Below are 144,179 nucleotides of genomic sequence, written 5' to 3'. Positions count from 1 at the left end.
CTATGACGCCTCCAGAGTTGGTCTAGGGTGTGTTTTGATGCAGAATGGAAAAGTAGTGGCTTATGCTTCAAAACAGCTGAAGAGGCATGAGCAGAACTACCCCACCCATGATTTGGAAATAGTGGCTGTAGTCTTTGCACTAAAAATCTAGAGACACTACCTGTATGGTGAAGTGTGCGAGATATACACCGACTACAAGAGTTTGAAGTACATCTTCCAATAGAGAGATTTAAACTTGAGACAGAGGAGATGGATGGAGCTTCTGAAAGACTGTGATTGCACTATCCAGTACCACCCTGGGAAGGCCAATGTAGTAGCAGATGCTTTGAGGAGAAAATCTTCTGACAGTTTGGCGCACATTTCAGCAGAGAAAAGACCGTTGATTCGGGAAGTACATGAGTTAATGGATCAAGGTTTAATCCTAGATCTTTCAGATGAGGGGGTATTGTTGGCTCATTTTTCAGTGAGGCCAGACTTGTGGGACAGAGTTAGAGTTTCCCAGCACAGAGACCAACAATTGATGAAGATCATAGAAATAGTACAGCAAGGTGAAGGTGGTGAGTTCGGGTTTGCCAATGATGGCGCCCTTATGCAAGGTTCTAGGATATGTGTGCCTAATGTGGACAATCTCAGAAATGAAATCATGCAAGAGGCACACTATACACTGTACAATGTCCACCCAGGCTCCACCAAGATGTACCATAATGTGAAGGATAGCTATTAGTGGAATGGCATGAAGAGAGACATAGCAGACTTCGTGTCTAAGTGCTTGACTTGTCAGAAGGTGAAGTTTGAACACCAGAGACCATCAGGGAAGCTGCAAGAGCTCCCATTCCCATAATGGAAGTGGGAAATGATCACTATGGATTTTGTGACTGGATTGCCTCGTACCACGTGAGGATATGATTCGATATGGGTAATTGTAGACCGTCTAACCAAATAAGCTCACTTCTTGCCTGTGAAGACTACATATTTTGTGGCACAGTACGCCCGACTCTACATTCGAGAAATAATAAGATTGCATGGAGTTCCGGCTTCCATAATATCTGACAGAGGGCCCCAGTTCACTTCTCGATTTTGGAGAAAGTTGCCGGAGGCACTTGGCACACAGTTGAACTCTAGTACGGCTTTCCACCCTCAGACAGACGGACAGTCCGAAAGGACAATCCAAACACTGGAAGACATGCTTCGCATGAGTGTTTTGGATTTTGGAGGTCAATGGGATGATTAGCTAGCTTTGGTGGAGTTTGCCTACAACAATAGTTACCATTCCAGCATAGGGATGGCACCCTATGAGGCACTATATGGAAGAAAGTGTAGGTCTCCTCTGTGTTGGACGGAAATGGGAGAAGCGAAGGTGCATGATGTAGACCTAGTGCAGTACACTTCAGAGGTAGTTCCTTTAATCAGGGAACGATTGAAAACAGCTTTCAGTAGGCAGAAGAGTTATGCAGACCCCAGACGGAGGGATGTGGAGCTTGCAGTAGGCGACTATGTATTCCTGAAGGTTTCTCCAATGAAGGGAGTCATGAGATTTGTAAAGAAGGGCAAGTTGACACCTCGGTATATCGGACCTTTTGAGGTTACTGATAGAGTTGGAGCAGTTGCCCACCGGTTGGAGCTACCACCCAACCTTTCTCATGTTCATCTCGTGTTTCACATCTCCATGCTCAGGAAATACATTCCAGATCCTTCTCATGTACTACAGCCGGATGTAATAGAGCTAAAAGAGAACTTGACATTTGAGGAGCAACCTGTAGCCATAGTGGACTACCAAGTGAGACAGTTAAGATCAAAACAGATCCCTATGGTTAAGGTTTTGTGGAGGAGTCAGTCAGTGGAAGAGTGCACCTGGGAGTCAGAATGGGACATGCGTAGCAAGTACCCTTATCTGTTCAATGTGTAATCATGTACTTTATTCTGCCTTGTGTAAAATTCGAGGACGAATTTTCTATAAGGGGAGAAGAATGCAACACCTCAAAATTTTAAATTTTATTATTTTATGAGTATTATTGACATTTTAATTTTATTTAAATTTTAAGAAATTATTTGAGATTTTTCGGATTTTAAAAATCGGGTTCGATTTTCCGAAAATATAAACTTTGATGATTTTTAAAAATTTATCTAAAGACCACGTGGCAAAAATAAAAATATATTTGGAGTCTACAAATTTTTTGGAGTTTTCTAGAATTTTTTTGAAATTTTTGGACCTCGTTTTCAGTCCCAAGGCAGAGTAAAAAATTTAAAATTTTGTATTCTAAATCGAACCGGCCGAATCGAACCGGACCGGATCGGACCGATCGAATCGTTTTCTTCCTCCTCCCCGCTCGCGTCCCGACCTCCCTCCCCTTCTCTCCCATTTTCTCTCTCCTCCCTCCTCCCCTTGCCGTGCCCCTGCCACCCTAACTCACTGGCGCCCATCCCCAACCGTCCCAGCCCACCGGCCACAGCCTGGAACGCCGGAAAATGGCACCCGAAGCGATGCAACGAGCAAGCGCACCGCTTCGTCTTCCCGGCCAAAATCCAGCCAATCCGGCCACCAATCGGACCGGGTTTTGTGTCTAAATCCATCTACTCGTCGAGAGCTTTCCATAGACACAAAGAACACCGAAATCCATTTAGCGGTTTGTCCAATTTTTGCCCGGGAAGTTTTAGCCCATTTTGACTTTTGGGCTAGATTTCTCGCAAACTGTGAACCCCACGAGAAAACTGAGAGTACCAAAGCACTCCACTCGTCGAGAGCTTCGCGGCGATATAAATTTCAAATTTTTTCGACATCGTTTTTCGGTGGATCCCACGGAACTTCGCTGTGTTTTTCCGAGCATTAAATGAGCTTAGAAAATTTCGTAAAATTTATGTACTAACCCCCATGTTGTGGGCTTCGTGTAGGTATCCTCAATTCACGGAAATTCGACAGTTGTCCGGGTCTGTGAATTTCCGGCCAGACATACCCGCTACTGGAAAAGTCTCCGAACTGGATCGAGGTTTTGGCTACCCCACCATTGTCAGACATCCCGAGCGCGTTTCAGAAGTCGGAATCGGCAAAGGTAAACCCGAACCTTGCTTTTTTGTAATTTTCTAGTGCTTAAATAGGATTAAAAATCCATAAAATATTCTTGGTAGCTCAGAAAATTATGATTCTTTTTGCAATAGCCTAGTAATATTGCTAAGGACAGCGGGGCAAAGTTTTAGAATTTTTAGAGCTTGTTTGGGTAGTTTTTGCAAAAATGATCAATTATAAGGACTAAATTAAAATTTTACATATTGTGATGGATGATTGATTTGATGGGCCAAGGAGGGGCTGTGTGATGTGATTGAGTTGTGGATATATGGATTGTGAATATAGAAGTGTGTTTTGAGCCCTTTTGCAGGTTGGGTAGGTCCTAGGTATAGGGGAGACTCTGCTGGATTTTCGACACGACTTAGGACGTATTTGGTCTTTTCATGATTTGTATTGAGTCAATTGTATTAAATAATTGTAATGTAATTGTCAGGTAAGCCGGGACAGCCTTCTTCCTCCGCTCAGCCGCCACAGTGACCGTTGTCAAGTCTGTGAGTAAAATATTAATTTTAATTGTAATTTCGATATTATTATATGTTTAAGCATGTCCATGCATCACTTATATGTATGTATCTATGTAGTTAAACTCTAGACACGTTTTATGTTACATTCATAACTGTTAAAGTGCCATGAATGTTGTTGTGGTAATTTGGAGCAGTGTGTGTGCGTTGGCGTGCGTATGATGTGGTGTGTACTATGGATAGGACGGGTAGTCATGGCTTGAGATTTTCGCTGGGACCCGATCCTTCGGGGGTAGTCACGGCTTGAGTTCTTCGCTGGGACCCCGATTTGGTTTGTTAAGCGAAAGTCCGGCTTGAGTTCTTCGCTGGCACCAGGTTGGATTTAAGAGAGCTGTATAGGGGATCAGCTCCCATATATTATGATTGATATCACCGGGTATGTGAGTGCTCCAAATTACCTTTTTGCCGTTATGATGTGAATTTATTGCTGCTATTGCATTTCACTCTACAGGGTGCATTAGTTTCAGATAGTTATGGAGATTACGGTTAAAATTGATATTTTACTCTCTGAGTCAAACGCTCACTCTTGTTCAATATTTTTCCAGGCCACAGGAGGATTTTTTTGAGGTTAACCTGCTTTCTGCCTCGCAGGTTATTTATTCATGTTTGTGTAATTCTATAAATTTCTAGAATTTCCGCATGTGTTAGAAATATTTAATTGATTTGGGTCTGTAATTTAAATTATTATTTTGGACCTGTAAAATTATTATCACATGCATGTTTGATGGACTGGATGAGGGAGCTGAGCTCCCATTTATTTTTATGTTGATATGAGTATGTGGAGGGTGAGCTAAGCTCCCCAATTGAGTATTTATTTTGTTTATAGGTCCGGTGAGTCAAAAACTCCCCGTTGAAAGGTCCATTTTGTGGCTGGGCTCTGTCCGGTTGAATTCTTGAAATTGGGCCCAAATGGGCCTTAGAGTTAGGTTAATGAATAGTTAGGCTTACTACGGGCCTCAAGGGCTTTAGGCTGGCCCAGGTCCTAGTGCCGGTCCGGCCTATAGGTTGGGTCGTGACATCTCTTATGTCCATTTCCTTCAATCTAAACAAAGCAATTTTACTATTATTTTTTTCAAAAATTGAACTAAACTAATTAAACATAATTTTCAAAAAATTAAGATTGGACCAAATTAAATTATCTAATAAACATATCTAAACTTTTAATTCAATTCACTTCAATTTGGTTGATTTTTTTCATATTAAATCGAATTATGTTCATCCCTATTTGAATTTTCTTATCATATTATTATTATTATTATTATTATTATTATTAATGGATAAGAGCAAAATTTTCAATTTGCAATTGGACGTCAAGCATATGTTCTCTTCCGAAATTTGTAGAAATCCTTGAGTAGTGTTTCTTGAATGTCATGATTTAGGATTATAATCCAACATAATTAGTGGCAAGAATATAAACTTTTCTTTCATATTAATTATGGTTCTATTCTCTTAGGCGTACTTCGAAATTATTTATTCTAAATATATTAGACTAATGCAAAAGAGTGTATCTTTAAAATCATTTGAAAATAAATTTATTTATGATATGAGAAAGTCGACTAAAAAATATTGTAATTATAAATAAAAAAAAACTCATGAAATTAAAAAAAAAACTCATGATTATTCTTTGTTTTTATTAATAGTCTAGAAATGGCAAATAAAGTATCACAATTATTTTAATTCATATAAAATTTAAAATAATTTTATTTAAATTTTTTGCCATATGCATGGATGTTTGGTTGGTTGGGGATATTTAGATTTTAAAATTTCCTCATTAAATGCATCTGCTTTGATCTGTTTATTTTTCTCTTTAATTTAAAAAATTGCTAAAAAGGCTCACTAAAAAAGCTCAGTCATTTTCAATTTTTTATTTTTTTTTAATTTAAAAAATAATTTTTTTTATCAAAGATAGAACACACAGCACACATGGATTAGTAATATAAAAAGACCATCATTAAAATCATAATATTTTTAATGAAGTTATTGTTCCTATATAATTCACACTCATACACACTTCACAATTAATATGAGATCACAAAAGATTAGCCCACTTGCAAATGGACCTGCCATGATTTTTTTGCCACATATTAATGCTCGCTAGCTCTCCTCTCGGCTTTTTACTTTTTTTTTGTCAAAAATAAAACAGAAGCACACATGAATTAAAATAATAATAATAAATTGCTTATTAAAAAAATATTTTGTATTATTTTCCTTTTTTCATATTCAAAATTTATTGGATATGAAGCAAGTGGATAATTATATAATTGAATTCAAATACTATTTAATCTCTAATAAAATTGTCATGACTCGAATTCTAGGCCGGACCGGCACTAGGATTTGAGTTAGCATAAGGCCCTTAAAACCCTTAGTAAGCCTAACTATTCCTAGCCCCAACCATAAAACCTATCACTGTAGTCCAAATCCAAGCAAACAAACGAACAAATTCTGACCTTAAATTAGGCTATCTAACTGTGAGTAATAGCTCACCTGACCTGTAATCACAATATATCTCATTTTGGAGAGCTTAACTCTCCTTCACAATCCTCAAACAATACATATAATCTAATGGGAGCTCATCTCCTTCATCTAAGCACAACCACATAATAACCTTTACAACATCCAACAAAAAAAGTTATTACAGTCCCATAAAGTTTAATACACTAATAGTACATGCGGAGTTTTTAGAATATAAACAAGAAAATAAAAATATAACAAATCTGTTTTTGGTAAACTTGTGAGGAAAAAAGCAGGTTAAACTCAAAGAGCTCTCCTGTTACCTAAGGAAAAATAGTTGAACAGGAGTGAGCGTTCTACTCATATAGTAAGATATTGATTTTAAATACAATTTCTATAGCTATCTAAATCTAGTATATTCCTATGTATGAAATGTAACATACACGCATATTACCAAACAAGTCAAATAATATTCGCACAAAAGATAATTTGGAGCACTCACACACTTGTGTGTCACATCAATCATATCATATATATATATATATATATGGGAGTTGATATCTTAGACAACTCTCTTAATTCTAACCTCTGCTAGCGAGATCAACTCGAGCCGGACTTTCTCTTAATAATTCAAATGCAAGGATCAGTGAGATCAACTCAAAACCGTACTCATCCCGACTTATCCAGAAAAAGGATCGGGTCCTAGCGAGTCAAACTCCAGCCGTTCTACCTGTCCTACCCATATCCAATATCATACCATACGCACGCCAACACACGCACACAGCTCCAAATTACTTTAAGGCAACGTCCACAACAATTTGATCAAATAAAGATGCAATACAAACCATGCTTAAGATTTAGCTATATACATATATTTATAAGTGAATGCATGGACATGCCTTGAATATATAATAATATTAAAATTATAAATAAAATTAATATCTACTCACAAATTATCCAAATGTCACTGGAGTGGCTGAGAAGATGAGGAAGGTTGAGTCAGATCACCTAAACAATTATATTCAAGAAATTTATCAATATTAACTTAAAACAAAGAACTAAAGAGTTTAAGACACCTTAGGTTTATGCCAGAAATTCAACAGAATTTCTCCTGTGCCTAAGACATACCCAACTTGCAAAATAACTCAACTAATATTTCTCAATCCAAAAGGCCTCAGGCCCATAACACAACAATTACACAATGCCCCTCCTTAGCTGACAAATTAGTTAATTTTCACAAATTAATTATTTAAAAATTCAGGACATTACAAGAATAATATGGATCAATTATATATATAATTATTAATTATTAATTATTATATAATGTAAGTACATACTCCTAATTGAATTATAAGGAGCAACTGATGAGAGATGCGGTATACATTATCGTACCATGGACTAATTATAATGAATTAAGATATTTATAGCACATTTAGTTATAATATGTCCATTATCAATTTAAATATCAATTGAATTATAAGGAGCATATTGATGAAAAATTTAGCACATATCATCGTGTTACGTATTAATTATATAAGATATGCATAGCATATTAAATTATATAATATTTTATAATTAATTTAAGTACTAATTGAATTATAAGAAACAATTGATGAAAGATTTAATACATATTATATTATAGTGCTATGTACTAATTATATGGAAGTAAAGTATATATAGTAAAATTAATTACTAATATATTTCATAATTAGTTTAAGTACTAATAATTTTATAAGGAACAATTGATGAAAGATGTAGCATATATTATAATACTATGTATTAATTATATGGAGCTAAGGTATGCATAAATCGTTTAATTATAATATGTTCATAATTACTAACTGAATTATAATGAGCAATTGATGAAAAATCTAGTACATATTATAGTACTATGTATTAATTATATGGAGCAAAGGTATGCATAGCACATTTAATTATAATATGTTTCATAAATAATTTAAATACTAAAAATCTTATTAGCAACAATTGATGAAAGATGTTTAACATAATTTATAAATATTCTATAAATAATCATTAAAAATGAATTTAACTAAATTTTAATATATAATACTTTTTAAAAATATTCTAAAATTTTAATTGGAATTTTAGATTTTGATATATTAAATTTTATAGCATAATAAATATATACATTTATGAAATAAAATATATATTAAATTAATAGAATAGTTGATTTTAATATATTTTATATAGTTATTTAATAAATGTTGATATTGGTGTGTGTGTGTATATATATATATATTAAATTAAAAAAATAAAGATTTAATGTTATTTAAATAGTAACAGCTTTTGATATATACTGAGAGGTTGAGGGTTTAAGTCCTCTCTTCAACAAATTATTATTATTATTATTATTATTATTATTATTATTATTATTATTATTATTATTATTATTATTATTCATAGTAAAGAGTTGGTCTGATTTAAATCTGACCAGTTAGATTTATGCTTAAACTAATCAAATTGAACCGGTTTGATCCTAACAACCAAACTTGAAAACATGATCACTTTAATTAATGTTGCTCCATAATCAATGTTGCTCTATAATCAATAAAAAAAAAAATCACCCTTTCACACTTAAGGTTTTTATTATCACTACACTATAATATTTAATTATTAAATATTAATGAGTATAATTAAAAGGTGAAAAATACTAATATATCCCTCTTGATTCGGATCAACTTGATCCGCATAGTATTGTTGATATTAAATTAAATACTAATAAGAGATACTAAAGACATAGGGAAAAGGAGAAGACTCTTCTTCTTAAATTTGACTCTATCTTAATTATAATTCACCAATTAAGCAATCTGTAATATTCAAGATGAATTAATTATCGTTACAACCAAAAAAGAATTATGTTAATAATCAATTCTAAGTGCTATTAGACGGGAGTTGCCTACAATATGGTATCCAGACCTTCAATGGGATCCTGTGGGAGGCCTCGCTGCAGGCAGTCGACAAGTAGAGTGGAGAGATCTTGGAGTAGTTTCTTCAGCAAAATACGTGCAAGTACCATCGAAGACAAGAAGCTGGTAAATCACATGCATAATTTCTTTAATTCAGATGCATGAAAATGGTTACTGATTTGGGTTTTAACATATGAGAAATCTTGCATATATTTTTGTTGTTCTTGCTGTCTCTGGTTTTGGAATCTTGAGATTATGCTCATCTACTGAAGTATAGTTAATTCTGAATACTTGCAGAACCTACCATTGATGTTTGTGAGGAAATATGGGGATGAGCTCTCTGATGTAGCTAAGCTCATTGCATCTAATGGCCTTATTTGGGAAGTGGGTTTAACAAAAGGGGAGATGATCATTTGGTTTGATGATGGTTGGCATGAATTTGTAGAATATTATTCTGTCCGTAATGGATGGCTTTTAATATTCAACTATATTGGTATGTCGAATTTCCATGTTTCTATATTCGATGAATATGTTTTTGAGATTGGATATCCATGCATTGAACGAACACGTAAGGAAGAACCTAGTAACATTAGGAAACAGCCGCTGTTCAATGAGGATGAAATGAAAGATGATGATTCCGTCGAGATTTTGAGTTCTACTCCACATCCAAATTCAAGAAAAGGGGCAAGTTCCAAGAAAAGGGACTACACTACACCACCGCAGAATCTGAGTAGACCTGTTTTAGGTTCTGGCCATCTGGGAATTAACAAGAGTTTCAAGCATGCTACTTCTGCAGAGAAACGAAAGTTTCCGCAAGAATACCAGAGAAAGGGCAAAAACTGTAAAATGGAAGACTTAGGCAATGCAAATAACTCGAACCAAGGCAATCATGTGAATTCTTTCTTTATTGTTGTGTTATTATGAATCCACACTCTAAATATTAATTCATTATTTTTGCAGATGGAATTGACTTGTCACTACAATGTGAAGAAGAAGGAAACATCTTTACAAGTAAAAACTTTTATGTAACATTATCAAAAGTATCCCCAGAAAGCAAGAAAGCGGTGGATGCAGCAATGGAGTGCAAGCCAAAAAATCCAGCTTTTCTGGTTATCGTGGGGCAACATCTTGTAGGCCAAAATACAATGGTATTACCTGGTTATATTTCTTGGAGTTTCACTTTTCTAATGTACTTATTTTAAATTTTGTTCTTGAATTTTGCAGCATGTGCCTTCAGAATTTGCTAAGAGGTTTCTGCATAATATTTATGAGATTATCAAAGTTCAGGATTCTGATGGAGAAGAGTGGATAAGAGAGTGGATAATCCATACCACTTGCTGCTGGAGAGGTGGGAGTTTGAGTTTAATAGGGGGCTGGGCTGAATTTTTCAGGGACAATGAATTTGGGGATGAAGATGTGTGTCTCTTTGAGCTGATCCAGAAGAAGAATGTTGCCCTGAAAGTTTCAGTATTTCATGCGTATTTGGAGTAAATTTGTCTGCTTAATAAGGATATGCACAGTGGTTATGTTCTTTTTGGGTTCTGTTTGCTGTTATAGGATTACTACTAGGATCTCAGATTTTGATTATTCAAAAGCTTCAATCTGTCATGCTCATTTGGAATTAGTTCATGTAACTTATTAGAATGCTGCTGGGAGGTGATGATGCTCTAAAGTGTCTTGTGGTGTCTTAATTCTTTTGGGTTTTATCAATGACTTTTGACAATAAATTCATAGAACTTTCTTTATAGAAGATAAATACACACGCATAAGTTCAGGAAAGAGACAGGTTCCTTAATAAAATTTTGACAATTTTACCAAGATGAGAATCATAGATTGTTTAGTATGTTTAATAGGATGAAGTAGAGAGCTAGTGTCGATAAAATGACGGTAGAACAGCAGCTTACCTGGCTTGATCATCTCTCTATCAAATTTAATTTCTTGCTACTCTAAACTTATATTTTATGATATTTTCTTTTGGGAAGGACCCTGACACTATATTATCAAACTATATATACTTGTATATAGAGAGAGACCAATGAATGTGAGCCACATATAATGAGCTTATCCCACCCCACCTAATAATTTATTTTATCATCATCAATTTGTATAATGTTAGCTTTGATTTAAGGGGGGAACAACTAGAAATTAATAAAAAGGAAAAGAAAATATATGAAAGAAGGCATTTAATAACTCATAAATAAATGTTAAATAGTTTGATTTCTGTATCTCACATTTCTAATATGAGAGCAAATTGAGATGCTCAATATTTTGGAAAAAAAAATATGTATATATAGTCAACTAATTTAAGATCACAAAATTTTTATTTCAATTATGCTTTTTAACTTTGGGATAAATTGTAATATTTTTAAAGTTAATTATTTAGACTTTGTTTATTATGATTCAAGATACAAAATATACGGTGAAACTCATTTATTAAATACAAAACTTTCACATAATTGCGCCTTGAATTCATAATAGACCGAGTCTAAACAAAATTTTCTTTTATGGATGAATTTTTCTTGCCTAAACTCAGTTTACCATATACACAAAATACAAGATATATGGTGAATCCACATTTAAATGTTCGCAAGGAAAGAATTTGACCATCTACTTTGAAAAATGTTTACTTGATTCACAACTAATTGAAATAACAAGAATGCTACACGACTCAAATTGAGCCAGCTCAAAATGGCATATTGGTAATTACATTGAAATTTATTACCGTTTTACCCTTTTAAGATATAAGCCATTTAGGGTGACTGTGAGCCATTTAGCTCATTTATAAGCCATTTAGCTCATTTATAAGCCACTTAACTATAAAGTCTGTTCATTTAATATCTACTTACCTACAACATTTATAAGCCACTTAACTACAACATTTTTCAATGTGAAATTAATACATTTGCAGCTGTTGGAACTCTAAAAATTGAAAGCTTCCATGAAAACTCTTTATGACTATACCTACTTCATGACTTATGGAGATGAATAACCTTCCTTCTTCCATTCATCTAACGTTCATATCCTACTGTACTCTCAAAATATGAGGGTCACAAGCAATAGAAGAAAAAAAAATTTTATGTTGTCTTCCATGGTCTTCAACCTGGGATTTACACCTCATGGCAAGAATGCGCCCCACATGTTATTGGTGTAAGCAGGAGCTTGTACAAATCATATGACACAATGGAGGAGGCCTTGCATGCATTCAATCATGCTAACAATCTGCCTATGAATTCATATCGTGGTGGTGATGGAATGTCTCTTGTTGCTTCATCTGGAATCTCAACAACTTTGGGTAATGAAGAGCCATGTCAACAATATCTTTCGACAATCAATATGGAGTCAAAGAAATCCTTAATGTTTGGAAAGGAAGACCCACGTGAAGAATCTCCTTCAATAAGTAATCTGCAGTTAAGAAATATGGAGTCCAAAAAATTGGATTATAGTGCTTTTTTCTACGGATTTGTTGCTGGGATCATTTTGGGGGTTTTATTCGGATGTTACTTGATGTAGTTTATAGTGACTAGAAAAAAATGAAATGATTACCCTTTTGATGTGTTATCTTAAAGCCTAATGTATATATTAGTAGATTTAAATTATGAAATTGTTTTGGTGGATTAAAGATTTTGTCATGATATTTTTCTCATTTTCTAGAAATATTTAATTGTGGTATGACTTCCTTAAATTTAAAATATCTGCAAAAATTTTGCAAATTGTGTTTCTTTATTTTTTTTTACAATCAAAATGATTTGAATTACAATGCCAAAGAAGCATAGGAGATTATAAGACAATTCAAAATTGCTTGCATAAAATGAAGCAAGTTACAAGGAAAACAATTGTAAAAAAAAAATATGATAGCCACGTTTGAAGGATCACCTTACTAATCTTTCTTGTTGAATCATGGAGGGCTATAGCTTTTAGATTTTAAGGTCTTAGTTTTATATTTACATATAACATTTAGAGTTTCAAATCTTTATCTTTATAAAACATAATCATTTTTCGTGTTTGAGCAAAATAAGACATTATTTAACACAACATGGAACATAGCTCTTCATTAACAAAAAAGTTAACACAAAAACAACACAAATGAAATATGATAATAGAGAAACATGACAAGGGAATAAGATAAACAAGATAACAAGCTAATTTTTGAAACATAACCATAGATAACAAAACATATCCACGAAACATAGAATTAGAAAACAAATCCTTTCCATAGCTTCACACAAGACGCCAACTTGACACATTCTTCATTCAGCATGAGGTAATGACTCAACACCGGGTAATGATTGAGCAGATGCTGAGGTATCAGAGATGATAATAACATTGTTGTCATTGTTTGTTGAATTTCCATTTGTTTGAGGCAACTGAAGGAAGATATCATAAGACTTCAAGAGTGGTGGCTCATCCAATAAGGTAGCAGTGATGTATTCCTTACCCATATCAAGAACCAATCTTTTCAGTAGCTGATTCACTTCGGTTTTTAGCTCTTCCAACTGTTGCTTAGTGCTATTGTACATTGTTTCCAGCGTTGCCGGAGATGCAGGCAAGTTAATGGACCTCCTAATCCTTCTCTGTGGTGTTGTATCCATGGGAAAGAATTGAGCTAATGAATGTAATTAGATTGATACCACTAAACTCAGTTAATCTCCATATATATATGTTGAACGTGGAGACTTTTACACTGGGAATGAATGTTTCATTGTTTAACGTGAGACTTAATAAGACATGTTGGTGGCTGGAGTAAAGTAGCTCTCATATAGGGTTCTTAGCTTAGTTTAACGTGCATGCATGATAGACATGCAATGGACATTCATTGTGGTGGATATACTGATTCTATTTTAATGATTATGCTTATGAGAAACAGATCACGAAAAATTATTTTGTTGATTGTGTTGGCTTATTCATTCTATGGTTATGAGATTGTTTTATCTATTTTTTGTCCAAAGGTCCTTAGGTTGTTTGTCATCCACTTGTTTGCTTTTCTCATCCTGTCAGCTTGTTGGTGTGTACTTGCTTCTTCAAATTTGGTCGAGTCTCTGTTATTATTGGTTGCATTTGGTGTGCTTTATTGGGTTGTTTTAAAATTATGGTGGTTTACCTGGTTATGGTTGTTGTTTTATGTGCCTTTTATGCTAGGCTTTAGTTCAATATTCTTCTACAATCTTTGCTTCAAGAGATATTTAACACCACTTTCAAATTAGATAAAGAAATGCTGATAAAATGCCCGATAAGCAGATGGTGCTCTTAGTGCTTTATAGCAAACAAGTAGAAAAATTATAGTTTTTCAATTATTATGCTTTACTAACATAAGCAAGGATTATCTGGTTATAAAAGAAAAGGAAGAACATTAGAAGTGACAACAATGGTTATTTATAATGTTTGACATTGACATTAAAAAACAAAGGAAAACAGAGCATATTGTCTTATGAAAGATAGTTTAAAAACCCATCACATCCAACTAAAATAACCCTATTGTCCCTTAGCCAAACAAAGAAAACACACAAGGCCGAAATAAGGGGCTTTTGACAAAAAATGTGTAATCGAAAACAAAATAATACCAAAAAAAGGTGCGTTCGAAGATAATTACCAAAAAGGGGTGAGTTACTGAAATGGACGAGATGAGTGCGACGCTAATTATAATAGCGTTTTTAAGGTTCGGACGCTATTTATAATAGCGTCCGCATCAAAATTTTTAAAGGAAAGCTGGACGCTAGCTTTCCTTTAAATAATAAAAAATAAATTAAAAAAAAAATTTAAAGGTTGGACGCTACATATAGTAGCGTCCAACCTTTTTTTTAATTTTTAATTATTTTATTTTATATTTTAAATAAAATATAAATATTATTTTAATAAATAAAATTATAATATATAATATTATATATTATAATATTTTTATTATAAATATTATTTTTTAATTTAAAATTAAATTAAAATTTAATAAAATAAAATAAAAAATTAAAATTAAAAAAAAATAATTAAAAATATTTAAGAAAAGTTGGACGCTACTTATAGTAGCGTCCAAATTTTCTTTAAATTTTTAATTATTTTATTTTATATTTTAAATAAATTAAAAATATTATTTTAATAAATAAAGATATAATAATTAATACTATCTGCTCTGTTGGAATTGAGAAACCGTAGAATGATAATAGGGAGAGAGTAGAGATAAGAGATGAGTTATGGTGGTTCTATCTCCAAAAGCAAGGGAATTGCGTTATTCAATCCGATTAATATCTTTGATTTAATGCTATGGGAAATATGCAAATATAGAGATATTATACACTATAAGTTATGACATATAATATGTTTGTTATAAGATAAGAGATATTGATTTTTAATGTTAAGTTATACTATAAGTTATATTTATTTTTTTTTAACTTGAAATATGATATAAATTTAATATATATTAATTTGAGTGAAGTAAATAGCATTTAAAAAATGAAATTAAATATTATAACAATAAATATTGATATTAAAGTAATTATCATATTAAAATTGGTTTGAAATTTAATAGTGGTGGTGGAGTGATAATGATGGAGGTGCTAGATTAGTGTGGGTAGGGTGACCGTTAAACTAGTTATATTTATATTTTTTCAATATATAAAATATTGAAATATGATATAAATTTCAATATATAAATTATATATATCAATTTAAGAATATATATTAAATCATTTAATAGTGGTGGAGGAGTGATAGCAAGTGGTGGAGTGGTGTTGTTGAAGAAGTGGTGGTAGTGTGATAGTGGCAGCAACGGAGGTGGTGGTGGTGGTGATAGGGTATTGGTGGTGGTGGTGGTGGTGATAGAGTGGTGGTAATGGTGCACTGATAGTTGTGGTGTGATAGTGGTGGTGGTGGTGGTGGTAGTGGTGGAGTGATACTGGTAGTGGTGGTGATGGTGGTGGTAGAGCGATTGTGGCGGTGGCGATGGTGGAGTGATAGTGGTGGTGGTAGAGTGGTAGTGGTGGTGGAGTGATAGTGGTGGTATAATGATAATGGTGGTGGTGGTGGTGGTGGTGGGAGTGTGATAGTGGTGGCAACAGCGGGGGTGGTGGTGATGGAGTGGTGGTAGAGTGATAGTAGTAGTGGTGGTGGTAGTAGTAGAGTGATGGTGGTGGTAGTAGAGTGATAGTGGTGGTAGTAGTGGTAGAGTGGTGGTGGTGGTGGTGGTGGTAGAGTGTGGTGATAGTGGTGGTGGTGGCGGTGGTGAAGTAATAGTGGTGGCGGTGGCGGTGGCGGTGGTGGTGGTAGTGTGATAGTGGTGGGAACAGGTGGTGGTGGTGGTGGTGGTGATGGAGTGGTGGTAGAGTGATAGTAGTAGTGGTGGTGGTAGTAGTAGAGTGATGGTGGTGGTCGTAGTAGAGGGATAGTGGTGGTAGTAGTGGTAGAGTGGTGGTGGGGGGGGTGGTGGTGGTGGTAGAGTGTTAGGGGGGGGGGTGGCTGTGGTGGAGGGTTAGTGGGGGTGGGGGGGGGTGGTGGTGGTGGTAGTGTGATAGTGGTGGGAACAGAGGTGGTGGTGGTGGTGGTGGTGATGGAGTGGTGGTAGAGTGATAGTAGTAGTGGTGGTGGTAGTAGTAGAGTGATGGTGGTGGTAGTAGTAGAGTGATAGTGGTGGTAGTAGTGTTAGAGTGGTGGTGGTGGTGGTGGTGGTGGTGGTGGTGGTAGAGTGATAGTGGTGGTGGTGGCAGTGGTGGAGTGATAGTGGTGGTGGTGGGTGGTGGTGGTGGCACCGTGATAGTGGTGGGAACAGAGGTGGTGGTGGTGGTGGTGATGGAGTGGTGGTAGAGTGATAGTAGTAGTGGTGGTGGTCGTAGTAGAGTGATAGTGGTGGTAGTAGTGGTAAAGTGGTGGTGGTGGTGGTGGTGGTGGTGGTGGCGGTAGTGGAGTGATAGTGGTGGTGGTGGTGGTGGGGGTTGTGGTGGTGGTGCCACCACCACCCTTACCCTCTCACTACCACCACCACCAATACCCTATCCCCACCCCTACTACTCCATCGCCACCACTACCCCCACCACTCCACCACCACCATTACCCTATCACTACCACCTCCACCAATACCACCACCACCAATACCCTATCACCACCCCTACTACTCCATCGCCACCACTACCCCCACCACTCCACCACCACCATCACCCTATCACTACCACCTCCACCAATACCACCACCACCAATACCCTATCACCACCTCTACTACTCCATAGCCACCACCACCCCACCACTCCACCACCACCGCCACCACTATTACACCACCACCACGACTCCAACATCACCACTCCACCAAAGACCACCACCACCATTACACCACTGCAATCAATTTTAATATCAATTTTAATATTCTATTTATTTTAGTTAAATTTATATTTCAATTTTATATAATATAACTTTACTTAAAATAGTATAACATAGCATATTATATAACTTATAGCATATAACTCCAACACCACCACCACTTCCACGATCACTCCACTACCACCAAAGACCACCACCACAACCCCACCACTCCACCAAAGACCACCACTACCCCCACCACTCCACCACCACCATCACCCTATCACTACCACCTCCACCAATACCACCACCACCAACACCCTATCACCACCCCTACTACTCCATCACCACCACCACCCCCACCACTCCACCACCACAGCCACCGCTATTACACCACCACCACCACCACCCCCCCTCCCACATAACCACTCCACCAAAGACCACCACCACCCCTACCACCACCACCATTACACCACCGCTATCAATTTTAATATTCTATTTATTTTACTTAAATTTATATTTTAATTTTATATAATATAACTTTACTTAAAATAGTATAACATAGCATATTATATAACTTATAGCATATAACTCTAACACCACCACCACCACTACCACCATCACACCATCACCACCACCACTACTATACTTTAATATATAGAGTTATTATTATAAAAATTAATATAAAATTTAATATGGTAATTACTTAACTTTTAAATTTCAAATTTATATAAAAGTAATTTTGTTACAAACATAATATTAACATTTAATTAAAAAATGACATAATTAAATGCATAATTGGGCGAGCATTCGAATTTATGTGTATTGGTTCGATCTGAATTGAACACAAGTTTTTTTTCTTCGTAAAACCAAAACGACCCATATTGATTCAAAAAAAAATTGCCCTAAACGCCAACATTTACTTAGTGTGAGCCATTCATATTCAACAAGAAGGGGTTATTAATTCCATTGCATATTTCCAATGACAATGTTGGACATATCTGTTTGACCAATAAAGATCTTTGAGTCAAAAGTAATTGCCATCTCCAATTTTCAATGGCATGCTCATCCCTTTCCCATGCTCATTATTCAAGTATCACCCTAAAACATATCTACCACCCAAAAACACATCTGATTCATATATCTATCCGTAGTTGTTAGCTGACAAACGAGTATCATACCCTCCTCTCTCAAATCTTTATCCTATCAATCGAAGCAATAATGTCAGACACATTTGAGGTTCGTATAACTGAGGATGTAATCAAATTCCAATCCATGGTAAGTGAAACCTTCATCTATCATCTGTTATGTATGATTCACGCACCTCTTTCATCTATCATCTATCATCTGCTTTGTGTTTGTGTTCTTCCAAGTTAATCCGTCAAGGTTTTTAAGAGAGAGAATGGAACAATTTCAGTTTACATTTCATTTGCGCACACCATCAAATGAAACTCGGGAAGTGCTAGTCAAAGCAGACTAGGAGTATCTATAATTGACAAGGGATTATCAGAATTCATGGATTACCACAAAGTAGAACTGAACTACAAATTGATCTTCACTTTCAATCCTCCATATGAATTTAAAGTGGTCATAATCAATTCTGGTGGTAGAGAGATTTACTACCCTAAGAGGACGCAAGAGCATAACATAGGGCTAACCAATGTTTATCACAATACAATGCATGCAAATCTAAATACAGGTGAGAAATTTCAATTTTTTTCTTACCAAATTATATGCTATTCATAAGAATGAATTGTTACGCAATTGTTTAATTATTTGTACTGCCATGTAGATGTTCATGAGAATGAATTGATACGCAATTGCTTAAATGATTTATACTACCGTGTAGATCATTTGTTATCACGTAACCATGTCAATCCTTCTCAATGGTCATTTAAATTTGTTTGCAAGAATTACGATTGGAAATATAAAGTGGTATGCTTTACTATCATTTGTAGTACATTAATTTTCTGTATACACAATTTCAATTGGATTTTTTTTTTATTACTTCTAATGGTGTCAACTTTATTTGTAAAGGATATCCTCGCACTTGAAGTCGTGCAATTTATTGACGAGACACAACCACAATCAGAGTGTGGAAGCTGCCTAAACCTGGACGAAGATTAGATCATCCCATGCCATTTAAACTTGGGTATGTTTGTACAGAGGAGACATCCAGACGTGGAAAGAAGCCAAAACTGAAAGCAAGAATTGCAAAGGGATGGGTTCGGTTTGTTAGATTCTATGGACTAGAGAAAGGCGATGAGTGCACCTTCATCTAATCAGTTATGGAAAAATCAAGCTTCTTCATTTCACATCCGCATGGGTCATTATATTTAAAATGTTACTATTTCAAATATTAATGGATCATTTGATGGATATTGTTTAAAACTTGCATTGATATCCAGTGCCAATGGTTTTTTTCTTTCGGATTATTATTGAGCAGTTTAAGCGTGTTATTTTGTTAAAAACAATGAAATATCCTTTTTAATTTTGTTGTTATGGTAGCTCTCTATTAATTAAAAGGAAATGTTTTTTGGCGCAAAAAAAAATGTCACAAATGGCACAAATGGATGTAAATTGTCTAACTCACCCTCCACATGAATGGAGGGAATATTGGGAGGGAAAATGGTAAACAAATCTTGGCGCCATTGTTTTACCAAGCGCACACGATATTGCAAGGTATTAGTGTTGTAAAAAAATCATGTTTGAAGTGCCAGAAATATTATTGTATCATTTGTGATAGGGGAAGAAAATCAAATGCTAATAAGTCATAAAAAATGATTGAATTATATTATTAACACCACTTCACTACTATTAGAATAATCACCAATACGACCATCAATAGTTAAATCAACACCACTGCTATAATCACCATGTGTACAATATTGTCACCATTATCATCATTAAATCATTGTTTTTAATTTAAATATAGAGGAAGATAGTCAAAGATATTTAGAGAATGATAGAAATAAAAAGAGTTATAGGCAGAGATATTAAGATTATCACATATATAAAAATAAATAAAGGGAGAGAGAGATAAACATGTGGAGAGAGAGATATAGAAATATATAAATCAATATATGTGTTTATTTTTTAATAACTCTTGTGTGTGTATATATATTTTTCATACAAAAGATTATCGGATGAGGGCTAATAGCCCGACTGCATCAAGCATGCTTCCCAAAGATGGTTAAGGGTTCGAACCTCCCAAAGGTCGATTCTTTTTTTTCCTTTTAAAACACACCTTAACAAGATAAATATAGAGTGAGATAGTCAAAGATATTTAGAGAATGATAGAAATAAAAAGAGTTATAGGCAGAGATATTAAGATTATCACATATATAAAGATAAATAAAGGGAGAGAGAGATAAACATGTGGAGAGAGAGATATAGAAATATATAAATCAATATATCTTTTAAATTTTTAATAACTCTTGTGTGTGTATATATATTTTTCATACAAAAGATTATCTGATGAGGGCTAATAGCCCGACTGGCATCAAGCATGCTTCCCAAAGATGGTTAAGGGTTCGAACCTCCAAAGGTCGATTCTTTTTTTCCCTTTAAAACACACCTTAACAAGATAAAGTCATTTCCATTGAAGAAATTATTGGATGAGGGCTAATAGCCGAATTGGCATCGTGCATGCTTCCCAAAGATGGTCAAGGGTTCGAACCCTCCCTGTGTCATATTTTTTTTCCTTTTTAATATCACTATTCCCACTACATTTCCGTTTATTAAATGGGCAATTAATATCCAGATGAGTGTTGAGAGGGTTTGTTGATCGCCATTAAGTTCCCTTCAAACAATAATAAACGCTCAAAGATCTACCTAACGTAGAGACCGAGAGAGAGAATCGAAATGGTGAGATCTTTCCTTTCAAACATTAATAAACGGTCGACGTCCTCGTTCATTTTTAACTGAAAGAGAAAGAATCCTCTCTTAAGAGCACCATGGGAGAAAAGGATAGGTTCTATTTCATTGTTGAACGCAACACTAGCAGGATCGTAAGCTCTTTATATCCTTTTATCTAATTTTTTTTTCTTTAGTCAATATAAAATAGAAATAAGTGATAATTTACTGATGCTGATATGATATTTGTTTCTCATCCATTTTTTTCGACATATACAGAGGATTCCAAATCATGTTACTCATCTGCTGGGCGATTTAAATTTTGATACCATAACACTTTTTGTCAAAGGTTTGGAAGGTCACTCATGGCAGGTTGCGGTTGTAGTGGATGAGAAAGATGGGAATTTATATTTTACAGATGGTGTTGATGAACTTATCAAATACTACAAGTTGAAACAGAAGTTCTGTATCATATTTTCTGTCATCAGTACACAGCAGGTTGAGATGTTAATGTTCGATAAAAAAGGAGTTGAGATTGATTATGGATTTCCACCATTTCCGGAAGTAATTCAAATATCTTCAGATGATGATGATGTAATAGGTGAATGTGCTGACTTTCGCATTATGAGTTTTTTTTTTTTTATTTCTTTCATGCAACCAATAAAATAATAAGAACTTGCTTTGTTTTTCTCTTTATTATTATTAAATTTCATGTTTTTTATAGAGCACAACAGTAATCCTGATGCAGAACCCCTTCCTACTACCAAACTTTGTGTCTGTGATGAACACCGCTGATTGGAAATACAAAGTGGTAAACTAGCCATTTACGAATTATGTTGAAAACTTTATTGATTATGTAAATTATTTTTCAAATAGTTATTGACATGTATAAAATGTATCTTGTGTTATTTACTAGAATATTCCAATTGAATTTGCGAAGACGTTTCTTGGCTTGAATGGGAGGTTGGTTCACATACAAGTACCTGGTGTGCGTAAACAATTTCAAGTTCAGTATGTGACTCGGTTTAGTCAAGAGGGAGTCTTCAAGAAAGCAAGGTTTGAAAAAGGATGGCGTGCATTTGTGCAGGAAAACCAATTGGGAAAGGATGATGAGGTGGAATTCACTTTGACAGTGGCTGATGACTATAGGATTGAGTTTCAAACTGAAATTACAAGGGCTGGGCAGTAGCTACAGTTTGGATAGGGTCCTTTTTGGTGTTGTCTTATGTATATAGTATGCTAAGTTTATGTTTCATGAGACAATATGCTATGCTATCCTCTATGTGTGTCGAATGTTTTGCCATAATTTTTATCCTTACCAAGTTTGGAAGTCGGATATTTTTTTTTGCAAGACTATTTTCATTGGCTTGGGACTGCTATTGTATATGAATTGCGCATGTTACCAAGCCTTTGCTTTTCAAACTCAAGTTATTGCATATCCAATATATTAAAATTCTGATGGAATGCTTTTCCTCATTTGTGAAAATTAAGTCCTTATAAGAATACATAGGATGTTATATATAAATAACAGCAGGCTAAACATTTGTTCCAATTATGCATCTTCTAATTGATAGAATTGGTGTATATGCATTAAATATTGATTAAGAGGAAAGCAATACATCTTTATATCTAGCACCCCCCTCTCGACATTTTGTAGCTTGAGGCTTATTTATTGTTTTACCGTCCCATCTACTAAGGTGATAAAGATAGATACAATGCTTTACAATAAAGAGTTTCTTAGAAAGAAGATGAAGATAGATACAAATAAGGGTTTGTTCAATAAAACAATAGTATACTTCTTTAAACTTTTTCAAAAAGGTAATTGGAACTCACATAATATTAATTATGGTGGGTAGCTCAAGGAAAGCATGGGAACTCTCATCCTATTTACTCAAGTAGTTGTTAGATAGAAGAGAGATAATGAAAATTCAAATTATACTCTATCTCTTGACATCTCTTCCATTCAAAATTTTAATAAGGATAGTTATGTCATTTTATAAGCATTTGTGCTATTTGTGCCACAACATTTGTGCCATTTAGCACTGTCCTTTTTTTTAATGGCTTTATAGTGTGTCCTCTTAGTCAATTTGTCTTGTTGGATTTATTTTCCTTTCTTAGATTAAAAATAAAGAAATGGAAAGAAAATAAATTAATTAGGGGCGTGCATGTGCGGTAATTTGTCCATACAAAGATGGTTTCTCAAGCAAGAGACACTTTATTAGAGCCAAAGTCATCGCATGTGCCGAGGAAAGAAACCAAGAAAATTATATCAAACAAATAAAAAGTGAACATTACTTGAATGATTCTGTTTACATTTTTATATGTAGATTGGGTGAATGTCTTTACTAATATTATCTATAGAAATAAATCTACCTATATCATTATTTTAATTCACCGAAATTTTGTTAAAAGAGGTTCTTAAAAATTTAAAATTAAAAAAATAAATTGAGTTTAATTCACTCTAAAAGTCTCAAGGAGAACATATTTAGAATATGAATATCTGAAGATAAAATTTATAGACAAACACATTTATAAGTAATTCAATCTGATATCATATTTAAGAAAATAAATTAAATCTAATTATATCTTAAAAGTTAACTTAAGATGATAAAATTTTTTCAAAATCTTATATATAATATAAATATTTTATTTTAAATTAATGAGAAATAATATTTAATTATTATTATGTGTTATCATAAATAATAAACACTTAATTATTAAAATATTAATTGGAACTCACATAATATTAATTATGGTGGGTAGCTCAAGGAAAGCATGGGAACTTTCATCCTATTTACTCAAGTAGTTGTTAAATAGAAGAGAGATAATGAAAATTCAAATTATACTCTATCTCTTGACATCTCTTCCATTCAAAATTTTAATAAGGATAGTTATGTCATTTTATAAGCATTTGTGCTATTTGTGCCACAACATTTGTGCCATTTAGCACTGTCCGACCATGGCTATGATTATAATCCAGAAATGTAATCTCAACTTAACAAGAAAAATGATCTTACACGAGTTATAATAAATTATATAATATGCTACGTCTTGCTTACATAAGAAGCAGAAGCAGACTAAAATTAGCTTCCTTATTTTGATTAGTTATAAACGCATCTCTGACTATTTCATAAGATAAGTTGTAATAAAATTTTAAAAAATTGCTATTACATTGATGATATTATTCTAATTTCTTAACCAGTTCCATTGTAATGCTTAGTAGTATAATGGGTTCCTTAATGCCTAATACTATGATGGCTTGGTATAGTTCCACTGACAATCGGATTAATTACAGCATCAGCAACATTTCCTTGTGTTTGGCTGCCTGGTGTTTGGCTATTATGCGGCCCAACCTTTACATGTAAAAGGACACAAGTTACATGAAATATCTAAAAAAAAATGAAATAAATAACATTAGTACTGATTTAAAAAAATATATATATACCTGCTCAGCAATATTCGAGTTAATATTGTTTCTTGGTCGACTTACGCCGCCTTCCATTGTTTCTATTCCTACGTAATTTGCTCGTTGAGTGATCTCCCATCGACTGTGCTGTTTATTCGTGGCCGTCCACGACTACGAGTCACATGTGGATTAAGAATAACTCTTTCATTTTCTTCGTTTTCATCAACATTGTTAGTGTCAATAGTAACCTGTGTATTACTGGTAGGAGCAATCATTCCATCATTCCAGCTCAATAAATCCCGCTTCAATTCAGCCAACCGTTGTTTCACAAATTTGATCTTATTGTCATCGTAAGCCAAATCGGATGCTTCTTGAAATAACCTCTCCATCTCCCTGTATTTCTCAAACTCCTCTGTCATATGTGGGTACCCTCCGTGAAAAAACTTTTACTATGGACACGGTTAACATCTTTTCTCCATCGCCTAAGCAAATATCGTTCGTTGATGAACTTTATGTCTTTGAGTGACATCAACCTCATGATATGGCAGCACAATATTCCTTTTGATTCGAATTTCTTACAATTGCAGCTGAAATATTGGCCATTTTCCCTGTACTCTACATCATAAACAAACTCCCTACGAAACCAGTTGTTGATTATGGATTTCTCCATAATTTTATGTCTCTCAATTCCTGGCTCATTATCTGCTTCACGCCTTCCCTCTTCAGTTGGCTGAATGACATGGCAATACCACATTCGTTTAATCTCCTCTTGAACGAGCTTGAATATTGAATTAGTAAATGCCTTTTGAAACTGTTGTTCCCATTTAAAAACAGATATGCAATTTACAACTGTGTTTTTTGATTTGAAATCAGCATAGAACTCCTTTTCATTCTTGTCACACATAGCAATCTCATACTGCTCCACAAATTGCTTTAGTGTGCTCATTGAGTTAACATACCCATCAAAATAGGCATGCATGCTCTCACTCCTTTGAGTCGAAACCATTCCAGCCCAAAATGTGTGATTGAGATAAATTGGAACCCAATACTCCCTATCAACATATAGTTTGGAAAGCCATTCATTTCTTTCCAACCCATGCTTCACCACAAACTCATTCCAATTTCTCTCAAACATCTCGATGGTTAAGCTATCATATATTACAGCTTTAAACTCAAGGCATGCACTATCATAATCAGTAACACCCTTAAACTTCTCAGGTACCTTGCATAATATACTCCACCAGCAATATCACGCTCTAGTATTAGGCATTACCTCCCTAATGGCTTTCCTCATGCTCTCGCATTGATCTGTAAGAATAGAATTAGGATGAACATCTTCCATTGCTTCAAGCCACGTCATGAACAACCACTTAAAAGTGTTTACATCTTCATGTGAGATCAAGGCGCATCCTAATAAAATAGATTGCCCATGATGATTTACTCCAACAATGGTGGCAAATGGCAACTTGTATTGATTAACAAGGTAAGTAGTGTCAAAACTAACAACATCATTGAATTCCTCGTAAGCAGCTCGACTACGAGGATGAACCCATAGAACATTTGAAAGCCTGGAATCATCATCAAGATCAAATGAATAGAAAAACTCGTGATCGCTTCGTTGCATTCTCACAAACAACTTACGATAGCCTCAAAGATCACCATCACCAAGTCGTAGCCTCCTCTTTCGCTCAATGAAGTTTCGACAATCCTTTGACAAACAAATTAAATTTTCTCGTCCACCGCTTGAACTTCAAGCAACCTAATGCTTTTTATGGGTCTTATGCCGCCTATATCGCTTTGCCTCCAATCTCCTCTTCATATCCATATTCAAGGACTGTGAGCAACCATCAATCTAGACATAGAAGGTTCCAATTCGTGATTGTGACTTGAAATAACTTTTGAAATCGCCACATTCCATTTTCTCTTAGGATTGCATTAATCTTTGCAGACAATTTATCCTTTTGATGATTTCGCACCAATTGCTTTCCTTCCTTTATCGCAACTAATTGTTTGATATTTGCGAGATCCACCTGCACATTAATCACGATCTTTTGAAAACACTAAAACCTTTCAATCTAGCATGTTCTTTATAGAAGTTGAACATAGTCTCGATACAAGGAAATAACATCCTGTTAGAGGACCTTCTTCAATAGCATTAGTATTTGCTCTTCGCTCTAATGCCTCCTTCGTTCATATCTTGATCACCACCTGATTCATCTTCCTCCACATCTTCAGTGAACAAACTATCATCTTCACTAAAATCAAATATCTCATCAAACAATTGCCTACAATATGACCTTCCCTGACTTAACCCCGCCATAAAAAAATTGAAAAAACTGAGAGAATGAATCAACTTTAAAAGAAAAAACAAAGAATGAAAATATTTTAAGGAAGGCAAAAACAAAGAATGAAAATATTTTAAGGAAGGCAAAAACAAGGAATGCTCATCACTGCTGCATGTGTTAGCTCATATGTGCATGCATTAATGCAGTAGACACACTCATCGAATCATCAGTTCTTGAATGGTGTGCATGGCTGCAAGCAATAATAGCTTGTTGCATGCACGCTTTCCTTTGCATGAGCCATGAAATGAGCTATCTTACCAGCTCCAAGCTTTGAAGCCATTTTTAAATTGTTTCCTCTCTTTCTTTTAAGGGTATAATAGTAAAACTACATACATTAATACCATTTGAGCCAGCTCAAATTGAGCTATTTAGCAGCACTCTTGAAATAAATAATAAGAAACAGAATTATACATAAATGTTACACAATTAATGCATAACTTCAACACACATCCTTCCAGTAATTTCAATGAGAATTACATTGGGAACATATATAATCCGTTACATTCACAAGAATTAATTATCCTCAATTTCAACCAATATATATATATATATATATATATATATAAACCATCAATTCTTGAGATTAAGCACTTGATAGGCGCAGATATGGCTTCCAGACATTCAATGAGATCCTGTGAGAGGCCTTGCTGCAGGCAGTCGACCACTAGAGTGAAGAGATATTGGAGGAGTTTCTTCAGCAAAATACGTGCAAGTACCATCGAGGACAAGAAGCTGGTAAAGCACATGCATGAGTTATTTAATTCAGATGTATGAAAAATGTTACTGACTTGGGTTGTCACAAGTGAACTGTCTTGTATATATTTTTGTTGTTCTTGCTTTTTCTGGTTTTGAAATCTTCAAAACAATGCTCATCTACTAAAATTTAGCTAATTCTGAATACTTGCAGAAACTACCGGTGAAGTTTGTGAGGAAATATGGGGATGAGCTTTCTGATGTAGCTAAGCTCATTGCACCTAATGGCCTTATTTGGGAAGTGGGTTTAACTAAAGGGGCGATGATCATTTGGTTTGATGATGGCTGGCATGAATTTGTAGAATATTATTCCATCTGTAATGGATGGATTTTAATATTCAACTATATGGGTATGTCGAGTTTCAATGTTTCTATATTCGATGAGAGTGTTTTTGAGATTGGATATCCATGTTATCAACCAAGAAGTAAGGAAGAACCTAGGAAACAGCCACTATTCAATGAGGATGAAATGAAACATAATGATTTTGGTGGGATTTTGGGTTCTAATCCACATCCAAGTTCAAGCAAAGGGGCAAGTTCCAAGAAAAGGAACTATGCTACAACACAGCAGAATCTGGCTAGACCTGTTTTTGGTTCTGGCAATCTAGGAATTAACAAGAGTTTCAAGGATGCTGCTTCTGCAGAGAAACGGAAGTTTCAGCAAGAATACCAGAAAAAGGGCGACAATTGTGAGATGGAAGACTTGCCCAATGCAAATGACTCGAACCTAGGTAATCATGTGAATTCTTTCTTATTGTGGTGTTATTATGAATCTACACTCTAAACAATAATCCATTACTTTTAAAGATGGAATTGACTCGTCACCAGGATGTGAAGAATTTAACATCTTTACAAGTAAACAATTTTATGCAACATTATCAAAAATATCACCAGAAAGCAAGAAAGCGGTGGATGCAGCAATGGAGTGCAAGCCAAAAAATCCAGCTTTCCTGGTTATCTTGAGGCAACATTTTGTAGGCGACAATGCAATGGTATTACCTGGTTAATTTCTTGGAGTTCCTCTCTTCCAGTGTGCTTATTATCAATTTTCTTCCTGAATTTTGCAGCATGTGCCATCAGCATTTGCTAAGAGTTTTCTGCGTAATATTTCTGAGATGATCAAAGTTCAGGATTCTAATGGAGGAGAGTGGATAATCCATACCGATTGCTACTGGAGAGGTGGATATTTGAGTTTAAGAGGGGGCTGGGCTGAATTTTTCAGTGACAATGAATTGGTGGTTGGAGATGTATGTCTATTTGAGCTGATTCGGAAGAAGAATGTTGCCCTGAAAGTTTCAGTATTTCATGCTTTTATGGATTAAATTTGTCTGCTTAATAAGAATATGCGCAGTGGTTATGTTCTTTTTGGTTCTGTTTGCTGATATGGAATTGGATCGTAGATTTTGGTTACTCAAAAAGATTGCTAATCTGGGCCCTGACGTTTAAGTTTGCAGCAATTGCTTTTGAGTGGAAACTACTTCTTTTGTGGGCTGGATATTTAACTTATAGGTGCCTTGTATTTCTTGCTTGGTAATTTTCATGTGAATGCAGTTCTTGTTTTCACTCCCATATTCCAGTTGTTCAATGATAACAACTAATATCCCATATTTGATGTGAATGTAGTTCTTAATCTAGGAAATTTTGATCCGTAAATGAACTCCTTTTGAATCACCTAATTAATATTGATATCCCAAATTACAGTTCTTGGGAATGGAGGAAATTGTTGAATCTTATAAACAACATCTGATTTGTCATGTAATTGGCAGCAGTAAGCACTTAGATTACAGTTCCTGGTACCCAAAATCCCAAATATGAAGTTTGATCTTGTAATTTGAAATGTTAATGGTATAAACAATATGGATGACTAGAATCTTTTTCTTTTCTTTTTTAAATTTCCTTTTGACCACATTAATCCAGGTTAAGTCTATTCATGTAATAACAGTCCAGTTTGTTTCATCACACTTAGGTCCAAATAATGCACCAGTTGATTTAAATTTGTGGTCAATCTTCACTGCCTATCCTTGGGGCTCGCAATTTTTTCCCTTGGCTAGCATTTAAGGGTGAACTATCTTTAATTCTTTACCTAGAAAGTAAGCTTATCTAATCTGCTTGTCAACCATCCATCTCATATGGACTTTATCCATCCCTTCCCATACAAAATCTCAATTTCTTTCCCTCTTATCATCTTCAATTACTGCTAACTTCACAAACACCATAAGAAACAGGTAATCCATATTTCTACATTACTAGTTCAGTTTTTAGCTTAATCTTTTGTTTTAAGACTTATAAATCTCTTATCTTTTCTTCATTGTTGCTTGTTTTTGGTAACAGAACAATGGCAACAACTTCAGCAACACTCTCTCCTGCAACATTTGCTGCAGCGACCATTTCCAGCCCTAGGAGGAAGAGCATAAATGTGCATTACATAACAGGACTGAATTCCTTCGGTGGGTTAAAAGCTCACAACAGTGTAACCTCATTAGGACTGCCTGTATGTCCTGACCAGTCCTTTGCAAAGGTGGTGAGCTCTCTGAGAACCCCATCAAAAGCGAAAGGCAGAGGTGGGGGTGCAGTCTCTTCTACTTGCAGTGCTGTTGCTGAGATATTCAGGATTGCAGCAATCATGAATGGCCTAGTTCTTGTTGGAGTTGCAGTGGGATTTGTTCTTCTTCGAGTCGAAACATTTGTGGAGGAGTCCGAGTGAGAATTTGTAGCAACTTAATTTGGTGGTTGGTTTCTTCCTTGTTCTTAATTGCATCTTTGTTCTGTTATTCATTTCATGTAGTGATGAAGACATTAAATTCCTATTTGAAACTGTATCAAGAATTAAATACTTGAATAATGTTCTGGTTTGGAACAGAATTAAAAGTTGGATTTATAACTTTTTGAAAGGCCTTGACAGGATAATCATCTGAAGTGGCTATGAAATCTTTGGAAGAGTGGTTTTTAACTGCAAAGGAGTCATAATTCTGCCAATATGTCTGTCTACATTGTGTGTAAACAAAATTGCAGTTCATAGAGCGGTACCAAACACAATTTTACCCACTAAATTTTGGTTATCTAAATCAAACTAGCATATTGAAAAATGACTTGGCCTTGCAAGAATAAACTTTGTTGCCATCACATATTAATTGATTTGCTTAGCAGGTTAAACAGTTGTGCATGGTTCCTGGCTCTCTTGGTCTATTAACTTCTTTAACCATTCAGAATGAGTGGTTTGGGTTTCTCAATCTCCACGTTCTCACTGACTATCCTCTGTTGCTAAATTAGCGAAGGAAAGAATCTGTTGCTAATTAGCAATGGAATTTTGGTTCCTAATCTATTGCTATTTTGATTAGCAATGACCAACAAGCAATATAATAATGGAATTTGTCCGTAGCAATGATTTTTTTTTTTTGGTAGTGAAAGGGTAATAAAATTCCTTACAGATTATTAGATCTCCTACTTGTGATGGGAATTACTACTTTAATACCAGGAAATGTTGGGGCAATCACTTGCGTGTGAAATAAAATTTTGGGGAAGTCCTTGTCCATTAGTGCTCTTTGAAGGATAAGAAAGCAGCACAGAAAGGAAATTTGGAGTGTGGTGCTTTATTTTTTTTTCTTTTTGGGGTAGCAAAAAGAAAAGATTGGGTAAAAATGCCATTATGATGAGTGATGAAACTAATCCAATCATTTACTTGCACTCATCTTCTGAAAGCAAATTTTCATGATATAACCCTTAACTTTTGCTAGGAGTGGAAAGCACCAATGTGCTTAAAAAGGCTCAAGATAATCTATTGCAGCCCTTTAGCTCTCACTCCAATGTGCTTAAAAAAGGCTCAAGATGAGCTTCACATCCAAGTAGGAAAGCACCAACAAGTGATGAGTCACACTCACATGTAAAGAACCTGGTATAACCAGACAAGGAAACATTGAGACTATTCCCTGCTGGATTGAACCGAAGCCGGCTTCCACATCCAGCAGGCACATCTCAGTTTGGATATGTCAGAGGTCAGGACTTAACACTTACCGTTCAGTCTCCAGGTGCTTCACGGGTTCGAATTGCGGATAGTGATTGATACGAGTGAGGGTACAGGATTGACAAACCTTAAAGCAACACCAGTGGAAATTTGTCTTCAGCACAAGATTATCTTCCATGATCTATGAATATTTAAGTAGCAATGGAAATTTTTTCACTGTTCAAGTCACATCACAATTTGATCTTATAGCATCTGCATTTTGAAACTTCATTCTTCAGCAGACATGACGAAAGATTTAAAGAAGTAAACTAAATCGCTAATAAATATGTTTGTGTTATTATAAATTGCTTCTATTTTTAACCATTGACAAGTTGCATCACTCAGAAGAGCAACAGAACTACAAGCTTCATAGTTTTAATTACAAGCACAGGGATGAAATCTCAGCCAGGCATTATTTGCCATTCTAAAATGTACATGACATCAACTTTCATATATTATAGAAGTTGCCCCGAAAGGTATCTATATCTGATAAGAAAAGCCACAAAATTCTAACTTCGCCTTGGCTTCAGGAGGGCTTAATAATGACAGGTCAAAATTCACAGGAATAGGGGCATATCGGATGAGCACTGACCAAAAGTTCAACATCTACAATAATCCAAGTGTTAATAATGGGCATAAAAGTGCACTATTCTGCATAATGCAATATCTCAAGGACGAGCTTCCTTGAAGCCAACAATGGCTATAGGGACATCTGTACCTCTAATGCAAAGCTGCTCATACTCAGTTGACTGGCCCCTTGAGGTGCACCTTTCAGCTAATTTCAGGCAAACACACCCAGTGAACAACAAAATTCCAGACAGTATCCAACTAAATTGCAAATTGGCCAGGGCCCTAGCCCTTAAGTCTGCATCAATAGATCCGCAAGCGACTGCTCCATGTATGTCATAAGTGCTGGTCTCAGGCAACTGAATAGCACAACCCTTAGGTACAAATCCAGGAATCCATAGCACAAACCCCATGATCATAAACCAACAGCCTTGGAATACAACAGAAATCGAAAGAACAAGAGCTGCAGGAAAACTGGATGGAAAACTAGTTGCAGCTAAAGCTGACACAAGGGACACAAACACTATGAGCTGCAAAAGCCAATGATAATGACCTTCAAGTCCAACATGGTCAGTTGAGTGGAAATGGAGCAGGAAAAGTTCTTGACAAAAAACAGAGGCTGCAAGTATTCCGCTGACCCCAGAAAGGATTTCAGATGAATGAGTTACCTCTGCAGAAAGTGTGAAACCTGCAAATATGGCAAGATGAAGAAACATGGTTGCATGTTCAAAGTTGTCAAGCTTGAAAGCAAAGTGGAGGAAAGGGAAATCTAAAAGTTGCAAAAAAATTGCAAAGACAGAGAAAAACAGGATGAAGATAAGCTCCAAGTGTTTGAGTCGTGAAAGAGGGCTGTGAAATGGGTACCAAAACTTCACATTGAAGTTAGTAGAGCCTTTGAGGCAGTAGGCTCTGATAGTGTTGATGGTGTGCCATAATCCAAGGAGGATTAAAGCCAAAGCAGGTAGAATATGCCCTGCAAAAGTGCCCATGAAAGCTTCTCTAGTCAGTCTCCATTGCAATAGCCACCCAAAGCTTTAAATACCAGAAGTAAATGCAAATACATTGTGGCAGAAAATATTTCAAGCAACAGGAGTATACTATGGCAATCTATTCAAAAATTGAGTGCATGTTGCATGTGTTCCCACAAAGGAAAATGCAAGAAAAGACACAGCGTGTAACAATGGGACATCACAAAAGCCGCATGGTCCCCCAGAAAAGGAAGAGGAGACTGACAGTTTCACTTAATGCTTCAGAGACCATGAAAATTAATTTTCAGAATCTAAAGTTGCTGATTCAACATCAATGATTTAGTTGAAATATTAACAATGTCAAAGTCATATTAATCAATGACCATTAACTCAGTTCTTCTATTGGTTATTATGGTTAGGTTTCTATTGAACCCAATAACCTAGTCCTTGAATGAGGTACAAAAAACACTCTTCAACATTGGGAAGGCTACATTATTTACCTATCTGCATTTAGTGGAGAGTGACCTGTCTCCAATATAAGGAATGTAGCAAATGAAGATATTCCCACTTGTTGAAGAAACTGAATTCTCAAAATGCTCACATAAAATTGAACAGTCATACAAATATAATAAAGTTAGTAATATTCCAAGAATATCACCTTGCTACTGTAGCAGTATCTGAAAGATGTTCGTGTTTGAGTCACACCATTTTGCAAAGTTAAAGTTTCACAGCACCAGGAAAATGTTGTATGAATCCTGGAAGAATCATAGTAAAGAAATTAAAGAAAAGCCAACAATGTCCATAAGTTGGACATTTGAAGTTATTATGCCAATTTATGTTCTTTGGACAATAGTCTCTTTCTGTATTTGCCTTTTTCCTCCTCAGCTTTCCTAAAGGTCTTAAATATTAGTTACACATAAGAATAATGGAGTCGATCAAAGTGACAACAATAGAACATTTCATGGACCTCACTTATTTTTCTTGAAATTTTGGATGATATCAAGCCATGCAAAAGAACAAAATAAACTTATCCACATACATAAATTACTGAAGCAATTTTCAAAAAAAAAAAAAAAAAAAGTCTGAAGCTAAAAAATCCACAGGCAGCCATGTGATCCAGCAAACAAGGGATTTTTCAAGATGTCAGGCCCCTAGCATAAGAGAGAAACAGTTCTGGTGTTCAAAAAATCGTGACTGAGTGCATCACGGATCACTGCAACAACAGAAACAAAGCCAAAGAGGACCCTTGTTTTAAGCCACACAAATTATGCCTAGTTGCATGAACAAGCTTGATGTGACAAATGATAGAAACTAACCCAAGCTGTTCATGTTCCAAAGAAACTAAAAGCTGAGAACATTAGGTCTGGTTCTGGATACACGCCAACCACAAAAGAAAACTAGTTTATTAGTCAGGTTTTCTGTTGCAGACTAAAGAGCAAGGGGAAGGGGTTGAAGTCAGGGGTGGAACCATACACATAGGATAATTGCATAAGCCAGCAAACAGGCTAACTAATACTCAAGTATCTTTTCATTCACAAATAAAGTTAATGCCCCTTGATATCTCATCCAGCATATCAGGCTGGAGAACCAACCTCTCCCTAGCTGGGACAAATACCAGCATATTAAGCACAAAACAAATAAAGTTGTGACCCATCATCAGATTACACACTAAAGTCCCGACTGGGGATATATATTATGCAAAATAGTCAGAATAAATTCAACAAAAGCAACAGAACTCTGCAAGCTAACTGAATGTTAAATTGAAAAAGATCCAGCAGAAAATAGCCTTACATGGCTTCTGTCTTAGGCAAATAAAACCCTGATTCATATATGAACCAGAATGATTAAGCATATGAAAATGATAACATGATTACCTTTTCTTTGAAAATTTGTCTCATACTTAGAAGCACGACCTACAATTAACTAGGAACTTCAAATTGAAAAGATTGCAACGAAATGAGAAGAGCAGAATGTCTAAGGTTATAGTTTTTCTTTTTGAACTGATATGTCATAGAATAATTAAAACTGTAAAAGGGAAGATAAGGCTTGAGGCCAGGCAAGGCTGTGACATCAGAACTAGGAAAAGGGGAAACAAATTGGAGGGGGAAAAAATAGAAGCTATTTTATTCTTCCAAGATACACAAATCACGGGGTTTGGTATGTTTTTCATATTAACTGGTTGTTCTATCTGTTGCAAACTAAATTGTTACTCCATTAAATAATGCCTTCTATATTGATTCCATCAACTTTAAGATACAAAGTAGTACAACAGAGAAGCTAAATACATATACATGATCGAAGCTTTGTATTTGGCATTCTTGCAGTAAACCTTTTATCCTTCAAAACTCAAGTAGCTCTTCACAATGAACCCCATTCAGCATCCCAGTCCATTGTTGCAAACTTATTAGGAAAGGCAGGTTTCTGACCTAAGCCTGCCAGAACTTGTGAACTAAAGTCATGAAAAATATCACATATAAGAAATGCCCCTCCATGTAAAACAAAGATGAATATTCCTTTTGAAACACCATTTTATAACAAAGATTTAAACTTTAGTCATACAAATTGATTATGAATCAGTATTACTCAAAACATCATCAACTTTCTGCATCCCCTCAATCAAAGAAATGTAGGTGCTGTCATCAGGAACAATGCCTTTGCTAACCATTTCTTTGAGGAGCTCTTCAGCATGATCTCCTTCCTGGTTTTTGCATAAAACCTGTATGAGGGCATTATAAGTGAGAAGTGTAGGATTGAATCCTATACTCAGCATCTCATCTCTAACTCTAAAAGCATCATTCATATCACCTCTTCTGCTATACCCACTAATCAGAGTATTGTAACTAATATGGTCAGGTTTGATTCCTCTACTTTTCATCTCTTCAAGAAGCTCACGAGCTTCTTCAACTTTTCCCTCCCTACAACGGCCTTGCATTAGGGTATTGTAAGTCACTTCATCAGGAATAACTTTCCTTCTATCCATCTCCTCCAACAATGCAAATGCACGATCCATATTCCCATTAGCACAGTGACCATCAATCAAGGCATTGAACAATATAAGATCTGGAAATATACCTTCGATGACTATCTTTTCATAAAGGTCATCAGCCTCTTTCATTCTATTCCGTTTACCCAAAACATAAATTAGCGATGTGTAAGTTACCCGTGTTGGCTGAATGCCTCTACATACCATTTCATCATGGAGGCTAAATGCTTTCTCTGCGTTCCCACATCTGCAATATCCATTAATCAAGATGTTATATGTTATAGAATCGGGAACCATCCCATTATCTCTCATGTCTTTTATCATATCATCAGCTTCATCCATCTTAGCTTCCAAAAATAATGCATGAATCAACAAGTTATAAGTAGACACGGTTGGCAATATGCCCCTCCCAACCATCTCATCCCTATAACCAAAAGCCTTATTCAAATCCCCTTTATTGCAATACCCATCAATCAAGATGTTATAAGTCACAGCATTTGGTAGTAGTCCAATTTCTTTCATTTTCTCAAGCATCCTAGATGCCTCCTCCAGTCTTCCCTCCTTACACATCCCGCTAATAAGTGAACCATATGTATATGAATCAAGCTCCAGCCCCTTACTTTTCATCACATCAACAATCATTAGAGCACCTTCGACTCTCCCTCTCCAACAATATCCATGAATTATTGTGTTATATGTAACAACATTAGGCTTCACCCCTAAACCCTCCATAAACCCAATAAACTCCTTTGCCTTCTTTAATTTCCCTTCCTTGCACAAAACATTGATCATTATGTTAAATGTATACACTGTTGACTTAATCCTTAATCTAAACATCTCTGCATACAAAACCCATGCAGTCTGGGTCCGATTCAACTTCAGAAACAAACTCAACATATCATTACACGTTTCAATCTTAGGAACTACACCTTTTTCCTTCATCATGTTAAAACACTCAAAAGCATCATCACCTTTCTTCAGTTCACAGCAAGCTCTTATCAACAAATCAAAAAGTACACTACTTTTAGCATTTAACCGATCCCGAGCAACTGCCAGTTCATAAAAAATATCCTTAATGGTAGAATTGCCACTAGCGATCGTCTGTTTTAAGAGTTGCAAGGTAGGTTTTGGGGATGGTGAGCGAGAGATTACTGCAATAGCAAGGCATTTGGTTTTGATATCGAGATTCGTAAATCCAATGTGGGTTACAAATTGAAGAGCTAAATCCGGTGTTTTGTGGAGAGACGATAGAGTGGAGGAAATAAGTGCGGGCGTCAAGTTCCGAGCAAGGTGTTTGACAAAATGCCACTGAGAAGATTGTATTGAATTAAGCAAAGTCTGACCTGTGCTTACTGGAGGTGAGTCTGTGGAGAAGCTTTGATAGAGAGTTTCTGTCTGTTGATGGTCGATGTTTGAGCATGGGGTTGAAGAGAGAGGTGCACCGGAGTGACATTGGTTTGTGAGGATGATAGTGGCGAGTTTGAACTTCTGGTGTAAAAGAATTTGAGAATTCAGGAGTTTGTGAGGTTTCATATTGAGCGGTGAGAAATTGGGTTTCTTGATAATTGGTTGCACAGATAAAGAAACGTGCAAACAGATATTAGGTGAGAGGAACGCACAGGCAGAAATAGAGCAGAAATGGCGTCGAGTTATTAGGGCTTTTTACTGTATAGGAATACTGTAGAATTGGAGATACCAGAATTGGGGTGGACTTCATGAAAATTATGGTGAGGGGGTGAGATGTGATGAGTTTGACAAAGGATCAACAAAAATGCCATTCAAAATAGTATCCGCGCTAGGAAGCCATTTAAAATAGCGTCCACGAAAACGAGGTGCGAATAAAAAAGGCATGCAAGGTGGAACGTCAATATAAATGGCATCCATAGACATCAGTCATAGACGTGCAGGTTGGGACGACGTCAGTCAGTGTGGGATGCATGAATAGCTTCCAGAGTGCCTCACACGTTCAGCTCCCATGTGTAAAGGGGTTAGAAAGTTTAAGTAGTAATATGTAAATTTCAGGGACTAAATGGAATATTTTGTAATTATTTTATATTTATGTAATTTTGGAGTGTGATGGCTCAAGCATATTGATGTCTCCTCCTATCACACCTCATTGTGTTCCTAACGCTCTTTAGGGGGGAGTGACTAGTCGGCAAGTGCTGGGCCCGACAGTCATCGGTTGGTGAGTCCCTATTCCTTCACTGCTTGTAGGTTTCCCCCCTGCCTACAAGTGTATGTAAGGAATCCCTATTTCATTGTAGTGATTATGATATTGGAATGAAATAAGTAGCTCGTTCCTGATCTATTGATGCCCCGTTGTTCTTGATGCTTGAGATGCTTGTGTATATCTATTATTGCCCCGTTGCTTGATGTGTTTGCTGTGCCTGTGATGCTTGCTTATATGAGACTTGTGGGAGAATCTCCCTTAATTGGCTTGCTAAAGCCCTATTCTAATGAAAGACCCTTTTGATGTGCAGATTATTGTGAGAATCTCCTGGCTGACTTGTCTTGAAAGAGTTCAAGCCAAGTGCCGCACGGTCCCAAGTGAGTCCTAAAACTTGGGCCCGTGACAGTTAGTATCAGAGCAATTGATCCTTGAATGACTTTGAAAGCATGACAAAATCAACCGTACGCATTGAGGCCCTGGAGAAAAGGGTCGAAGAAATTCTTGCCTGGGTTAATGAAAAGCCCACTCGTGAGGAGCTGACAAGAGAGCTTGAGTCAGTCTACCTCATTGTTGAGCAACGAGATAAGCGCATTGAGGCGCTAGAAGAGAAAGTTGAGTATCTCTTGGCTATGGTAGCCAAACTATCTGAGGGTGAGGGTGAGCCAATAGAGCTTGAAGCCACCCAAGATCCCAAGGGTGAGGGTGAGCCAATAGAGCTTGAGGCCACCCAAGATCCCAGAGGTGAGGGTGTGCCAATAGAGCTTGAGGCCACCCAAAATCCTAGAGGTGAGGGTGTGCCAATAGAGCTTGAGGCCACCCAAAATCCTATGCATGAAAGAAATACCCGATTGGGAAACCTTGAGAGCAGAATGCTAAATCTTGAGGCAGTGGCCTCCGATATGGAAGAGCTTGCTGAAAGTTTAAAATCTATTTCCATTTCTCACAATTCTCTTGTAGGAGCTGTGGATGATATAAAAGAGGATGTCAGGGAGACCGTGAAGATAATCCAAGGTGAATTACATGAACTAGAAGGGAAGGTAAGCTTACTAATAAGAGCTGCCAGTAACCCTATCACAGGGTCTTACGAGGTAGGTAATACCAAAATCCCTGAGCCGAAGGCTTTTGGGGGTGCTCGTGATGCGAAAGAGGTAGATAATTTCCTCTTTGATATTGAATTATATTTCAATGCTACTAAAAATAATTCTGATGAAAGCAGGTTGAAAGTGGTGCCCATGTACTTAACTGAGGATGCCAAGCTGTGGTGGCGTACGAAAGTGGAAGAAACTATATCCGGGCAGTGCTCAATTGCTAGTTGGGATGACTTTAAAAGGGAACTAAAAGCGCAATTTTACCCTGAGAATGTTGCCTATAACGCACGGTGCAAATTAAATGATTTACAGCAAACAGGTTCCATTCGGGAGTATGTAAGGGAATTCTCGACATTAATGCTAAATATCAAGGATATGACAGGGACAGATAGGCTATTCAACTTTCTAAAAGGTTTGAAACCTTGGGTGAAGAACGAGTTGATGAGACAGAATGTGAAAGAACTAAAGACAGCCTTGGCCATAGCAGAAAGTCTAGATGATTATTCTACTAATACTTCTAAAAGGAAGTTTGATTCCTCACCAAGCCTAGACAATCGCCCTAAATGGGGCAAGTTTTCAAGTGGGGGAGTGAACAAGGATTACTCCCCATTTGAAGGGACAAAAAGTAAGAGTTGGGGCTTTAAGACTAGAGCAGATAGGCCAACCAATTTGGGGAGAGAGCCAAATGAGAGAGGATCATGGAATGACCAATCCCCGAGAATAAATAGCATGATAATGACTGAGCCCAAACAATCGAAATGCTATCTTTGTGATGGACCACATCGTTTCACTGATTGCCCACATAAGAGTACATTTAATGTTTTACGAGCAATTCGAGAAGAGGAGAAAGGCCTCAAAGGAAAGGAACAAAGGGAAGATGATAGTACTCCATCAATGGTAGGTGCCATACGCTTTCTTGGAGCTCTGAAGAAGCAAAAACATAAACCATCCACTGAGAAAGGATTGATCTATGTTGATTTATGGATTAATGGAAAAGCAGCAAGAGCTTTAGTAGACACTGGAGCCACTGATAATTTCATAGCTGATAGGGCAGCATTACAGTTTCAGCTAAACATGCAAGAAGATACAGGGAAGATCAAAGCAGTTAACTCTAAGGCAACAAACATTGTGGGAGTGGCTCGCAGAGTATCTTGTCAGATGGGGCCTTGGAATGGTGAGATTGATTTTACAGTAATCCCTCTCGATGATTTTGATGTGGTGATTGGAATGGAATTTCTGAAGAAAGCACGGGCCATCCCCATTCCAACAGCAGACTGTCTCCTATTGATGGGGGATAAACCTTGCATCGTTCCGACAAACTTTAATTCCATTTGCGAAAAGAAATTGATAGCTTCTCTTCAGCTCACAAGGAGTGCTAAAAATACGGAACCAACTCATACAAGAGACAAACATGAAATCATTATTGTGACCTGGTATGATAACTATAAACTTCTTGTTATGCCTTTTAGACTAACAAATACTTTGGCTACTTATTGCATTATAGCAAACCAGGTGTTCCAGAAGACACAAGTCAACTTCCTAAGCTATGAAACCCAACAGAGTAGAGATCACACCACATCCTACTTCTTAAAGGAGTGGGATCAAGATGGAGAAGAGGCAAGGGTCCAATTAGAACAAGCATCAAATCAGATGAAGGATTGGGCAACGGAAAACCAACAACAAGAATCGCAAGCTGAGGATCAAATGATGATGATACGACTACCAGACCAACTACACCTCCTTCGCAATCAAAATAAGAGACTAATTCACAAGGATAAGAAGCCAAGGTCACTGATTGTTGGGGTCGACCAACTCATTTGCAGAGCAGAGTTATCAAAATGGATGAAGATTCAGTCACTTTGCCATGCTACTAGTACAAAGCAACACCATGCAGAAGAGATAGATCCTAGCCGTGATAAATCCACCAAAGCTATAGAAGAAAACCAATCAGAGCAAGCTGTCAAAACTACCCAGAGTCAAGCATACAAGGAGTACCTCATCAAATTAGAAACATACACCCAACCACAAGGGCAGCACAGTGGAGAGTTCTTGCAAGTGCAATCCTGGTTGTAAATACGCACTGCACTCTTTTTCCTTCACCAAGGTTTTTCCCACTGGGTTTTACTTGGTCAAGGTTTTTTAATGAGGCAGTATCCCATTGCGTATCTTACAATCACATGCACAGAAGATTGAAGAGTTGCCATAAGCTTAGTCGACGAGGACGTCGACCGTTCAAGTGGGGGAGAATGTAAAGGGGTTAGAAAGTTTAAGTAGTAATATGTAAATTTCAGGGACTAAATGGGATATTTTGTAATTATTTTATATTTATGTAATTTTGGGGTGTGATGGCTCAAGCATATTGATGTCTCCTCCTATCACACCTCATTGTATTCCTAACGCTCTTTAGGGGGGAGTGACTAGTCGGCAAGTGCTGGGCCCGACAGTCATCGGTTGGTGAGTCCCTATTCCTTCACTGCTTGTAGGTTTCCCCCCTGCCTACAAGTGTATGTAAGGAATCCCTATTTCATTGTAGTGATTATGATATTGGAATGAAATAAGTAGCCCGTTCCTGATCTATTGATGCCCCGTTGTTCTTGATGCTTGAGATGCTTGTGTATATCTATTATTGCCCCGTTGCTTGATGTGTTTGCTGTGCCTGTGATGCTTGCTTATATGAGACTTGTGGGAGAATCTCCCTTAATTGGCTTGCTAAAGCCCTATTCTAATGAAAGACCCTTTTGATGTGCAGATTATTGTGAGAATCTCCTGGCTGACTTGTCTTGAAAGAGTTCAAGCCAAGTACCGCACGGTCCCAAGTGAGTCCTAAAACCTGGGCCCGTGACACCATGCAGCCCACAGCACGCCACGTCGGTCACGTCTAGTCATGAGGTAGTGTGGGACGTTATTTTGAATAGCGTCCAGAGTCGACTACATTGGGCGAGGCGAGAGTCTTTGTCAGTGAATCTCTGTTCGATGAAGGGACTGAGCAATGGAGACGCTATTTTTAATAACGTACAGAATAGGAACGCTAATAAAAATAACATCCAAATTTTGGCTTTTAATTCATTCACAGCTCTCATTCCCCTCCCGTTTATAGCTCCCGCATCTTAATCCCTCTCATCTCTTATTGCTCAGCTCTGTTGGTGGGGGACGGAGTAGCTTTCGATGGACCAACAAAGGAGGAGGACGACACTTGTGGACTACCAGAAAGGATTTTAGTGTAAAGTGTAAAATTTAGTTACTCTTAAAAAAAGGTATGTATTTTAAATATAATAAATGTTTAATATATGAATATTTTTATACATTTTACGTATTTGAGAAAAATGAAAATTATTTATGTTAAAATTTTTTGAGTGCTTAACGTGTTTATGTTTGCTGAAAAATGATGAATATTTGTTAAATATGCATGTATATCTTAGAAGTTAGGTTATTATGATATTTTCAGTGTTTAAGATAATGTTTATATTGTTACATGAATTTATACTGTAATATAGTTTTTTGGTTTATTCATTAAGTGGGCTGCACTTGGAACCCGGAAAAATTAGGAAATAATTAATATATATATATATATATATATATATATATATATATATATATATATATATATATATATAAATAATTTTAATAATATAAATTTATATATGTAATCAATATAATAATAGTATAATAGTTAAATAGTTATAGATAGTTGAAAATGAAAGTGAGAATTTATTAATAAATAATTAAAATGATAAAATATGAATTTTTTTAAATAAATTATATTATGGGATAATATTAATGTAACTGATAGAAGAAAGAAATTAAAAAAAAAATATAGGAACTTTAGTTTATAATATATTATAGTAAAATAAGTATGAAAAAATATTTTGAAAAAAAAAATTATATAAACTTTACTTTATAATATATTATAGTAAAATAAGTATGAAAAAATATAATATAAATTTATATTATGAAGATAATAGTAAAAAAAATTACATTTAAGTAATGGCCTGATAATAATATATTATATTAAGGAAATTGTATGTTGAAAAAACAAATTTACATTTATCCATGCTAATAGTTTACTTAAAGTGTATAAAAATATAATACTTAAATGGTATAAAAATAAAATAATTATAGTTGAAAAAATTAAAAAAAAAAAGAAAAAATATATGTAATATTATGAAGTTGGTAGGTAAAGGTACTACAATGTGTTTAATTAGAATAGATGGATATATGAGAAGGTATTCCTTTATTCAAATTTATTATTAATTATCCGAACTCATCCTAAACCTGATTGGTATTACCTGAAAAAAAAAACTTAAATCTGTTTAATTTTATATATTTTAATTGCATTAAAATTTTAATAATTTCATAAAATATTAAAATTCTATTTTATATAAAATACGGATATAATTTTTTAAACTCGAACCTATCACAAACCCGATAATACAATACTCAAACTTGTCCTATTAGGGTTCCGTCGGATTGAGTACTTGCATAAACCGACCGAGTGCGATTTATTTTTTAGTTAAACCGAACTGAATTTTATTCTGGTTTGATTTATTTTTTAGTTAAAATAATCGAATTGAATACTTGTATTCACCTCGATCATGGGTAACATCCTAGCTTTATTTTATTTTATTCTTTTGTATATTGTATAATTTTGAAATAAAAAAGTATAAATTATTTTAATAAACATTGATGTAATAAATAATATTTTACATAATAATATTTTCATTATAAAATAAATATTTTTAACGTAATTACATTTTTAATAAAAATAAAAAATAAAATATACCTATTTTTTTAAATTTTTTTTATTTAATAGATTTTAAATAAAAAAATTTGTACACTATTATGAATAGCATTTTTCCTTCGCATTCTATAGTGAATACTTTATATAATAATTCTATCATTTAATATGTATAATATTAATTTAAATAATTTAGTTTTTTAATTATTTAGAAAAATGTCAGTTCCATCATTTGGTACTTTATACTGGGATGGAGATATTATTATGGACGATGAAGGCTACAACTATTGTGGGGGTTCATCTATGGTCATCACTATTGTAGACGCATGGATTTTGATACTTTAGGAATGAAAATAGTACGTGGAATAGGACTTCAAGGTGGACATGAATTTATATCAAATATCTTTTTCAGACAACCCATTGTAGGAGATGGTTCAGTGAAATGAGACTGCATGAGTTTGGCAAACGATGACGATGTGAATATTATGTTTAATTTCATTGATGAAATTGGGGGTATGTTATCGATTGAATTATATATTGACATTTTTCAACCGAATGCATCTACAAATATTATTGATGAAGCGGGCCCATCAAATACTAGTTACACTAAAGCACTTGGGTATACGGATGCAAGTGATAAGACGGTGTTAGAAGATGAAATGTATAAAATTGATAACAATATGGCTGATGATAATGTTGTAGGAAGTGTTAGTGAATGTCAAGATATTGTTCCAAATCAATTTGTGTACCATTCACAATTCGCTGACAGTGATTATTGTCCCAATAATGATGAGGATGATGAGAACGAAGAGGATTGTGATGAACAATGTATTGACTGTGATGACTCAAACATCAATGAGGATGTTGGTAATCATAATGAGTTAGTATTAGATTTGCCTTTTTACTATAATACTCATATTGCAAACCCAATAACGCTGCTTGTCCCTCCTCCACCTTACTGTGAAATAGATTTTTCATTGCTAACGGTTGATCCATGGTCAACACCAAAATGTAGTTTAATATGGGATCCATCGAAAGAATTTGAATTAGGAATGATATTCTCATCTAGAGAGGATGTCTGAAATGCTGCCGAACAATATCATTTACATAGGCACCATGAGTTTTATAATGAGGAGACAAAGAGTATAACATATGCCATCAGGTGCAAAGACATAAAGAGCAATTGCAAGTAGAGATTGCATGCCTCACGAGCTACAGGAAGTGATATATGGAAAATTACACGATATAACGGTCCGCATACATGTGCTAATCCATCAATATCACAAGATCATAAGCAATTGGATAGCAAAATTATTTCTGATTTCATTCTCGCAATTGTATGCAAACAGCCTAGTGTGAAGATAAGAGCGTTACAAGCCAAAATAAAAGATAAGGTCGGATATATGCCAAGTTATCCAAAGACCTGGAAGGCTAGGCACGATGCAATTATTAAGATCTTTGGTGGTTGGGAGGAATCTTATGGAAGATTGCGACAATTAATGCTTGCATTGTGCAAACACAACCTTGATTGTTTGTTCTTAATTGAAGATGATCCTTTTTTTGTTAATAATAGATTAAATCCTGCTTACCGAGTTTTCGACAAAATGTTTTGGGCATATAAACAAACAATAGAAGGATTCAAGCACTGTCAATCGGTTATATTCATAGACTCAACTTTTTTATATGAAAAGTACATTGGATGTTTATTTTGTGCAACGGCACTTGATGGCAATAATCATATTTTCCCAATTGCTTGGGCAATAGTCGACCATGAAAATACAAGGAATTGGGATTGATTTATGTCTTGTTTGAGGGTTTTTGTGAAGATCGTAAAGGTATATGTGTCATATCAGATTGGCATATTGCCATAAAAAGGCAATGCAGCAAGATTGGTGGCAACCTCCTGATGGACATCATCGATACTGCTTATGACACATCCTCAGCAATTATAACACAAAGTTTAAGAACACTGAAATGAAATAAGCTCTTTGAAAGGCAGGTTAGTTGTAAGTTTAATACTTATCATAACTTTAATTTAAGTATAAATGTCACATAGTAAACAATAATTGTTTTGATTTTTTTATAGCCCACTAAATTCAAAAAATAAAATTTTATGAAGCCATGAACATAATCAAAAGCGAGCATCTAGACACATTTGAATGGGCTAGAAAGATACCTTTGGAAAAATGGACACGTTCTCATGATGGATGGAAATGTTATTGCTCCATGACAACTAATACTGTTGAGTCAATTAATGTAATACTCAAGGGGATCCGTGGTTTACCAATAACAGCAATGGTAGAGAAAATATTTTTCCAATGAGTTGATTATTTTGACACACGCCTTACGACCCTCCGCGAGCAACTGCAACTGGGTTTCAAATTTACATTGGCATGTCGTCAAATATTACTTGACAATTTAAATGAAGTAAACTCACTTAATGTCAGGATCTTTAACCGCGATTGTGGTGAATTTGAAGTGTGGAAGGGTAAATCTGAAGCAAAGTATGTAGTCAAACTTGATGAAAGAACATGCATGTGCAAAAAGTTTCAAGAAATACACATTCCATGTTCCCATGTGATAGCAGCATGCCAATCAATGTCAATTAATTATGAGCAGTATGTCTCAAATTATTATACATTGGAGCGAACGTTTAAGTGCTATGAGTGGTAGTTTCATGCACTTGGACATCATGATGATTGGCCAACAGACAATGATCCAATTCTTCTGCCTGACCCAAGTCGAAAAAGGTCTAAAGGAAGACCAACTTCTATCAGGAAGAAGAATGAAATGGATTGGAGAGTGAATCAAAAAGAAGGGGATACATCTAAATTCCATTGTTCGCTTGAACAAGGACACACAAAAAAGAGTTATCTCTTGCGAAAGAACACCATGAATTAATTATGTACATCTTTTGAAATACTATTTATTATTATCACAATTTGTTGCACACTATTTTTATTTTTATATTTTCATTTTATGTGTATAAATGTAACAGGGATTAATGCATAGAAAGAAGATAAGTATCTCATCACATAAGAGTCATCCAACCACTTCAAATACAAATGCATTTGATAATATAGTGGACAAATATACTGACCCTAATGGATGTACATGGTATGGTCATAAAAGAGCTTTTGTCAATCAGAAGTATCATGCATGTCTCCATCAAGGATTTGCCAACCATATATTTATTGGTAAGCATTCAAAGAATTTATCAAATTTTGGACAAGTTACAATCGCTGCACAACATGAATGGGATAGATTATGGGAGATACATTGTGAATTGGAAACATATTGTAGATTTCACGATTTATCCATTCCTAAGGTTCTATCAGCTGAGGTTGATAGGAATTCAGTCGAAGGTATCCAAAAAGTAAAAACACAACTATGTGCTGAGAATGAGATAATGAATAATCGCCTTGAATTATTTCACAAACAACAAATTCCATTAAAAAATATGGAGCAACTTAATAGCGCACCTGAACCTACCTTAACTGTGGATGACGATGACATATCTGATTTTAGTGACAGTGATGATAGTGATTTTGTATATTATCTCCCACATTGCTTACCCCCATGTTGTTAGGTTAAGTATATTTCAATATTATCTTAATCTTTATACATTGTGATTGTAAGATATTCGTAATGCACAGTTAAATATTACTTGTTGCCTTTTGATGTGGTTGTGTTATGATGTGTTTCTCATTTATTTATTTGCGCTCCCTTTTGTTTATGTCTTAGATAAAATAATGGCTCGTATAATGTGCACTCCAAAAAGGATTGTCAGTGAACAACAGCGGGCAGGGGTAAATGGTCTAATTAGGAATTTGAGCCAAATGCCTGTGGAAGTTGTTAGTAGTATGCCCTACAACATATCGTTTTGTATGTATCTTGTATATAATTTTATTTTTAATAAAAAGGCATTTTCACTTTTCTGTTTACATAAACTATTTATATGTAATTGAAAAAGTCCATTGATATTTTGCTAGAAATTCTATTCTTAAGCTGTTAAGAATATGAGTGACAGTATTTCTAGCACAAAGTATCATAAACCTGTTCACAATCGAGGATACTTCACAAAGGACATGACTTATCCAGAAAGATTGTAATCATGTTTGTTCTCAAAGTATTAATATGAGATATTAATAAGTTGGAATGGTGAGTCTCATGCCACATAACAAACATGATAGGCACTTATACACGATAAGTAGGCTGAACCAGTGACGCATGTGGCAAGCACATGGAGTTTACTCTTGTCAATGCATTGTCATATATCATATCAGTGCATATAATCTTTAGACCTGAGATAATACAATTATCTTGTATATATGTGGTTTGAGTTTGATACTGCTTTCATACTTGTACTGTGTATGAATATATGGGCATGTGTTAGCTCCTACTAGTTATATATGGAGATAGGCGTTGATCAAGATGGAATCCGTTACCCTAAGTAAATAGGGATAAAATTCTATGTTCATTTAATTATTCTTGATGTTTCAAGTTCCTAGCCAGGACAGACAAATTTAGTTAGAAAAGAGTTTCTGACAAGAAAATCAAATTAATCAAGAACTGGAATTAAAAGAGAACATAATGTTCATAGCAAATGGGGTTTGACATTAATCATGACTCCAGCTCGAATTGGGATTTTGTAACGGAGAGATTCTAGTGCATGGTAACATATGATTAAAGATTCATTTAAGGTATGCCTTATTACTGATTGGGTGGCCATGGCATACTATGCTAGGTGTCAACCATGGTCAATGAGATGCCTGAAATGATTTAGAGAAATCATTTATGGTAAGAAAGAGTTCTAATGATATTAAGAGTTAATATCATTTCTCATTGCCAATAAGTAATGAGCCTAGTAAGTCACACATCTACGCAAGCTAATCACCATTTAAAATGTGATTTAATTGATTAATTAAAGAGTTTAATTAATTAATTAAAGACGTTTGGTTTGCAAAAAGATTGCAAAGTCCCTAGCATGACTTGAAACCAAATCTAAGTTATTGGATGTATAGTATAAATTAAATTTATATTTAATTTGATTAAATATGAATTTAATTATGAAAAATTAATTAATAAAGATTAATTAATTAATTTATTTATATTTGATATAAATTGATTTAAAGAGGAGAAATTATAATTTTGGGTTGGGAACTTAAATTAAAAAGTAAGAGCAAATTTGTCTTTTTACATAGTGACATGTGGCCCTAGGAGATTGTAACACCCTCACTTTAGGTAGTCCATACATTCCACTATTCTGATGACTAACTTCTGTTCGGATAGTCAGGATGTCTGGAACTACACTCAAACTAGAATGAGGAGGCATAAATTGACTGAATAAAGAGTAAGAAAAATCAAGAAAAAATAAAAATAAGCAAAGTGCAACTCGATTAAATGAGCTAGGGTCACAGCGATGGGTGACCGTACTGGGAAACGACTGCGAAGACAGTTGCCAACCCCAGACCCGTAGGGAAACCCTGTAACATAAATATTAAAATTTAATTGAAGGAATTATGAGGTCTAAATGGCAATAAAAATGCCAAGAAAAATACTAGAAAATTTAGCTAATCGGTAAGGACAGTTATAACTCGATAAGCACAATGGAGGGCATTTTGGTCATTTCACATGAAGAGGTGATTTTTGACCAAAATGACAATTAATTTAAGTGAAATTTTATATAATAAATTATGATGGAATTTTAATGAAAATCTAAATAAAATATGAAATGGAAAGAAGAAAAGAAGGGAAAAGAAAATTTAAATGAATTATGACCTAAGCATGACTAAATAATGACCTCATTAAAAATTTCTATTAATTAAAATTAAACACCTTAACTTAAGAGGATAAATACAAGGTATAAGACAAATTTGACCAAGAAAAAGCTATCTTCTTCTTATTTCTTTGCCATGGCCGAATCTCATTTTCTTTCCCTCTCCTCCATTTTTCTTCAATTCAAGCTTAAATTTCCTTAGGTTTTCACCACAATACCAATAGTTCCCAACATTAAAATTTGTCCTGGGGCCTTGCTAAAGTGTCGAGTAGCAAAAAGAAGAAGAGAACTTGAAGAATTGGGAAGCTTGGAATTGGCTTACTAAAGGTTAGTGTTTACTCTCCCTTCCTTCCTTTATTAAACCTTGAGTTGAGGTCATGATGAGTTGATATTGCATGAAAAATTAAGAAAACAATGGGTATTAGAGAGACCAAAAATTCGGCAGCCTTGGTGACCATAAGAGTTTGATGAATTTTTTAATATAAACTTGGTTAATGATGATGATTGATAACTAAAAGTGTATTAGAAGTTGTATGGGAGGAATTTATATGAATTAAGATATGTTGAATTAGGATTTTGATCATAAATTGGGATTTTTTGGTATGCTTGAAATTGATCTTATTGAGATGATTTGTTGACCATTAGAAGTGCCTTGAATGCCAATTGAAGTTTAGGAGTTGGGAGAAATTGAATTGGAAGTGTTGATTTTCTTGCAGGATTTTCGGACTTATGAGTTCAGTGTGTTCTTAAGCCATAAGTTGAATTGTGTTATGAAACTTAGGACAATTTGCCACATTTTTCATGAAGGAATCATGCCCAAAAACTGTCCCTAACCTGGCCAAAAATTGGCTTGAATCCGGGTAACCCTAATCTGGACTTGGAAAAATGACCAAATGAACAGTAAATGTTCAAATGGCTATAACTTCCTCTAGGAAGGTCATAATGACCTGATTTTTATACCATTGGAAAGGTTAGACATAGGAGTACAACTTTCATGAAAAACACAGAAATCAGATTTGTCTCTAACCAAATCAAATTGCTAGCACAAATTAGGTTAACAAAACTGTCCAGAACCCAATTGTCTAGAAATTCTGGACTAGAACCTATCTGATCAGTTTTGGAAAAATGGTCATAACTTGGAGTAAAAAATTGCAAAATGCAATGAAACCAATGCTAAAATTTTTATAAGATATAGATCTACAATATTGATGTTTTGACCAGAACCCAGAACCCAAGGAAACAAGGCCAAATTGCTAGAATAAGTCAGCACATCAAAACCTAGAATTTGACTAAACCACCACTTGACCCCAGAATAGTGTTTATAGCATATCTCCCACTAATAAATCCCAAATGGGATGAGCCAAAATATTATGGAAACCTAAGAGATAGGGCTTCAACTTTGATTTAGAAACTTTTCTCAAAATATAAGTGTAAGAACCCAAAAATGGGAGTCAAAGCCACTGACCTGAACCTGGAATCCTGTAGATACAGGGCACCTGAGTCCAGGCCAGTTAATTTACTATAATTAATTCTACAAGATCTGAAAAGTTGTAATTCAAAATTTTGAGTAATCATAAGACATAGGGTAATGACTTCTATGAAGAACATTAGGCCTAAAAGTGGTTGTAACATATCTAAATAATTAGGATAAGATTGACTCCAGAATCTGCCTGGTTCTGGAACTTGAATGAGTTAAGGAACTAGTTTTGGTTATTTGACCATAACTTGAGTTCTAAAACTCCAAATGATATGATTCAAAAATAAAAACAAAGACAAGACATAGAGAGACAACTTTCATGAAGGAAGTGTAGCCAAACAATGGCCAAATCTTGGCCAATTTGCTAGGAGAAAATAAGACACCAAATCTGGACCTAAAGAAAAGTTCTAGATATTATTTGATATAAGACATGTAAATTACCTACATGAATTGCTAAATGCATAAGTTACATGAAAATGAAAGGGGAACCCATTTTCCCACTATAAATTGACATGAAACTACTATAAAGCACTAATAGTGCATGACATGAAATAATAAGACTATAAGTAATTAATAATACTAATTTGCCCAAAGTATACCTAGACTTATTTATATAATATTGATCGATTGGTATACCAATTAGGGACTACAGATTGCAGTACTGCCCACATGAATAATCATTGATAGACAATATATGTCTGACATGATTGTTCTACAGGTTTTATGTCTGCCCGTTGGCCTTTGTGCCTGATTTTATTACTGACTTTATGCCTGCCCGCTGGCCTTGTGCCTTACATGACAAATGTATACATGTTAGACATACGGATGTTTAACTAGTATATTCCCGTATATCCAGTCCTTATAGTCTATCATAGGTTACTTGGGCACAGTTATGAGAAATAAAAGTTTAAATTCAAACAAGTAGATGAGAGAACCATTAATATAAAGTATATAAGACCGAATATAAATTACATGAATAAAAAGATCTCGATTAATTTATTTGTTTCCAAAGTTTGATAAACAAGTAAAAGGACTGTAAATTCATATAATTGTATGTTACTACATAAGGTTATACTTAAAATAATTATTTTAAATTGTTTAGATATTTTTCTTTATTCATGCACCACTAAGCTTAGCACGTTGGTTTTTCTATCGTGTAGGTACAGGAGACCCACAACAGCAGCAGTAGAGCCTAGACAAGACTTGTGCAGATCTGCTACAACGTAGATTGTCACCTCATCAGTCATTTTGGTAGGGCTCATGCATAGGTAGATTTTGCATTTTGGTATTGAATGTAATAAAATTTTTGGATTGTATATAAATTGTAAACATTGTACTTAATTTTATATGAATGAAATGAAGTATTTTATTTATTTGAAAATTTTATGAGTAATGGTATGATATGGTACATGAATAATTAACATGAGAAATGATGTGATGAGATGGAAATAAAAAAAAATTACACGTGATATAATATAATTAAAAAGATATTAAATTAATATTGTACACGACAAGACAGGATAGAGTGCTCCGGCACCGAATGTCACACACCTTGCTCGGCTACACTGTAGACGGGTGAGGGGTGTTACAGAGATGGTGACACATGGCACCATATGATCTTATCACTTATCTTCCTATGATGGAAGACCACATGTCATGATTTAAATAGAGCTTGACACTTGGTTTCATAGGATTAAATCAAACAATAACAAGATGGGATCTTGTGATGACATGTGGCAAGGGAGTTAATGAGGGTTTGACCTAAGTATATAAAGAAAAGTAATAAAGAAAAAAAATCACTCGTCGCTCTTTTCTCTCAAGTTGGACGGCAACATGGTGTCTCCCTCTCCCCTTCAATTTCTCAATTGATTTTAGGGAAAAACTTTGATTTCCTCTTAAATTAAAATTACTAGAAAGTATTTCTAACTCCCAATACATTCATACAACATTCACAAAGCATAAACCCCCATCTCAAAATTGGTTGGCAAGGCTTGAGAAGCAAATCTAGGGGTTGCCATTGCAACTTTGGTGTGTGCTTGTGGTGGACAAACTAGAGGGACAACATTTGGGGTCCTAAGAATAACCTAAGAGTCTGAATTGCATTAATTATACATCAAGAGGTTAGTACCTAAAAATTCCTCTTTTAGGTAGGGTTTAATTGAATTAAATGTTAATTCACAATCTTTAATGGCAAATGAAATTTTAATGCATGCTAAAATGTGTTTTGGTATGCAATGGGGCATTGGAAATTGACACTTGGTATGGTGCATGTAACCCTAGAAATAATTTTTGAAATTCAAGGTTCTAATGCCTTTTAATCCATGCTTCCACTCCTTCAATTGGTATCAGAGCTACCATATTTGCCATTAAGATTGTTTATAAGGCTTAATTGTATGATTGGATCCATACAGGGGCGTGTTGGGCTTTTTGGGCTAAGTTTTTGAGCCTATTATGCAATTGTTGTAAGGCCCATAATTAAGCCTATGCCTAATTAAATTGTTTAATTAGGAATTTTAATCATACAATTAATTTATAAAAATTGTTTTCATAGAATTAAATTTGGAAAGAGTTTCTAAATTTAAATTAATTTGAATAAGATTCAAATTTAAATTTTAGTTGAATATGTGATATTCAATTTAATTTAATTTTTATAGCATGTATATTTCATTTAATTGTTAAATTTTAAATATGCATGATGGATGATCATGGACAATAAAAGACCAATGTGATTGGATTTATTTCTTTTATTTTTCTTTGGGATGTCAAATAATTAATTTTATTTTAGTGGCATATATTATAAATATTGTGATAATTTAGGTTATAATTTCATATATTTAAGGACTTTAAAATCTATATTCTTGTAAACTCACCTTGGTATGCTAAGGATTATAATATAATTGGATTGCAAGTAGAATAAGGAGGTAAAGAGCATTGGTGGGACCAGTGGGAGGAGATCAAGATCAAGGGTTGATTATGTATTCCTTTGGCAACTCTTGTAACATGAATGAATGAAATACACCTAGGAATGCCCTGATTCAATTCTTGGTGGCTCAGAATTGAATCCCTTAGAAAATCCATGATCATACCATATTATTTGTTTATCTATATATGCATGAGATGTGTATGAATGTATGCAAATATATGATATATGCATGCCAATTGGATAATGTGCAAAGTGACCATAATAGTAATTAAACCGACCACAAAATCTCCCAAGCAAATGATTAAGTTGGTAATGGTATAATTATGGTAATTATATCATGCATTGAGGCAATTATTTTAAGAAATTTTAAATACTTGCATTATTAGCTATATAAGCTTAGGAATGATGCATTTATTTAAGAGATTTTCTTAAGAATTATTGTTAAGCATAAGATGTTGTAAATATGTAAATAGTTGGTGGCCAATAATGGATGTTCCTGAGGACATTAAAATTGTTTGCATGTTTACTGGCTCAATGGGATCAACTTAACTAATGCAAGATAAATCAATAATGGATGTGCCTGAGATTTTGAGCATTAGGGGCTAAATAAATTATTGAACCTCATATGAGATGTGATGGGCAAGGAGTTACTCACTTATAGTTTATTGTAATTCCAATAATGGATGTGCTTGAGGATGATCAATAAGACTATAAGAATTCAATTACCCACTAGAAATCCATCCAACTAGGATTTCCATTTCCTACTTTGAAAGTGTAGGATTAGCCAAGTTAGTGGGAGGATCAATTTGATTAAAAGACCATAATCATTTTGGTTAATTACTTGATACATTTACTAATTAATCTAGTTATTTTCTGCAATTAATTTTTATGATAATAATGAGCACACAACAACCACCACCATCCAATATCCTTTCGAGCATACTTGATCACAATAGGTTAACGGGACCTAATCTTTCTGATTGGCTCAGAAATTTAAAACTTGTCCTGAACTTAGAACGTATTGGATATGTTTTAAACTCAAAGGTTCCTAGTCCCTTACCTCCATAGGCCACTCAAGAGGAACTAGACACTTTGGACAAGTGGAAGGAGCATGATATGAGAGCCAAATGTTACATGCTTGCTTCTATGACTAATGAGTTACAGAAGCAGCATGAAAATATACAGAGTGCAAGTGAGATCCTCCTTCACCTATAAGAGTTGTATGGTGAGCACAGCAGGAATGCTAGGTATGAGATATCTAGACAGCTATTTTGCATTAGGATGTCTGAGGGACAGAATGTAAGAGATCATGTCCATAAGATGATTCGGCTTATTGAGTAGCTGGAAAATCTTGATTTTCACATGGATTTCCAACTGCAGACGAATCTGATCCTTCAATCCCTGCCTGATTCATTTGGGAATTTTGTGACAAATTTTCATATGACAAAGTAAGAGTATACTCTGGCTGGGTTGCTTAACATGTTGGTTATTGCCCAAAAGAATATGTCGGGCAATAAAGGAAAAGAGGTGGCTTTGATTGCATATTCTTCTTCTGCTGAAAAGTCCAAAAAGAAGAAGGGCAATAAGAATAAGAAACCTCAAATTCCTAGACCTTCCAAGAAGAGAGCCAAACAGAAGGGCAAGACCAAAGCTGACAGAGGCAAGGGAAAGTGTTTCCACTGCAAGAAGGATGGGCACTGGAAGAAAAACTGCTCAGAGTATCTTGCTTCTCTGAAAGACAAGAAGGATAGACCTTCAGAAGGTATGTCTGTGTCTTATTATTTAGATTCTAATGATACTCATAGTTCATCTACAGCTTGGGTTTTAGATACTGGTGCTAGTTCTCACATTACTTTTGATATGCAGGAACTAGCAAATAGTAGCAGCTTGCAGTCACGAGATATTAGACTCCGGGTTAGCAATGGCTCAACTGTTGAAGCTTTAGCCATAAGATCTAAATCTTTATACATGTATGGACATGTTTTGTATTTAAATAATATTTTGTATATACCTGATGCTTTTAATAACATCATTTCTATATATAGTTTGACTAGAAGTAGCTATGAATTTCAATTCACAAATAATGTTTGCAATATTTATTTTAGAAATAAATATGTTGGCTCGGGTTATATGCATGATGGACTTTATTATTTAGATAATAATGTTAAATACAAATTTAATGCAAGCAATCTAAATGAATGTAATGCCATGATGAAAATCAATACAAGTTCAAAATATATTTGGCACTTAAGATTAGGTCATGTTGCAAAAGATAGGATTAAAAAGCTGGAGAAAATGGGGATTTTATCCTCATTGGGTTTTGAACCTACTCCAACTTGTGAATCCTGCCTTGAAGGCAAAATGACTAGATCACCTTTTATTGGATAAGGATTAAGAGTTGAAAATATTTTGGAATTGATACATAGTGATGTATGTGGCCCATTTAAGGAAATGGCTAGAGGAGGTTTTCATTACTTTATTACCTTTACTGATGATAAATCAAGGTTTGGGTATTTGTATTTGATGAAATATAAACATGAATCCTTTGAAAAGTTCAAAGAATTTAAATGTGAAGTAGAAAATCAAACAGGAAAAAGTATTAAAATTCTTTGATTAGATCATGGAGGTGAATACTTAAGTACTGAATTTGATGAATACTTGAAAGAGCATGGCATTGTCTTCCAACTGACTCCTCCAGGAACGCTACAACTGAATGGTGTATCTGAAAGGAGAAATTATACCCTATTAGATATGATATGCAGTATGATGAGCTATACTGATATGTCAGTCTCCTTTTGGGAATTTGCATTAGAATCAGCTTTGCATATTTTGAATAGGATTCCATCAAAATCAATCTCTTTCACACCTTATGAGATATGGCATGGAAGAAAACTAAGTCTTAAGCATATTAAGATTTAGGGTTGTCCAGATTATATTAAAAAGCTGAACACTGATAAATTGGAAACCAAATTAGAAAAACATCGATTTGTTGGATATCCAAAAGAAAGTTTTGGATATTATTTTTATTTGCCTACATCACAAAAGGTTGTAGTAAGCAGAGATGGCATATTTATTGAACAATAGTTTATTCAATAAGGTGATAAAGGAAGGCAAAAAGAGTTATAATTGGAGAACTTTGACCAACCAACAGATCAAATGGATATAGATCCATCTAGTCAACCTACACCTATTGACGAAACATCTACAGTAATTCCTCGCAGATCGACCAGGATATCTCACCCACCAGAAAGATATGGTTTTCTTCATGAAGATGAACAAGAGTTGCTTACTCATGAAGAAATAGATCATGGAAATGATCCTCTTACCTATGAAGAAGCTATATCAGATATAGATTCTTCAAAATGGATTGAAGCTATGAAATCTGAAATTGATTCCATGCATAAGAACCAAGTTTGGGACCTTGTTGACCCACTTGAAGGTATTGTACCTATAGGGAATAAATGGATTTTCAAGAAGAAAATTGGTTCTGATGGAAAGGTAGAGACTTATAAAGCAAGGCTAGTTGCAAAAGGGTTTCGCCAAAGGTAAGGAATCGACTATGAGGAGACTTTCTAGCCTATTGCCTTGCTTAAATCAATTAGGATTTTATTAGCAATAGTTGCATACTATGATTATGAGATTTGACAAATGGATGTTAAAACAGCTTTTCTCAATGAAAACATTGATAAAAACATTTTCATGGAACAACCTAGGGGTTTTGAATCCTAAGATGGTTCCAAGGTATGCAAGTTAAAACGATCCATTTATGGGTTGAAATAAGCTTCGAGGAGTTAGAACATCCGTTTTGATGAAGTCATTAAATCATTTAGTTTTATCAAAAATATGAATGAGCCATGTGTATATAAGAAGGTTAGTGAGACATTTTATTGACAGACAATGACATAGGTATGTTAACAACTGTCAAGGTATGGTTATCAAATACATTCTGCATGAAAGACTTAGGGGAGACAACCTATATTCTTGGAATTCTCATCTATAGAGATAGAGCAAAAAGAATAATTGGTTTATCCCAAAGTCTATACTTGGAAAAGGTGTTAAAGAGGTTTAACATGCTTGATTCCAAGAGAGGAATGTTACCAGTAAGACATGGTATCCACCTTTCTAAAGAGATATCTCCAAAGACACCAGAAGAAAGAGATAAAATGGCCAGGATTCCATATGCTTTGGCTATTGGAAGTTTAATGTATGCAATATTGTGTACTAGGCCGAATATCGTATATGCTGTTAGTTTAACTAGAAGGTTTCAATCTAATCCAGGTTTGGAATATTGGATAGCTGTCAAGAATATCCTTAAGTACTTGAGAAGAACTAAAGATTTATTCTTGATTTATGAAGGTGGCAACCTATAACTGGATGGTTACACTGATTTTGATTTTCAATCAGATATTGATGATAGAAAGTCTACATCTAGATTTGTGTTCATTTGTAATGGAGGTGCAGTTAGTTTGAAGAGTTCCAAACAGAGTATGACTGCTGATTTCACTACAGAGGCTGAGTATATTACTGCATCAGATGCTGCAAAAGAAGCTATTTGGATAAAGAAGTTCATCACAGAACTTCCAATAGTTCCTTTCATTGAGTCAGCAGTTCCTCTATACTGTGATAATAATGGAGCGGTTATACAGGCTAAGGATCCCCGGTCTCACTAGAACTCCAAACACATAGAAAGGTGTTATCATATTATCAGAGAGATAGTTGGGTAAGGCGATGTAGTCATGCAGAAGATAGCATCAGCTGAAAATCCAGCTGATCCATTCACGAAGCCTAAGTCACAAGCTCAGTTAGACCGACATCTTGATAAGATGGGTCTGAGATACTGTAATGAATGGCTCTAGTGCTAGTGGGAGATTGTTAGTAGTATGCCGTAGAGCATATCATTTTGTATGTATCTTGTATATAATATTATTAATAAAAAGGCATTTTCACTTTTCTGTTTACAAAAACTATTTATGTGTAATTGAAAAGGTCCATTGATATTTTGTTAGAAATTTTATTCTTAAGTTGTTAAGAATATGAGTGACAGTATTTCTAATACAAAGTATCATAAACCGGTTCACAATCGAGGATACTTTACAAAGGACATGACTTATCCAGAAAGATTGTATCATGTTTGTTCTCAAAGTATTAATATGAGATATTAATAAGTTGAAATGGTGAGTCTCATGCCACAAAACAAACATGATAGGCACTTATACATGATAAGTAGGTCAAACCAGTGGCGCATATGACAAGCACATGGAGTTTGCTCTTGTCAATGAATTATCATATATCATATCAGTGTATATAATCTTTAGATCTGAGATAACACAGTTATCTTGTATATAGGTGGTTTGAGTTTGATACTGCTTTCATATTTGTACTGTGTATAGGTATATGGGCATGTGTTGGCTCCTACTAGTTATATATGGAGATATGTGTTGATCAAGATGGAATCCGTTACCCTAAGTAAATAGGGATAAAATCCTATGTTCATTTAATTGTTCTTGATGTTTCAAGTTTCTGGACAGGACAGACAGATTTAGTCAGAAAAAAGTTTCTGATAAGAAAATCTAATTAATCAAGAACTGGAATTAAAAGAGAACATAATGTTCATAGCAAATAGAGTTTGACATTAACCATGACTCTAGCTCGAATTGGGATTTTGTAACGGAAAGATTCTAGTGCATGGTAACATATGATTAAAGGTTCATTTAAGGTATTCCTTATTACTAATGGGGTGGCCATGGCATACTATGCTAGGTATCAACCATGGTCTGTGAGATGCCTGAAATGATTTAGAGAAATTATTTATAGTAAGAAAGAGTTCTAATGATATTAAGAGTTAATATCATTTCCCATTGCCAATAAGTAATGAGCCTAGTAAGTCACACATCTACACAAGCTAATCACCATTTAAAATGTGATTTAATTGATTAATTAAAGAGTTTAATTAATTAATTAAAGAGGTTTAGTTTGCAATAAGATTGCAAAGTCTCTAATATGACTTGAAACCAAATCTAAGTTATTGGATGTATAGTATAAATTAAATTTATATTTAATTTGATTAAATATGAATTTAATTATGAGAAATTAATTAATGGAGATTAATTAATTAATCAATTTATATTTGATATAAATTGATTTAAATAGGAGAAATTATAATTTTGGGTTAAGAACTCAAATTAAAAAGTAAGGGCAAATTGGTCTTTTTACATGGTGACATGTGGCACCATGAGATGATGACACATGGCACCATATGATCTTGCCACTTGTCTTCCTATGATAGAAGACCATATGTCATGATTTAAATGGAGCTTGACACTTGGCTTCATAGGATTAAATCAAACAATAATAAGATGGGATCTTGTGATGACATGTGGCAAGAGAGTTAATGAGGGTTTGACCTAAGTATATAAAAAAAAGTAATAAAGAAAAAAAATCACTCCTCTCTCTTTTCTCTCAAGTTGGACGGCAACATGGTGTCTCCCTCTCCTCTTCAATTTCTCAATTGATTTTAGGGAAAAACTTTGATTTCCTCTTGAATTAAAATTATTAGAAAGTATTTCTAACTCCCAATACATTCATACAACCTTCACAAAGCATAAACCCCATCTCAAAATTGGTTGCAAGGCTTGAGAAGCAAATCTAGGGGCTTCCATTACAACTTTGATGTGTGCTTATGGTGGACAAACTAGAGGGACAACATTTGGGGTCCTAAGAATATCCTAAGAGTCAGAATTGCATCAATTGTGCATCAAGAGGTTAGTACCTAAAAATCCCTCTTTTAGTTAAGGTTTAATTGAATTAAATGTTAATTCACAATCTTTAATGACAAATGAAATTTTAATGCATGCTAAAATGTGTTTTGGTATGCAATTGGGCATTGAAAATTGATTAGGATCATAAGACACTTGATATGGTGCATGTAACTCTAGAAATAATTTTTGAAATTCAAGGTTCTAATGCCCTTTAATCCACGCTTCCACTCCTTCAGAAGTAACATCCTCAAGTATAAGAGATTACCTAGTCTGCATTGTTAAGCATATGATTAGGGTGAACGGGCTTATTCAAGAAATCATATGGGAAGGAGAGCTATTAACAGATAAACGTAGATATTTGGCTGTAAGATCAACTTTGAATTGTGTCCATGACAAAGGCATACTTGACCGCGTATGGCGAAAATTAGAAGTTAATCGTACCCTATCATATTTACTACTACTTAAAGGATTTGTCAATGAATATGCTATTTGGGTCGATGCGAGAACAATGTGTCGGTCAATCGGTATAAAAATGCGTTATAGTAACAAACATACTTTGGTTAAGCCCATGTTGCCTAAAATCGACTACACATTAGACAAAGATCTTTATGATGAGCTAATTAGATAATGTCCTATCAATCAAATAGTCAGGTTGACCTAATTAGTTTTAATGTTGTAAACAATATGTATATGAATTGTTGATGTACTAAACAATATTTTACTTTAATCTTTGTATTGACTAAGTAATGTAGACTTATTAATTAATGCATTGAATGAAGAATGTTTATTTTTATAATTTAATGCTTTTATTACATGTTTTTGTTATCATTCATTTTATTAATTAATGTACAAGGAAAAAATGTGAATTGTTGTAGCTATCAAAATACAAATTGAAAATGTATATTTATCGTAATGAATAGGTATGGCTACATAACAAGAAAGAAAAGATTACATTGTACCAGGTCCAATTGATCCAGAGCTTCTTCGACTCCAGCCACAGCATCGTTCTGAAGGGATCTAGAACGGTACTATTGAGCATGAAATGCTTACGTGCAAAAAGAAAGGCAACATATTGCATTCTGACGTTGATCACCAAATTATTCCTCATCTTCGTGAATTTGGATTTATTGGTATTGCTAGACTAGGATTTTTTTCTCTTGACTGACACCTCATTAGTGCCTTTGTAGAGCGATGGCGGCCAGAGACTCATACATTTATTATATGGAAAGTACATTGGGTGTTTATTTTGTGCAACGGCACTTGATGACAATAATCATATTTTCCCAATTGCGTGGGCAATAGTTGACCGTGAAAATACAAGGAATTGGGATTGGTTTATGTCTTATTTGAGGGTGTTTGTGACAGATCGTAAAGGTATATGTGTCATATCAGATTGGCATATTTCCATAAAAAAGGCAATGCAGTAAGATTTGTGGCAACCTCCTGAAGGACATCATCGATACTACTTACGATAGATCCTCAGCAATTATAACACAAAGTTTAAGAACACTGAAATGAAAGAAGCTCTTCGAAAGGCAGGTTAGTTGTAAGTTTAGTACTTATCGTAACTTTAATTTAAGTATAAATGTCACATAGTAAACAATAATTGTTTTGATCTTTTTTTACAGCCCACCAAATTCAAAAAATAAAATTTTATGAGGCCATGAACATAATCAAAAGCGAGCATCCATACACATTTGAATGGGCCAGAAAGATAACTTTGGAAAAATGGACACGTTCTCATGATGGATGGAAACGTTATGGCTCTATGATAACTAATGTTGTTGAGTTAGCTAATGGAATGCTCAAGGGGATCTGTGGTTTACCAATAACTGCAATGGTAGAGAAAATATTTTTCCAATGTGTCGATTATTTTGACACACGTCGTACGACCCTCTGCGAGTAACTGCAACTGGGTTTCAAATTTACACCGGCATATCGTCAAATATTACTCGACAATTTAAAGGAAGTAAACTCACTTAATGTCAGGATCTTTAACCATGATTGTGGTGAATTTGAAGTGTGGAACGGTAGATCTGAAGCAAAGTATGTCATCAAACTTGATGAAAGGACATGCATGTGCGGAAAGTTTTAAGAAATATGCATTCCATGTTCCCATGTGATAGCAGCATACCAATCAATGTCAATTAATTATGAGCAGTATATCTCAAATTATTATACATTGGAGCGAACGCTTAAGTGCTATGAGTGGCAATTTTATGCACTTGGACATCATGATAATTGGCCAACAGACAATGATCCAATTCTTCTACCTGACCCAAGTCGAAAAAGGTCTAAAGGAAGACAAACTTCTGTCAGGAAGAAGAATGAAATGGATTGGAGAGTGAATCAAAAAGAAGGGGATACATCTAAATTCCATTGTTCGCTATGTCGTGAACAAGGACGCACAAAAAAGAGTTGTCTCTTGCGAAAGAACACCATGAATTAATTATGTACATCTTTTGAAATACTATGTATTATTTTCACAATTTGTTGCACACTGTTTTTATTTTTATATTTTTATTTTATGTGTATAAATGTAACAGGGATTAATGCACAGAAAGAAGATAAGTATCTCATCACATAAGAGTCATCCAACCACTTCAAATACAAATGCATTTGATAATATAGTGGACAAATATACTGACCCTAATGGATGAACATGGTATGGTCATAAAAGAGCTTTTGTCAATCAGAAGTATCATGCATGTCTCCATCAAGGATTTTCCAACCATATATTTAGTGGTAAGCATTCAAAGAATTTATCAAATTTTGGACAAGTTACAATCGCTGCACAACATGAATGGGATAGATTATGGGAGATACATTGTGAATTGGAAAACATATTGTAGATTTCACGATTTATCCGTTCCTAAGGTTCTATCAGCTGAGGTTGACAGGAATTCAGTCGAAGGTATCCATAAAGTAAAAACACAACTATGTGCTGAGAATGAGATAATGAATAATTGCCTTGAATTATTTCACAAATAATAAATTCCATTCAAAAATATGGAGCAACTTAATAGCGCACCTGAACCTACCTTAACTGTGGATGACGATGACATATCTGATTTTAGTGATAGTGATGATAGTGATTTTGTATATTATCTCTCACATTGCTTACCCCCATGTTGTTAGGTTAAGTATATTTCAATATTATCTTAATCTTTATATATAGTGATTGTAAGATATTCATAATGCAAAGTTAAATGTTACTTGTTGCCTTTTGATGTGGTTGCATTATAACGTGTTTCTCATTTATTTATTTGCACTCCCTTTTATTTATGTCTTAGATAAAATAATGGCTCGTATAATGCGCACTCCAAAAAGGATTGTTAGTGAACAACAGCGGGCAAGGGTAAATGGTCTAATTAGGAATTTGAGCCAAATGCTTGTGGAAGTAACACCCTCAAGTACAGGAGATTACCTAGTCTGCATTGTTAAGCATATGATTAGGGTGAACGGGCTTATTCAAGAAATCATATGGGAATGAGAGCTATTAATAGATAAACGTAAATATTTAGCTCTAAGATCCGCATTGAATTGTGTCCATGACAAAGGCAAACTTGACCGCGTATGTAAAAAATTAAAAGTTAATCGTACCTCATCATATTTACTACTACTTAAAGGATTTGTCAAAGAATATGCTATTTGAGTCACTGCGAGGACAATGTGTCGGTCAATTGGTATAAAAATGCATTATAGTAACAAACATATTCTGGTTAAGACTAAAATCGACTACAAATTAGACAAAGATCTTTATGATGAGCTAATTAGATCATGTTCTATCAATCAAATAGTCAGGTTGACCTAATTAGTTCTAATGTTGTAAACAATATGTATATGAATTGTTGATGTACTAAACAATGTTTTACTTCAATCTTTGTATTGACTAAGTAATGTAGACTTATTAATTAATGCATTGAATGAAGAATGTTTATTTTTATAATTTAATGCTTTTATTACTTTTTTTTATTATCATTCATTTATTAATTAATGTACAAGGAAAAATGTGAATTGTTGTAGCTATCAAAATACAAATTGAAAATGTATGTTTGTCGTAATGAATAGGTATGGCTACATAACAAGAAAGAAGATATTACATTGTACCAGGTCCAATTGATCCAGAGCTTCTTCGACTCCAGCCACAACATCGTTCTGAAGGGATCTAGAATGGTACTATTGAACATGAAGTGCTTACGTGCAGAAGGCAAGGCAACATATTACACTCTGACATTGATGACCGAATTATTCCTCATATTCGCGAATCTGGATTTATTAGTATTACTAGGCTAGGATTTTTTTCTTTTGACTGGCACCTCATTAGTGCCTTTGTAGAGCGATGGCGGCTAGAGACTCATACATTTATGATGCTAATTGGTGAGTGCCCTTTGTAGAGCGATGGCGGCCAGAGACTCATACATTTATGATGCCAATTGGTGAGTGCACAATCAGTCTTCAAGATGTTGGCATTATTTCCAGTTTGCCAGTACATGGCTCTGCTGTTACTGGAATGTCACGGGCTGGCTGGCTGAAAGTTTGTGAGAATTTATTAGGAGTTAGACCACCCTCGGAAATGATCCAAGGACATACACTAAAATTATCATGGCTAACTGACGAGTTTGGAGTGATTCCACATCATGGAAATGAATTAACGGTGTTATGGCATGTAAGAGCATTCATATTACGACTAATCGGTTCGATCTTTCTTGACAAGATAAACTCACGTGTCAACTTGATGTTCCTACCTCTTTTAGAAAACTTGATAGAAGCTGCAACATACAGTTGGGGTAGAGCTTGCTTAGCATTCCTTTATCGTGAGTTATGTCAGGTTGTAGTTACTGAAACAAAGGAGATTTCAGGACCACCATTCATTTTGCAAATCTAGGCCTAGGAGAGATTTAAAATAATATCTCCATCAATAAGAGATCCATTAGCACCTCATGATGCACCCTTAGGTGCTAGGTATGTCAATAAATTTATATTATTTTTTCCATTAAGCAATTAATAAATTGATTTTTATTGCATTACATTTTAATCTTTCTTATAAATTAACAGGTGGAGTAGAGCTCGACATATCACTAAAGTAACAACTCATGTACTACCGCAAATTCGATGCAACCTTGACCGAATGCGACCTAAAGATGTAAACTAAAATTTCATAAATCTTACTTAAAATAATATGTTATATTTTTCCTTACATTTATAATCACTAATGTTTTGCTAATGTTAACTTGCAGATTATATAGGAACCATATAATGAGGAATTATTAGATGAGTTGCCAGACATATGTATCCAGAGTCGTCCTATTTGGAAGGTAGTGGTGCCATTAGTTTGCTTCCATATTATTGAATGGCATCAACCTAATAGAGTGATGAGGCAGTTTGGTTTGGCCCAGCCTATTCCAAGACCACCAATGCAAACAGACGAGCAGCATGAGATTACTCTCCAATTTAGTGAGAGTAATTAGGCGTACCACCATGTGACATACATTCATCGTTGGAATAGATGAGAACATTACATTGTTCAAGGGCAAGAATGGGGACAACCACTCCACCACCATTCTGAATATATGGAGTGGTACCGTCGAGTTACGAGACGTTGGATCTCAATAAGTGGAGCTGCTATTGGTTGTGTGGTAATGATTTACAACACATATTTTTTCATTATTAAATACTTCGTAATGGCTATTTTATATTTTTTAACTCAATATGTTAAGTAATGCATGAACTTTTTATTTTTACAGGAGGATGCAATTGAGGATTGTTTGCTAAAATTACAGAACCCATCAACACAAAATGTGGCAGAAGTTAAGCGTACATTAAGGAAAATGATGATTGCTCTAGAGCAAGAAAGTCGACTTTGCCAAATGCCACCTCTTCAGTCCGCACCTCAAGCATCAACTTTTAATGATGAATTGGAAGGCGACCAACCCATTAACCAGCCTGAGCCCTCACATAGAGCAGAACGACGTCAATCACGTCCTGCTTGACGTCGTCAACATCCAATGCGTCGAGCTTCTCCTTCCAATGATGTTTTGCCCCCACCTATTGTATTCCACCCTTACTGCATGGCATCAGCGCCTGATCCTGTTCCCTTAGCTCCTACACCGTCTGATCCTAGTCCATCTACACACTACACTGGTTGGATGCCTACCTTATTAATGCCTGACCCATCAGCACCATGGATGCAAAGTACAAGCACACTCGACTTCACTGTGAGGTAGCAGCCGCAAATATCATTCAGCGGCTTATTTGCTCCTTTTGGCAGACCATCTACCATTGGGCTACCACATTATACTTCGAGTTAATTTGATGGATATGGTTAAGATCAATACTTTGTACCATATCAGTATGTTGTCTTAGGCCATATTCCATCTGGTGCGGGTCTACTTGGACACCATGACCAAACTGTTGTGTATTATACTGCAGGGGGAGAATCATCAAGACGACAACGAGGGCAACCTAACCACCCTCAAGATGCACAAGGTGATTCAGAAGATCATCAAGAAGGGGGACAACATAGAGCTCTTCGACCGAGGCGACATATACGAAGACCTGGTTGTGGCACATGACTGATTTAAATATTTGTTTTCATATGTATATTAATTATGAATACTTATCTTAATTTATAAATTTTATAAGAAATTGTAATTTAATTTTGTATAAATTTTTTATAACTTAATTTGGTACTAAGTGAAAAGCACTAACAATATCTAAATTATATATTGTTATATATGCTCACATGTAATAAATAATAATTTAATTTCTTTTAATTCTTAAATCTACTTAAATTCATTAATTGCTATCAAGAAAATATATTTTCTATAATTATAATAAGAATAAAAATTAATATCACATGCAAATTAATCTATTCAATTTTGGCATCCACCTCCCTCCCACAATTTATTTTATTAGAACCCTTTTCTATTAATTTAAATTGTACAGTATCCCTGTACGTTCAAATTTTAATAGTTTTAAATCATTAAAATTAATATCTTTTAAATAATTATATTATTAATTTTCATTAACAAATACGGTTAAAATTTTAATTTTTTTAATTATTTAGAAATAACATATTTTTAACAAAAATGACATTATATATTTTCGTTAACAAATGCGGTTATAATTTTAAACCTTAATATTTTTAATCTACAAAATAATCTATTTTTTAAAATATGAAATTAATGTATTTTACAAATTAAAAAAGATTCTTTAAAATATTATATATATTATTATTTTTATCTATAAACAAAAACAATTTTTATACATATTAATTATAAGCGAGATACATCCTAAAATTGTCAGAATGCTTAGACGCCATTATAAATAGCATTTTTGTATGACGGCTTGAAGGATGCAGGTTACAGGCGTAAAAATGCTATTATGACTAGCATTTTTGGCTTATTTTTGTGTGGGATATCATTATAAATGGCACTTTTGACTCGAACACTTGGGGATAGCGTGGCACGGGAAAGCACTATTATAACTATCGTTTTTTTATTAAACATGATTATTATTAATGTTTTTCATTGGACACTATTATAATTAGCGTTTTTGCTTAAAAACGCTGTTTTGATTAGCGTTTTGTGGTCTTTGACCCCGACCCACTCTCTCTGTAATTTTCTTAATTTACACCCTTTTCTAGTAAATTTAATCATAAAGTAGACCTGCACGGTATGAAGTTGGAGTCATTATATATGGATTGGAGGCTTCATAGTTCACGCGTGTAATAACTCAACGCCACATATATATATAACTTTTTAAGACTCCGATTTGAAGGTAAAGTGTTATTTTTAAGAGAAAATTTCAATATAATTTTATTTTTTAATGATATTAATTATTTAATTTATATAATTTAAAAAATATATTATTTAATTTTTATATTTTAATTTTATTAAATTATTTATTTTTATTAAATTTATTTTTTATTCATGCTATTTAAATTATTATCTAGTCTATTATTTTAAAAAAATTAATTAGTTGATTTTTATATTTTAAAAATATTATTATTTAATCATTTTATTTTAGTAAAATTAATTAATTTTCACCTATATATTTTAAAAAATATATTATTGGATAAAAATAAAAATTTTATTGTATGAGAAATTAAATATGAATTCGCAATTTTTTTTTAATTTTTAATTCTTTGAACATTATTTTTATGTTTTCTTTACTTATAGATAATTTTTTTTGACTATTTAGAAATATAAAAAAATTGATTAAATTTTTTGTGTAGATAGCTTGTATCACTTATATCGACAGATAAAAACAAAGAAAATGAATAGGAGAAGGGTGTGAGTATATAGAAAAAAAATAGAGAGAAAAACAAGCGAGAATAAAAAAGAAATAACAAAAAGAGGATTATGATAGTTTAGGTGTAAAAAATAATTATGAAAATTGAGTCAAATTAGATAGATTAATTAATGTATTTTTTAAAATATAAGAACCAATTAATTATTTTTATTAAAATAGAGGGATTAAATAGTAGATTAATCAATATTAACTAATAAAAAATTAACGGAGAAATTAAATAATTTAAAAAAATAAAATATAAAAATTAAATAATATATTTTTTAAAATACAAAATCTAAGTGGTAAATTTTACTAAAACACGAATAAATAATAATTTACTCTGTTTTTAATCCCTAACTGTTAAACTTTTTTTCCGAAGTTGATTTCATTAAGGATAAAAGGCTCACACATAGGTCTCATACTTGTTACCTTTTGAATTTGGCTCACAGGCTTAAACTTAAAAATTTTTTTAAAAAAAGTCAGCTAAAGGCCTGAGCAGAAAATGCAAGCTCACAAAACATAAGACTCAAGGCCCATAATATGAAAACCTCAGAGCTAAGGACAAAGCTTGAAGGAACCATCTTTGCCAATGATGTTTGCCGTCAACTTTTACAAGAGCAAGATGATAGCAACACCAGTAGAAAGAAGGAGAGCAAAGTGCTGCTCTCAAGAAGCTGTTTCAAAAAGCTGCCCCTTGACTCACGTACAGAACCAGCCTTCAAAGCGATGGCGCAAGGCAAAGCTCACAAGGGTCGACCACCAATCGTTGGCAATGCAAAGACACTATGCACAATTGATCATTGCGCCCTCCACAAATCCTAGTATAGTGTTTGAGCACGGATTTACACAACCTAGTCAACTAGTGCCATTGGTTGGCAAGGATAAAAGCAGATCAACAATGACCCTTAAAAAAAAAAAAAAAACCAGATTGTAACCAAAATCCACACCAAAGAAAAACTTATATACACTCAATCCTGATGTGAGAAAGGAGAAATCCATTTTCAGGTCAGAAGAGAAAAACTATCTTAAATAACAAAAAAAAAAAGGAAAAACTTAGCCTATAAAAAAATTTTGAACCAAAGAAAAATTTTTTCTTCCTAAAAAGAGAGAGAGGGAGTGGCGATGAGAAGTGTTAGATGAAATTCATTCCTAACTATTAACTTGGTAATCTAATTTATTAAAATTTAACTTAATCTTTTTAAGTATTTAAATAATGCTAATAAAATATTAAAAATTATAATAATAGTAATTATTGCTTGCAAATTTTATACCCAAAGCTTCATAAATTGTAAAACAACTAAAAATATATATATTTATGTTTTTTTAACAATCCACATCATAATATATATAATAAAATAATCACATGAACATTTATGAGATTATTTTGATCTAAATATTATTTTAATCAAGGGCACCAAAATTTGACATTTTTTTTATATCACATTTTCATGAAAGTATAAAGGGTGTAGTTCCATTTACATAAAATGGAAAAATTATAGTAGGACCTATAATAAATTTAAAATAAAAAAATAAATTTTTATACATTAAAATTTGGCAAAATAACTTGTCATTTCCCCAAAAATATAGAAAAACGGAAGAAAATAGAAATTTTCCAACAATTGAGGGCACAATTACAAATTTCAAAAAGCCGAAGCCCCATCTTTACAAAACTGGCACCATGACGAAACCCATACGGTGTATGCACAAATGCAATCGGATCCGGTTCCTCTCGACCCGTCTGTAAAATCTGAAAGCCGACTCATCTTCTTCCCTTGGCCTTTTCTGATCAACATCTTTACAGAAACACGGCGGAATTCATTGCGAGTTCGACGAAAGAAACCAAAGGGCTCGGAAGCGATGTCGTACGACGATGTGGAAATAGAGGACATAGAGGACATGGAATGGAACGAGGGGCTTCAAGCATACACTTACCCCTGCCCGTGCGGCGACCTATTTCAAATCACCAAGGAGGATCTCCCCCTTGGCGAGGAAATCGCTCGGTGCCCTAGCTGCTCACTTTACATCACGTCATTTACACCATGGAAGATTTTCTCGGCGACGACGATAAATAAAAAAATAAGAAGAACCTCGAGCCGTCAAAGCAGCAACCTGTCGCCGTCGCTTAAAGCAGCAATTCGAGGTTTTTGATTCTCTAGTGTTGGATTCGAGAGGTTAATTGCTTAGAGTCATAATATGTTTCGGCCATGGTTTTAATCGTTTTCGATATCACAGCATATAGTGATAATACTTTTGAGGGTTGTAACTATATACAATGAGCAAAGATTGATGTTATGTATAAAACGCGATTGGATTAGATTAGAATCGAGAAATTAAATGCTTCAATCTGGATTTTTTTTCCTTTTATTTTTTTTTTAATTTATTTTCTGAAAGTTGTTATATTGCTCTTATATGTATGCTTCATGTTTAGTTGCTTCTGTTTACGTGTTCTTGCCAGTTAATTGTTTCGATTACTTTCCATATTAAGCTACAAGTACTGTACTAGCGGTTTGTTAAGTTTCTTTAGCATATGGAATATGATTTTTTTCAGGTTGTCGGGATTGGGTTTATCTCTAGTTTTCAGTGTCAAGCGTAACTTGTGAGAGCTATATTTGAAAATCAGCAACAGTGTACGGTGAGGAGATGCCATATTTATGTTACCCTTGAATACGGAAAATGGGCATTTGTTTAGCTAGCATGACACAGAAGGGATGTGTTCCAGGAAGCTGGTTATAAAAAATTGTAAGAGTTTAATGGAAATTTTTTGAAAATGCAAGAAAACCATGTTTCTTGATCTCCCCGTGTTTTTGATGACACAATAGAGTTGGAGAAGTGGAATTGTTGGAAAAATAGCATTGCTATGTTAATTCAGTCATTCTTGAATACTTGTATGCTCTGCATTTCTTATTCTTTATGAGGTGGAAATCTTGGGTTGGTGGTGGGTATATCATTACTTGATCCTTAAGCTTGGCAATGTTTGTGTTTTATGATGTCATTTCAATGTTAAATTTCCTGTCTTTGTCTTTGAGTAATTTTGGAACTCTTGAACAACTTGTCAGGTCATTCACATGTCAATATATTTTGAGCTTTGTGGTCAGAAACATTGTTGTGGCAATCATCTGCAGATCTAATTCATTCAATGATTAGTTCATTTGCAATTTTGTTCTTCTTGTTCTTTCAGACTTTAATGTTGCATAGATGTTATCTTTGGACTTTAGTAGAGTAACCATGGATGTGCTTTTATTTCATTTGCAATTTTGTTCTTCTTGTTCTTTCAGACTTTAATGTTGCATAGATGTTATCTTTGGACTTTAGTACAGTAACCATGGATGTGCTTTTATTTTGCATTTTTGTTATTTATATGTTTCATTCTAATAGATACTTTATCATCTGTTGGCATGTGTTCTATATGCTATTTTTCATGGTAAATTGGATATCATGTGTGTCGTTTGTATCAGTATCTTCTTGTTAATATTAGTTATTTCTTGCTGATACAGAAAAATATCTTCAACCACCTTTGATTAGGGGTGTGCAGTTTTCGGTTTAAACCGAAAAATCGAACCGAACCGATTAATTCGGTTCAATCGGTTCGGTTTTAAAATTTAATCGGTTTGGTTCGGTTTATAATTTTGATAATTTCGGATTAATCGGTTCGGTTTGGTTCGGTTATTTTCATAAAAAAATTAAAAAACCGAACCGAACCGACATTATTAATATATATAGGAAATAAAAAAATCGAACCAAATTGAATCGAACCGAACCGAAATCAAAGAAAACCGAACCGAAACTTAAGATTTTTGAGTTTTGATTTCTATTTTTTTTTTATGTTTGTATTATTTAGATTTAATATTAAAAATATGAAATTTTATAAATTTCGGTTTGATCGGTTTAAAACCGAACCGAACCGATATTTATCGGTTCGATTCGATTCGATTTTCTCTTATCAATCGGTTCGGTTCAGTTTTTAAAATTTTTTATTTTCGATTTTCGGTTTTATCGGTTCGGTTCGGTTCGGAACCGAACCGACCGTTTGCACACCTCTACCTTTGATCACCCCTAATATTTGTACTTTATATTGTTATTCCATGGTTTTTATCTGATGAAAATAAGAATTTGTGCTTTCCTTGTGGGTGTATGACTTCTATTATTACTGTACTTTGCTTCCTTAGTTTGGAATAATCAGTTAAACTTATTTAGCATAAAGCTTTATGCTAGTGCCCTTTCTGAGTTGTAAAAAGAATTCCTGAAGCTGATTTATTATACTTTTTTTTTTTTAATTCCAGCTGGATGATAATAGATGAACAGAGAATATATCTTAGTGATAACATTGATGTAATTTCGTGAGGAAGTACTTAAATGAGCTTCAATATGGTAGGAAGCAGTAGACCCTCGAATCATAGGAAGCTATTGTCATGCAAGAATGTAATGGTGGTAACTGAGGACATGCTTGGAGACTTCGGATTGATGGTAAGTGGAGGGAAAGAATGCTTATTTATTTTTGCGCATATTAAAGAAGAGGAGTGGAGAGGAGAGATAGGTGCGCGAGGAATGCGAAATGGAGGCCTATTTGGGTGCAACGAAGGAGAAGTGCAATGGGTTATTTGGGTGCAGCGAAGGAGAAGTGTAATGGATTCGCTAAGGACAAGTGTTGGAGGCCATTTAAGGAGGTGAGAATCATAGTTGGGAGGGGATGATGAGTTGGAAAGTGGTTAGGAAAGTGGTATGATTAGTATCAATGCGAGAGAGGAGCAAATATGTTGGTTTGATAGAATTTAATAAACGTGAGTTTGGTATCACAAATCATTGAACTACCAAGTTGTTAGGCATTGATCCATATTACGAATAGTTTTTCAAACAAAGTTGTAAGAGGGGAAGAATGTGGAGTTATTGAATTGTGCCATTGAGATGGTGGGAGGTTTGTCCATTTTTTAATTGGTTGAGGATGAGGATGGACGCTAGAGAGATATGTTTGGTTAAGCTTTAATTGCTGATTGATTGAGTAATTTGCACTAATTATTCCTAAACTTTAAAACTTTAAGATATGTTTCATGTCAATCCCTTAACTTCAATTTGTTATTAAATTTTAGTTTTAGTATCATAAAGTCCATTTTTATCTGTTTTACTTGTTATAGCAAGTAAATGGTTTATTAAAAGTTAGAATTACTTAACTACCCTCATTCTTTTTTATTTTTTAATGTATATAATTAATTACAATAAGGAAAAAAAATAATGTCAACCACTCTTCGTTATCAACCAATTAGGTTCTGATGTGACTTTTCATTCACCTTAATTCACATTAACAACCTCAGAGACCTCCTTGTTTTTTTGGCTAGGAGGGAAATGAGAAGCTGCAAGCTTCATTGTATTGATTTGGTCGCCATGGACCGTGATCGAGACAAAACCCGCCTCTATTCACCAACTTGTACACGAGATAATTTAATAGGTCGAATCACGACCTATAAACCCAACCGACTAGTTTTCATTTTTCTAATGCATTATAGTTAAATTAAATAAATAATATAAATTTAATTAAATAATTAGTAATATAAACAAATTCAATTACTTATATATATATATATATATATATATATATATATATATATATATATATATATATATATATATATCTAAATTGTCTAACAGTATTTTTATATTTTATGTAAAAATATTTAAATTTATAAAAATATTTCTATAAATAAATAATTAATTAAATTCTTAATATTTATAGAGTATTAATTATAAACATTAAAAAAATAAATGAATTAGGGAATGTTAAAAGGAGGATATTTTAGGTAATTTGAACTTTCAATAAACCTCAAACTTGCTATAACAGGTAAAACAGGTAAAAATAAATTTTTATGTTACTAAAACTAAAGTTCAAAAATCTTTTAATAATAAATTGAAATTGAGGCCGGCATAAAATACCCTTAAAGTTCTATATACCTCTTATTATTAATAATTTGAATGTATCACCCGTAATTTTTAAATTAATTATTTTATGGATGGATAATAATATTTTGTTTTATTTAAATTTTGGAGAATTATTTGAAATTTTTCGAATTTTTGAAATTTGGTTTGATTTTTCAAAAATATAAAACTTTGATAATTTTTAAAAATTTATTTAAAGACCACATGGTAAAACTAAAAATATATTTAGACTCTACGAATTTTTTTGAGTTTTCTGGAATTTATTTTGGAATTTTGGGGCCTCATTTTCGATCCAAGGCAAAATAAAAATTCAATTTCGAGTACTCTGACTTGAACCAGTCGAATTAAACCGAATCGAATCGGACCGATCGAATCAGACCGGCCCTTTTTCCTTTTCTTCTTCCTCTTCCGTGCGCCCCCAACGCTATCCCTCTCTCTCTCATTTTCTCTTTCCTCTCTCCTCCTCTCGTCGCCCCACCGCTGCCCTAGCCTCCCCAGCTCATTGGCGCACCTCCAGCACCCCTCCCTGTCGCCGGCCGACGCTCCAGGCCGCCGAAAAACGGCTCAAAAGCTCCCCCTAAATGCTACGCGACTTTTCACCTTCCCGGCCAAAATCCAACCGATCCGGCCACCAATCGGATTGGGTCTTGTCCCAAATCACATCTACACCTGGAGAGTTTTCCATAGGCACCAAGAACACAAAAATCTATCGAGTGATTTGTTCAATTTTTGCCCAGGAAGTTTTAGCTCATTTTGATTTTCGGGCTAGATTTCTCGAAAACCGTAAACCCCACAAAAAATATGAGAGTACCAAAGTGCTCCACTCGTCCAGAGCTTTGCAACAATACCTATTTCAAATTTTTCTGACACCGTTTTTTGGTGGGTCCCGCAAGACTTTGCAGTGTTTTTTCGAGCATTAAATGAGTTTAGAAATTTCCATAAAAATTATATACTAACCCCCATGTTATGGGCTTCGCGTAGGTACATTCAATTCGAGGAAATCAGGTGATTGCTCGGGTCTGCAATTTTGGGCCAGGCAGACAGACTACTGAGAAAGCTTCAGAACCGGGTGAAGAGTATAGGCTACCCCACTATTTTTAGACGTCTCAGACGTGTCTCCGGGGTTGGAATTGGCATAGATAAACCCGAACCCTCGTTTTTCTTAATTATCTAGTGCTTGATTTCGATTAAAAATCTATAAAATATTCGTGGTAGGTTAGAAAAATATAATTCCTTTTGAGTTAGCTCTATAATATTTCTAAGGACCGCGGGGCAAAGTTTTATAATTTTTAGAGCTCATTTGGGTAGTTTTTATAAAATGGGTAATTATAGGGACTAAATTATAATTTTTTAAATTGTGATTGTTGACTGTTTGGGTGGGCCCAAGAGGGGCTATGTAATGTGATTGAGTTGTGGATGTGTGACTTGTGGATATAGAAGTGCATTTTGAATACTTTTGCAAGTTGGGTAGGTTCTAGGTATAGCGGAGACTCTGCCGGATTTTCAGCACGACTTAGGATGTCTTTGGTCTTTTCCGAGCTTTTATTGAGTCAAAATATATTAAATAATTGTAATGAAATTTGTCAAGTGAGCCGGGACAGCCTCCCTCCTCCGCTCAGCCTCCGCAATAACCTCGGTTTAAGTCTGTGAGTAAAATATTAATTTTAATTATAATTTCAATATTATTATATGATCAAATACGCCCATGCATCATTTATAAATATGTATTTATGTAGTTAAACATTAGGCACGTCTTATATTGCATTCTTAAATTGATGAAGTGCCATGGATGTTATTTGTGATAATTTAGAGCTGTGTGCGTGCGTTGGTGTGCGTGTGTTGTGTGGAATTGGATATGAATAGGACGGGTAGACACGGCTTGAGAGACACTTGCTAGGACCCGGTCTTTATGGATAAGTCGGGGTAGGCACGGCTTGAGAGACACTCGCTGGCTCCCGCATTTGGTTTATTGAGCGAAAGTCCAGCTTGAGAGACACTCGTTGGCAGAGATTGGATTAAGAGAGCTGTATAGAGGATCAGCTCCCATATATGTACTGTTTGAACAGTATTGGGTGTGTGAGTGCTCTAAATTGCTTTTTTACTGTTATGATATAATTTGTATGAAATTTATGATGATGTTATATTCTATTCCTTAGAATGTATTAGCTTTAAATAATTATATAAATTGTGGTTAAAATTAGTATTTTAATCTCTGAGTCGAACGCTCACCGGTTAAAATTAAATAACTATAGAAATTATGGCCGGATTCTGTCCAGTTGAATTCTTGAAATTGGGACCAAATGGGCCTTAGAATTTGATTGATGAATAATTAGACTTACTTCAGGCCTTGGGGGCTTTAGGCTGTCCCAGGTCCTAGTGCCGGTCCAGCCCATAAGTTGGGTCGTGACATTAAAAAATATTATATACACATGATTATTATATAATTTTAAAATTTTAATTTATTAAAATAAAATTACATTTTTCTATTTACCCTTCACCTATAATCTATATTCCCTCAACCATACAACCCTTTTCTTTTCGTTCCTCTTTCAAAATTAAAAAAATTGTTTTATTTTTATCAAGAACTTAACATAAATTTAAAGATAATTTTAACACTACTTAATCAAATTTAAATGGTAATAAGTTGCCATCTTCTTACGAATTACCATAAATAAATTGCCATTTTTTATTTCAATATTTAGCTGTATTTATTTTTTTAAAATTATATGCATTTATTTTCATTTCTCTAATTTGTAAAATATTTTATTTTAGTGACCAAAATTTTTTAATAAAAAAATTTATTTTAATGTAAAAACTTTAAAAAAAACTATTTCTATTAATATTTTTTTATAAGGAAGTCGTGTCATCACTATAAATAGAGAGAATGTTTAATAAAATCCAGTTAAAAAATACTACTCGAATTGGTGTTTTCATGAGCATTTTTTTATATAGTAATGTGATAATTTATTTATAAAAACACTAATAAAATTATATTTTCTTTAGATTTTTTCATGAGATAATTTACTTATGAAAACCTCAATTGACATTTTGTTAAATGTTTTATCTATTTACAATGATGGAATAAATTATTTATGAAAATATCAATAAAGTGACATTTTCTAGCACATTATATTATTTTAATAAATAATTTTAATTTTATATTTTTTTAAATATTTTTTATTTTAACATTATTTTAATTCTTTCATTAAAAATACACAAATTATTTTCTTCTTTTTTTATAAAAAAATATTTATAAAAAAAAAAGTTTACTTTCCGCAAAAATTTTATTTTATTTACAATTCTGCTTATAACAAAACAGTGGAATATATTTAAAAGATTAAAATTATTTTATGATACCCATTTGTAAGAGAAAACTCAGTTTTTAAAAGAGACAGCAGAAGAATTAAAAGCTTATACAAACAAGTTTCTTCAAATATCGTTTTCCGGCAACAAAACAGAGCATGTGTAGGCTGAAGCAGCAAATAGAAGCAAGAAAGGTCGGATGTCGTGTAGAGAATTGAACAGAGATGCAAATCCACAGACATAGAAACAGCAGCGCCGATGATGCAAGGACTCCACCATCAACGACAGCAACTCGCTGCACTCCTTTCCGTTGCTCTCCCCACCGACGACTCCGCTTCCTCATCCTCTTCTTCAGCAACGGCCTCCACCGCCACCGCCTTAACAGTTGCCGCCGCTACTACTAAAACAACCAACTCTGATGATGACGACTCGGCTCGACTGGCCGCCATTAATTCCCTCCACCGTGCGATTATCTTTCCTCCTAACTCGCTCCTCGTTGCTCACTCTGCTTCTTTCCTCTTTCAGGGTTTCTCTCAGCTTCTTTCTGACAAGTACGTCTTCTTTTCCATCATTGCAAATTGCAATATCCATTGTTATGCGTTTCCATTTGTTCTTTTCATTTTGTTATTATTGTAATTTCAGTTGTAAGGAAAAGAAATTTGAAGTTTGTTCATTTGCTGGTTATACTCTTAATATTGTGTTTATCATTTCTTAGGGATTGAATTTTTGGCAATGTGGAGACAAAAGTTATTAACTGTGCTATAATGTTTTTACACTTGCATTGTTATTATTATATTTTTCTGATCTTTAATACTCTTTCTTTTCTTTTTTTTTGGGTATATCATTTGATTTTGAATTTTGTGAACTTTATCAAGTGACACTTTGCTTGTTGAACTCAGAGAAGCGAGGTTTTATCCATTCATTTTCGATGCTTCCTTAAAATTTCCACTGACCAAATGGGTTGTTCATGGAAAATGAAAGCATTATTAATTACAAAGCTAATTCAAAATTATTTGTTTGCACTAAACTGCTCTTTTTCCATGAAACTCTGATGCAGGTCATATTCAGTGAGGCAGGCTGCAGCCACTGCATATGGGGCTCTCTGTGCTGTGCTGTGCTCAATTCTTATCGGATCAAATGGAAGGCAGAATCACGTTATACTTGGAAGTCTGGTTGATAGGTTCATTGGCTGGGCTTTGCCATTGCTTAGCAATGTCAATGTCAGTGCTGGTGATGGGACCACAGAACTGGCAGTGGAAGGCCTACGTGAGTTTCTCAGTGTGGGAGATGTTGTGGGGATTGAGAGATATGCTTCACCAATACTCAAAGCATGCCAAGAACTTCTGGAGGATGAGAGAACCTCCTTGACTTTATTGCACCAGCTTCTCGGTGTTCTGTCTTTGGTTTCTTTGAAGTTTACTAGAATTTTCCAACCTCATTTTCTTGACATCGTTGATGTACTTCTTGGCTGGGTATTGGTACCAGATCTTGCAGAATCTGATAGGCGAATTATTTTGGATAGTTTCTTGCAATTTCAGAAACATTGGGTGGGAAATTTGCAATTTTCTCTGGGATTGCTGTCGAAGTTCTTGGGTGACATGGATGTATTACTGCAGGATGGCAGTCATGGAACCCAACCCCAATTTCGAAGGTTACTTGCATTGCTTTCTTGTTTTTCAACAGTGTTGCAGTCCACTGCTTCTGGATTGCTGGAAATAAATCTACTTGAACAAATTAGTGAATCTCTCAGCAAAATGCTTCCTCGGTTGTTGGGATGCTTATCTTTGGTTGGAAGGAAGTTTGGGTGGTTAAAATGGATTGGGGACTCATGGAAGTGCTTGACTCTCTTGGCAGAAATATTATGTGAAAGATTTTCTACTTTCTATCCACTTGCTGTTGATATCTTATTTCAAAGCTTGGAAATGAGTAGCACCACCCAAACTCGATCTGACAAGATTACCTCCTTTCAAGTTCATGGGGTTTTAAAGACTAATCTTCAGTTATTATCTCTGCAAAAACTTGGCCTCCTTCCATCATCAGTGCAGAAAATAATACAGTTTGATGCACCAATATCTCAGCAGCGTTTGCATCTGAATCATTTGGTGGCTGGAACCTCTGCCGCAACTTATGTTTTCTTGCTTCAACATGGGAATGATGAAGTTGTTCAACAGGCAATGACTTTGCTGATTGAAGAGCTGGATCTGTTAAAGGACATGCTAAAAAGAATTTCAGATGTTGGAGATGAGGTTAAGAGTGTTGCAGGTTCTAAATCCTATTCAAAAGTTGAGTTGTGTGCATTTGTGAAATTTGATTTGAAAGTTCTGTTAACTTGTGTTTCCTTGGGTGGGATAAACAATTTGATTAGCCAACCAGACATGGCTGCTCTTTATCTGAAGAGGTCGGAAAGGTTGACTTCTTTTATTGCTGAGAAATTGGATCCATTTGATTTACCTATTCAGGCCTATGTGGAGTTGCAAGTCAATGTTATCAAGACAATGGACAGGCTAGGTGCAGTAGAATTCTTGAGCAAGTGCTGCATAAGAAATCAGACTAGTATGAAAGCTTCTGTAGATGTTGATGTTGAAAAAGCCCATGACAGTTTCAGGGATGTTTATTCTAAAGTTATTGTGGAGCATCTGCGAAAAAACACTGTGATTCTTGTTAAAGCTCTACATGTTCTTTCTCCGCTTGCGGTTAAGGTAGTAGCCCTGGAATGGATCCAAAGATTCTGTGAGAATCTTATTCTTATTTATGAGAATTCAAATGTGAATAGCTTTTCTAATGCATCATTTGGATATGTAGGATGTATTGGAAGTATTCTTTTCTCAGTACTTGATGCTGCATTTGACAGGGAACCAAAAGTGAGATCATCTGTGGCTTTGGTTTTGGAGCTTCTTTTGAAGGCAAGGCTCATAGATCCCATGTTTCTCTTTCCCATAGCTGAAGTGGTCTTAGAAAAACTTGGTGATCCAGATATTGAAATAAAAAATGCATTTGTTAGACTGCTTTCCCATGTCATTCCCACAACAATTTATGTATGTGGTTTATGTGATCACGGAACATTTATCACATCAAGGCCCAATGCACTTATACTTGGTAACAGTTCTAATTTGCACTGGAAGCAATTATTTTCCCTGAAGCAGCTGCGACAGCAACTTCATTCACAGCAACTTGTTTCCATTTTGAGTTACATATCCCAAAGATGGAAAGTACCGCTTTCTTCTTGGATCCAACGGCTTATTCACAGCCGTCAAAGTGCAAAGGACCTTGTTCTAGGTCATATTGAGGAAACACAAAAATTTGGTGCCAATGTCCCCTGGTTGGATATAAAGGTGGATGAAGATATTCTGGAAAGAATTTGCTCAGTTAATAATTTGGCTGGTGCTTGGTGGGCTATCCATGAAGCAGCTAGATATTGTATTACAACACGGCTTCGAACTAATCTTGGTGGGCCAACCCAAACATTTGCGGCATTGGAAGGAATGCTTGTGGAAATTGCACATGTGCTACAGCTTGACATTGAGCAAACTGATGGAAATCTGAGTATAATAGGATCTTCTGGTGCTCATTTGTTACCAATGAGGTTGCTACTGGATTTTGTTGAGGCCCTAAAGAAGAATGTATACAATGCATATGAAGGGTCTGCTATTTTACCATCTGCTTCACGCCAGAGTTCATTGTTCTTTCGTTCAAACAGGAAGGTCTGTGAGGAGTGGTTTTCTCGTATATGCGAGCCAATGATGAATGCTGGATTAGCACTACAATGTCATGATGCTACGATTCAATATTGTAGTGTGCGTTTGCAGGAGCTTAAGAATCTTTGGGCTTCATCTTTGAAGGAGAAGTCTAGACCACATATGTCTGAGAATCTTCATAATATCAGGGATAAATTTTCTGGAGACATTTTGAGAGTTTTACGACACATGGCATTGGCTCTGTGTAAGAATCATGAACCGGAGGCATTGGTTGGTCTACGACAATGGGCTTCAATGACATTTTCTTCCTTGCTAGTGGATGAGAACCAGTCTCTGAGTCATAGTGGAATGTTGGGCCCTTTTGCCTGGATAACTGGTCTGGTACATCAGGCAGAAGGCCAGTATGAAAGAGCTGCTGCTTACTTCACTCACTTGTTACAGAATGAGGAGTCACTCAGCTCTATGGGTTCTGATGGTGTACAGTTTGCTATTTCACGTATTATTGAGTGTTATGCTGCTGTATCAGATTGGAGATATCTAGAATCTTGGTTAATAGAGTTGCAAACACTTCGTTCTAAACATGCTGGAAAGAGTTATTCTGGTGCTTTAACTACAGCTGGCAATGAAATCAACGCAATTCATGCGTTGGCACGCTTTGATGAGGGTGATTTTCAGTCAGCTTGGGCTTGTCTAGATTTGACCCCTAAAAGCAGCTCTGAACTTACACTTGATCCTAAACTTGCCTTGCAGAGAAGTGAACAAATGCTTTTACAGGCAATGCTGCTCCATCTTGAAGGGAAGGCAGACAAAGTGCCACATGAAATACACAAGGCCAAGTCGATGCTGGAGGAAATATTGTCTGTTTTGCCACTTGATTCTTTAACAGAAGCAGTGCCCCCTGCTACACAGTTATGCTGCATCTTTGTATTTGAAGAATGTCACAAGCTTAAGGGCAATCTGGTGAATTCTAAGCAACAGCAATCAATATTAAGTTCTTATATTGAGTCAGTGCAATCTGTTATGAATAGAGTTCATCAAGACTGTAATCCATGGTTAAAAGTTCTCCGGGTTTATCAAACCAATTTTCCAACTTCTCCAGTCACTCTAAAGCTCTGCATGGATTTATCAAGTTTAGCCCGTAAACAGGGAAACCTAATGTTGGCAAGACGTTTAAACAACTATCTCAGGGATCGTGTACTGAGTTCCTCTGAGCAAAGACATAGTGATTTCTTATTGTTAAATTTGCAATACGAGGATTTCTTGCTCATGTATGAGGAAAACAAGTTTGAAGATGCTTTTGCAAATCTTTGGTCATTTATCCGTTCTTGCATGTTTTCTCCTGCATCCATAGTTTCTGATTCAGATGATAATATTTTGAAGGCCAAAGCATGCTTGAAACTTTCAGGTTGGTTGAGAAGAGATTATCTGGATCTGAATTTGGAGAATATTGTTCACAGGATGCTAGCGGATTTTAGTGTTGATGATAAAGCTTTGCTCAGCAGAGGTGGACCATCTGTCAATGATGAGAACTTAAGTTCTAAACTGAGTCTGCGCATTATTGTTGAGGAAATTGTAGGTACAGCTACAAAATTGTCTACACAACTTTGCTCCATAATGGGAAAATCATGGATTTCTTATGCATCTTGGTGTTTCAGTCAGGCTAGAGACTCTCTCTTAGCTCCATGTGAAAATGTCCTCCGCTCATGCTCTTTCTCTTCTCTACTTCTTCCAGAAGTTCTGCCCGAAAGATTTAAGTTGACTGAAGATGAAAGAAGCCAAGTGCAGTATGCTGTTTTGAAGCTTTTTAGGAATGAGGGAGATGCTTTCAATGGTGAAGGGGGAGAGTGGAAACTTTGGTTTAATTCTATGCAACATCCAAGAATTAACAACCTTGTGGAGGCTTTGGTACACCAAGCAGTGGATATAATTGAAGCTGCTGCTGGGGCACCTGGTGCAGAAAATTCCAATGGTGAGTCCCTTTCTGCTACTCTAGCATCTCAGCTGCAAACCTTCCTAAGTGCAAAAGCTGGCCTCAAAGGAACAGATATCTCCACTGCGGTTAATGAGTTAGTTAATGTTTGGTGGTCTTTGAGGAGAAGACGGGTGTCTCTCTTTGGGTATGCAGCTCATGGTTTCATGCAATACCTGACATACTCATCTTTAAGGTTTTCTGATTATCAGTTGGCTGGCTCTGGGTGTGAGTCACTAAAACGAAAAACTGGCAGCTACATTTTGAGGGCTACCGTGTATGTGCTACACATCTTCCTCAATTATGGAGTTGAGTTGAAAGATACAATTGAACCTGCTCTTTCAACAATTCCCTTGTTGCCATGGCAGGTGAGAATCTCTCTCTGTCTCTCTCTCTCTCACACACACACACACACACACACATTTCACATCTTTATCTTGTCTTAATTTATTATTTTTGGGTTGATGCAATGACATATATTTTTCTTCTGCTTTTGATAGGAAGTCACTCCCCAGTTGTTTGCTCGTTTAAGTTCTCACCCAGAGCAACTTGTTCGCAAGCAATTGGAGGGTTTACTAATGATGTTGGCGAAGCAATCTCCTTGGTCCATAGTGTACCCAACACTAGTTGATGTAAATGCTAATGACAATAAACCTTCAGAGGAGCTTCAACACATACTTGGTTGCTTGGTAATGGAAATTTTATTCATCAAACTGCTAATCCATGCATCAGATGCCTATAACTTCTTTTATCATGTCAATTTTACAACTTATTTTGTCATATCAATTGACTTCCCTTTGATTATGGTGAAACCCTGCCAATTTTGAAACATCCATCCTTATTCCTTAATGACATCATGATTACTTGATGTTATACTTGTTGGTTGTAACTGGAAAATCTGGTTTCAGTTATTAGATATGATTCAACTATTCAAGGTGCCTTCACTCATCATTGAACTTATTTGCTCCAGAATCAATACATGTACCTAATGAGTTAGTTGTATGAGACTATTTTGTGTTATATCGTTTCTTCATATGCCTTAAAAGTTTATAAGCCAAGTGTATCCAAGATTAGAGTCAGGAATATTGCAGTATTAGTCTATTAGAATATTAGCTGATAAGAGTATCTAGAAATGATCAGGAAATTGATTTATTTAAGGGCAAACTTTGTAAAATGCACAGTTCTTCTAAGATACTTCAATACTTGCTCTGCAAGCCAAATGATTGGATGATCATATTCAGTATCTTACCTTAATTTTCATTTTACTAAGAAGTTTTTAACTTAGACTCCTTGTGCTCTACATTCTTAATTATCTAAATTTTATTCCATGTAAATCATTATTTACCAAGAGGTGATTCAGCAGAAATTGATAAGTATAATCTTGTCACATGCAGAGAGAGCTGTACCCGAGATTAATTCAAGATGTTCAACTGATGATAAATGAACTTGGAAATGTTACTGTTCTTTGGGAGGAACTATGGCTTAGCACACTTCAAGATCTTCATGCAGGTAAAGTGTAGATAACAATAATGAGGCCTCTGTTGTTCATAGTGCCAAAATTTTTCAAGTATGCTTTTCATGCTTCAATTTCGATGTTGTGTTTTATTGTATGTTTCATGTAGAATAAACCACTATGTGGTAGTTGGAATCTAAGGTTTGCATGCCATGATGCCATATATAAGCATTCGGTCAACATAAGATATATGTAGGTAGGGTAATACTGTTGTCATATACAATACTTTTCCAATGGAATAATAATTTTTTGCAAGGTCATGACATAATCTTCGGGTTCTTTACTCTTAGGAGCACAATGATTTTGGGTTTTCGCTACTTTCTGCTACTTGCTGATTTATTTTCTATGAACTAAGAGTTTAGGACTAACTGACTACATTTCTCTACCAGATGTAATGAGACGCATAAATGTGCTGAAAGAGGAAGCTGCACGAATTGCAGAGAATGCCACTTTAAGTCAGAGTGAGAAGAATAAGATAAGTGCTGCTAAATACTCAGCCATGATGGCTCCCATTGTGGTTGCTTTAGAACGCCGCCTGGCTTCAACTTCTCGAAAACCTGAAACTCCTCATGAAGGATGGTTCTATCGGGAATACAGAGAACAATTAAAGTCAGCCATTTGGACATTTAAGACTCCTCCAGCTTCAGCTGCTGCACTTGGAGATGTGTGGCGGCCATTTGATGATATTGCTGCATCATTAGCTTCCTATCAGAGAAAGTCATCAATAATATTAGGAGAAGTTGCACCCCAACTGGCTTCATTGTCATCTTCTGATGTTCCAATGCCTGGTCTTGAGAAGCAAGTCACAGTAGCTGAATCTGACAGAGATCTGACTATAACTCTTCAGGGAATGGTTGCAATTGCTTCTTTTTCTGAACAAGTGACTATCTTGTCAACCAAGACAAAACCTAAGAAACTTGTTCTACATGGTTCGGATGGTCAAAAGTACACTTATCTTTTGAAAGGGCGAGAAGATCTGCGCCTCGATGCCAGAATCATGCAGCTTCTGCAAGCTATAAATGGTATAATGGATTCATCTTCTGCAACTCGTAAGCATTTGCTGGCTATACGGTATTATTCTGTAACGCCAATCAGTGGTCAGGCAGGCCTTATCCAGTGGGTGGACAATGTGATAAGCATATACAGTGTGTTTAAGTCCTGGCAAAACCGTCTACAGCTAGCCCAGTTCTCAGCAATGGGTCCAGGCACTGGAAAAAATTCTGCTCCTCCACCTGTTCCTCGACCAAGTGATATGTTCTATGGTAAAATTATACCAGCACTTAAAGAGAAAGGTATAAGAAGAGTAATTTCACGAAGAGACTGGCCTCATGATGTCAAGCGTAAAGTTCTTCTGGATTTAATGAAGGAAGTTCCTAGACAGCTGCTATACCAAGAGCTTTGGTGTGCTAGTGAAGGGTTCAAAGCCTTCAGCTTAAAATTGAGGAGGTACTTTCTAAGGAACCTGGAAAAGTTAATACACTTATTCTCTTGTATAGTTTCACAACCAAAAATTTGAGCTTTGTAAGTGGGAGGCCCCTGCAATGCATAGGCTTTACATGAGTGCAAGTATTTATTACATTTTTTTTCCAATTTCACCACTTATTTATCTTTCCTTTTACTCTTTTTACTCGCTACACACACACACACACACACACACACACAAAATCTTGTAGCTATACTTGTTTGAAAGTTTGTTTCTCGATTGTCCAATTTTTGATATATGAAGCATGCAAAAATTTTTGGATTGGCTTCATGATAATATTAGTCATTCATAATTGCTTTTGCTGCATTGCTTCAACAAGTGAAAAGGGGGAATCTGGAAAGTAAATACAACCAAAATTTTAATCACAAAATGATACTGAATTGGCTTCAATGGTCCATCTAGTGCTTCTTTCTCTAGATATCTTCCTTTAGCAGATAATTGTTAGAAGATGGTTAGCATTGCTGAATTGATATGAAATGGAAGTTGAAGAAACTTAGATTGTGAATTATTTATGTTAGTGATCTTCTTTACCCCTTTCGCTTTTTGGATACATAGCATGTATTCAGTATCTGCATTCCCTTCGGGATTAACTCATTCATTATGTTTTTCACTTGTAGGTATTCTGGAAGCGTTGCAGCCATGAGTATTGTGGGCCACATTCTTGGTCTAGGGGATAGACATTTGGATAACATTCTGGTGGATTTCTGCAGTGGGGATATTGTGCATATTGATTACAATATTTGCTTTGATAAGGGGCAAAGACTAAAGATTCCCGAAATTGTTCCATTCCGTCTTACTCAGATGATTGAAGCTGCTTTAGGATTGACTGGAGTAGAGGGTACCTTCAGAGCAAACTGTGAGGCAGTTGTTGACATTCTGAGGAAAAACAAGGACATACTCTTGATGTTACTGGAGGTCTTTGTTTGGGATCCACTTGTAGAATGGACCCGAGGGGATTTTCATGATGATGCAGCAATTGGTGGTGAAGAAAGAAAGGGCATGGAATTGGCAGTTAGCTTGAGTTTATTTGCATCCCGGGTGCAAGAAATTCGTGTTCCCTTGCAGGTAATTAATCATCAAAAACTCTTGTATAGATCTTCCTTTCTTGAAGCACAATATCTGTTGTTTTCCTGAGATTGCCTATATTTGAAATGCAAAGGATCTGTTGAATTGATACTGTCCTTTATTTTTCTTATTTTGTTTACTGATAGTCATCTCTGAGTTGCTTTGGGTTACTTAATTTGGTATGATATTTTGTAAAACATTGCTTTGTAATAATCATTTTCTGTCCAGACGTTTCAGTCTTTGTGTTACTTCTGGCACTTCGGCGCTCCTTTTAACTTTGCACGCACTGATTTAGTTAGTTCTATTAAGTCATGCTTGATGTGAAAATTGTGTTGTAATATGAATAATGCCTGATGTCTTCAATTATGATCAGGAACATCATGATCTCTTGTTGGCTACCTTGCCTGCTGTTGAATCTGCTCTTGAGGTATGAAGCGTTGGTGCCTAAATGTTTTGTTTGCTTGAAAGATTTTAGTTTATACTCAACTATAAATTTTCCTAACTGAGAATGCATGTTCCAGAGGTTTTCTGATGTTCTAAACCAATATGAGCTTGCCTCTGCTCTTTTCTATCGAGCTGACCAAGAGAGATCCAGCCTTATTCTTCGTGAGACATCTGTGAAGTCGATAGTGGCTGAAGCAACTTGTAATTCGGAGAAAACCCGTGCATCATTTGAAATTCAGGCTAGAGAATTTGCTCAGGCAAAGGCTGTGGTAGTTGAGAAGGCTCAAGAAGCTGCAACTTGGATGGAACAGCATGGAAGGATCCTTGATGCATTACGGAGCAATTTACTTCCGGAAGTAGATACCTGCCTAAAGCTTACTAATATGGCTGATGCTTTGTCTCTTACATCAGCTGTTCAAGTTGCAGGAGTTCCTTTGACCATAGTTCCTGAGCCCACACAAGCACAATGCCAGGACATAGATAGGGAAGTTTCTCAACTCGTAGCTGAGCTGCATCATGGACTCTCATCTGCCCTAGCTGGAATGCAAGTATATTCTCTGTCTTTGCAAAGAATTCTACCTTTAAACTACCTTACCACTAGTGCAGTACATGGCTGGGCACAAGTGTTGCAACTGTCTGCAAACGCCCTATCCTCTGATATTCTCTCTCTTGCCAGAAGACAGGCTGCTGAAATTATTTCCACAGTACAAGGAGATAATCTTGATTCTGTTAAACATAGTCATGCTGATCTTTGTCTTAAACTGGAGAAATATGCAATTGAGATGGAGAAAGTTGAAGCAGAGAGTGCTGAGCTAGAGAGTTCTGTAGGCTTGGAGACTGAATCAAAAGTTAAGGATCGTCTTCTATCTGCTTTTGTTAAGTACATGCAGTCTGCCGGTGTTGTAAAGAAAGAAGATGCTAGTTCTTTTAATCAATCAGGACAATTAAAATATGATGCGACCAGGGATGCTAAGTTACCAGTGGAGCAGGAAGACAAGAAGGACAAGGTTCTATCTGTTTTAAATGTAGTTGTAAGTTCCTTGTACAATGAGGTTAAGCATAGGGTTCTTGACATATTTAGTGATTCTGCTGGAGGAAGAAATGCAAATGGTAGATTTGGAACTATTTTCTCTGAGTTTGAAGAGCAAATAGAGAAATGTGTACTTGTAGTGGGGTTTGTTAATGAACTGCAGCAATTTATTGGTTGGGACATAGCTAGTGGGGATATAGAAGTAAGCCACGCAAAAAATGATCCTGAAAAAAACTGGGCTTCCATATTTAAAACCTCTTTGCTTTCCTGTAAGAGTTTAATTGGGCAAATGACTGAAGTTGTTCTACTGGATGTGATGAGATCTGCTGTTTCATTGAATTCAGAAATTATGGACGCATTTGGATTGATCTCACAAATCCGGGGGACCATTGACACAGCATTGGAGCAGCTATTGGAGGTTGAATTGGAGAGGGCATCCTTGGTTGAACTTGAAAAGAACTACTTTGTTAAGGTTGGTCTCATTACTGAGCAACAGTTGGCTCTTGAGGAAGCTGCAATGAAAGGTAGGGATCATCTTTCTTGGGAAGAGGCGGAAGAGCTTGCCTCCCAAGAAGAAGCTTGTAGGGCACAGCTGGACCAACTCCATCAAACATGGAATGACAGGGAGATGCGTACAACTTCTCTCATAAAGAGAGAAGCTGACATAAAAAGTGCCCTGGTTTCTTCTGAATGCCATTTTCAATCTCTTATTAATACTGAAGAGATGGGAGAGCCACACATATTAGGAAGTAAAGCACTGTTGTCCTTGTTAGTTAAGCCCTTCTCTGAATTGGAATCTCTGGATAAGTCATTGTCAATTTGTGGTGGTTCTGTTATTTCTCGTTCGGACGAGTTTTCTAATTTGGCAGATCTTATGAGTTCAGGGTACTCAATATCTGAATATATCTGGAAATTTGGTGGCTTATTGAACAGCCATTCTTTTTTTATTTGGAAAGTGTGTGTTGTGGATTCTTTTCTGGATTTGTGCATACATGATGTTGCTTCATCTGTGGATCAAAATTTAGGATTTGACCAGCTTTTCAATGTTGTAAAGAGAAAGCTTGAAGCCCAACTTCAAGAACATATTTGTCGATACCTGAAGGAACGAGTTGCTGCTTCTTTCTTGGCTTGGTTGGACAGAGAAAATGAGCGTTTGAAGCTATTGGCAGAGACAACAAAGGAACTTCCTATGGACCAACTGAAAAAAGATGTTGGCATTGTCAGGAAGGTCCAGCTCATGCTTGAGGAGTACTGTAATGCACATGAAACTGCAAGAGCAGTGAGATCAGCAGCTTCCACCATGAAAAAGCACGGAAATGAACTCAAAGAGGCTTTTCACAAGACTGGCCTAGAGATTGTCCAATTAGAATGGATGCATGATGCTTTAATCCCTTCACAGAAGAGCAGAGCCACATTTCAGAAATTTCTTGCTATTGAGGATAACCTATATTCCATTATCTTAAACCTCAGCAGACCTAATTTGCTTGAAGGTATACAATCTGCTATAAAAAAATTGGCTAGGTCTATAGATTGCCTGCAAGCTTGTGAACGAAATTCCATTGTGGCAGAAGGGCAGCTTGAGAGAGCAATGGGATGGGCTTGTGGTGGTCCAACTTCCAGTATGACTGGAAATATGTCTAATAAAACTTCAGGAATTCCTCCTGAGTTTCATGACCATCTGATGAGGCGACAAAAATTGCTATGGGAAGCTAGGGAAAAGGCATCAGATATTGTCAAAATTTGCATGTCAATATTAGAATTTGAAGCATCAAGAGATGGGATTTTTCGAATCCCCGGAGAGATTTATCCTGTGATGACTGGTGGTGATGGCAGGACCTGGCAGCAAGCTTACTTGAATGCATTAACAAAATTGGAGGTTACGTACCATTCTTTTACATGTGAGTTTCCTGTCTTGCCAAATGGTTTGACCTATTTTAGTTAATGCCACTTTCTCATGGCTAGTGAATGTATTTTCTTCTGATTCTTTTCATAGGTGCCGAGCAAGAATGGAAGCTTGCACAAAGCAGTATGGAAGCTGCATCCAGTGGCTTGTATTCTGCAACTAATGAACTATGCATTGCATCTCTTAAAGCAAAGTCAGCTTCAGGTTAATGTCCTTCTGTTTACTATAATAAACATTCATCCCAATATGTGCACATGCATGTATGATATAGGTAATACGCTAAGGTGGACAATAGTGTAGGGGAACTATGTAAGAGAACCAGGGTTAATATCAAATATTATTGATTTGTTACTGTGTAATAGCCATAATGGCTGTTACACTATTGGCTGAGCAGTGGAGGAGAAGAAGAAGAAGAAGAAGAAGAAGAAGAAGAGGAGGAGGAGGAGGAAGAGCAGGGGGATGAGGGAGCATACCTGGATAGAGGGAAGAAATCCTTCTTTGATCTTCAGATATTTTATTTTATTTTGTCATTTTAATTCAAAGGAGGAGAAAAAGGAATGGGGGACCGGAGGAGGGAATAGAGCCGTTTGACACTGGAAACAATCATATATCATTGAACCCAAGAACACAATTGCATCAATCCATCCCACTTGTGTGCTTACTTATTCTCCATTGCTCTCCAACATGTTCACAACCATCTATGGACAGTTTCAGTTGCATGTTCTGATCCTTTTGTTTTATGCAGGTGATTTGCAGAGCACTGTTCTTGCAATGAGAGACTGTGCATATGAAGCTAGTGTTGCTCTATCCGCTTTTGGTCGTGTATCAAGGGGCCATACTGCTTTGACTTCTGAATCTGGCACCATGCTTGATGAGGTATTATTCTAGTGTATGTGCCATCAATTTTCTCTCCTATTTTTTTTGGTCTAAAAGGTACTTATGCATCATCAGCATGATAAGTGGGCTAGGCCTTTTCTTTTGGCCATTTTAAACATGCCTTTTTCTCATTCTGATCCATGGCTTTTGACCTGTGACCTCCATTGGTGCAAGAGTGAAGGATCATTGGATGCAACCATGAGAACCTTTTGATACATAACACCATTGTTGATCCTCTTGTATGGGCGCACTGCATGCATGTTTTGGAGAGAGGCTGGGGTTGGAAGATATTCTGTGTTATTTTAGTATCAGAGTAAATTTATGGTTGCTATCCACATTCATTGCACTTGGTTTGCTTGAATTTTTTTGGCTTGTGATCAATCTCACTGCCTAAGTAGTGGTTGGTGCAACTTGCCACTTCATTAGCATACTGTTACCCACTTACTGTGACATATTATGGCAGTAGGGCTGTAATCAATGACAGGTAACTTACCCAGTAATAGTTACACTGTCTTATTTAAAAGCTCGCCCCATTCTTGGTGTCTCAGCCAGTATGCTGACACATTATATTCACTATTGTGTTTTTGTAACTTCTAAGAATTTACAATGTATGTTTTAATCAGTTTCTTTGACATATAAGCTCAGTATTTTATAGGCTTTTAATTTGATTTTGTTAAGAATTTTGAGAACTAAAGAATAAGAAAGAAAGAAAGAAAGAAAGAAAGAAAGAGAGGGAGGGAGGGAAGAGAACCAAAGACTGCATCTTTATTATATTTTCTTCTATCGTTGATATAATAGAAGATCACATACTTATATACAACTCAAATCCCTAAATAGGAAAAAGAATAAAATCCCTAAAATTATGTTCTATAATTATGCTATACTAATTAGGAATACAAATCTCCACCTATTTAGGAAAATAAATCCTACACTAAATAGGAAAATATATTGACTTTCCATAACAATATAAATACTAAACTAAATAGGAATATATATAAAATCCATATTGACTTTTCATAACATTCACCCTTAAGTTGGAGCATGGAATCTCATCAATTCTAACATTCCCTCTTGATGAGATTCTTATTGAAGCCAGTAACTCTCTCACAATAGCTCACAAATAGCTCAACTAGCAGAGCCCAAGGTGGATTTAGAAGCACCTATACAAAGGCACCAACATAGAGCACTAAAACACAAAGTAACTTTCAGGGTTGCACTTCCATCTCCAAAGGTGATGTCGGCGAGGAACCACCGACACAACACAACTTAGAGGATTGCACTTCCCTCTCCAAAGGCAATGCCTGCAAGGAAAAAGACAAAATAGTGGTGAATCTTTATCTAACAGCTCACAAGTTTGTGATATGGTGGCTGTCCAAACTTCAACAAATCGTCAAAAGGAGTTCCAAAGTGGGGCAGCAGCTAGGATAAAAGGGACATAGTAATCAATATAGAAACTGAAAGTTACTTGAAATAGGAATTAAAATCAGTATAGAATAACCTAAAATCTTCACATAAAAGTGGCAGCAAAACCCATGACTCCACAAAACTGTTCCTGTGAACAGTGCCGTGAACAGTACCAAAGCCTTAATGAATTGAGATTTCTGATACCATATTAAGAGTTTAAGAACTAGAAGAATAAGAAAGAAAGAAACAAAGAAAGAAAGGGAGGGAAGAGAACCACAAAGACTACATCTTTATTATATTTTCTTCTATCTTAGATAGAATAGAAGATTACACACACACACACACACACACACACACACACACACACAACTCAAATCCGTAAATAGGAAAAAGAATAAAATCCCTAAAATTATGTTCTATAATTATGCTCTACTAATTGGGAATATAAATCTCTACCTATTTAGTAATATAAATCCTACACTAAATAGGAAAATACAAAATCCATATTGACTTTCCATAAAACACCCCCTTAAGTTGGAGCATGGCATGACAGCAGTAATAGTTAGAATATATCATTTTTTAATTTCTATGTATAATCTTTTAGTTCACTTTTGAAGTGGTCAACAGAATGTCGCCTGTCCAATAGTAATATATATATATATTTTTCTAATAAGCAAATAAGGGAAGGGGGAGCAGCATTAAAACCAAGAAACAAGTACACAAAATAAAGAAATTGGAGAGTTAAAAAAATCAACATAAGCTGGAAGGCTTCTTACATTTGTCTTTTATTTTTAAATGTTTGTAGACAATGAGGTGAAAATAATGGAAACATGATCAGTGTATGACTTAAGCTTCTATTTGTAAGCTAATTACCTGAATGTAACTCGATTAAACTAAATTTGTATCACAGTAGTTGCTTTTGTTGGGGTTGAGTTGTTTTGGGTGTTCATTCTAGTTTATACTTCTTGTGTACATGGGAATACTTTTTTTTCGCATCCATAATAAAACTCCTACTTTTACTTTAATTAAAGAAAAATGATAGGCTGCACCAATCCCCTTCTACTGCTCTCCCTTTGTCAAGCATCATCTAATAGATGCTGGCCAATATTGTTATTATTACATATTGATATTGAACGACCTCAACCAGATGCTATGAACAACATAATGGATTTATTTTCTTCTATTGCTTTTGCTTAATTTAGGAGGTGGCCTTGGGTTGCTTACCTAACACAAACACCAACATTCATCTTCTATATGTACCCTCTTGTATATGGACTGTCTTTTTCTATTTTCTTATTTTGCAGTCTTTCTCATGGCCTCTTTTTTTGGGCATTTGTGTTGCATTTCTCTTTAGGTTCTTGCAATAACTGAAGATCTGCATGATGTTTATATATTGGGAAAGGAGGCTTCTGCAGTACACCATTCTCTTATGGAGGATCTTTCAAAGGTTTTACATGTCTCATGACTTGTTTTATAGTTTCTTAATTGTGTTCTGTGTTAAAGATGACGCAGCGTGAAGCTTAAGAAAGAACACTCACACAACACACAATGTGTTTGGGAGAAAATCTCAGCAGAATTTTATTAATCAAATCTCTAAAACCTGAAAATACATAGAATTAAGGGCTATTTATAGAGTTTTGTTCTCCTAAACCTAATAGGAAAATATAATCCTAACTAAAGTAGGAATTTTAGTTACTTCTAAAATAGGAATCTGTTACATATTATAGAAGGAAGAAAAGAAATAATAATGTTAGGCAGAATAATCTAGTAGGGAATGTTTTGGAGGGAAATGTTGTTGAGGAAGTTAGAAGGAAGAACTGAATCTGGTCACAGTTAAGGAAGAACTGAATCTGGTCACTGAATCTGGTCACAGTTAGTTGTGTAACTGCTCTATAAAAGGAAAGACCCTCATCTGTATTCATGCATTCCATTAATGAATCAATAACAGACTTTCTCTCTCTCATTCTACTATTTTCTTTTCTCATCTAAATCTAAATTCTCTTCTCATCTACTTCTATTCTCTTGATCTGTTTTCAATCTTGCATTCAGAGGATAAATTAGGATTGAACCCTAACAATTTGGTATCAGAGCAAGGTTACGACGGGATTAGATCTGCAATTGTGATTCTGGCAGTCGCATGATGACCAGATCTGGAGTAGTTACTTAGGATTCAACTAATTCAGCCAAAATAGCTGAATTGGAGGAACAAATTAGGGTTATGCAGGAGGTATCGAAGAAGGATAAGGAAGAATTGAGGGGAGAAATTAAGCAAAATGCAGACAAGATCTTGGAGGAGATGCGATCCTTGTTTGCAGTTGTTATGATGGATAAAAGTAAGGGAAATAATTCTGGAGAAAATGAAGTAGCTGGATCTCAGAATCGCTGCTCTCGGAGGGAAGGGAATTCTGCCCAAACCAAACGAGAATGGGAATCAGCAACAGAAAGAAGATAATAATGCTGGATCTACAGCAAACAATGAAGGTATGTCAAAGATCTTGCCGAAAGTCAAATTAGTGGCATTTGATGGGAAGGAACCTAGGGCTTGGGTTAGGAAATGTATCAAATACTTTGAGGTGTATAGAGTACCTAAAGATCAAATGGTAGGAATTGCTAGCCTTTTTTTAATAGATAGGGCTGATGCCTGGTATCACAATTGGATAAAGGGGGATGGATCTCATGCTTGGGATGATTTTGAAAGGGAATTGTGTGGAAGATTTAGAGAGGAAGGGCTAGAGGATATTGTGGAAGAATTTATGAAGATGAGACAAGAGAGATCTATTGAAGAATACTTGGATAAGTTTGAGGATATTAGAATAAGGTTGGAAAGGGTGATGCCTAGTTTGGGAGAAGCTTATTTCCTTTCTGGTTTCATTGGAGGATTGAGAGATGACATTAGACCCATGGTGAGAATGATGAGACCTACTAGCCTTGCCCACGCTTTTGAAATTGCAAAATTTCAAGAACAGCTACTTAATTGTAGTAAGAAACCTAATTCTTTCACCAGAAGCTACCAGAACAGTACCAAAACTTCCTTTGTTCCATCATCATCATCTTTTCCTTACAAATCTGCCCCAACTTATTAAAATTTTCCTTATGCACCAAACCACCCAATTTTGATCAAAATAATAACCTGAAACAGCCCATCTCCACCCAAAAACCAGTACTTGCAACCAGTCAAGCTTCACAACAAATCAAGCTGCTACTAGACCAAATCCTAATACTGCACCTAATTCCAACAACATTAGACAACCAAGGCCCTGCTTTAAATGTGGAGATAAGTACTTTCCTGGTCATCAATGTAAGCAACAGAAATCTGTGATGGCTATTCAATCTTGTGAATATGAGGAATCTGCATTTCAAATGCAAGGGCAGGATATGGAAGATGGGGAAGAAGTGTGGCATGATGTTATGGAAGGGAATGGAAGTGGAGAAGTAGATGAAATAACCCTTTCTGTACATGCTATTGAGGGTAGACAGGGGATAAAAACTATAAGGATGTTAGGGAAGCATAAGAACAGGGAGTTATTGATTTTAATTGACTCTGGCAGCACTTATAGCTTCTTAGATGTTAAAGTAGCAAGGGATTTGAAGGTGCCTGTAGTAGATGTGACTGCTTTTGCAAAGATGATGATGGCGAGAAGAATTTCCAGCACTTGTATCAGTCCTAATTTTAACTAGAAAATGCATCATTATTCTTTCTGTTTTGACTTCAGGTTGCTGGATATGGGGAGCTTTGATATAATACTTGGAGTTGATTGGCTGAAAACTTTTAATCCAATTTTATTTGACTTTGAGAGTTCCTCAGTCAGTTTCCACAGGGCTGGTACAATGATTACATTACAAGGAATCACAGATGCTACTCCACAGCAAACACTTTTGAATTGTATGAACTGTGGTAAGCTAGTTCATAAGAAGGGAGGAGACTTTCAAACCCCATTATTCTGTCTACAAATTTCTCCAGTGCAGGGGTCTAATGCTGAAAGTACTGCCATGGCAACTAATTCATCCTCTACTACTTATCCTATGGATTTGCAACTATTATTGGACAAATTCCATTGTATATTTGAGGATCCTAAAGTGTTGCCACCTTTTAGAAGCCATAATCACTCAATTCCTTTACTGCCATCTGCTCAGCCTGTTAATATCAGGCCATATAGGTATCCACACTTCCAAAAGACTGAAATAGAAAAATTGGTGAAAGAAATGTTAGGGAGTAGAGTCATACAACCAGTAATGACCCTTATGCTTCTCCAGTGTTGCTTGTCAAGAAAAAAGATGGCTCATGGAGGTTTTGTGTTGATTACAGAAGATTGAATGATCTCACCATTAAAGATAAATTTCCAATTCCTATTATAGATGATCTTCTAGATGAGCTTCATGGTGCTTCAATCTTTTCTAAGATTGATTTGAAAGCTGGATACCATCAAATTAGAATGAATCCCTCAGATGTTCATAAGACAGCCTTTAGAACACATCATGGGCACTATGAGTTTACTGTCATGCCTTTTGGGTTGACAAATGCTCCAGCCACATTTCAAGCTCTTATGAACCACATTTTTCAATCTTTGCTGAGGAAGTTTGTTTTGGTATTCTTTGATGACATTTTGATATATAGTTCTTCATGGAAAGAGCATTTGCAGCACCTAGAAGAAGTGTTTAAAATCCTGCAACAACAAAGAATTGTATGCTAAGCTTAGCAAGTGTTCTTTTGGGCAGCATGAGATTGATTATTTGGGACACATTATTTCTGGCAAAGGTGTAGCAATTGATCCTACTAAGATACAAGCCATGATATCTTGGCCTACTCCCAAATCAGTTAAAGAACTCAGGAGTTTCTTGGGATTAACTGGCTACTATAGGAAATTTGTTCCTCATTATGGAATAATTAGCAAGCCCCTTACTGATTTACTCAAAAAAGATGCATTTCAATGGGATGAGAAAGCACAACAGGCCTTTGAGCAACTTAGGGCTGCTATGTCCCAAGCTCCTGTGTTAGCCTTGCCAAATTTTACAAAACCTTTCATAGTGGAGACTGATGCTAGTGGTATGGGTATGGGAGCTGTGCTGCAGCAGGATGGGCATCCACTTGCCTTCATTTCTAAGGCATTTGGTCCTAGGACAAGGTCTTTATCAGTTTATGAAAGGGAATTATTGGCTATAACATTTGCTGTGTCAAAATGGAGACATTACTTGGAACAGGGACCCTTTTTCATAAAGACTGATCATGAAAGTATCAAACATTTGTTAGAGCAGAGGTTGCATACTAACTTGCAACTTCGAGGGGTTTCTAAATTGCTGGGTCTGCAATACAGAATCCTATACAGAAGAGGGGTGGATAATAAGGTGGCAGATGCCCTGTCTAGGAGACCTGCACCTTTGGAAGCTACTTTACTGGCCTTGCATTCTTCTTCTCTGCAGCCTACTTGGATGTCACAATTAATTCATAGCTATGCTACTGATAAGCAAGCTAATGACTTAATTTCTCACCTTTCTATTGATGCAAATGCACATCCTGGGTACTCTTTGAAAGATGGATTGTTGTTTTACAAAGACAGACTTTATGTGGGCAGAACAGGACATTTGAGGGAGCATTTATTAGCTCTCTATCACAATTCACACTTAGGAGGACACTCAGGAATTAATGCTACTGCAGTGAGACTTAGCAGGCATTTCTTTTGGCCTGGGATGCTTAAGGCAGTAGTTGAGTGGATAAGAAGTTGTGATGTTTGTGCCAGGTGTAAGGTTGAGACTTGTGCCACCCCTGGGCTGTTACAGCCCTTGCCTGTTCCTCATCAAGCTTGGCAGCACATCACTATGGACTTTGTGGAGCAGTTGCCAAAGTCCAAAGGCAAAGACACCATTCTTGTGGTTATTTGCAAATTTACTAAGTATGCTCACTTTTTGCCACTTCAGCATCCCTTTTCTGCCTCTGATGTTGCCAAATTATTCTTGGATTTTGTCTTTAAATTACATGGTTGTCCTATTACTATTATCTCTGATAGAGATAAGATTTTTACTAGTTCTTTTTGGAAAGAACTATTCAGGTTGTTGGGAACCAAATTGGCTTATACTTCAGCATACCATCCCCAATCAGATGGTCAGTCTGAAAGGCTAAACCAAAGTCTGGAAGGGTACTTGAGGTGTAATTGTTATCAACAACCACATTCTTGGGCCAAGTGGTTACCATTGGCCGAGTGGTGGTATAATACTAGCCATCATTCTTCCTTGAAAATGACTCCATTTGAGGCTCTCTATGGTTACAAGCCACCTCCCTTGACATTTCTGCCTTTGGATAATACTGTTGTAGGTGCTGTTGTTGACTTTGTGAAGGATAGGCAGCACATGTCTCAGCTAATTAGGGACAATCTACTAATGGCTCAGAATAGGATGAAACAGTATGCAGATAAAAAGAGGTCTGAGAGGACTTTTGAAGTGGGGGACTGGGTTTACCTTAAGTTGCAGCCCTACAGACAAACATCAGTGGCTCTAAGAAAGAATTTCAAGCTATCAGCAAGGTTCTATGGTCCATTCCAGGTAGAGGCTAAAGTGGGTTCTGTTACTTATATATTGAAGTTACCTCCCACAGCATCCATTCATCCTGTTTTTCACGTGTCACTCTTAAAGAGAAAAGTAGGTGAAGGTAATGTTGTAGTCCAAGATTTTCCCACTTTTCAGGATGACATGATTGTGGTAGCTCCTGAAAGGGTGTTGAAGACAAGAATTGTAACTAGGCAACAGCAGCAGGTCCTTCAAGGCCTCATTAAATGGCTTCATTTGCCTGAGGAGGAAGCTACATGGGAAGATCAGTCTTTTATCCAGAGCCAATTTCCTAACTTCAAATCTTCTTGGGGACAAGAAGATTGTCTTGGGGGGGGGGGGAGGGGGAAAAGAAATAATAATGTTAGGCAGAATAATCTAGTAGGGAATGTTTTGGAGGGAAATGTTGTTAAGGAAGTTAGAAGGAAGAACTGAATCTGGTCACAGTTAAGGAAGAACTGAATCTGGTCACTGAATCTAGTCACAGTTAGTTGTGTAACTGCTCTATAAAAGGAAAGACCCTCATCTGTATTCATGCATTCCATTAATGAATCAATAATAGACTTTCTCTCTCATTCTACTCTTTTCTTTTCTCATCTAAATCTAAATTCTCTTCTCATCTACTTCTATTCTCTTGATCTGTTTTCAATCTTGCATTCAGAGGATAAATTAGGGTTGAACCCTAACAGAATCCTAGTAGAATAGGAGGAAATAATCTAAAAACAATTAAAATAGGAAGAAAAAAAAGCCTAACTAGAATAGGAGAAGACATTAAAATCCTAAATCAGTGTAGTCAAAACTCAAAAGCGCAGAAAGCACTCACTTAAGCATTCAAGCGCAACGGCAAATAGGAAAGTGCTTTTCATATGCTAAGCGAAGCACATTTAGTGAAGCGAGGGCTTTTTGTGCTTAAAGTGCCAAAAAAAATAAAAATAATAAATAAATAAGTGCAAAGAGCCTCAACTTCAAGGCCAATGTAAGAGGATGCTGAGCCTGATTTAGATGAAGATTTTGATGGAAATGGATCTAATTTTGGAGATGATAAAAGTGTTGATGACTTTGATGGGAAATCTAGTGAAGATCTTTAGGTCGTTATTATGAATTTGAATGCTAAAAGCTTTTGGATGTTTGATGATTTTAAAGTTTTGGCTTGTATTTTCTTTGCATATTATGTTATTAGTTAATTTTTTTTTATTAATTTTGCACTTCAATGAAGTGAGTGCTTTTTTTGCTCTTTAAGTAATGGGGTGATGCATGGCTTTGAGTGCACCATATACTTTTAACTACCTTGTCCTATATAGGATAGAAAACTATCTAAGCCCTAGATGGAATAGGAAACTAATATAAACAAAAACTTAATTAGAATAGGAAACATTAAAATTGAATGGGAAAAATTAAAAATAAAAACACAGCTTCCACATGAACATGCTCCGCATCAAAAGATGATCTGTCTGTATTGTTGTCGTGTTGTTTTCTAATGTTGCAAGATTGGATATTCTTCAAACTTTCTGCTGATTTAGAACTGTTGTCATCAAAATTTTATCAGCTGATTATTTTTGCTTTTGGGCAGGCAAATGCAATCCTTCTTCCACTTGAATCAGTATTGTCTAAAGATGTGACTGCCATGACAGATGCAATGAATAGGGAAAGAGAGACTAAGATGGAAGTATCTCCAATTCATGGACAAGCCATATACCAATCTTATCGTGTGCGAATTAGGGAGGCTATTCAGACATTTATGCCCCTGGTACCATCATTTACATTATCCGTGAAGGGACTATATTTGATACTGATGAGGCTGGCACGAACTGCAAGTCTTCATGCTGGCAATCTCCATAAGGTAAAGTCCATCTTTTGAGATTAGCACCTTGCAAGTGATCATACTTTGACAATGGAAACATAACAGAGCGTAATCTCTCTTTCTCTCTCTCTCTCCCTCTCGTTTTATTTTTGGCAGGCTCTTGAAGGACTAGCAGAAAGCCAGGATGTAAAATCACAGGGAATTAGTTTGTCAAGGGCGGATCTTGATGGTGGTCCTAATGAATTTGATGACAAGGGAAGTGATAGACTCTCTACTTCTGATGGTGGGAGCACTAAAGATTTCCTTGGTGATACTGGACTCTCTTTGCAAGATAAAGGATGGATTTCTCCACCAGACAGCATATGCAGTGGCAGCTCAGAATCTGGAATTACTGAAGCAAGTCTTGTGGATAGCTCCAGTGATCTGGCAGAAGTAATAGGACAATTTTCACATAGCAGGGTTGTGACAGACTGTCTTAATTCTGCTCCATCTTCTCAAGCTCATTACCAGGAACTTTCACAATCTGGTCAGTTAATATCCAAATGTGAGGAGGTGAACAATAGTGATAATAGTTATGTTACAGGAGCTAGTGAGTTAAATGAACACCGAAAATCTGCGGCATTATCAAGTGGTGAAGCTGCAACTGCCCATGTTGAGTCTTTGCTACCTCTGAATGAGGACAACTCAACACTGAAATATGATGTTAAAGATGATGGCATATCCTCATTAAGCAAAGTTAAGATTGAAGATGAAAATCTTGAAGCTTCGCATCCTAATTCTCGCATTGGGAACAGAGTGGCCAGAGGTAATCTCAAATCTATCTATGCCGAGTAATCTGTTAATGCCTTTCAATTCCTGTCTTTACTCATTTATTGGGAAAAAATTTTTGGATCGTGAGACCAGTGGATAATGGGATCTTTCACAAGTTTCTAGTTGAAACTTTTTATTTGCTTTGCCCCTAGAGATCAAAGAATACAACAAAACACATTAGCTTTTTTTTTTTCCCGCTTTACTTTGTCATAGTTCTGTCTCTAATAATGAAAAATTAGTTTTCACAATACAAGCAAGTTGGAAATTATTATACTGTGGTTATAAAATTTGACTTCCCTATGAATCTAATTAGTGGTTGTGAATAACCTTCCAGGCACCATTCTTTGCCCTTGTATTTCCTGATCTGTTTAGCCTAAAATTAGCAGTTACGTATTTTTTTATTCTTGTGTTGCATGTTAATTATCCATCAGTATGTTGAAACAATTTAGGAAAAGAATGTTTTGGAAACATGCCTTCTGGAAAATTATTACAAAAACAAGTCACATGGATTATATTCCCACAAAGCTAGGGGCTACAGATTTCATACTTCTGATATATCCAATTTTATGCTTCCTAAAATTGGCCTCACTTAAAGGCTTTGTATTTCGCAAATTGAGCTGACTGGTATTTCATCACTTCCAACCATGCGCAATGCATTTAGTCTGGTAATTAGTAGGTGCATATGCTGTTGTAGCTGATGTCATTTAGCCCTCTCCTTTTTTCTTGCAATAGAACATATTGAAATTGCATTGGCCTCAGATTTGAAATCATGTTTTGTCATATCTGGTTACCTGTAGGTAAAAATGCATATGCTATCTCAGTGCTAAGGCGAATTGAGATGAAAATAGATGGTCGAGATATTGCTGAAAACAGGTATATAGTTTATTCATATATATTTACTCTCTCTGAAATTTTTATTAACCAAAATTTTATCCTTTTACCGTTTCCTCACTTTCCCCCTAACAGAACTATTTTCTCATGTCTCAGAGAAATTAGTGTTGGAGAGCAAGTGGATTATCTAATTAAGCAAGCAACGAGTGTAGATAATCTTTGCAACATGTATGAAGGTTGGACACCTTGGATTTGAACTTGTGAAGTCTGTGCTTTCTTGACAGATCCTGAATTCTATGCAAGAATGTCTGAGCATGGTGCTGCGACAATGAATGGCTAGACACTGGTCTAGAACATTTTCCTAGCTCAATTAAGCTTCGGGACATATTGCCTACAGCCCTATCCATCTGGTTTCAGGACAATGAAGAGTCGATAGCACTCTTTTGTCAGAAATTGCAATCAATTAGTCATGAGCGCTTTAAGGGGTACTATCCTAGTGTCTCCACTTGACCAATGCCATCCCCGTTGAGGAATCAGAGACAGAAGGGGCACAGGGCATATCCCAAGCCTGCACGAGACATGTAGCATCTTAACCATGCAGCAGCATATGCAGTGTAGACAGGAAACATTATGCCCTGCAAAGATTCAACAATCTCGCCATCCGCGTCCAAGAGGGGTTTCAACTTTAACAGTTCAAAACTCATTCTGTAGATGGCAACAAGTGAATGCAGAATTCCATGCATTCAAGAGGAATTTCAGTTGTAATTCATTCTCCGGCTTGGTGCCAGTCAGATTAGTCGGCATTGAATTAATGCTTCCCCAGAAGCAGTCATCATGCAACCCGGACCACCAACATCGCTATTGTATTCGGTTTTTACCAATGGGATCTGAGTACCATATTATTCTTAGTTCTTATTCATGTTGCTGTATGAGAACCCTAGCTTTTAGCGCTTAACAATTTGAAGATATCTTTGATTGTCGGCAACTCTTTTTTTGTCCCATTATTTCATTTCTTTTTGGCTCTTAGACCTTTCTAAATCATTTTTTTAAAAATTAAAGTGCAAAGATCCTGTGTTTTGAGATATTTACTTAACATGACAACATTACTTATCTGCAGGTATGTATTCTTTCTTTTCACACACCAGGTCACTAGCAGTAGTAGGCTTCGATTGGAAGATGTATTCATATATATCTTCCTCGTAGAATATTTGTGCGCCTTTGTTAACCCCAAAACCACCTTTCAAATCAAGCCTTCCTATATAAAGCCAGGAAACCTCTTCACATCTCCAAAATATCAACCACCCAAAGCTTCAAATATCTTAACAGAAACTTTCAAGGTCCTTTTGCTTTTCTTGTCGTTTCTTGTTAAAAATAAGAAGATATTTAGGTGGAACGTGTCTGGACTTGCGGATATCTGGACTAGTGAGCTTGCCCAGCAACCTGAAACGGTTCGGACGATTTGGTCAAGCAGCAGGAGCCCTAGTGTTCCCGTGTCCAGCAAATTGGCTCCATCAGAGGCAGAGGGAGCAGCCCTGGTTAAATCGTTGGCTAATCCTTGGCTAATAAAAAATTTTTTTTGCTGAAATCAAATAATATTAAAGTCATTTATAATTTTTTTTTTGAAATCAAATAATAAAAAGAAAAACTCTAATACCATTCAATTCTCACATATTAAAAACTTTAATCATTAAATTAAGAAATTTTCATTATCACAGATTAAAAAGTAATTGAATTTTATCAAGTCACATCATTCGTCCAATTTTCATATCTATTTAAAGAGGTATATAGATGAGATATTTTCAGGTTTAAATAGAAATGAAAATTACACAAATCCACCAAAACTAAAATACAGCATTCAAATCGTGTCAAAATATAAGCCACTCATCACCTTCAAATATCTCAAGCCTGCTTTGTTTTCTTTCGTTTTCTGTACTTATTGAACAAATATTCAAGGAAAGACTCATTTTTAGCCATGTATCTATGGTTTTCTTCACATGTGGACCACTGAGTTAGCCGAGTTACGTGAGAAGGGTCAGAACCTCTACCATGGTTATGAGATTTTGAATCGAATTAAAAAATTATATTAAATTACATTTAAATCGAAAGAAAAAATTATTATTATAAAAATCAATCATATCAAATTAAATTTAAATTTAACGTTTTAATTTAATTTTAATTCTTTAATTATACTGAATTGAATAATTATATATATATATATATATATATATATATATATATATATATATTTTAAATATATTATATAATTTTAATGAAATTATATATATTAATATGTAATTAAAATTAAAAAAAAAAGAAATAAGAATAAAACAATATATATTTATTAAAAGCTATATATAATATATTTTTATATTAATACTTTTCTTATAGGCTAACAAAATTTAGATAAAAACCATGACCTGGCAGATCAGCCCAAATTGAAATCCAATGGGAAAGTAATGGTATTTGGTCATCTCAAGCTTTGGAAACTTCCACATAAGACAATTCAATGCTCAATGAGAGATTATTAAGTATTTTCGAGTGCATATATATTACTAAAGGTGAGTATCGTTTGGTTTAAATTGATTTAAATTAATTTAATTTAAAATTTTAATTTAATTTTTAAAATAATTTGATTCGATTTAATTTTATATTTTAAAAATTTTAATTATTTTAATTTAATTTAATTTAAAAAAATCGATCAAATTAAATTAAATTAAATTATTTTATTAAATTTTAAATTAATTTATATTTATAGAGAATTTTTGAATTACATGTAATCATATATATATATATATATATATATATATATATATATATATATATATATATATATATAAAGGTTATTTAATTTCATTAATTAATAGTTATTAGGTTTAAACTAAAGTTAAAATCAAATTAAATAACTTAAAAATAAATTTAAATTAAAAAAATTCATCCAAATTCAAAAATTGATCTGTTCAAACTAAACTGAATTGAAATAAAATAATTCGATTTTTCATTCATTTTGGATCAATTCAGTTTCTGAAATATAATAATTCAATTAATTTAATTTTAATGATTCAATTCGATTTAATTTAAATCAAATACTCAATTCTATATATTATTGAGATTAATTTTTTATATTATAAAAAGATTTATATTTTTATAAAAAAATATTATTTTTATGTGTATGGAAAATATTTTATAACTTCCTTTTAAGCATGTGGAAAATGGAACTCTTACCATGTGAAAGAAAAATACTTATATTAACACCATTGGATTAAGAATTTGGAGTTCTGATCAATCGAATGTACAGAATATTGGTTGTGATGAACCACACCCCAATATCCCACCCAAGAAGATTTTCATAGCCAGTGTCATCCCATGGAATATCCAAAAATAATTATATGCCTTCTTTTTAACAGTATCTATGGGCAGCCACAGGTAGTTTTCTTTGGTCCCCCTTCAAAATCAACTTCATCAAGTGGGCTGAAATTTCTACAATTCCTCTATAAAATCAGCTAACTAGCTTCCTGCTCATTCTCATATTGAATGCCAAAAGCAAAAGCACATAAAAAAGGGAATTGGGTTTAGGTTCATCTGAGCAAAAATGTCTGCTGTAGTGGAGACGTGGGTGACTAAGCTAACGAAGCTTAAAGAGAAGGTCAGACCAAAGAAGCCATTGCTGTTGTTGTCAAAAGCCAAAGGAGGAGTGGTAATGGAAGAAGAAGAAGAAAGGGAAGCTGAGAAAGAAAGTAAAGTGGTTCACAGGGAAAGTACTATGTCTGAGGCCACAGTGTGCATGCTTATGGACAGGTTTGCACCTTGGTAGTGATCTAGATCAAAATAAATTATGTAAAATAATTGGTACCTTGTTTTGTACATGCAAAATTAATGCAAATGTTTCTTATGCTTGTAATATATTTTGTTGTTTAGATATGGGGGGGATGTTGAGATGGTTAATGGGTTTTGCTCAAGATGAGTTTGCAATTGCATTCCTGAGTTTGTACCCAAGTGGCAATTGTAATTAACCCACAAAATTAAATTGCAATTGCATTCCTGAAGAATGGAGATATGTCAGAATGGAGATGGGTTTCCCTGCTTTGAAGCCCTTAACAGTGGATTTTTTTTTTGGGGTCATTTTTCCTTCACAGTTTCAGCTTTTAACCTGAAATCAACTTTTTACGAGTGGCTGGAGTTCAATTAGAAACGCTATTTTATCATTTTTATTATTTTAATTTCTAATTAAAGAGTTAAAATTTTTTATTTAAAGGATATAAAATAAAGGAGAAGACGAATGGCAAGTGATTGCAATTTTTTTAAGTGGGATTGGAGAAGTGGGAATATGTTTATCAAGTGATTAATATACATCAGATGAACTAAGACAATTTATAAATCCTTTTTTTTTTTTTTGTTTTTCAAACTGATTGAGTGGTGGCTGCCCCGTCTACACTCGGTTCTGGTCCAATTAATTCCCAACTGGAACAGCTTGTTCGGTCAGACATACAGTGCGGTTTGATTTCGGTTCAAAATTGTTTCTGGACAATTCTGGTATAACTCTATATATTATCATATTATAATAAATTTTTAGACATTATTTATTAAAAAAAAATAAAAGATTCAAAAATAAACTCAATATAAATTTAAACAAACAAAAAAAAAATTTTTAATTAAGCCAATTTCGATTTGAAATTGCTGGTTTGAACCAGTTGATTTCGCAAGGGAAGGGCTTGAACCGACTCTCTAACTTTGATTCAAGACCCTTTCCGTTGACAAGAAACTCTGATCTCTTTGATTCAGGTAAATCACTTACACTGATTATCACTAAATTAGTCACTGAATTTTATTACGATCACAAAAATCAAATTTATTATAATTAAGCCACTAAATTTTAATTTTATTTTTATTAAATTTAATTAAATAAATTTCTATCAATCGTTGAATAAAATCCTAATATGGACTTTTTTTTATTATTATAATAAAGCCACTTTTATTCACCAAATGATCGAAATTTGTTCAACTAGATTTAATTAAAAATAAAATAAAATAAAATTTTAGTGGCCTAATTACAAAAAAATTCATTTTGTGACCATAATAAAATTCAATAACTAATTTTAGTGACCATTGGTGCAGTTTAGGTGAAAATATAATACAGTGAATCGTCAGGATGAGCTTGCCTCAATGCTTGCAGAAGTTGCCTCAAGGCTTGCAGAAGATACTTCAATGGGATCCTCTTGTTCCCAGTTCAGAATCTCCTTTGCATATCTAAGAGCATCGTTAACATTATCAGGTTCCAATGCTGTAACTGGTGAAACAAACAGCTTCTCATCAGTCAGAGAACGGAACAATCTCTTAAACTTAACTGCGATATATTGGAATGCGCGTTGAGCCAATGATGGGTTGGTGTTTCTGGATCTGCTGGTGCTGCAGGCGTTGGGATTATGACCAATCACTGGATTGAAGTCATGAAACCATTCGCAGCGGGTGAGTGGAACCTGTTCAATCTTTTCTTCCAGCAAATCAAATTTGTTCAGCATGAGAAGAAATTTCTTGTCTTCAAACGTCGGATGAGTAACAATGCTTTCAAATAGATTCTTGCTTGCTATCATCTTATTAATGGAAACCCCATTACTGTCTTCAACAAACTCATCATAGTCGATCAACGAAACACAAAATAAGACCATGTCAACATCTTCAAACATTTCCAACCACTTGCAGTTTCCTCCAAGGATTTTTGGGTGCACTCTGATGAGTTGGTACCTGCAAATGTATGTGTATTGGAACAAAAATTACAATGATAAGCAAATAAAAGAGCAGTATAGGAGCTGATAGTGAGCATATAAGGATGAATAGGTTCCTCCTATGCAAGGAAAAAAAAAAAGGAGAGAGAGAGATACAAAATAATAACTATTGTATAAAAGTGCTATCCAATGCATGTCTCTGTCTGGCTACCAGTGAAACCCCTTGAAATATACAAAAAGCAAAATACAACAGTAATACCAAAAGAGCAATCATGTCTCATAAAAGCTGCATAGAAAAGTAATGGCTAACAAATATCCCGGCATAACATTCCCTGCAAGCAAAGTACATCTGCAAAGAGTTTTCCCTAAATAAATCAGTAATCCGTATTGTACTCTCCAGACAAACCAACTGTTCACCTGCTACTGATTTAAGCTGCTCAGAATAACAAGCTATCAGTCACTGTTATCATACCACCTATAACCTAGGTCTTCCAGATGAGTTTTGTTCAGCATTGGTAATGAAGATATTTGGACATTTTATAGGCCTGTTCACTAGTTTAGGCAGTGCAAGGCAGTCTATGCTCTAACAAGAAATTAGCAATGAACAAAACAGAACTAACCTCTGCAAAGGATCATGCTCGTCATGTTCATAGATGTCTTCATCTTGCTTAGAAAATGAAAACTCCATGGAAGAAAGCCCTTTAGATGATGTAATTCCCTCAGCATACAAGATGTCCATATCGGAAGGCTCATAGTCTTTCTTTGAAATCTCAACAGCCTGAGTAGGAAGAAAACATCTGGTATTGAATAAATAGCAACAGTTCAAAAATCATAAAATGCTCTTTCCACATTCATATTTCAATGTATCCACCTCCTTTCAAATATATGGTCTCAACTCAAAACAACTAAAACATTGTTGATTGGGAATACCTACCCTTCAGCAATCAATGAGATCAAATTTAGAGCAATGACTCACATATGCATATCCTAAGAAATTTTCTTTTTCTTTTTTTTTTTTCAAGAAGAAAGTAAGAATAGAACCAACTATTTCTATTTTAGCTTTCCATCCACTTTATTATTGTTTGCACGAAAAGAAGCAAGCACATAACCAATAAGAAATCCACCATGGTACAAGAACTATGCATTATTTATGAAGCACAAACAAGAAGTTGTTATATATGGTACACGGAAAAAAGATGTAATTTGACATTGATCAGCAACAAAGCTTATTCTAGGAATTTAACCAATCGGTAATAACTAAGGATATGTAGCTTCATCCTACCCGTTCTAGGAAATAAGTGGCAGATCTAGGTAGTGATTCAAATTCATTCCTGCGGCTATATGTGGCTTGGATGGCTGCATCATTCCACAAATCCTCAACATATTGTGCATATTCACGGGTGGCAGCTGGGAATATGGCTTCCAAATTACCAGATACCATTATCTTTAGAAGCCAATCCGAGAAAGCTTTCAATCTGGGGCCAATAGAATAGATTGTTTTATCCCCAACCTGACCTGCAGTATCTGCTAGAACTAAATAATTTCAGACCTACCATAAAACAAATTAATTATGTCAAATTGTTCAGCCAAAGTAAGTCTCTTAACAATTGTGCAGACTGTGAAGGTCAAACAATAGAATTCTAGAAAATAACAGATGCAATGATGAAGGGAAAAAATTAATGGCTATTTCAAACAACCTGTTAATTTTGGAAACTACATTCTTTTTATTACACGTGCATAAGGCTTACCTACTAATTTTATAGATTGAATCACAAGCAAATTAGAATTAAAATAGCTATTTAATTTCCAGAAAATTGCTATTTTCCAAGAAAATTTCTAAGAAAATAAAAAATAGATCTAAATGTATTTATAAGTTTAAAACAAAAATACTTTATTAGATTCATCTTTCCAATTTTAAATAGGATTTGACAGTCTACTTGCAGTCATATTCCAATTTTTTAAAAAAGAAAATGGAAAACTTGCTTTTAATCTTGAATAAAAACCATGAAAAGGTGTGAAGATTCTAAGTTTTAGTGGCTAAACACGTGTTACTTTATTTTTCCACTAGGATATAAACTGCAAAATGGATAGCTCTTTTTCTTTAGAAGAAGAAAAAAAAAAAAAGAAATCCAATTTTCCCAAAATAAACACAATCAGTCTTTAAGTTTATTGGGTATGCAAATCTTTTCGCAGTATTACTATTACGAATATTCTTATTAAGTATTCAAAAACAAAGTAAGATAATTAAGAGGAGAAAATTACCCAGAAATACCAGATTATTCCAATTATGTTCGTAGACCTCAAATAATAACTACACCTATGAGATCTCTTCTTCTTTTCTCACTTCTTTAATGCACAATGCCATGGTTCTCACTTTTCAACACTATTCTTATTTCTTTCTCAGACCAAACCAGCCCTTCTTTCATCGCCAAAATGAATACTTTTGAACCTTGATCCTTCCTCTTGCAAACAACAACAATAGTAACAACTAAACTTTAATTCCAAATTAGTTGGGATCGATCATATAGATAATTTTTTGCCATTCAATCTTTTTGAAAACAAATTCCACGTCAATACCCAAAAACTGTAAATCTTTCGATACTATTTTCCTTCACGTCATTTTAGGTCTTCCTCTTTCCCATCTTACTACTTCATTCACCAACTTATCACACTTCTTTCGTATTGGAGCATTCGATACTCTACTTAAACATAACCAAACCATTTTAATCGACCATTTTTCAATTTATCCACAATGTGTGCTGCATGCACTCTCTCTTGCAAATGCAATCATCATATCCATTATTGTGTTAGCAGACATCCATCTAAACATCGACATATTTGCTACACTTATTTTATGGGTATGTTTACCTTATATGCCCAACGTTTACTCACATATTGCATAGCTGGTTTGATCATAGTTCTATGAAACTTACTTTTCACTTTATAGAGATCCTACGGTCACATATCACACTTATCACACCCTTCCATTTCATCCATCCTACCAAAGTTATTAAAGGCGACCCTCAGGCACACTTCAGACTCAAGGCTCGCCAGACTCCAATCCTAACGCCTTATGCGCCTAGAAGTGCGCCTTTGTTCCAGACACAAACCTCTAGAAAAGCATGCTTTCTTTATTTTCCCCTTTAACGAGCACTTCCAATGGCAAAAAACACTACCACTTAAACTTCATATTTGTCAATCTATAAGAATTCTATATTGACACATAAGGAAATTTTTGAAATTAGTATCGCCGGTGATAACTAATCATCAAAATCTCATCAAACCAGCACACCCAAGATCGCAAACCTCCCATATTTCCATTTTCAATACTACCACCATATTATTATCCTTTTTTAAAAGAAATATTACATCTACATCTATTTCAAGATATATGTCAAAGGAAAAAGGAAAAGTATCATCTACTAACTTGAAACTGATGTTCCTTTAGTTCTTAAAGATAAAGAAGATGAGAAAATATTGATTTTGAAAATGAGTATCGAGAAGATGAAGGTATTTATGATTGCTTGACTTTAGTTTAGAGACATTAAAAGATTATTCAAATTTTAATATAATATTTTAAACTTTTAATAGTTTATTTTTATTTTATTTGCATTGTAAAATTATTATTACTTGAATGCTTATTTGTTATTATTATTTTTTAATTGCATGTTATTTGAAGTTTGATGTAATATTCACATTTATTTGATTTTATGGAATATTTATTTATTTATTTATTTTTAACTTTTGCGTCTCACCTTGCTTAGCGGGTGCCTGTGCCTTGCGTCTAGGCTCTAGGACCCCTTGGCGCCTTAGGCACCTTGAGCCTTTAATAACTATGCATCCTACTTTGATTCTATGAGTTACATATTCATCTATTATTCTATTCTCATGGATAATAGAACCTACATATTTGAATTGATTACATTTTAGCACAAAAACTCTATCCAATCAAACCTCACCTCCATTTCTTTTATCAGAGCGAAACTCACAATTAAGAGTCAATTTTACACACAAGCTGCGTACATGACATGAAAAATAGAGGGTTTATGTTGAACTTATTTTTGTCGTGTTGACCCATTTACGACACGCTAATAATCGTGTTGTATAATGGGTTAATTCGCAAACTCAATTTGACACGTTTATGACATATTTTATTATTCATTTCACGTGTTGAAGTGAAACTCCCCCAACCTGTTTTAACCTACTAACCCGTAAATGACACTATTAGAAAATGATAAATTTGTAAATAGCTTGTTTATTTTATTTTATAATAATCGGTTTGTATTTTCTTTACTAAAATTAATTTAATTTGTGAATTTATATAATAAATTAAAATTATATTGTTTTATAATTATTTTTTAAATTTTTTTGTTAAAATATTGATTAACTAAATGATAAAATATTAATAGCTCATTTCATGTTAGATTCTATACTTTTATATATTTTTAAATTTATGCATGATTAAAAATGTGTAAATTTCATGTAATGTATTATTTTATAAAGATTAAAAGTATTCAATTGTGTCAAAACATGTCAAACGAGCTGTGTAGAGTCGTGTTAAATGGGTCGAGTCATGTCAAATCATCTTAAATGGGTTGATTCATATGAAATCGTATTAAATTTGTTGTGCCGTGTCAAATTAACCCAACACCATTTAATATTAATTGCATTCTGTCATATAACCATATATAAAAGGGTTGTATTTGTATTTAAAATTTTGACGCGATTTATTAATTGTGTCATGTACGTGATCGTGTTCATGTTCTGTCATGTCGAACATGACCCACCAACCCAAATTTTCACTCCTACGTGCAATGCATATAAGCCATCTTATTTTTGCTTAGCCTAAAACTCTTATTCTCATGAATCTTTTTCCACAATTCCAACTTTTGATTGACTCCTTCACTAATCATCTGCAAAATAACATGTACCATAGGACATCAAACATAACTAAACATTTATGAAATCAAAGTCTCAAAGTCAATACCTGATGTACCCACTGTTGTGGAGAACTTATTTGTATCCTCTTCCATTGTTCTTACACTTGTGACTGCCCCCTCATACATGTCTTTAATGATATTTACATATTTGAGATAGACTCTTTTCTTCCAGCATCTACCAAAGAACTTCCCTCAATACTTTCACATATGCTTTTTCTAGATCAATAAATATCATTTAGAGATTTTTCTTTATCTACCAGTAAATTTTTATTAATCTTCTTATAGAAAAAGATAAGCATTGTTGTAGATATACTCGGCATAAAGCCAAATTGGTACTTTGACACCTTAGTAGTGTTTCTAAGCCTACATTCAATCACTCTTGCAGTCCTCCCTCCTACAAAACAGGAGCAAAATCCTAGAAACTGGATTCACAATGGTACTCTTGTATGGTTCACAACACTATAAAAAGCAAAAAAAAAGATCACTTTCCTTACTTTATTCACTTCCCAATCTCACCCCATCTCTACACGTCTGTTCCCAAAATTTTCCACAACAACTAGATTTCCAAAACAGACCTAAGAACCTAACTACATTACTGCAATAAACTTCCATCAGCACACCTACAAGGTAGTTCCTAGTTTCCTAATCGTTAAACACTCATTCAACATCAACCAAAGTGAGCCCTAATCAACCAACAAACCTAATAACCAATACTTTTGTGCAAATAATTTATACACTTAATTCTCTAATTCCTCAACCGTAGCCGATAACAAAGACATCCATAATATAGAGAGCTTTATCTATACTATCCACATTAATAATTGGTCCTCAACTTTTAAATAGAACCAAGTTGTTAGAATGTTTTGGAACTATTGGTTCACCATTATCATATATTTCTAATTTCTTATTTTTGTCACAACAAAAAAATTTCCAAAAACATGAGCCGCAATATAATCCACTTAGGAGCTATTCTGATTGCCTTCTTATTTAACAGACCAAAAAGAAATAATCAATTTCATTCCACTCGAAAACCTATACTTCTAACAGTACTACAAGAGGATATTAAATCATCACCAACACAGGGAAGGGATATTAAATGATTTACTCTAAGATGGATGGCATTAGTATGAGGTCAAAGTAGCAATTACAAAACAACTTGACAATTGAGGCAGTCAGTATATAAATGAGGATTAACGGTCTTTGTCTTTATGGAGGCTGATTATGATAACTTACAAAATTCATGCAGAGAATTGATCATGATGGTTTATAGACACTGCATAATTCAATGATAATGGTTACCAAAAGTACTTACTGCACCATTACATATCCTAAACATGATTGTAAAATTTAAAATTAAAAAAAAATTAAAAAAAGTCAGAAAATAAGTTTGCATGTTACCTGAAGAACTACATTGGTCAATGATATGTCGCTTCTTCATAATTAAACTTTCTTCTTCAAATCGTTCACGCTCCTCAAGCAATATACCCAGATAACCATATAAATTACTTTGGATCATGAGCTTAATATTTTGACGCTCATCTTCAGAAAATGGAATATTGTAGACAATTTTTGCCTGTAAAAAATATATATGTACATAATTATTTCAATACATTGATTTCTTGTAATGCACCCAAAAATCAAGGCAGCTTCTAACAAAAGAAAAGAAATTATCAGCTGCACATGTATAAGCCACATTCTTTTTCAACAACATGATAACATCACCACATAGTAAAGTTTTTGTTAAGCTCAAATTACTTCCTAGTTATTTTTAACACACACGGATATGCACATTTAGCAGTCAGCTTCTAAAGTTTTTGTCTAATTTCCCATCAGAATTTCTCATAAGAACATAAAGCTGCTCAAAGTTTCAAGTAGGATGTTACTATCATTTTGAGATGAGATGACAATGGCTGGAAAGAAGCTACTCCCCCACAAGCTGACAATATTAGATTCACCATTTATGAATATTAATAGAATGAAGGAACCCTTGCCTGATTCTTACCTGTTTGAATATGGTACTAGTGCCAGATTTTCCATAGCCAACAAGAAGAAGTTTATAAAGTATTTTCTGGTCAAAGCTTTTTGGGGCAACACTATTCCCTTCTTCTCCACTAGGACTGGCAGAACCAGGGGGAGTTGGCAAAGACAACGCAGTGCAAATTAACTTTGCTTTTTTCTGCAAAGGATTTCATGAATATTGTTAAAAGTTAAATAAAAAAAGTCAAAGAAGGTGAAATGATTATGATATTAGAATGGTATTGGATTTAACTTATGGAGTTCTCAATTCACATGCCAACATACCGTGTCCCATATTTTCCCTTTTACATTATTCATTCCCTCTTCCTGATAGGATCCATCTGCACTAACCCAAAAGTGAGTTGTTCCTTCACATTTCACTCCTATCATCTGTGAATATTTAACAAAATGTTATCAATCGTACATGTCAAAAAAAAAAAACTTTAAAAAAAAAAAAGTCCAGCAAACAACCTGCAGCATTAATAACTCTGTTTTGGTGATCTCACGATTATTTATCAAAATATTTGTGTTTCCTTTACTTGCGTCTTGATGCATGTGACCCCCAATGCTCAACTGGGGACTAATTATTTGGCAAGGCTTCTTTCCTTCCTGTTCACCAAAAGAATAAATCCAATGTTGTCACAAAAATGAGTTAATTGCTTATCAAAATTAGAGGGAGAGCAGAGTGCAGTATTCACCTTTCCCCAAAAACCAGAGACTTTATCATACCAATAGAATCCTGGTTTTAACTTTTTTGGTGGGTACCGGCAGGTCAGCAATAGGAATAGCTCCTGTGGGGAAAGACGCTGACGATTTACGTAAACAAGCTCCGGTGGTAGTTGATTTGCTTCACAGGATCTTTCAGAACTCATTACTTGTTCAACTTCCAACTCAGGCAACAGTTGCTTCAGCATGCGAGAACATTTCCCCAAAGTCTTTCGTTTTGACTCATCGATTTTTTGACCAATGCAAGATACACATTTTCTTCCTTCTGGCATTGATCCCATTGCTCTCAACACGCACTTACAACAATACTTTGCACCACACACAATGCAAATCTCCTTCTCAGTAAACCTATTTCCTTTCAAGCATCGATAGCATGTCCCTTTCTTTCCAGGCCTTACAGCCGTTTGCCTTGCAGGGATGTTACTTTCAACCTCAGATACATCAGACTCCTCCAGAACTACACTGCTTGATTCAGGGTCACGGAAAGTTACAGTTGATGGCCTTTTGACATGGCATGGAGTTGATTCAACACAATCCTCCTCTTTTCCAGAAAAAATATCAGATGACACAGAATGGGAAGTTAAATCAGATCCTATTGATTCACAGTTTGTGGGATTCATATAATTTTGAAAATCTCCGCTCCCACCATCATTACAATCATCACAAAATTCCAGAACTTGCAATCTTCCAGATAATTCACCAGAACTGTCACGGCCATTACAAAATCCCTTTTTATCAGAGCTTCCTTTTCTATCAGATAACTTTGTTCCACAGTTGTCACCATTTGCAAATTCCAATCTGCCAGAACTTGGAACATTAGGTAATTTGGGTCCATACTCATTGCCATCTGCACAACCGAATGTACTCGATTTATCTATCCCATCGGATGATTCCCTTGGCACATCAAGGCTATTCGAGACCCCATTTGTGCCTAATTTTGGCTCCTTGGACGTTTTCTTACCTGATGATTTAGACTGTCTAATAGGTTGGATAACTGGCAACGACACGTCATTCAACAGTGAGGTTGAGGCAAGTTTGGCTGCGATTGGGATTTGGCTAACATCAACTGGCACTGCTCGGGGAATTTCATGAGTGATTGGAGGGCCAGAGTACACCACAGCAAATGAGCACGAATATTCATTATAATCATCATTTTCTTCCTCTTTAGGAGTTGATCGAGCAGCAGGCAAAATTTTGCTTAATAGCTTGGCCATCTTATAATTCCAATTCGGACTCAACAATAAACTTACAATCCCAACTATTTCAACCCCATGAAAGCATAACCCACTATTTCAATTACCCAACTGAAGCTTACCCACTAATATGAAAAACCCATAAAGCACAACCACTTAACTGAAAACCCACAAAGCAAGAACAATTTTTTTCACAAACCCAAGAAGCAAAATTAATCCAAAAACAAAGGCATAAGAAGCTGCAGTTAATTTTCAGCAAGCTCCCCCAAATACACTTTTCCGCAACAAAGAATAAAAATTAAGTAAAAAAAATGCAGATTAAGTATAACTCTGCTTGCTGAAAGAGATAGCCACAGTTGTGATGAAAGAGGAAACTTACAGGAAAATGAAGAAATGAGAAATGGGAGTTACATCTTACAAGTGAATACTTAGAAACAATGGAGATGGAGATAAGAGAGAGTTTGGGTCTTGTTTTCTCAGCGGACAACGCAAGAGAGATGAGAGAAGAAGGCGGAGAAGACATTTTCAAGAAATTAATTTTCTTTGTGGAGTTTTTCTACGTCAACGCGTTGAAGGAAATTGCCAGGAATTGATGAACGATTTGATGAGAAAGAAAAATTAAAAAAAAAGAAAAATTGGAGAGAATTTCCGCTTCTAAGTTCTATGGATTGTCATAAGGACAGACGTTTTGGCGGTTTCCTCTTTTTTCTTTTTTAGTTATTTTGTCTTTTTTTCCAAACTGAAATGGTGAATTAGGCAAATTTGCAAAATCTTATTTTATTTTAATTTATTTTTCTAATAGAGAATTATATAATTTTTCATAAAATATTATTTATATCAAATATTCAAACTCAGAAGCCTCATTCTAAAAGAATCTTATTTTTAAAGTCAAAATCGAAGACGAAAATATGAATTGTTTATAATAATCAAAAATCAAAAAAAAAATTATAAATTATAAATATTAAATAATGAAAAATAAATTATATAATCAATTTTAACTAATTTAATAAATTTAATTATTGTTATATTATTTAATATTTTTATTTGTTATTATTTAATCATTTTAAGTTAGTATTATATAAAAAAATAAAATTTTATTTTTTTAATTATTAGATAAATTAATTATGATAAAATGTAAAATAAAAGGTTGCTTTGTTCACTATGAATGTTTGACTTTGACACTAAAAGAGATGTATGACTTTTTCTTTTTTTCTTTTTTTAATTACATTAAGTAAAATTTGTTATTATTGGTAGATTTAAAATGATTTTTCTGCCGTGTTGACCACATCAAAGCGGCCATGGCTAGTGGTCTCGTCTGGGTTATTAATTTTTTATATGCACTAATTCAATGGTGTAAGCTATTTTTGGTTGATCAATTAAATTTTGAAAAGGAGATTGATTGACTATAGACTGAATTTCGCACCTATTATTATATGTCTTTAATCATCAGATTAAATTAAATTAATTAAAATTTTATAAAAAAATTTAAAAATATTTATTTTAATTTTTAAATTAACTAAATTAATATATAAATTTTAAAAATTTATTGATCTATTTGTTTATAATAACTTTTAAATTTATAAATTAAAAAAAAATAAATTGAGGGACTTAATTTTTTTTTTATTTATAAATTTTATATTTATAAGTTAATTTAATTAAATATTTTATTATATTATTTATTTATAATGAATTTATAAAAGGATTTAATTTTTTATTTTAATGTTTATAAATCTTATATTTATAAATTAATTTAATTAAATATTTTATTATATTATTTTTATTTAATTTTTAAAATTTTATTATAAATTTTATTTAATATTTTTTTAATTATTTGAATAATAAATATATTTATAAATTATTTTTATTATATTTTATTATCATTTGATTTAATTATTAATTATGTTAATTTTTATTTTACTTTACAGAAATTATCCCTAAACATGGAAACAATAACTATTTTTGTCGCATTTAAGTAAGACTTTGGGGGACTTTACATCGTCCAAGAAAATTTAGTAAAAAAAAAAAGTCCAAGTAAATTAGTGGCAAAAGTGAAAGTAAAAAAATATTAAAAAATAATAAAATAATGGCATTAAAATAAATTTTAAAAATATAAAATTAAATTAAATTAAATTTAAATCCTAATTAAAGTCCAACTTCCTCATGAGAAAATTGTATCCAACTTGTCATATTTGTATGGCTTGACCTAAAAAATTGCCGTTTGCCCCACTGCCGGTTTGCTCATCAGACAATTTATAACTTTTCCAAATCGTTTTGCTTATTCAACTACTACTTGTTAATTGCTGGTCTTAATCTATTTTTCACCCGATCATCATATAGCTTTCAACACAATTTTAATATCATTAAATTAAAATTCATTGATTTTAATTTGAGATATAGTACACCCTATGAGTTCAAGCAAGTCTTCGGAGAGTTCGGATCTTTTTGGATCGGGTCAAATTTAGATTTGTGTAATTAAACAAGGTGTTCATATAAAATATAAGAAGTTCGGATAAAAATAAATTATTTTAGAAATTGGACACAAGTTGTTAGGATGAGTTATATCATCGCCGTGAATGTCACCTAATAATATATTATTTTTCTATAATTTTTTGAATAAAATAGCTAGATTTGAGTTGGCAAAATATCGAGTATGGTGGAAAGGTATTGTTCTCTTTTCTTATAAATAAGAATCATGACAATTACTAAGATACACAATCTATTTTCCTCATATTTTCAGTACTTACTTTCTTCTTTTAAGTATTTACTAACTTGAGCGTCAGAGTGGTCTTACTCAGGCCATTGACCTCACATCTCATCTTGCTGTAGATTATACAAGAATCATTTGTCGACCCAAGAATCATAACAAACAACAGTTTAGTTATTAATTCCAACTTTTCATTCTTCAATACAACAGTATAATTAAGAATTTTTATAATTTAGTTAGATTTAGTAGTTAAAAACATACTATTTATTTGGCAGAATTAAATTTAAATTGTCACTCTCTAAATTCTTTTACTAAAATAAAGAAATAAGAATACAACATCAGGATTATTTCCTGATCTAAAGAACATGGAAGCATAATGAAACTAGAATTTACAACTTCAAAACTTGTCTGAGTATAAACATGAGACACAGATTGAATCTTCGCATCCTGTCCAGTAAATGCTGGAGTCGTTTTCCATGCTTTGCTTTTCTTCTTCTTCTTGAACCATTTTTTCCTTGCCGACTAATTAATTGGAAAATGAAGGAGTTGCGGGTATTAAGGGTTGTAAGTCTAATCTTTTGTTTGGACTAAGAGAAATTGAGGGAGAAGAAAAGGAAATAAATTTAGAATCTATTTATTTTTAAATATTATTTTTTTAATTTTTAAAATTTTTTACTTTTTATTGAAAAATAAGGAAAAATAGAAAAATTGTGTTCACTTTTCAATAATTAAAAAATAATTTTTTAATCAATTTTTTTAAAAAAAATTATTATCTTTCATAATTAAAAATTAAATTATTATAAAATATATTTCAAAACTTATTGTAATTTTAAAATTTTTAATTGCTGTTATTTTGTTTTTAAGGAAAAGTATAAAAAAATACCTTAAATACCTATGGGTTAATTTGCTTTAAATTCAATTGACTATAACTCCGTTAATTTGCTAATATGGCAATATGAAATAATATTCTTTTAATATAATGAGTCCTATAAATAAAAAAAATTTAAAAACTATAATTTAAAATTAAAATTATTTTTTAAAAAATATATAAAAAATAAAATTCCTAAGAGAGATTTCTCATCTCAAATCTGCTCCTCCTCTCATCCATTGAATCTAAACTCAAGCTTACCACCATTGGTCTGTAACTTATTTTAATCATCCTCTTCCCTTTATTAAAATCAAGATTCAAACCCAACTCCTGCCCTAGTGCTATTACGATTCAAATCCAGGAACAAATTTTGACATCTCAAATCGTTTTCTTATATCAAACCCATATTCATTGTTCAACTTTCATCCAGCTCCTCATGATAGACCCATATGATTCCGACCTCCCCATTCTCCATATGATGGGTTTCTTGTTTTTCGTCATTGAAAAAGGATTAAAGGTGACGCTTTTTTTTTTTTTTTTTTTTGCGTTCACTGCGCATTCAAAGATGGCAGAAATGAGATCTTTTTACTGTGGCTTTTGTTGTTTGTTTCTCAAGATTATTGTTGCTATTTCATTCTCAAGAAACAAACAAGAAAGAAAGTTTTTGTTATTATTGTTGAAATTTTAGCAAATTGAGACATTGAGTTCCCTAATTGAACGAGCTGCTCTACTTGAACTCAGATCCTCTTTGGGTATAAGAAGCAGTGAGTGGCTAAGGGAAACTAACCCTTGCCTGAAATGGACGGGATTGCATGCCAAACAAGAGTGTTTCTTGGATTAGCATTCAGTTTTGGAAGTATAGGACTTGATTTCCAAAACCCGAAATTCCCTCCACTTTGGGTCAATTGGTGTTGCTTTCAACGCTTATGAGATATATTCCTCTTCCATAAACCTTGATGGTGCGGTTGCAAGATTTTCAATTTAGTAGGAAATTGGATTTTAGTTATTAAGAGTTGTATAAATTTTTTAGATTATTAATTTAAATTTTTTAGATTATTAATTTAAATTTTTTTATTTTTATTATATGTGGGACCTATCAAATTAAAAATATATTTTATTAAGTATTAATGCCAAGTCAGCATAAACTGAACAATGCTAAGTTATTTGACCTAAAAATGCTAACGGTGATAAACGTAAGGTGTTATATTGACAAAAAATAAAACACAGTCCCTTGGGGTATGTTTGGATGAGGTGGGGGAAGATTAAGATGGAAGGTTAAAAAATTGTAAAGAAAGGGAAAGGTAAAGAGAGTTACAATAAAAAAAATATATAATATTTGGAAGAAGTGAATTAATAGAAAAATAAGGAGAAGTAATGTATATTCTTTATATTTGGGAGAAGGTGAATGAGGGATAAATTTAAGGGATGTAGAAATAGAAATATTCATAATTATTCTCTCTCTCTCTCCTTATACCCCAATTTGGGGTGTAAAAAAAATTGAAATTTGAGGGATAAGAGAGGGTAAAGCTTACTCTTATTTACCCTTACCCTCCATTAACTCACTTCTTCCCACCAAAACAGGAGTAAAATAATTGTTTACCCCTTCTTACCTTTATTTACCCCTCCCTCTCCCTCATCCAAATAGACCATTAAGTGTCAAAGCATGAAACTACGAGTCACTTTTTTGTACTTTTTTTATTTTTTTATAATAATATGATTAATTTTTTATTATTATAGATAAATATTTTTTACATAATTATTTAATTTTAATTATAGAAAAATTATAGTATAATTTTAGTTTAAAAAAATCATTGTTTTGCTATTTACTTCATAGTGTGTGATTATACTTTTCATGAATTTATATTTAATTGTTATGATGTTAATAAATTTAAGTGCTAAATAAATTACGAATTTATAGTTTAAAGTTCAATAGATTAAAATTTAATATTTCAAGACTCAAAAGGATTTTTTTTCTCCAATTTATAATGCTTATGCTATGATGACCTGATTATTCAACATGCAATCAATTGCAAGACTTGGAGCATATAAAAGAGTTGACTTGCCATAGCATGAACTCACCCTCGAGGGGCTCAGTATATGCACCTTTTAGTCCTTGCAGGATTATAACCCACAAATCCTTCCATGCCACTAAAGAAAGTGCCTTCAATGTATGAAGTTTTTTAATACAATTATGAGATTTCAATTATACCCATTTGCTGATCCATCCACTTGTTGGTGTGTGTGTGTGTGTGTGTGTGTGTATGGCTAGGCTGAATGGAGAAAAACATAATGATATTGCAGAAGACAGATAGGTAAGGTAATAGTAACCCCGGAAAGTGAAGGAAATGGGCTCGCATATATTGACTTGCTGGAGTTTGCACTTGAAGCCCACATATATTTGACAATTTAAGCCCGACCTTTGGTCACCAGCCCACTATATATGCTTCCCCATTCCAAGCCTACCACCACCACCGCCACCAGCAGTTCAATATGCCTGGGGCTAAAACAACATTTCCAAATTAAAGAAAAATGGGAATTACCTTATGAGGAAACAGAAAATATGAACTGTAATGAATTCCATATATAATAGAGCAATGATAATCATGCTTTTGTGGTACCAATTCCTACACCCATATGATGATATTAGACAATAATTATGGTTTATTTGAAAGAAAATTTTTATCTAGATCTGATTTATTATAAGGTTCAAGAAAAATCTTACTCGAAAATATATGTTATTTTGGGTTCATACATCTGTGTTAGCTGCCTGTAATTTCATTTTCTGGTTTGCTTCAGTCATGGGTAACTTAAAACTCTATGATACTCTGATTTCTGAACATCGAAAGCAAGCATGTGCTGATTTTTCTTTTGTTTCACATAATTAGAGATCGCCAAGGAATGAAATCTTCAATCTTCCTTTGCTAAAGAAAGTAAAAATTCCCATTTCTTGTGGACCTCCAAATATGTATCCTTTGCCAAGAACTTTCCATCAAATGCAATTATTATTCAAGCAATTGCACTTATTGGCATTTCTTTGGACGGCTAGCTCTACCAATCGAACTATACATCTATTATTCAAGCAATTGCACATGACATGTCTTTGTGAATAAAAATTCTATTAAAATTATAATTTTAATAATGATTAATTCCTATCATTATATGTACATGTATCTTGTCTCTTAAAAAAAAAAAAACTATATATCTCAAACAATCTTTTTCATATGTATCGTTTCATAATGTTAATTATTTGTCTCTTAATGTTAATTACTTTTATCTTTCATACAATTAATTAAATTTTATTATTTTCCTTTTTTGAAAAAGGATGAGATTTAATTTGATAACGTTGAAGTTAAAATTATCTTTATAATTGACTTATTTCATATGTATAATTAATTTTTTATATATAGAAACTTGACTTATTGTAAATCAAATACACAAGTTATACTGTAAAATTCACCTATTAAATATATGTATCTCATATAATTATATTTTAAACTCATATAAATCAAGTTTAGATAAAAGCTTCCCATATCAATCACATATTTTTTTTTTCCTTGTGACAAGTTTTCAACACTAATTAATGTTACCAAACTCATTAATTGTTTTCCATTACTAACCCATCTTTGCTTCTATATCACTTGTTTTACTTAATATGTATCCCAACGTTTTGGCCATTCGAAACTAGTGGAACACAACAACTTAAATTTAAAGAGTTCCAAGATTTAAAATTGATAGTGTAATTTGGTGCAAGATTTTTCAAGAAATTAATTGGACTAAGAAAAGCAAATTAATTCATCATAAGATTTTAGATATCAGGACATGTATGTATCAACTTTCATAAGCATCTCAATTAATTCAAGTAAATTCAATAGCATACCTATATATATATATATATGCTTGACCACAAAAATAAAACCCAAAATATATAATAGTAATAATTGAGGAGTAAATATATCTATTTATCACTTTAATTCTCAAAAAATCACAATATCATTGTACACTTGTCAACATTAATGCAAGCCCACAAGAAAAAAAGTGAACAAAACTTGTACATAAACTTCCACACCAAACTATTACTAATTATGATTGTTTACTATCACAGCATGAGTACTATGCTATACTATATTTATAAATAAATAAATAAATAAATCATTACTGAGATTCCTCCTAGAAGTTGCTAAGTGTCCAAAAACCAACAAATTTCTTTGATAAGAGGACACAAGAAAATGTCCACATTGCTTCTTACATGAGGAAACCCATTTTTCAAGTGATGCTATTCTCTACATTGCATCACTGATCACTTCTTTGGTTGTTGCTATACTATTATTTTTATTTAATATTTACACCTAAATCTTACAATCGAGTGGTCCATATTCTCCTGTATTATAGGACCCCACCTTACTGAATCACAATGCTAGTGCTGTGGCTCCGCGTAATTTCACGTCCATTCCCCTCTCGTTTAACCTTGATAATGACTTTTGTTTGTGGGCGGTGAGGGTTGCTGAGCCTGGGTAATTTGGAATTGAAATGGTACTGATACAGAAACAGTGGCACTTCCTTAGCTCTGGAGCGTATCTGACACGCGCCACACTCTAACGGACTTGTCTAAGCTCCCGCTGTATAATATCCACCGTTGATCTCCTTTGTCGGAATGTTGATCCTTTTCAACGGCCAGGCACTTCACTGGCCCGCCGTGGCGCGTCAAAACCGACAAGCATGTGTGGATCCCGCCTGGCTCTCTCCTCCTCCATACACATATGCTTTTATCCGCGGATCCACTGAACACCAAATTACCGGCGGTTGCCAAACATAGGACAGCCATTTTGTGGCCCCGGAGTACCCCACCATGTGACAAGTGCTTTTCACGTTCCCAAAAATTCACCAATCCCTCGGAGGAACCACAGTAAATCGCAGCGGATTCTTGATTTACTGCTAGGGCGGTCACCGCGTTTCCTCGTTTTAACAGTGTTTGCACCAGGAAATGCTTGGTTCCTCTTCCTTCAAGCTCCCTTCTCCACACTTTTACCATTCCATCCGCCGAACCTGTAAATACCAATGAATCGAACCCCGCCACTACTGAATTTATTGCGTCGTCGTGCGCGTTGATCGATTCCAGGCACTTGTAGTCCGAAATCCGCCATACTTTCAAAGTTTTATCCCAGGATCCTGAGTATAATAAACCTTGCTCTGCGTTCAAACTCAGAGAGGATACTGTGTCGAAATGCTTGATGCGTAGAACATTGCGGTGTCTGCGAACTTCTACGTAGTTCTTGGGGTTGATGGATTTTTTAATGGATTCTTTAAAAGTTGGTAAGCTTCCAATTCGTTTATGGACGCTAGGGTTTTTGGGAAATGTCTTCCAAATTCTGATCTTCCCATCTTGATGACCAGTGAAAATCTTGTCTCCAGATATAACAATGGCCTTAACTAAGCCACTATTCGACTTGAACCCGGCGAATTCCTTCAAATTCCTCCATACGCGTATGTTCTTGCTATCTGAGCCAGTATACAACAAGTCACCAGAAGCAGCTAAAGAATAAACATGACCTTCTTCGCGTACAATGGATCCAATAAGACCATTATTACTGAGATTATGGTTGATGATTGGAGATGGGATTATCCAAGGAGATTTAGAATAAGGAGATGGCTGGCTCCAAGGAGACATGGGATAAGAAGAGGCCTCACCACTTGTGGTTGTGCTGCTATTAGAATATCTAGGACTTGAAACAGAGGCTGGACTAGGACTAGTCTTATTATGGTTGGAGTAATCATCTTCTTGGTTGGTAAAGATTGCAGGGTCAGAGTGCAAGAGAGCACCAAACTTTGGTCGGTTAAGACCTCTTTGCTCTGCAATCATGGTGCTACTTGTTTCCTGTTTCATGCACAAGGCAAAACAACTATAGAAATCGCAATTCAAGAAAGGGGTTTCGGCAACTGCAACTTGAAAAGAAAGAAAACACAAAGGCTGAGAAAGATTAATTCTTGATGGTGGGAAATTGGAAAGGCAAGTGAAAGGTTAGGCCATGTATATATGGGACGATTGAACATTGGTTGGTGATCTATGGGTTTTGAAAGGTACCACGTGGATGTGCAAAAGACGTAACCGATTATTACAAACCGGGAACTGGGTGTGCCGGATACAATGAAGCTTAATAAGGTGGCCTTTCTCTTGCGCTCTTTTTTGTAGGCGTTCAAGCTTTACACGCTAATATGTAATACCATTTTAGGATACATTTTTTTTTTTCTGGTTTTTCTTTCCAGATAGAAACTTCGGAATCTTCTGTTCACATTGTTGACTCATATTTCCATGCGATGCAAGATTCCGATTTTTTTTACTGTTTTTATTTATTTATTTTGCATTCGCTGCTAGACGATGCCGTTCTTAGGCTCTTCAATCACGTTTTAGGCCATTGCTTGTCTGTGTTAATGGCAAATTATGAAGTCTTTTATATATATATATATGAAATTTTTACATAGGAAATTTTTACATATATTTTATTTATCATGAGCTTAAAATAAGATTAGTGGCCTAAAATTATTTCCTAAATAAATTTTAATCATAAAATCATATGTTTAAATTCTGAAATCACTATCATTGATAAGATTTTTCTTAATACCCTATTTGGATAGTAGGAAAAATGAGAGGAAAGAAAATAAATAAAGAAAAATAAATTGAGATTGATATTTTCTCTTATTTTGAAATGAAGGTAAAATAAAAGGAAAAGAGGGAAAATAATTCTTATTTTTTTCTTGTTATTTTCTCTCCAATTTAGAGAGAAAATAATAAAAGTGTGGAATTATAAATTAAAATTATAAAATTATTATTTTCTAAAGATTCTTTTTAATATATAAGATAAAATTATAAATTTATCATATTTTTCTTTTCTCTCTTTATTTTCCTCACTTTTTATCTAAACAAGAGGAAAAAATAAAATTTTTTTTTTTCACTCTTTATTTTCCTTCCCCTCCTAAAATATTTTCAAATAGAGTGTAAATAAAGTTTCAAACTTTCAAAAATCTCTCATTAATTTTAAAAAACTTCCTCCAAGCAAATAATTAGCACCAACTAGCATTTATTTTGGCATATAAATGGTTTTTTTTATATACGGTTTGAATAATGCGACTATTTCAGCTGGGCTAGCTATTTTCAAACCAAAATTGAAAATAAGTTAATTATCAATAACCTTTGAAAAATATGAATTTCCCAAAGATTAATTCGTATATATGAATATATCCCTTTCACAGAACAACTTCAATTTCATTCAAATGAGCTTGAGCTGGCAACTTCTACTACTATCACAATCATAATTTTTAACACATTGGAAACCCAGCTCTCTTGCACGAGCAATCTCGATTACGTGCCGCTTGTTAATGATTATGGATGCTGTTGACTAATTATTTTCATTATAATTATGATTGTAACACCCTAGATAAATTTCACATTGATAAAATATGAAAAAAATGTTGGGTTTATAAGTCAGTGGTTCGCGTTTTAAAATCGTGAGGGCTTCGACTCAGAGCAGACAATATTATTAATGGATCGGGCCGTTACGAGCGGACAATATCACTAATGGATTGAGCCTTTACAATGATAGTGGCCAATAGATTAAATCAAACGCATAATATACATAGATCATGCTTCAAGATTAGGGAACAATTAACTAACTAAGCTTTGTTGAGCTTGTAAAAGTATTAATTATAATCAATAATTTTCAAAAAAAAAAAAAAAGGGGTGGCTTGGGAAATAAAGTCAAAATCGTAAGCAAGTCAGAAGTTGGTTAACCATACGCTGAAGGTTCCGATAGAGGATTACGAAGTCTTCATTCTTCGAGACCGCGGTGGCGCGCCAGAACCGCTTTTTGGTTGGCGTATTCGCACGCTCTCAATTTCAATGGCCATTAATTAGCTGCCACCTACATTTTCGATTGGCAGACGAAAGCGACCTCAACCTTACAGCTCACATTAACGCTAACGATCACGTAACGGATCATTATCCCTTCTTTGCCACGTGGGCCATCGGATTGCCCACCACCAATTCATTAACTGACACGAGTTTGGTCTGTTATGCTACGTTAGCATGACGGCATCAGCTGATTAGGTCTGCTCTCTGCTCCCTTCTCTTTTACAGGACCGATTTTTTTTTTTGGTTAAATATAAAAATTAATTTGAAAAATTATTAATTATATTTTTTGTGTACATATTTTAAAGAATCAATATATATTTAAAAAAAATTCACAATAGAATTTAATTAAATTAAATTTTTTTAATGAAAATAAATAATTTTAATAATTCATATTATTTATATCATAATAAAACAATATAAATTATTTTTTATAAAACTCCTAAATGGTGCAAAAATACATGTGAAATTTAAAAAGAATCCCTCAATTAATTTTTTTAATTAAAAAATGAAATTACTAAAATTATTTAAAAATGTTTCTTTAAATAATTTTTTTTGCTTGAAAAACATTTTACAAACAGAAAAGTAAATGAAAAAAAAAATGACTAGTTCTATTTTCAAATAATAGGGACATATTAATAATTATTACATAATTTTAGGGAACATACACCTTAAAATAAATAAATAAATAACTATTAAGATTTTTTTTTAAAATAATCAAAAATCATATTAAATAATAACAAAATAATTAAAATGTAACATTTTCTTTTATAAATTTTCATTTTATTTACATTTCAGTAGTAAAATATGTATTTCTCCCTCAATATGGGTGATGTATTTAAATTTGTATAAGCCTATTTCACTTGAAAAAGTTATAAATTTGTTGAAAAAAAAATTTGTGTAAATATTTAGAATTTAGAATATCTTTATTATACCCAGATTTTGTTAATTTTAAATTTAGGCTCTTTTCATTTTGTAAAAAATAATTTATATATATATAAGTATTTTCACATTTTAATAAAATTATTAAAGTTTAAAAAATGACTTTCTCATTTTAAAAGAAAAAGTCATTTTTCTTAAAATATAACTTAATTTTCATTTTAATTAAAAAAAAATATTTTTTATTGACCCATTTTTCTAAGTGCTTCAAATGTTGAAAAAATGCAAAAACATGCTCCATGATTTCCCTTAATTTTCAACTATTATATTCAGGTTTAATTCAATTTCTTTGAAGATATAACTCTATTATTATGAACTTTAACTTTAAGCGCTCTCTCTCTATATATATATAAAATGGTGTGACAATTAAAGAAGAGGTGTTGAGTTCTGAGAAAGCAGGCTTTTTTCCAAAACTTGTTGACCTTAAAGCCATGGAAGCAAAGAGTTGCAAATTTTGATTTGGGTTAGATGCATGCTGCCTTCTATGACCTTCTCTATAGTAATCCATCATTTTATGTAGGAGATTTGCATTTAATAAAATTTTAAACTAAATCTTAATATTATAAGAATAATACTTTTTTTTTAATGATAAAAGTATGAATTTTTATTTCCTTTTATCATACTTTATTTTTAATTTGTGCTTTTAATTATAGGATGAAATTTAATTAATTAAATTCATCTAATTAAGGTGGTTATTAACAAATTATAATAATTACTTTGTTAAAAATTAAAACATGGTAAAACCTCTCATTATTTAAATATAATTTTGAAATAACTATAAAAATTATAATAATATATAAGTTATCTGGTATAATTTTCATGCACGAATCTAAATAATTGAACAATAAGTAGATTGAAATAATTCAAACAATAATAATAATAATCTAATTTTTATTCAAATAATAATTAAAACTAAAGTAATTAATATGTATTTGGAGGCAAAAATCATAGAAACAGAATACAACAATGCAATAATACCTAATGGGGCCTATAGCATGGGCACTTGTCTCTATTTCTAAATATTTTGCTAACCTACAGAACCAGAATTGGAAAGATTTATGCCCACCAGCTTCAACCATATAAGAGATGATATAATATTATAGTCTATAATTTATGAAAAAAGATTAATTTTAGTCTATATAGTCTATATTGCTGCCATTACATTAATTGAATTTATAAAAAAAAAAATGTTTTATAAGTTGTGATGTCTGATGGTAGAGCAAAAAAAAGGGGGAGAAAAATTCATAATGTAAATGTTCACTGATTCTTTAATTGGAAGATTACTATATTAATCTGGGATTTGTCTGATAATCATCAAACTGCACGTTTCCTTGCAGAGATGAACAAAATTATTCTAATGGCGATATATATAATATAATCTTGTTTTCATGGCAATATGACATAAGCTGAAAGATTAGCTCATCTTGGTGACAAGAAGATGTAAAGGTGGCAGCTCTTTGTTTTTCCTTAGGTTTGCCTTGTATATTGACTTCACTGCTCCCTATTATCAGTTCTAATATTATATTGTAATTTAATAATCAAAGCAACCAAAGTATTATCACTTAATTAAGCAAGCAGAATACGGTAATTAACAAGAAGTAGGATTAAGGCAAGTTATAATGAAGAAATGTAAAATTAATCATGTTTTGAAACTTTTCTAAGTGTGATTCTCAAATTCTGCAAAAGCAATTGACATATATATGCATAGAGCAGTGTATTAAAAAATTTTGGTAGTAGCAATAGGAAGCAGGATTGAGTCAATATATTAAGAAAGGCAATTTTCTAGTCTAGAAATTAAAATTAAAAAAAAAAAGAAGATGATGTTAAGTTTGAATATGTTAAATTGGGATGAGAAAGAGTATATATGAAAGCTTATTCAATAATTAATATCTTGATGGATTAAAAATAAAATATAAAATAAGTGATTGGATAATGGCATAAAGCTGATATCCAGATGAATTTTACCGGTAAGTTTAGATTCAAATATTAGAGTCGTCGTTGAATATCATTTCTGATCGGAATGTGGAAACGATTGTTTACTTTAAAAATATATAGATATATATTTTGAGCTTTAAGAACGGCACTAAAATGATTGCAAAATGATGGTGTCTTAGACTCTTATCATTGACCTTAGGCAAGAGCTCCAATCTTTCTAACATATCTCAAACAAAACATATCAAATCATTCTTAGAGACCAGACAATAAATATTCTGTGTGTCCTACAATTGTTTAATTTTTATTTAATATGCTAAGGGACGATCAATTATCAAGAACATTATTGAACAAGATATAATATATCTACTCTTGTCAGTAGTGACCATATGAAAGAGACAAAACTATATCCTCTCATCATCAAAGCCATTATTTAGTGTTCTTGGTTTGCTCATCAACCCCATATTTTTCTAACTTATCTCGCCAAAAATTTCTTAAATCATGCATGGTCTACAGGGCCCAAAAAATTTCTGATCATATTAATAATAAGAACTTGGATGGAAATATCACATTTCAGTCATCTAGAATCTCCAGAACATGATAGTGGTAGACCATCTGTATAGATAGAAGCCCTAGTACTGCTGTACACTTGGCTTGCTTTTATAGCACATTGGGACCATAGATGCATCAAAAGTCTGAACTGGCCAGTAGTTTTAATAGTTATGGGAAGTAGACAAGTGGCCTCTTGCTCTCATAATCATTCATCCACTGCACTGCCTGCCACTGTTAGCTCTGTACACATGGCTTCTTCTGTAGATACACAGGTTGCAGTCCATAAATAGAGTAATTCCAAGTTTCCAACGTTAAAGCAAACAAAGCATGAGAAGAAAAGACAAGTAATTGAAGTCTTCATAGCAAACAAAATATCTGCTCCAATCATATGATGGGAATGTATTAGTTTGGCCTTGGGATAAACTTCTTGAAATTCAATCATTTTATGTCATTTTTGGTGACTGGTGTTAATCTTGGATTAATGGGTTCTTAAAATTTTCTCTGCTCGCGTGTCAGCTGCTTACTACAAACTGCATCGAATTTTGATCTTCTTCTAATGTGGAAAACAGGTTCTTACTGATTAATTGAACAATGTGCGTGACCTCTAGTCTCTAGACTTATTTATTATTGTAAAATCATATTAACAGGGATCCGTCCCCATTCCATCCCCTCTTCCCTTGTTGTTCCTGTATCTCTCTCGTGTTTAATGATAAAGAATTGAACATTAATCAGCCAGAAACTTTGAGTTTAACCCAATGTGTAATCTCCAACAAATTTTGACTAGAGGTTATAAAATAGAATGTTATAGTAACATAGAAAATACATTCACTTGACCAACTTACACATTGAAATTAAAGACAAAAATAATAATAAGATAACACTGGAAAAAGCTTAATAGGAAGGAAATATTTTCACACGTCATACAATTAATTTTTTTTTTCTACAATTAGATGGGGTGATTTCAAATAATGAAGATATGGATGATTTTATCTTGTTTAGCTCTTTCTTTAATTAACTAAGTTCATGGATAAATAATTAAGATTAGATTTACAAATATGGTTAATCAAGAGGTTATTGGTGTGTAGTTCAGTGGGTAACAATTGATTTCTTGACTTGCTTTGCCTGAAATATGGTTTACTTTGTGCTTGGCAGCAAAGAAAAGGTAGGGGATGGGGGGAAATGGAGGAATGAAAATTGTGTACATAGTGATGTATTTTCATTCAAACTCACCAAATAAAGGGAGCCTTTCTCTTTGGGCTTCTTTAAATTCATGGGCGAAGAAGGTTTCATCTAATCCTATCAGCCCAACAAACAATTGAAACAGAAATGCTGAATTGGAGCCCAATAGTCCGCATTCTTCTTTAAGTCGCCAATTGCAGGCTGGCACTCACCTTCAGGAGCCTAAAGCCAGAGACCAGAAAGAGCGATTGATTGAATAATTTTTATATTAGTCTTCAAATTGAAATTTTGATGTTGATGTCACCGTAATGAACTTATGTTGAAAACCAAAACATTATGATGTGATGCCACCGTAATGGATAAACAATCCTCATTGGTGACTGATTTTCACTAAGGGCTCAACTCGAGAAGCAGAGATGGTCAAACAAATTATTCATGACTACTCTGGTGCAAGTGGACAGTCAGTCAATTTAAGCAAATCATCCATTTCCTTCAGTAGAAATACTCCAAGGACTGTTTGCTCGACCATCTCCGCCATCCTTCATATTAATGTAGTGGAAAGCCATGACAAATATTTGGGGTTACCAACCAACATTCCGCTGTCTAAGAAACAAATGTTCAACCAGATCAAAAATCGAATTCAACACAAAGTAGCAGGATGGAAAGAACAATTGCTTTCGACAGGTGGTAAAGAAGTTCTTCTGAAAGCAGTGGCTACAGCAATCCCAGTCTATGCGATGACTTGCTTTAGAATCCCAAGATCAGTATGCCAAAGTATTAATAGTATCATGGCCAACTTCTGGTGGGGGCAAAAACAGGATGAACGAAAGATCCATTAGGTTTCTTGGAAGTTATTATGTGAACCAAAAGTGAATGGAGGCCTTGGTTTCAAGGACATTGAAGCCTTCAATATGGCACTTCTTGCTAAACAAGGGTGGAGACTTCTGACGAATCCTCACTCCTTGGCAAGTCGAGTACTTAAAGGGAAGTACTTCCCTTGTCATTCTTTTCTGGAAGCACCGATGAGTAGCAATCCATCATGGGGGTGGCATAGTTTTCTTTGGGCTCGACATCTTTTGCAAAAAGGAGTTCAATGGCAAGTTCGAGATGGCCATTCCATACTGTGTAAGTCAGATTTATGGATTCCAAGTGCTTACCCTAATCCCCTAAGAATCAAAGAAAATCATGATGGAAGGGTTGCTTGGGTGGCACAGCTCATGCATGAGAGCTAACCTTTTTGGGATATAGACAAATTACGAGCAAATTTCCATGAAGAAGAAATTAGGAACATTATGGCAATTTCGGCGCCAATCATTAAGCAAGCAAATTCTATTATCTGGCATCATACACGGCATGGGGCTTATGCAATGAATTCTAGCTACTATATCGCCAAAGAAATTATCAAACATAGTCAACTTAAAGGCCAAGCGGGATCGGGACCTTCATTAACTGTTAGAAATAGCAAGTTTTGGAAAGGAATATGGAAGTTGCAATTACGAAAGAAGATGTCCATCTTTCTATGGAAAGTTCTAAAAGAGCATCTTCCCAGTAAAGAATTGCTTAACAAAAGATTGTCCCATATCCCCAAGGAGTACAATGCCTGTGGAGAAGTGGAATCTATTAGGCATATCTTCTTCAGCTGCCCCAAAGCCTTGGAAATCTGGTTACATTCCCCTCTATGTCTTCGCTCTACCTTGCTTCAAAGCCGGAACATGAAAGACCTCTGGATTGAAATCACAACGAAGCTAATGGGCAGGACATGACAAACCTGGTGGTCTTTTTTTTATGGCACATTTGGTAACGAAGGAATAAGTTAGCCTTTGAAAACCAGGTAATCAACTTCCAGGATACCATCAATTTGGCAATTAAACATTATGAGGAATTCTCCTTAGTCCAAGGCCGAAATTCAATGAGTCAACAAGATGACCCAACTGACAGGACTGAATTCAAGAATCAAGCTTAACTTTGATGCAGCAGTGGATAGTAGAAGACATAAGGGCGCTGTAGTAGTCATAGCCAGAGACCACCTGGGTAAGCCATGCGGTTGGGCATGTAAAGTCATTCCAGCAATGTCAAATGCCTTGACTCTCGAAAGTTTGGCATGTAGAGAGGCCATTCTCCTGGCAAGAGCTAGAGGTTGGGATCATATTATAATAGAAGGAGACTGCCAAGTGGTTATTAGGGCCCTACAAGGAGAGAATTCACCAATAGAGATTCAGAATATCATTCATGATATTTCAACTCTATCTTCTTCCCTGTCGGATGTATCCTTTTCTTTTGTTCAGAGACAGGGTAATCGAGCAGTGCATAGTTTAGCTTCTAAAGTTCTTCAAGATGCATCCTTTACTTGTAATCCCTTTTTTCAAATCCTGTTTGTATCTTCCCTTATGCCCAGCTAGGGCTTCTATGAAAGTTTTCTTCGGGAAAAAAAAAAGATGTGCTTAGACAACTTGTAAAAGTAGATTTCCTAGTTGTTTACAATAATTTTTTTAATAAACTAAAAATAAATAAATCATGGATTAACTTTTTATTTTGGTGAGTAGGGATGCAATATGTAGAATACTATGAAAATTACTATACTCAAATATTCTCAGAATCTGAACCTGTCTTGAACTCAATTAAAATTTAATATCAACTATACAAACTCGTTCTAAACCTAATTATTATTATTTGAAAAATACTCCACTGATCCCATACTCAATTAATCCTACTCGGAAAATACTTGAACTCATTTAATTTTTATATATTTTAATTAATAATCTATATAAAAATAATTTTTTATTTATAATTTATATTTTAAAATTTTAATAATTCCACAAAATATTTAAATTTTGTTTTATTTAAAATAAAATTTATAAAAATTTAAAAATATTATTTTAAAAGAATGTATTTTATATTTAATTAAGTTTTTAAAATAAATAGGTTTAGGTAACAGTTATCAACATACAAAATCTAAATTTACTACGGTATTATTTCTCAAACTAGAATCCAATTTAAGCCCGATTATGTACTACCTAAACCCGTACAATTGGAGTTTGATCGGATTGGATATATGTAAAAACCCAACGCTTATAAGTTATTCTTTTTAGCAAATACTGTTTATTAGTCACTTATAAATACTTTTAAAATTCACTTATAAATAGTAGATGCTTGTGAGTCCATTTTTATAAATTAAGCTAAATACTCTCTAAGTGTTACCAAAGAGTACAGAAATATATATGAGAATGATAGGAAAAACAAGCAATTTTATGAAATAATGTATCTCAAGTGGGGATTTTTCTTATCTAGATATGATTTAACATGGACTCAAGATACAAAATGTAAAATCTATTTATTAAATACATAAGTCTCATCTGATTGTGTCTTAGGTCAACACGATGGACCTAGTTTAAGCAAAATTTTCCCCTCAAGTGGGAACCATTCTTTTTTTTTTTATGCAAATTACCTAGAATGGTAAGAGAGAAGCTCCTGAATACAAAATTGAATGGATTATTGCTTTTGTGAATGGCTAATACTTTCCTTTTGACACATTCTTCCACTAGTCGTGAAACTTGATAGGGAACATGCCAACCAGAGTTCTAGTGTGTATTAACGTATTTCATATCTCTAGGGTTCCATTAACTTTGGACAACACTTGCAAACATGCATGTGAAGTTGCATTCCTAGGTCGTAAAATTCTTTTTCTGTCCACTTGCCTTTGGGAATCTATTGGTTGATAACAAGTTCTTCAAACAGGGGATGATGATTGAATTCGCTAAGAACTTGCCAAATTTTGCAATTGCTAGTGGGAAAGAAGCACATTGTTCTGCTTTCTGGCTTAGACTATGGGAAATGGCAAAGAATTGAGATGGCTTGCAGTATGTTTTTGAATCAGTTGATGATTCAAATATATTGTTAGAATTTTGACTATGATGCGTCAGATAACTTCGAGCAGTACATTCATGATGTGATTTCAGATGTTTACTTGCTTCAAAAGAAAGAGCGGAAATGAGTGTTCATTTTTACTTCTTAGATATTAATCCATAGTGTTGACCCCACAAGCTCAAAGGAGCATAGATTTTGATGATACCAAAACTCAACTAGAATCAAACTAACATTGTTTTAAGTGTTGTGCTTCTCAAAAGAACAAAAGAAAAGACACAAGGATTTCATGATGGATTCGTGCTTCTGAAGAAAGGATGACATTCTAAAGATAACACAGGACGAATCAAAGGAGATAAAAGAAGAAAAGGTTACCTTCTAAGGCTGCATTGAAAATCAGAATTGAAGGTACATATAGTATAGAAGTTAAGTTTTATTTTTAGGATTACTTGTGAAAAGAATTGAGGATTAAAAGTCAATGATGCTTATTTTCAATCCCTCAAAAGATTTTTCTTAAATATCATTATTGGCCTAAAAAGTATTTGACTATGATTTGGTGTAAAGCTTTATAGCTTTGAAAGTTATGCAGAAAAGTTTTCCTGGTATGCTAACTGGTTTGCTACTTATTTTAGTATGCTAACTGGTTTGCTATTTTCTCCAGTACGCTAACTGTCTCAACTCTGCATAACATCGCAGAAAAAGACAAAATAACGGCTATTTTCTTGAAATTCGTATCTGTAACGTTCAAATGAGTTCTTAAACGGTAAAAAACGTTCCAAAACTATAAATACACATACCTTTGGCCATTTTGCACTTAATGAAAGTCTCTCCACTGTTCAAAATCATAAAAGCTTTCATTCAAAGTGCTCAAAGTGTTTTTATTGCTCATCATTGGCTTATTTACTCATCTCTTCTTTATAGATTCTGTTGTATTGAGTGAGAGTGAGTTTTAAACACATTATTATCATTTATGAGAGGTCATTCAAGCACCTATTGAAGCTTGATTGCAATAAAGTGTTTGGAATAACACTTGGTAGAAGTGTGAAGCTACTTGTAAAAGCTTTGGTGAGAAGATTTATAAAAGGCTTTTTGTCTCTTGCCTTTAAAAGAGAAGAATAGTGAAGTGAAGACTCAAAGTGGGATCTTTGAGAGAGTGGATGTAGGCTAGTTGAAGCCGAACCACTATAAAAATTTCAGTGTTCATTTTCTCAACCATTGCTCTTTACATTTATGCATTTTAACTTTATGATTGATATGTTTTTGTTGATATGAAAGTTGAGGCCATTTGCTGTTAACCTTACTGCAAACTGAGAAAATTAGTTTGCTGCTAAATCTGCTGATATCTTATTTAATCTGTTTGTTGTTTGATCTGCTGTCAGTTAATATATCTGGTATACTGCTCTGGTTGCTGTGTTAAAAACTTATCCAGATTACTGATATCTCTGCTGAATGCTGATATAATTTGTTAGATCAGTATACTAATTGCATATAGCCTAACTTTGAACCAACTTGTCAATAGAGTTGTATTGTTCATATTTCTCATTAGTCAATTGAGTTGAACCTAGCTGCAATTTTCAAAGGTTTTGAGCAAGAACCGAAAATTGTTTTTAAAGTCAAATTCACCCTCCTCTTAGACATATTTTGAGATATCACATAGAATCTGCCATTTTCTGTGTTCAAAGTTCTTATTCAGTTGATTTCTACTTTCAAATAGCAGGCTTGGAAATTTGCTAGTGATGTGTGAAAAAAAAAAATTGAATAGCCAATTCCAACTTATTTGGGATTAACTTCTTTTGACTTATTTGCCCCGAAACGACTATTGTATAGAGAGTTTAATTCAAATAACTTCTTTCAATATCTTATTTTATTATTTTTTTTATCACAATTAATTCTAATCGATAGTTTAATTCAAAACCTCGTAATTATAAAAACGATTCAATATTGTTAAGTTAAAATTTATTGATTTATTTTTTAATATTTTAAATGAATGTGTAATCTGTATTATTTTATTATTAAGTACCAGTAGCAACTCAGGATCAATCAAGATGTTTTGGGTAATATGCTAAACTTGTTTTAAATATATAAGTTTGTGTATTAAATTAATAAAATTAAAGATTATAATAAAATTGTAGTTTTTAGTCATTAATCCATTTAAATAAAATATAAGTCGAAAATCTGATTGTATTAACACAACTGTAAGTCTAAATTAACTAATAAAGTAGTAAGTATAAATGAATTTTTAGAGGATGTTTATCTTAACCGACGAAAATTAGTTAATATTTATAAGTTAATTAGAGTTCATAAATATTTAAAATTTTAAATAGTTATGTATTTGATTATAATATTTATAATTAATTGATAAGTAATCAATTTATTTAATAAAAAAAACTTATAAGCATAATTATTATTAAAATTATTAAAATAATATAAAATGAGATCTACAGTGAAGATTTAAAAATTAAATTATGATAATATTATAAATATTTGGTTAAATTAAGCATTATACTTATAGGCACCAAAATAAAAAATGGTCCCCTTTCATATTATTTTTTTTAACTTGTTAGCACAGTTTACATAGAAAAAAAAAGGCTATAAATTAATAGACAAATATATCTTTAGAATTTATAAATTGATTTGATTAATTTATATATTAAGACAAATACTTTTAAATAATGATGAAAAGATAAATGAGTGTGAGTCAATGAGCTTTAGTTATTGTTTCTAAAACTATGAAATCTTGACTTTAAATAAAAACAAGAAGTTAAATGAGTATGAAAAATATTTGCAAATTTACATTCATTGAAATTCAATGAATACGAATTATATTAAATGATTTGGAAATTTTTAGTATTTCATATTTATAGTGTAATAGATACAAATTTATACCCATTAAAAAATTGAAAGAATAAATAAAGGAACGTAAGGGATTAATTGATATATTGTTGTTGTTGTCAAGTCCAATAAGTAACGATTGAGGTAATCAGTAATTAAAAAATTAGCTAAATGACATGTTGCAAAAGTTCCAAGCTGCTACGTAACAATCAATGGCTATTTGCCAAGTTGGAATACCGCTAAACATCAATTGGAGCAATTAATACATGAAAAGACTTACTAGCATCACTCAAATATGAAATGCATGATTTTATTCTTTCACATTTATATTACCTCTACTTTCTAGAACTTGGTGATGTTAGGCAGGATTTTTTATCATTATTATTGGATATATATTTTATGATTCACGTTTTCATCCAAAAGTCTAAACTAAAATTCCATTATATATATATATATATATATATATATATATATATATATATATATATATATATATATATATATCCCCTACCAATTTTTAACCCTCATGTATTCCATCTGCCGCTTTGAACTTTATGTCCCACAAATTTATAGCTATGTCTAAAAGAAATCTAATCTCTTCTTGCATTCTGAGTTTTCCATTCTTGTCTCGCCTTGCATTCCTTTCTTCTTCTTATTCTTTGGTTATCTCTCTAGATGCCTTAATAGCTAATTACAAATTGAGAGACATTTGGATCATTTATTGTTACGACCCAACTCTATGAGTCAGATTGGCATTAGGATTTAGGCCGACATAAAGCTCTCAAAACCCATAATAAGCCTTATTTTTCCAAACCTATAACTAGGTCCAATTTTAATGCCTAATATACAGATAAAAATAAAGTAAAATATTATAAATAAGTTTGGGCCAGCTTAATCCAATAACCGTCATAATTCATAATTAGGGAAGCCCCAACTTAACTCTGATGTCAAGATTCATAAACCATTTAATTTTTATTACTAATACAATAAATATATATACTAGAATCACAACAAAGTTCTAATAATTGAATAAATTGATAAATAAATAAATAAAATAAAAACTACTAACTAAAAAGCACCACAACTTGCGGGGGAAAATACAGATTAGAGTTGAAAAAAAATACTTGCTCCTTCTACAATCTGTGAAACAAAATATTTAAACAGAAATGAACGTTCAACTCAGAAAGTTTAGATATTGGTTATAAGTGCAATTTCTATAACTACCTAAAAACTAGTGCAATTCTACTATAAAATACACATATAATACGTATAACAAACAATTCACTCAGTATTTATACGAGAAGATAATTTGGAGCTACTCACGTACCCTATGTATCACATCAATACATAAATATGGGAGTTGATCCCCTATACTGCTTTCTTAATCCAAATCTTGCCAACGAACTTAACTCAAGCCCTTTTTTCGCTAATCCAAGTGTGGGAGCCAGTGAGATTAACTCGAAGCCGTGTCTCACCCCATCTTTCCATATCCATAAGGGCCGAGTCCCAACAAGACTAGCTCAAGTTGCGACTATCCGTCCAATCCATATCCATATATACCATATATAAATAATACACTCAGCTCTAAATTATTCTCAGGGCAGCAATCACAAATAAATAATAATAATTAAATATGCAGTAATCAAAATACTCCTAATATATTAAGTATTTATGTGTATAATTAAATATTTATAAAATGCATGAACATGCCAGATATATAATTAATATTAAAATTACAAAAATAATCAATATCTAACTCACAGACTGATCGACCCGATTGCAGATGGTCCGGCCGAAGAGAAGAAAGTCTATCCGACACCGATCACCTATACAAGCACATTGACCTCTATCAATTTACTGACAAAATTAACTAATTAATTAAAGAAGTAAGAATAATTCATAAAGTCTTGCTGAAATTTTAGCAGAGTCTCTCTTATAACTGGACTTAACCTCCTTACCAGAAAAACACGACAAAAGCAATACATAGGGCCTCAGGCCCACAACAATAATTATAATGTCCATCCAAGACCTACAAAAATCCTATTATATATCCAATCCTTCAAACTCCAGCTCAGGTCCCTAACTCCTTTATAGTTCAAATAATTATTTTTAGCACTTTAAAAATTACGAACATATTCTTGGAAGTTCTTAATAATATTATCTTAATATTATAATTAAAGTTATTGTATTTCGTACACCAATGAATATTTTATTTATTATTGAACTATAGCTCAACTTAATGTAAAAAGAGTAAATTTGTATTCAGGGTTGTGTAACACCCCTAATTTTTAAATTAATTATTTTATTGATAGCTATTAATATTTTATTTTATTTAAATTTTAGGAAATTATTTCAAATTTTTCGAATTTTTGAAATCAGGTTCGATTTTTCGAAAATATAAAACTTTGATGATTTTTAAAAATTTATTTAAAGACCAAGTGGCAAAAATTAAAAATATATTTAGACCCTACGAATTTTTCTGAGTTTTTTAGAATTTTTTTCAGAATTTTTGAGCCTCATTTTCGGTCTCAAGGCAGAGTAAAAATTCAATTTCGGGTATCCTAAATCGAACCGATAGAATCAAACTTAATCTAATCGGAAAGATCGAATCGAACCGGTCTTTTCTTCTTCCCTTTTCCCTCTCCCTTTCTCCTCCCAATGCCATTTTTCTTCCTCTCATTTCTCTCTCCACCCTCTCCCTCAGCTTCGGCCACCGCCTCCCCTCTCATCCCCGCAGCGTCGGTGACCTACCCCGTCCTTCCCCAGCCGTCAGCAGGCCTTCAGGCCACCAGAAAATCGCGCCAAACTCCTCCCTTGCGCTCGCGCTACTTTCCATTTTTCCGGGCCGATTCCGGCCGATCCAGCCACCAATCGGAATGAGTCTTGTCTCAAAAC

The 144,179-nt window shown here is 34.2% G+C and overlaps 9 protein-coding genes across 13 annotated transcripts; 4 read left to right on the top strand and 5 right to left on the bottom strand.

The window, feature by feature from the left end:
* Nucleotides 1-8,951: 8,951 nt before the first annotated feature.
* LOC110664992 (B3 domain-containing transcription factor VRN1-like) lies at nt 8,952-10,621 on the top strand. Its single transcript, XM_058136914.1, has 4 exons — nt 8,952-9,086; nt 9,258-9,843; nt 9,921-10,108; nt 10,185-10,621. The coding sequence occupies exons 1-4, from the start codon at nt 8,958-8,960 to the stop codon at nt 10,449-10,451; spliced, it is 1,170 nt and encodes a 389-aa protein (XP_057992897.1). The 5' UTR covers nt 8,952-8,957; the 3' UTR covers nt 10,452-10,621.
* Nucleotides 10,622-24,907: 14,286 nt separating this feature from the next.
* On the bottom strand, nt 24,908-26,116 carry LOC131174065 (protein FAR-RED IMPAIRED RESPONSE 1-like). The gene is made up of 2 exons (XM_058137107.1): nt 25,766-26,116; nt 24,908-25,714 (listed from the first exon to the last, which is right to left on the bottom strand). Exons 1-2 carry the CDS (start codon nt 26,114-26,116, stop codon nt 24,908-24,910), a joined length of 1,158 nt encoding a protein of 385 aa, XP_057993090.1.
* Nucleotides 26,117-27,437: 1,321 nt separating this feature from the next.
* LOC110665064 (B3 domain-containing transcription factor VRN1) lies at nt 27,438-29,815 on the top strand. 2 transcript variants are annotated; one of them, XM_058135951.1, is made up of 4 exons: nt 27,438-27,572; nt 27,745-28,321; nt 28,419-28,582; nt 28,658-29,815. In XM_058135951.1, exons 1-4 carry the CDS (start codon nt 27,444-27,446, stop codon nt 28,910-28,912), a joined length of 1,125 nt encoding a protein of 374 aa, XP_057991934.1. In that variant the 5' UTR covers nt 27,438-27,443; the 3' UTR covers nt 28,913-29,815. The 2 variants fall into 2 exon arrangements, with proteins under 2 accessions (XP_057991934.1, XP_021680742.2); XM_021825050.2 differs by having other exon boundaries at nt 28,398-28,582.
* Nucleotides 29,668-30,481, top strand: LOC110665065 (uncharacterized). The gene is made up of 2 exons (XM_021825051.2): nt 29,668-29,815; nt 29,922-30,481. The coding sequence occupies exon 2, from the start codon at nt 29,926-29,928 to the stop codon at nt 30,292-30,294; it is 369 nt and encodes a 122-aa protein (XP_021680743.1). The 5' UTR covers nt 29,668-29,815; nt 29,922-29,925; the 3' UTR covers nt 30,295-30,481.
* A 1,379-nt stretch (nt 30,482-31,860) lies between these two features.
* Nucleotides 31,861-33,730, bottom strand: LOC131168895 (uncharacterized). Its single transcript, XM_058135952.1, has 2 exons — nt 32,309-33,730; nt 31,861-32,196 (listed from the first exon to the last, which is right to left on the bottom strand). The coding sequence occupies exons 1-2, from the start codon at nt 33,144-33,146 to the stop codon at nt 32,141-32,143; spliced, it is 894 nt and encodes a 297-aa protein (XP_057991935.1). The 5' UTR covers nt 33,147-33,730; the 3' UTR covers nt 31,861-32,140.
* Nucleotides 31,861-37,956, bottom strand: LOC110665067 (pentatricopeptide repeat-containing protein At2g15630, mitochondrial). The gene is made up of 2 exons (XM_021825055.2): nt 33,784-37,956; nt 31,861-33,130 (listed from the first exon to the last, which is right to left on the bottom strand). The coding sequence occupies exon 1, from the start codon at nt 37,639-37,641 to the stop codon at nt 35,692-35,694; it is 1,950 nt and encodes a 649-aa protein (XP_021680747.2). The 5' UTR covers nt 37,642-37,956; the 3' UTR covers nt 31,861-33,130; nt 33,784-35,691.
* A 40,636-nt stretch (nt 37,957-78,592) lies between these two features.
* Nucleotides 78,593-104,948, top strand: LOC110665069 (uncharacterized). Of its 4 annotated transcripts, none has more exons than XM_021825057.2 (15): nt 78,593-79,112; nt 79,619-84,593; nt 84,726-84,914; nt 85,620-85,734; nt 86,128-87,184; nt 87,839-88,286; nt 88,660-88,713; nt 88,808-91,658; nt 91,754-91,867; nt 92,409-92,539; nt 95,298-95,390; nt 102,051-102,320; nt 102,438-103,086; nt 103,889-103,964; nt 104,079-104,948. In XM_021825057.2, exons 1-15 carry the CDS (start codon nt 78,820-78,822, stop codon nt 104,176-104,178), a joined length of 11,415 nt encoding a protein of 3,804 aa, XP_021680749.2. In that variant the 5' UTR covers nt 78,593-78,819; the 3' UTR covers nt 104,179-104,948. The 4 variants fall into 4 exon arrangements, with proteins under 4 accessions (XP_021680749.2, XP_021680750.2, XP_057992028.1 ...); XM_021825058.2 differs by lacking the exon at nt 78,593-79,112 and having other exon boundaries at nt 81,090-81,260; nt 81,413-84,593; XM_058136045.1 differs by lacking the exon at nt 78,593-79,112 and having other exon boundaries at nt 81,120-81,260; nt 81,364-84,593.
* Nucleotides 104,949-108,520: 3,572 nt separating this feature from the next.
* On the bottom strand, nt 108,521-119,187 carry LOC110665070 (extra-large guanine nucleotide-binding protein 1). The gene is made up of 8 exons (XM_021825059.2): nt 117,297-119,187; nt 117,070-117,207; nt 116,884-116,988; nt 116,585-116,758; nt 115,981-116,155; nt 110,925-111,166; nt 110,263-110,420; nt 108,521-109,661 (listed from the first exon to the last, which is right to left on the bottom strand). The coding sequence occupies exons 1-8, from the start codon at nt 118,536-118,538 to the stop codon at nt 109,064-109,066; spliced, it is 2,832 nt and encodes a 943-aa protein (XP_021680751.2). The 5' UTR covers nt 118,539-119,187; the 3' UTR covers nt 108,521-109,063.
* Nucleotides 119,188-126,271: 7,084 nt separating this feature from the next.
* LOC110665071 (protein JINGUBANG) lies at nt 126,272-128,275 on the bottom strand. The gene has a single exon (XM_021825060.2). It carries the CDS (start codon nt 127,968-127,970, stop codon nt 126,648-126,650), a length of 1,323 nt encoding a protein of 440 aa, XP_021680752.2. The 5' UTR covers nt 127,971-128,275; the 3' UTR covers nt 126,272-126,647.
* Nucleotides 128,276-144,179: the final 15,904 nt, after the last annotated feature.

This window comes from Hevea brasiliensis, chromosome 15 (genome assembly GCF_030052815.1).
Source record: "Hevea brasiliensis isolate MT/VB/25A 57/8 chromosome 15, ASM3005281v1, whole genome shotgun sequence".
In the NCBI taxonomy this organism is placed as follows: domain Eukaryota; kingdom Viridiplantae; phylum Streptophyta; class Magnoliopsida; order Malpighiales; family Euphorbiaceae; genus Hevea; species Hevea brasiliensis.
Note: the sequence above shows the minus strand (reverse complement) of the source record. Positions and strands in the feature narration are given on the sequence as shown.

Bases quoted from the DNA above. Each gene is read 5' to 3' on its own strand.
- LOC110664992 (XM_058136914.1), top strand. From the start codon at position 8,958: ATGGTATCCAGACCTTCAATGGGATCCTGTGGGAGGCCTCGCTGCAGG. The intron at 9,087-9,257 runs GTAAATCACATG...GAATACTTGCAG, and splicing joins CCATCGAAGACAAGAAGCTG to AACCTACCATTGATGTTTGT. The intron at 9,844-9,920 runs GCAATCATGTGA...TTATTTTTGCAG, and splicing joins TGCAAATAACTCGAACCAAG to ATGGAATTGACTTGTCACTA.
- LOC131174065 (XM_058137107.1), bottom strand. From the start codon at position 26,116: ATGCAACGAAGCGATCACGAGTTTTTCTATTCATTTGATCTTGATGAT. The intron at 25,715-25,765 runs GTAATGCCTAAT...ATATTATGCAAG, and splicing joins TGAGGAAAGCCATTAGGGAG to GTACCTGAGAAGTTTAAGGG.
- LOC110665064 (XM_021825050.2), top strand. From the start codon at position 27,444: ATGGCTTCCAGACATTCAATGAGATCCTGTGAGAGGCCTTGCTGCAGG. The intron at 27,573-27,744 runs GTAAAGCACATG...GAATACTTGCAG, and splicing joins CCATCGAGGACAAGAAGCTG to AAACTACCGGTGAAGTTTGT. The intron at 28,583-28,657 runs GTATTACCTGGT...TGAATTTTGCAG, and splicing joins TTGTAGGCGACAATGCAATG to CATGTGCCATCAGCATTTGC.
- LOC110665065 (XM_021825051.2), top strand. From the start codon at position 29,926: ATGGCAACAACTTCAGCAACACTCTCTCCTGCAACATTTGCTGCAGCG.
- LOC131168895 (XM_058135952.1), bottom strand. From the start codon at position 33,146: ATGGGCACTTTTGCAGGGCATATTCTACCTGCTTTGGCTTTAATCCTC. The intron at 32,197-32,308 runs GTACAGATGTCC...GGATTATTGTAG, and splicing joins TGAGCAGCTTTGCATTAGAG to ATGTTGAACTTTTGGTCAGT.
- LOC110665067 (XM_021825055.2), bottom strand. From the start codon at position 37,641: ATGAAACCTCACAAACTCCTGAATTCTCAAATTCTTTTACACCAGAAG.
- LOC110665069 (XM_021825057.2), top strand. From the start codon at position 78,820: ATGATGCAAGGACTCCACCATCAACGACAGCAACTCGCTGCACTCCTT. The intron at 84,594-84,725 runs GTGAGAATCTCT...TGCTTTTGATAG, and splicing joins TTCCCTTGTTGCCATGGCAG to GAAGTCACTCCCCAGTTGTT. The intron at 92,540-95,297 runs GTATTATTCTAG...ATTTCTCTTTAG, and splicing joins CTGGCACCATGCTTGATGAG to GTTCTTGCAATAACTGAAGA.
- LOC110665070 (XM_021825059.2), bottom strand. From the start codon at position 118,538: ATGGCCAAGCTATTAAGCAAAATTTTGCCTGCTGCTCGATCAACTCCT. The intron at 117,208-117,296 runs GTGAATACTGCA...TTTGGTGAACAG, and splicing joins TCTCTGGTTTTTGGGGAAAG to GAAGGAAAGAAGCCTTGCCA. The intron at 116,156-116,584 runs GTAAGAATCAGG...TATTTTTTACAG, and splicing joins CTAGTACCATATTCAAACAG to GCAAAAATTGTCTACAATAT.
- LOC110665071 (XM_021825060.2), bottom strand. From the start codon at position 127,970: ATGAAACAGGAAACAAGTAGCACCATGATTGCAGAGCAAAGAGGTCTT.